The sequence below is a fragment of the Tachypleus tridentatus genome, chromosome 7, assembly GCF_004210375.1.
Source record: "Tachypleus tridentatus isolate NWPU-2018 chromosome 7, ASM421037v1, whole genome shotgun sequence".
In the NCBI taxonomy this organism is placed as follows: domain Eukaryota; kingdom Metazoa; phylum Arthropoda; class Merostomata; order Xiphosura; family Limulidae; genus Tachypleus; species Tachypleus tridentatus.
This window is the reverse complement of record NC_134831.1, coordinates 60,788,970-60,906,007: the sequence shown is the minus strand read 5'-3', so window position 1 is coordinate 60,906,007 and position 117,038 is coordinate 60,788,970. Positions and strand designations below refer to the sequence as shown.

General features: G+C 31.6%; 3 protein-coding genes across 7 annotated transcripts in view; 2 read left to right on the top strand and 1 right to left on the bottom strand.

Moving 5' to 3' along the window:
* The first annotated feature begins 1,527 nt into the window (after positions 1-1,527).
* Positions 1,528-37,044, top strand: LOC143255773 (protein phosphatase 1G). Its single transcript, XM_076511961.1, has 9 exons — positions 1,528-1,854; positions 3,499-3,568; positions 5,237-5,425; positions 13,793-14,603; positions 23,090-23,207; positions 28,058-28,292; positions 29,425-29,557; positions 33,422-33,506; positions 36,012-37,044. The coding sequence occupies exons 1-9, from the start codon at positions 1,744-1,746 to the stop codon at positions 36,207-36,209; spliced, it is 1,950 nt and encodes a 649-aa protein (XP_076368076.1). The 5' UTR covers positions 1,528-1,743; the 3' UTR covers positions 36,210-37,044.
* A 6,211-nt stretch (positions 37,045-43,255) lies between these two features.
* On the bottom strand, positions 43,256-82,201 carry LOC143255774 (stromal membrane-associated protein 1-like). 5 transcript variants are annotated; one of them, XM_076511962.1, is made up of 11 exons: positions 81,951-82,201; positions 70,799-70,932; positions 67,547-67,632; positions 64,481-64,568; positions 62,955-63,020; positions 61,982-62,132; positions 61,148-61,435; positions 56,461-56,588; positions 55,505-55,624; positions 50,529-50,792; positions 43,256-45,350 (listed from the first exon to the last, which is right to left on the bottom strand). In XM_076511962.1, exons 1-10 carry the CDS (start codon positions 82,066-82,068, stop codon positions 50,592-50,594), a joined length of 1,380 nt encoding a protein of 459 aa, XP_076368077.1. In that variant the 5' UTR covers positions 82,069-82,201; the 3' UTR covers positions 43,256-45,350; positions 50,529-50,591. The 5 variants fall into 5 exon arrangements, with proteins under 5 accessions (XP_076368077.1, XP_076368080.1, XP_076368081.1 ...); XM_076511964.1 differs by having other exon boundaries at positions 43,722-45,350; positions 61,982-62,063; XM_076511963.1 differs by lacking the exon at positions 43,256-45,350 and adding an exon at positions 48,634-48,765.
* Positions 82,202-115,252: 33,051 nt separating this feature from the next.
* Positions 115,253-117,038, top strand: part of LOC143255772 (cytochrome c oxidase subunit 5B, mitochondrial-like) — a 15,714-nt gene continuing 13,928 nt past the window's right edge. Inside the window, exon 1 of the mRNA XM_076511960.1 lies at positions 115,253-115,411. Coding sequence (XP_076368075.1) covers positions 115,330-115,411 — 82 coding nt within the window. The 5' untranslated portion in view covers positions 115,253-115,329. The remainder of the gene's footprint in view (positions 115,412-117,038) is intronic.

The following is a 117,038-nucleotide window of genomic DNA, read 5'->3' as shown; positions in this document are numbered from 1 at the left end:
TGGTAAAAGATTATTTGCTAGAACTCGTATGGTTTAACTATATTGTATAGATGCCAGTGTCTGCAGTCTTACCCACCTTTATTTTCTGTTTCATCCAGGATTTGTTTTTATAACAATAAGAAACAGTGAAGGGTGTGTGACATTGTTACAAAATAGCTGTGTTAGATATTGTTATAATAATATTAACAGTAGGTAACACAGCTAAGTGGTTGTCAAATATGAAACCCATTGAATATTAAGGGACTGGACAGTTTACCAGTACAGGGGTACATTTTCTACATGTGAATACACGTATGACTGTTGTAATATTACTTGAACTCTGTGTTAGTTTTATTATTTCATACTTCCATGTAAATCTAAATCTACACTTTTAACTAAACTTATGACTAATCATAATTTGATTGACCTTACCATTCAGTCTTGATTCTTTCATTTAAGATCAAGTTCTTAACCGTTATGCCTAATTTGTTAGTTAACTAAGTTTTGTTGCTGATTAATTATGTCTTACCTCGCAGTATTAGAATGGAGAAAAATAATCAGACCTTGGTAAACTGAAGACTTATCTTGGTGTTCCCAAAAGGTCTACATCACCTTCTACTCAGCGGAACCTATGGATAAAAATATGTTGCTGACCAACACATTTGAGATGCAGTATTTTGCTTAGTCTGCTGCCTGTGCTGGTTCAGAATTTCTCGACCTATCACACCATACTGTTTATCAACTCCAAATATCTATGCTGAGTTTGTCTACAGCCAAACCTATGGTGACTGTCCAACTTTCTAAGCCAGTGGTGGTCAATGAAGAGCCAAAGATGACTTCAGGATCTTGCCCAAGTATTGTGAAACGCCTAGTCAGAGAATACAGTATCTTTCTCACCAGAAGATCTTCCCATCGCAAAATATGGTCAGTAGTGTTACCAACATCTGAATGATCAACCACTGATACAGCAGGTAGACTTGAAAATGGTCAAAACACCTTTAAACGTATTACTGGCCATCATCATTATAGGATCCTCATCTTCAACAGTGTCCAGCCCACCACTAGCCAAGCAATTCTGTGACTAGGCTTTGGGTCAACCAAAGTTGGAGTTCTCGTTGAACTCATCAATGTGCAAACTTAACAACTGACATAAGTTATTTAAAAAATATCATCGCAACCACGATCTTAAAAACATTGAATTGTCCCTATCTCCCTCTTTCAACAACATTATAGAACTGTCCATGATTTCTTTTATTAATCTTTGATACTCCACAAAACTTTAGTATGATGTAATTATGAGCATTAAGGAACTGTGTTGTGCTTTTGAAATTTCGTTTGTATTATGAATAACATGTCACTATCAATTTTAATTATATCTGTATTATAAATACATGATTTCGAAAGCATTCACATTTTTTGTTTATATATTTAAAATTTCACGTGTTAAAACTATTCAATTCATATAAGACCTCAAGAGAAGCATATTTTACCAACTATTTTATACATTTAGTGTGAGTTTCCATGTAGTTTTGATTTTTTTACAAGCACTTTTTTTAGCACATAGTTCAGGTTTTCTCACATGCCGGTAGCGCGCCGTAAAGGGGCACGTGGAACGATCGGAGATTTGTGTTACACTATAGTGAAGAAAACGACTTGTGTTTAATCTATCTGTTGACTTTTTTTCTTTTTTTTCTCTCTTTGGTGACATAGTTTTGCCAATTTTTCTGAAACATATAGAATTTATCAAACTACAATTTTGAAGAAATGGGCGCTTATTTATCAGAGCCCGTTACAGAGAAAATATCCACGAATGAGACGTCACCAAGATTGTCTTATGGCGCTTCGTCAATGCAAGGATGGCGGGTTTCTCAAGAGGTACTTGCATTTAGTCTGTTCCACCTTTAGGCCTTTTTCCGATAGTTAGGCTTAGTGGTCTAATTTTTTGAAGTCCTTGTCAGTTAATACTTAATAACAATTGCATACATTTAAAATAAGATTTATAGCAGCTGATCTTCAAAATAAATTATAGTTTTTATTACTATTATTGACAAGAAAACTGAATTATCTTGAATTGTTGAAAATGAAATATGTGATGAAAGATCGAAACTGTTAATAGTGTTATCAAATGAAACCGTGAAATAAACTCGTTAAATTTAAATTTGGAAGCTGTTAATGATAATAAGTTAACATTACCACAACAATATTCTTATTGATCGTCTTTTTCTTTAACATTTATAAAATAGTTCAGATTGCTCTTAGTTAATTTTCGTTGTTTAATTTTATGAAACCATAGGGATTTTAATACTATTTGTCATTTAATTAGCCTTTGAAAATAATGGATGTATCGATTTGCATGGATTATATTTGAAAATATACTGAAATTACACGTTACAAATTTATTGTATAAATTCATATTTAGTATTTCTTAATTTTTTCATATAATGTTTAATCATTGTAATCAATTTCTAGTGACATGTCAAGTGATAAATCAAGTCCTGTTTGATACAATAACCAACATTCATCGTGAAGTCATTCTGCAACATAATTGCTGCATTATTTAAGGCTTTTTTTTTAGTGATTTTTTAAAATCAAGAACCAGTCAATAACCAAATAATGAAGGTAGTTCCTTGACCCATTTGTTATGACATGTTCTTATTCAGTCTCAGTAGTACATAAAATTATCAAGAAGAGTACATGCAAGCTTATTACAGTGGCTTATGTACACCTGTATCTATGTGGTTAATACCAAACTTGTTATTGATGTCATTTTAATTAGTTCTGGCTTTTTTGAAGTTTTTCTTTTGTACGACAGTTATGCACTTTCTGTAGTTAATTTGTATGGCTTTGTCTACAGTGATGAAAGTTTTGAATAGTAGGATATTTGGAATAATTTTTGGAAATGTCTTCTTCTTGCAAAAAAAAAATTGTGGGTTTTCTCTTTTACCAAACATATTCATTGTGATTCTACTCGAAAAAAAATATTCTGAATTTGATATAACCTTGTAATTTGTTGTAGTTGTGCTCAATTGTTGCTATGACTATGGTCAAAATTACAGCACTATTAAATTATTAGTGTATGCATCAGAAATGAAAAGGTGTAATATGTAAACATTGTCTGAAAGAATGAACAATATCAGCCCAATAATTAAACTTTAGGGTTTTTTTTGTGGATAATTGATATAGGCTAAATGTTGCCTATCTGGATCAACAGATAAATGTTCTTAAACTGATAATCTATTAGTAAGGTTCAAAAAGAGTAACAGCACATAACCTTGCATCAGATTTTAAATCATGTATAAAAAGTCTTTAAAGTATTTTATAAAAGATATACAAATTTTTTTAATAATTAACCAAAACAGAAATGTGTCCTAGTGAAAATTACTTCTGGACTTGGCTGAGAGAATTTTTCAAGCTAAGATTTTCACAATATTGATATGCGAATTGTTTGTTTTTGTATGAATTTTAGTGGGTTTTCTTGCCAATTTTTTATTATATATATATTTATTTATTTATTTGCAGGATGCTCACAACTGCATTATTAATTATGATGAAAACACTTCATTTTTTGCTGTCTATGATGGCCATGGAGGTGAGATACTGTTATGGCATGCTTAGCAAGTAATTGTTGAACGTGATTATGTCTGTTCCTTTTATTTTCCTTTGACACAATGTCAAGTTATCCAATCACTGATATTTTGTTAACATTGTTCTAATAAGACAGTTGCATGCTGTGAAAAGTCAATTCACAGAAATGATCAACTGTTCATTAATAATTAACTACATAATTACAGTGTAAATCTACTAATTTTTGACAGTGGATTCTAAAGGTGTTATTATGTCTGTTCCTTTTTTAATCTTGTATTAGATGGTTTTGTTCATTTTTGAAAAGAGAATATAACACCTTTAGAATCCACTGTCAAAAATTAGTAGATTTACACTGTAATTATGTAGTTAATTATTAATGAACAGTTGATCATTTCTGTGAATTGACTTTTCACAGCATGCAACTGTCTTATTAGAACAATGTTAACAAAATATCAGTGATTGGATAACTTGACATTGTGTCAAAGGAAGATAAAATGAACTATTAATAAAATGTCAATTGAAAACCCCATATATATGAATTTGTGTTATTGATAAATGAAATTAAAGTGATCAAGAACTAGATGTTAAAAAAGAAGTCTGGGTTCTGTATGTTCCTATGAAAGTAAAAGAGTAATGTATTGTCACTATCTTCTTTTCTAAGTCAACAAAACTACAATATGACATGTAGCAGATTTCCCAAGTTAATATTTCTGTTTACTTCCAATGATATTATGTAAATCAATTGTTGCTAAGATTATATAACCTCTGTTTATGCCCAGTGATGTGACTTAAAGCAGAATGTTTTGTCTGCTTACAATTTCAATTTATTGTTTTTTGACATGTTATTGGTTAGATGTGAGTAGGCATTATATAATACAAACCACACAATTTATTGTATGTTTTTGTTTCTACAAATCAATGGTTGAAAATATTTATTTATAGATTTAAAGTTTTGTTTGTGTGCTTTCAAACAATAGTGCTCTACATTAATCTGGGCAGTTTCTTTGGATCTAGATGCATATTTTCTTGAGAAATGTCTACATTACTATTACATGCTTAGTCTGTACTGTTTATTTCAAGGTAACCATGTTCCCACTAATTGTAAATTTGCTATGATAAAATTATGATGACCACTAAATTTTTCCACCAAAGATAAAAAGTAGACATTTTTCATTTGGTTTTTGGTGTTCAGTAATTTAGAATTTTATTTATGGTTGATGTATATATTCCCAACTGCAGCTTTGCCTTTGTGCTTCTGTGGTCAGACACTATAATTCTATGAGACCTGCTACTAGTAGTTTTGCTACGTTATTGTTTTAACATAACTGGGCATTTTTAAATTGTAAAGGGTTTGATATCAAGTTTTTCACTATGCATAAAGTTGATATTTTTATACTATTTGATGCCAAAATATTTTATCTGTAAACAGTTTCAGTGATTGTGATTGTATGCTTTCATCCATTGTAGAGCTAGATCTAATAAGTAAGTAAAGTTATTGAATTGTTCAGTATAGTTCAGAAATACTAATGTCAGAAAGAACTGATGTTTGTATGTATATAAGGTATCTGCTTACTCAGATAACCTGCTATTGTGCAGAACAGTATATTAGTGAAAAAAGTGGAACTTGCCTATTAAATTAAAATTTTTTCTTGTTTTGTTTATTTCTTTGTAGGAGCAGAGGTAGCTAAGTACTGTTCCATGCACTTTCCAGAATACCTTCGGTCTGTTCCAGAGTATTCTAATGGTAACATAGCACATGCACTAGAAGATGCCTTCCTAAAGTTTGATGCTACTCTGACTGAGCCAGAAGTTGTTTCAGAGTTGAAACATATCGCAGGAGTTAGTGATGCATCAGATTCTGGCAAGTGCTTATTTTTTATCATTTCCAAAGTGTCTTCTTCACTTTAATTTATAATAATTTTCAGTAACATATTTGACCTTGTAGTCTGAGCAGCCTGTTGTGGTGAAAGAGCACTTGGAGGTATAGTTTGATTTTGATTTTTTTAGACAAACTTCTTTGTGCTATGACCAAAATATATAATTTTTAAAATGATTATCTATTAGCATTTTTTAGAGAAAAAAAATGATTATTTTTTTGTTCTTTTGATTTACTTTATATAAAATAATACTGTACTGTTATATATTAGGGTTAATCTAGAGAATCTTAGTTTTATAAATCTTTCCATCCAGTGCCAAATTAACTAAGAATGAGCCCATGCATTGAGAAAAGTTCCTAACTTCACCATTTATTTTTTAAATTATGACCTTTATCAGTGATCAGATTCATAACAAAACTCTTGTATGTGTTAAAAATTAGATAAACTTCCAGATAAAAACAAAGAAAGAAATTTTAATCAGCAAAAACAGTAATTGTATTACAGTATGGCTGTGCAATTTTGAATTCTTGATTAAGGGACTTTGTTAGTTTTCTCCAAAAAACATACAAAGTGTAAAAATCAGATAAATTTTATCTTTATGTGTAAACAAAATGTAACACTATGAATATAATTTTTTACCAAACTCAGTTAATGGAAAAGTCTTCAATTTTGAGAATGTCTTGAAATTCATTGAAACTAAAAGTAGTTGTTGAATTATTTGATAAAGTATTACATAAAAGTTGTTAAAAAGAGAATTTAAAAGTACCCTTATTAAAGGATTAGCTAAATAATCTTTATTTAGAGGAATTGCAGACTGCCGACTTTCAGTTTTGGATCAGCAACCTTTGCATGAAAAGTTCATCATTTAGGAAAAGACAAAATAAGTTCATTTTTTGTCCAAGCTTACTCAAATAGAGGAATTGCAGACTAAAGAAAAAGACAAAATAAGTTCATTTTTTGTCCAAGAAAACTGTTAACTTATCTAGCTTGCTCTGCACATCACATTTTTTGGTTACTTCCTTGCTAGCTTTTGTTTTCTTTTCTTTTTTCATTGATTCTCTTCTTTAGTTCAAGGTCAGACTGCCTAAACATATATTGAGTTATATCAAATGTTTCTTTGTCTGCTTTTGGAAACTGTTGTCTTGTGTCCCTGTGTGGATGAGAGGATATCCTGACTGTTAAAGTCTTGCTGTCTGACTGAGCTGCACGTTTAGATTCTTTTGAATCTAGATTTTCCTTTTCACAGTGAAAATACTTCTTCAATGGCTTCCACGTGTCTAATATTCTGTTGAGGTACACCCCATATTATAGCCATCTTGTGTTAACAAGTTGTAGAATTTTTCTTGTTTCTTTGTCATACAATCATTGAAACTCTTTGAAATAATGTGTTCTGTAGCACTTTTGTCCAGAAAATGGTAGATATCTATCAATATATCAGAAACTGAGCAGGGCAGTTCTCTGGAAGCTTCCTGGCCAGCAATATTCATGAGGTGACAGGCACAGCCCATGAAGTAAATGCTTGGTTGTCATCTTGAGATGTGTCCCATCACACCTTTACCTATACCAAACATAACTGAGGCATTGTCTGAAAAAAAACTAAGATAGTTTTCCCATGGAATTTTCCTATTTGTCAGTTTGTGGTCCAAAAGCTTGAAAATATTCTCTTCTGTTGAAGCTTCTTTCCATTCCACCATTGTCAAATGAGAACAAACTATTTTCCCAAGCAAAGGGTCAAGATACCATACAACCACTGGATAAAATTTTGAGTCATCCATGTCTGTGGATTCATCTGTGGCTAAATTGTAAACACTGTTAATAAGTGTACTTGAAATCATTTTGTCATCTCCACAACCCAACATTTGTACAATGGCTGTAGTTTTGATTCTAGCACAGCCATATTTTTTTGTTATATCAGAGTCTGGGAACATTTTTCTGAATAGATGTCCTGCATGATCAGCTACAGCTAGGGGTAAATTTTGAGCATTGACGAATTGCATGAACATCAATTCTGCATTTATGGTTTCATATTCTGAATTCTTACTCATAAATGTCATTATCTGCATCCTTTTTCTACTCCTCAGCCTTTTTGTTGGTGAGATGCCGATTTTGTATGTCTGAAATAATCGTTTATCCTGCCATGCGCCACAGAAAAATTGATGTGACAAACTGTATAAAACGCATGACTGTCACTGACTTTTGATGCAATGACTGGATATTTTGCACTATACTCTCCTAAAGTTTTGATTCAGTTTTAGTCCTTTTAGATTTGCAAGAAACAAGACAATCTAGTGAACGCAATTATGGATTCCCCCATGTACCCAGTGTGGAGAAGCACTGCACTCAAACTATTGGTAGACGTCGGAGATACAAATATTTTTATTATTTCAAGCACAAACATGATTATCGCAAGCAGCCATTTGGACTATGTCTTTTATTTATTATCAAAATTTATTTGTATCTCACTAGAAATTTTCTTTTCACCCCTTTCAAGCCCTGGGGGAACAATTTATCACTTTATTGTATAGGCCTATATAATATATAATAATTTGGAAGTTGCAACAAGTCATAATATTTGTCTGTATGAGCATCAGTCATAATTTATACACCAAAATCATAATGATTGAGCTCAAATCGTAATGGTTGGCATCTCTGATACTGTAATATTTTAAAGCACTTGTATTCATCTGTTCATTTTCATTGAGTATAAAAGCTTTAAGGTTAGAACAATAGAAGCTTTGGATTCTAATAATCTTTACACATGTCTTCCTATTGATAAAATTAGTCTTTCATCAACAGTTTCAAGATCATTTAACAGTTCTGGTACTATAATGCTTTGTGTAAAGAAAAATAAATGTTGAAGGTAATCTTACAGATTTTACCATTGTTTCATAACAAATTCTCAGATGTTTTGTATTCTTCACTTGACAATACATGTGCAATTTGAGAAACCTGCTTTCTAACAAATCCAGTTCTACTAGTTGTGGATTTATATCTATTTGAACTTGAATTTCCATTCAGTAGAAATAGTGAAGAAAAAACTATAGTAAAAGTTTGCTTGTTAGTTGTAGATACATACTACAGCTGGGAGATTGGTGTGATTAATATTTGTTTACCCAGGAGCAATGGTTACATTGAATGTCTTGTAAAATAACTGATTTATGAAATTAAGGTTAAATCAGTTAGTCACAAAATAATTAATAAAGAATAGCATTTTTATTTATTTCTGTTTGTGATTATTCCAACTATTGAAGTAGTTGAAAAAGTAACCATTATTATTTCTCAGTTATTTTGTATTCATTTAAGTTTACAGCTTGTTTGATTAGCATTGCAACTCACAAAAATAAACAACTAATCAAAATTAGGGTTTCTGTTCTAATTTATTATTATTATTATTACTTCATGATTACAAAATCTTAAGCTCTTCCTGTTGCTACCATATGTACTCAACTTTTCATTGGTGGGAGAATTGTTTTTTCTGTTACAGCAAAGCTAGTAAAGCTGTATTCTGCTGTTCTTGATTTTGAATCATTAACCAGAGTGAGATTGTAATTTTCTTATTGTTGAAAAAATGAACATATTTGGAGACATGGGTAAATAGATAATAAAATACTTATTTGTAAACTAAACTACTTTAAAATACTAATGATTTACATATATACATGCTGCTATAAACATACCTAAAGGCTAAAGCTCAGTTTGATTTATTTTCAAGCAGTTATTTTTTAATTTATTTTTAACAAAAATTGTCAAATATCACAAAAAAATTGATTTCTTGCCAAAAATTGGAGTCTCTTTGAGAGTAATTACTATACAGTTCTGAATAATAGTATAGGGTAGACAAATTACAAATTTCTAATAGTATTACACAGTGGAAAATGGAAGGTTTTCTTCCTCTATACTTTAGTTTACCTTCGAAAGGCAAGGGAGCAAGTAATGTGCTCAAGTGTTTTTTAAAATTCAGTTTTCACTGGTAATACAATAAACACTGTAATATTAATTTTGTCAACCATAAGGCACACTAGCTTGTTACGGACTGCTAACCTGCCAATTTTCCTTAAATTCAATGAAATGCTTCTACTTTGAGTTTTGAATAAGCCAAAGCTTATATACAGCTTTATGATACTGCTCTTGACAGGCCACAGAGTGCTATAATTACAGCCTAGTCTGCACTTGATTGACTCACAATGACTAACATTAGTGATGCTCTCTTGCAGATTTGCTGGAGAAGGGAGATTTCTCTCAAGTAAGCAATACTGGCAGATTCCCCAGTCTCAGTCAAAATTTAATAATTTCACAGTTCCAAACAAGTACCACACAGGGTGGAATAGTGCCTGAAGATAAAAAAATACATGTATGATTATTCACAACTGTATAGTATTATGAAAATAATTTGGTATTATGTGCATACTTTTGGTTTGTTAAAACATAACTCTTGTTCTAGAACTTGTATATATAATGCTGAAAATTGTTTGTGGCATATGTAACTATATTTTATAAACCTGGGTGATTAGTACGATTTGCTAAGAGAATGACCATTAGATTCATTAATCAGTCATATTCAAATGATTAAATATTCTCACATAAGGTAACTAAAAAAAATCTTGCAACTCCAAAAATTATTTCAATACCTGTGGTTCTCAGAGTGTAGATACCCCTTTGTATAGCTCAGTGTTTAAACAAATACAATGGTGATATTTGGAATACTTGAATAATTGGAATAATCTAAAAGAGTAATAATCAGAAATCCTAAATTCAATTAGTTGATTTTTCAGGTAGTTATGATGTTCCTCATCTTAAGCTGAACAAACTTTGATTAATCAAATGTAATAAAAAAAAAACCATAATGGCATTATTTTTATCACTGGATAATTTGGAAAATTGAAAATGCTAATTTTGATTAGTTTATTATCTTCATGATATTAATTAAATTTAGTTTTGATTAATTGATAATCTGCATGACTAATTGGTGCTTATAAGTAGTTGATTTTTTCAAATTAATTGGCCTGCTCTATGCATGTAAATTACATTTTATGTAATAAAACTTGGGTAAATTCATACATATAATTAGCAAATGAATTTAAAATATAATATTGAATTGTATAATAAATCTTAAATATATTTTAGTATATGTTATTTCCTTAACTATCTGCTTAGAGGCCATTTTTTTGTGGATTGCAAAAATTTGTTACATGCATGACTATGTTAACTCATGGAAGGATTGCTTTAAGAAAAAAACATTACAATAAGTTAGTATTTGTTATTCACTCAGTAAAATGTTGGTTGCTGAAGAACTTGCTTCTTTCATTGTGTTCAAATTTACTAGAATGATCTATTCACTCAGATGAAATGCTGATGGCTTGCTCATTTCACTGTGTTGATCATAAGTTACTAAACATGCATAATGTAATAAATTAACAGCATGTAACGTTGTTAAGTCTTTGACCTATTTACACAAACAGGACTCCAGATTAATTATGACTATCTCTACTACATATACATTGTATGTATGAAGCACTGAAAACTGACAACAAAAGTCTGACTATCACCACGTGCTGCTTAAACATATTCTAGTAAGTTACTCGATTTATTGATTTTTCAGCACTTGTATGTCTTTCACTGTTTCACCGTTCCTTTCAGGCCTTAAATGTAAAAGTATTAGTTATTTTAAACTTCTAGCTGTATAAATGCAGCTTAACTTGTGATGTTTTTGTTTGTTTAACATACAACTGTTTAAGTTTTTGACATGGCAGAATTAGAAAAAAAAACCAGAAATATCAGTAATCAAAGAATTTTGAGGTATTAATGTGTATAAAATTATGTGCACACAGTTAATTCATTGGAGCAACATCTAGATTTATATCTAATAGTAGTACATTTTTGCAAAATTTGGAAGGCTTTTAGTAAATATTACTTGTATGTTGTATGCAAAATATCCAAATTTTTGATTAAAATTTTTTTTTACTAAAGATTTGAATTTATTGAATAAGTTTGATTGTAAAACTATACTTTTATATTTTCCACTTTAACATTAATTGTAGTGAAATTATTAATGTATGGTAAAATGTAAAGTTAACAAATACAAAATGAATATAACTTGGTCTCTTCCTTTTTTTCTGGAATGACTGCATTTTGTAATAGACAACCACACCTTTATTCTTACAGCCAAAGCTAATACACTTTTTAAATCTGAATTCATTTTGCTTTATTTCTATACAGCTACACATGTACAATTTCAGATTATGCTAAAAATAGTTTATCACAGCTGAATAGTTTTTGTAAGGACGTCATCAAGCTATAAGCACCCTATGGTCAAATTACAGTAATGCCTTTCAGTATGGATTTGCGTTAAGAGTGTTACAATACGTTTTTGTTTTAGACATATTTGCATTTATAATAACTGAAAAATAAATTTCTTTTGAATTCTTTCTTTTATCAGTAAATAAAGGACTATTGGCTTATTTTTTTGTAATTATTTTAGTAGTCTCCAAACCATGATTGATAAACATAAAGTAGAATATCCTCAAGATATAATAATTTAACTGCCTTTGTAACTGAGCTGAAATAATTTTTAAAAGATTTGTTACCTGATCAAGCCAAACAGCAAACAATGGAACTGAAATTAAACCTGGTACCTGAACAAATTAGCCTAATAAGGGACTTTGTAAAGCAGAAATTTTCTTTTGGTTATAAATAATTCAGCAGCGAGTGTCAGATAGAATTATCAATATGTGTTTGAAAAACAGGATTGTATACAAGAGATGTGAACATTGGACAAACAGGTGAGGCTTTTACCACGGTGTGGACATATACTGACCTTTTGAATATTTGATATATATATATATGATTTCTCTTACAGTATTTGGTAATTCTAACATAATGAAAGATTGTGGATGAGTTTATAAAAGAAGGTCATAGGTGATTAAAACTTGTATAATAGTCATGCAGTAGATTTTGTATTGGGACTTTTTGACATTTTGTTTTCTATTGCTCATAATTCAGTTAATATAACAGCCTCCAGTGTAATTTTGAGACTGCATTCAGTAATTGTATTTTATGTAGTTATGTTAATGGATAAAATGTTTTTTCATGTTAGTTCATTGTAATGTTTTGGGCATAAAAGGTGTTGTATTTATCACCTAATTATTTGCAGTATGATACTAACTTAATTATATTTCATATTTTTTTTTATTTAACAAAGTTTTTCTTTCCCCTTGCATTGGTTTACAGAAGCATTTTTATCCCATTTTTATAGTGTATTATTGCAATTAAGTGTTAGTGAAAGTAGTGAACAAGTTAAAATGCTTCACAAATGGCTTGTATTACTTTTGGAAACAAGTAATGTGGCATATTGCTTGGAAAAATAAACTGAAAGTAGGGAAAATTGAAATAACAGTAAAGTTTACTGCATTTTTAATCATTAAATGTTAGTCATTGCTATAATTGAACACTAAGTAATTAGAAGAATTAATTTAATTGTTAAATTTGAGTGATGGATTCTTGTGTTAGCAGTGTTCATTATTTCTAAGTCCTTGATTTAATGTGATTTGTAACCCTTTCAAAATGTACTCAGTATAATATATGTATAAGATAAGTGTTTATACTATAACTTTTGATGTAGTATGTGTATCTTCATAAAATTTGGTGGACTTTTTAGTAAAGATTGCAAGTCTTTTGTACACAGAATATCATATTTTTTACTAAAGATTTGTTTTGAAAATGTTGAGTCTGTTTTGTTAATCCAAGTGCAAAGTGATTTTCATGTCATGATTAAAAAACTATTCTTCATCCCAAAAATCTCGAATATCTCTAAAATCTCTAAAACCTCCTAAATACATTTCAGATGTTTGTTTTCAGTAAAGCTCTATATTTTGTTTATTTTTCTCCATCCTAACTACATGGGATATGTCAACTTGATCTATTTTGAAACCACTGTAAAAACATAAACATAAATTATGTTTTTCATTCTGGAATGTGAAAAATTATAACATGAAAACACTTATTTAACCTATATAGCTTAAATTTCATAACATTAAGAAATTACCTAAGATATATAGTACTAAAATTTGAATTATAATCTGTAATTTGATATCAAACTTACTGGTATAAATTTGTTAAATAGTATTTCAGTAAAATTTTGATTACAAGTCAACAAACATGATGACAAAGTCCTTTATCTGTAATGATAGCATTAAAAGAATATTTTTAAACAGAAAAGTAGATTGTAGTGGTTTAAATTTTACAATAACTTTCTCTAGTTGTAATATTAAATTAAGTAGTTTTATATGTCTTATGAAATTTGAAGAAATCAAAGATTCTCATTAATTATAGTATTTATTATTTTCATACCCAAGAGCCAGATGACACAGAAGCCTTACATGAAGAAGCAGTAATGCCCCTGGAAGACCTTCTTGCTCGTTATAAAAGTCTACCACTTAGGTTAACACCACAAATAAAAAGAATTAGCCATGATAAACCACGTTCTCCTATGTTACGTGCTAAGAAGTCTTCTTCAGATGAAGATGATGACCTTCAGGATAACTCTGTTGATCAGGAAGAACTTGAATGTAATTCAAAAGATACCTCATCAACTGAAACTGAAAACAGAGTTTCATCATCAGATGGAGAAGGAGAGAAGAAAGTTAACAAAACAGACGTGGATCTCAAAAATAAGTTGTTTAATGGAGAAGATAAAGTTGGTAGTTCTGAGTGTGATAGCATTGGGGAATCTTCTAAGAAAGCCAATATGGTAGATATAGGAACTAGTAATGAAGCTCAAAGCAAGTGTAATGGCCCCTCATCTTCAGTAGATGAGCTGGACACTAAAGAACCTGGAAACTCTACATCTAAGAAATCTTATTCTGAGAAAGATTGGACATCAGAATTAAAGGTTAATAAAACAGATGATTGTGGAGATAATGAAGTGACGTGTAGTAGTAGCACAAATAGCATTGGTAATGGTTCTGTTGGCAGCAGTTCTAATGGTGACACTAAGCTAAACTTAACTGATCTGGAAGATGAAGGTAGTTCATGCACTACCACAAATAATGAGGCTGGGAGATCTGGCTGTGACTCTAGTGTAGGTAAAAGTCAGCATCTTTCAAGTGAAGAACCTGAAAGCTCTGATGATGATGAAGAGGATGAAGAATACATGGAATCAGAAAGGTATTTTATTGTTAAAGGAAATAATGGAAGGTAATAGTTTCTACAGTTATAAAAGAAAATTATTGTGGTGTCTGTAAATATAATAAATTTGAAAAGATCTTCAAAAACTACCATAAAATCAAGAGAAATGTAAGTAATTTGTGAAAAAAATATATTTGGAAGATAATTTATTACAAAACAAACAAAATTTGATCATTTTTGCTGAAAAAACTATCCAGTGCTCTATAAGAGTAATAAATAAAAATGATTCAGTTCTTAACAGGTATCTTGTTTGAGTTATAAACAGGTAGTGTGTTTGATTACTTGCTTGTAAAATATGAAAAGAGAAATATTTAGTTTATGAAATTTTACAATGACAGCTATTTTCTGACTTGAACAGTATTTTTAAAGTGGGTATGATTTAATTGATTAATGCTATGCAAATACTCAAAATTAGTGTTAACAACTATCACTATCCATCATTTTAACTATTCAAGTAATTCAAATATTGCCAAGTGACTTCTTAACTTTTCATTGTTTTTTTGATTAATTAAAGTTTTTAGTTTTGGGTTAACTTGGCTTGGCTTGGTTACCTCATGATTTAAGGGTTTCAGGTGCATGTAAATGTAACTTAGACATCCACTGAATTAAACTTTAGAATAAAAATAAAACACTCAAAGCCAGCCAGTATCCATCAGATCTTTAGCAGGCCTTCCCTTAACTTGCACCCACTATGTTTGAAAGCAAACTTAGCTAAAGATTACTCTCACCCTACCAAAATATATATTTGTGTCCTGTAGTCCTACCATTCTCTGTTAAGTACATGAAAGGTGGTGTATCAGCATTCTCAATTCTCTTAACAATCTTAAATGCTTTGGTTAGATTCTTTCAAACTCGTCTCTTCTCAAGAGAAAATTTCAGAGATTTTAAACTATCCTTGTGCGACAACCTGTTCATCTGATGTCATCCTAGTAGCCTTCTTCTGAATCCTTTCTAACATTTCAGTGTTCTTTAGATAAGGACTTGAACATGATACTGTGAAACATAATGTGAAACTTTAATATCTAGACTTGTATTCAGTATTTTTGTAGATACAACTTAAAATCCTATTTGCCTTCCAATTAACAACAGCACATTATGTGAATAGCATAAGAGAACGATCATTTAGATCACCAAAATCTTTTTTGTGCTCAACAATGTTAAGGTTAATTTCGTTGAAATTATACTTGAATTAATATCCCACGTGCATTAACTTGCATCTATTATAATTAAAGCTATCTGCTATTTATTTGCTAAATTTACTAAATAATCCAAATTCCTTTATAAAGCAGCAGCATCCATACAACCAGTAACACAAGTTTGATATGATCAGCAAATTTAAATAATCTTTTAACCACTCATTTATGTCATTAATATAACAGATCAAAGGGCCTAACACAGTTGTTGAGTCCTGATGTACTTCATCTATAAGATATATTTAGTTGGACTGAACTCCATTTATAACAACTCTTTTTATCCCATCGAGCCAATATCGTATCCAAATTCCTTTATAAAGCAGCAGCATCCATACAACCAGTAACACAAGTTTGATATGATCAGCAAATTTAAATAATCTTTTAACCACTCTTTCATTTATGTCATTAATATAACAGATCAAAGGGCCTAACACAGTTGTTGAGTCCTGATGTACTTCATCTATAAGATATATTTAGTTGGACTGAACTCCATTTATAACAACTCTTTTTATCCCATCGAGCCAATATCGTATCCAGTGAGCTATAAACTATGCCCTACACTGAACATAATGCACAATACATCTCCCTGTTAGCCCCAGTTTGCATTTGATTTGTTTGATTGTGTTGTAGATTCTGGTAAAAGCTACAAAGTCTGTCTGCAAACTCGTGGTAAAGTAGAATATAAATTTGCTGTGTTTTTACATTGTTATGTTTCTAATTTTATTTCATTCTCTACTTTTTAATAAGGTATACAAGTTATTGATTATACATTGTGCTATATTATTTGTAATTAGCAAAACTGAAAATAAACTAAATTTACTTTTTCTACTTTATATATTATCTTTTTGACATCATAGTTCTTACTTTTGTGAAATTGTGTTCCAATAGATGTTATCACAAGTGTACAAGTTAGTGTTCTATGCTAAAGATGTATTATGCTTTTATTTGATTGAAACTGGACTGCAGGTCTCTGATCTTTGGCTCTGCTAAAACCTCAGCTTTGAAGGTGTTGGGCCTCATTCACCATCTGGGGCTTTCTGTACTTTTCAAGTCCAGTATTTGTTCATTGAGTATCATGAAAAATCAGGTGACTCTGTAGGCTCTGTCATGGCTTGTTGTGGTTTAGTGGTTGCTTACAGAATCCACTTTACAGTTTCTATGTTCCTGCCAAGTTGTATGTCATTTCATTTGCCCTGAATCATGTAGAAGCTATGCAGGGCAGCAGTTGTACTATTTATACTAACATGCTTAACTCTACTGGACCTGGAATCATTCATGTTAGTTCTCACCCTGTTTTTGTTGATATTCAAAACCAACTGACCATTTCTCTTGTCATCCATTTCTATCCAGTTCTTCTGGATACTGGTCCACATTGGTATTTGTGAGAATGAGCTCACAATACTGCAGCTAACTCTGTCTGCTCTGGTGCTATCATGCCCGTGGCAGTTGACAGTCGATTTGTAGTTATCAACATGACAACAAGCTTTTCCAGATCAAACCTTCTGTTGCTCTTTGGCCATTTTGCTTCTGCAAGGATTGGAAGGAGGAAGTTGTCCTGGTGAGGCCAAGCATTGGTCACAGTTTTTTAACTCATCATTTTCTTTTATCTGGGACTGATGCACCAGTGTGTGGTCTGTGTGACACTCAAATCACAACAGCCCATGTTTTACTGTTGTACCGTCATTACAACTTGGAGCAAAGGCACCATTTTATACATATTTTTACCATTGGTTCACTCCTGACATTAGCGATGATGAAAATGATCACCTGAGTTGTGTTTTTAAATTTTTAAGGACCGTTGGCCTTTGTTTTGTTTTCCTTTTTACATATTTTACTTTTAGTTTTTCTACTGATTGTTTGGTGCAGATAGCCTAGTTGCTTTATGCCAATAAATGCCTTACAATCAACCAAAAAAACTTAAGATATAGTTTTAATGGCATAACTCTTCCAGTTACTGAGATATCAATATTTTGTTTTCAAACACATGACAGCAAAACATGATCATTTTTGCTTAACTTTCCAAGTAGTTTTCAGAGCCATGCTTTCTTACTTTATGCACTTATTTATCACCAGTAGAAAGCTTTGGTTTTCCATTCCAAACTTGTACCTGCAAATTTGGATTTGATGGCAGTTATCTAAGAGAGTAATTTATATACATGCAAAGTTGTAATTTTTAACCTATTTATAACTTAATAGCAGTTGTTATTGTGTGAATGTCTTTCCTAAGGTGGTAAAGCATAATCTTAAATTTATTATACCTGTCATAAGACAGTATTAGACATATTATTTTGTATTCTTTACTTATTCTCTCAGGGATTTTCAAGAAGAGTGTACAAGTTTGATCACACTATGTCCACCATATCCATTATAAATGACTGAGTCAACAAATACTGTATTGTCTTATGACAAGTATAGTTATTTAAACCCCAATTATAAAGGTTGTTAAAAGGAAGTTTAAGAAAATTGTTTTCCAATGATTGAAATGCTTTTTAAACTACAGTTCTAAATGCATATTTGAAAGTACATATTTTGTTTGAACAGTCTGTTTATCTGTTTGTTCCTCTATGATTAGGTGATTTTTGTGGATGAATAAACCACTTACATGGTATAAGCCAGGTAATAACATGTAACTGAAAGAAAATAGATGTGAAAAGGTTAACAATTGAAAATGTTGCAACATATGATGCATTCAAAAATGGAAAAAGGCAGTACTCATTGTATTTCAGTTTTAAAACATGGATCAGAATATTGCATTCCTAAGGAATTTATCTTGAGGAATTTCATCTTTTAAGTTGGCTTTCCTGATCAGGAGTGCATGGTCCATCCATATTTTTTTAGTTACAACCCATGAAATTGAACTTATTGAATATAATTTTCCTGGTAGTTTTCCCTTGAGTGAATATTATTTTATTTCATTATTTCTATCCTTGTTAAGGGGTTGAATCAGTTCTACTCTATATTATTTTACTTTTTTGTTTTAACATGGATCTGAAGCATGCTCTGGGAAAAGGTGGGTTTATAGCATAATGCTTGAATTGTTGTTCATGTTTATGTATTGGTAATAGAACATGTAAAAGTAAAACTGACAACTTTAAATAAAGTCATGACTTCAAAAAATGAATCTTAGTGGTATAGAAGCATAACATAGCTTTTTCATTAGATACATTATTGTGCTGTTTTTATTATTTTATTTTAAAGATTGGTCTACATCTATACACTGCACAATTCATGCCTACTTGTGGGTATTCAGATGAACATTTAAAAGGAATAAAAAAAGTTGACAGTTTATGCATGCATAAAGGATGAATTGTTTTTGTGGTTTTGAGAGCTTTGTTATCAGAGTGTGTTATATGTGTTTATTAGTGGAGTACATGGCTCCTATGACACTATAGAAGTAGTGTAGGCCTCTTTGTGTGCTCACCTTTTTTGCTTTCTAAAGTGAGATCATTAATTTTCAATCTATATACTTCTGTCAGCAGTTTTCAAGTGTCTAATTAAAACACTGTTGTTACTGTGTGTGGACTTTTAAAGTTAAATACCCTGCACAGGAATGCTTGATTGTGGTCTTATAAACATGCTGGACTTTTCACCTGATAGTCTGTAGTTTGCTTCTCATTGCTGTAAATTTCATTAGAATGACATAAAAGTTTACAAACTCAGTACAATACAAACATATACTAAATTTAGAAAAAATTTTCTTTTTGCATACACTCAGACATTCATCGGCATCTTCTTTTATCTGGAGTGGGGTTTTCAAATATGTTAGGAGAAAACCTTATACCTTCCAGAAATAATGAATTTGTATATATGTGAATGCACATAAGTTTTTTTTCTCTGAATATTTGACCACCAGAACATTTTATTCATGTTACACTGTTACAAGCTTTTATAAACATTTGGTAATTTGTAGAATTTAGAAATGTATTAAAATTATTAATAACTAATATATTTTCTCAGAGTGCCAGATATGCATTTTTAATTAGCTTATTCAGAAAATATTTCTATTATAGCTGTATTTTTTTACCATATGCATTTTAATTAGCTTATTCAGACACACGCACACACGTGTGTGGTAATTATATTGTGTAGAAAATATTTCTATTATAGCTGTATTTTTTTACCATGTGTGCATTGTTGTTTAAGGTTGGTATTTTTATAAAATTAAACAGTTTAAAGTTTTCTGTTGTGATAAATATGATATTGTATAAATATTTTTATTCAAAGTTAGTTGATTACATATCTCTTACTGTTTTTTTGGGGGTGTTAACATAAAAAATTATAGATGGTAACACTGTTGCAAAGGTAAAAGTTTAAGTCTGTGAAGTTGATACATATAATGAATCTTGTGTTTTCATAATTTCCATACTTTTAGTGTTGAAAAAATGCTTCATTGAGATGTAAATAATTTATATAAATGATAATTTTGATTAACGACACTGATTTGTGAACAAAACCTTCTTGTTACAATTGATGTGTTGAAAGATAAGTTTACCTACTTCTAGGAAGCATTCTAGTAATATTTTCAAAAAGCAGAATTCATGTTTTCTCTTATGAATAACCTCTTATATGTTGTTTTGTGGTGTAAAACCAACTATGATGTGACATTGTAATTGGGTATGAAGTGTTTAAACACTTTTAAATAAGTATGGTGCACAAAAGAAAAGGAAAAAAAAGAAACTCCACTAGTAATGAAACTAATTCACCAGAATTACTTTTGATTCTATAGACTTCAAAGTCTAGTAACGTCCTGTGCTGTTGTCAGATGACGTATTTATAAATACTAATATTTAAAAACAAATCTAGCTTTACAAGCCAGATTTTAATTTGAATTAAGTAAATAAAAGTTAGTTACTGAGAAATATTCTTAAGATTATTATATTATATTAAGAAATATTCTGCTCCCCTTAAATTATGGCCTCAATATTATGAAATTAACATTTTTCAGATTTAGCCTAAATTGAAAGTTTTAACCTCTTTTGTACATAAATAACAGATCTCTGTGTCTTAAAATATTAACTAACTAATGTGTGGTAAGTGATTAAAAACAAAAGTCTAGTTTGTTTTCATTCTGTTTCATGGGTATGAAAAGTAAAAAACTTTCAGACAAGTAAACCATTGAAGGGATGGAGTGGCTGACATATCTATAGATTCCTTCCAGATCTGGTGTGGAAAAGTAAGAAGACCTAAAAGGAATGATATACTGCTACAAGATCCCTTCTAACTTCAACGCACAACATCAACTAAAGGGAGTAGTCAGTTCATGTAATTATTGTAAAGCTTCTGCTTCTGCAAAGGGGGAACTTGGCTTCTGTGACAAGCGTACCATAGCACAAGCTGTAATGACCCAACATCAAGCCAATTTTGCTTCAGAAGTGCTTGGAGTGCATTACCAACAACCCTAACATGTCATTGAATCATATGATCTGGAGAAAGTGCTCCAAGTCTTCATTTATCAGCAATGAAACCATTTGATGGATTTCTGCTGATGTTGTATGCATCTTTAATAAAGGTGTTTTATCCAAAATAAGGTTCTTTCAAACAATAAAAGTGACTGCAGGACCATATGCAGGAAAATGCCTAGAGAAAATTGTTTTAGAACAGATGAATGAGACAGAAAGGCTTACTCTGAGAAAGGAAAGTAGGAACGTGTTTTTCGGAGAAATATCAAGAAGACCTTTGAGGAAGCAACTACCAAAAAAGGAAGGGGTGTTTATGTTTTATGGGGATATTAAGTGAGAAAATAAAAGTTAGAATGGCTCCCGATGCCTACAGGGGGGTTAAAATACTTTAAATATAAGTGCACATATTTACTAAAAGCCTACTAATATCTAAGTGCAGAAAACCTTTAATGGCTATTTTCTCAAAACTCAATTTTCACAGGGATCAAATTATTAACATAACTTCTTAACTACTAAAACCAATATCAGTATGAAACTTAGCACACTTGTTGATATTACATTTTTCTAGAAGTTGGATTTTTTTTAATTCAAAGATTTTTACCAGTTGTTTGTTACGAGTCTAATTACCATTAACAGTGGCATTAATTAGAATTTCCCATAACTCGATGTGGAAAATTTGCAAAGTTTACACTCAAGCTATGAGAATGTTCATGAATAACGTGTATCAATTTTCACACACTTTTATAATTAACTAAATAAAGTTATGGTGTTAAAACAGTTTGTTATGTATGTCTATTCATGCAAGAAGAGTTTGTAAATTTGCACATTTTTAAGGGCCACTGCTACCTTAAGTAATTGTCAATTTGTTCATGAATGTATAGGGACTTCCTGTAAAGAAAACAAAGGAACATGGGTTACATTTCTTTTCATACACAGAACATGTTATGACTTGTTAATTATACTTTAGTGGATTTTGTATTTTCTGTTCCTTGTGTTGTATCTATTGTAGGTTAATGTTTTAACTTGAACTAGAATTCTTTCTTTCTATATATAAAATCAAGATAATTAGATTTTATATTTTTATGGTGTTAAAGTTTGGATTTAAATTATATCAAAAATGCATAAGAGGACAGTTAATTCCTAAATGTAGGAGTATTTAATTTTGTTAATAGTATATAATGTTGTGTTTGTTCATTAGTCTTACAGTTTTGCATTTTAAGTAATGGGTCCAATCATTCCTCATTACATTATTTAAAAAAAAAATTTTAGTTAAATAGTGCAGTTATCTTAAGTATCAAAGGTCCCTTTATACATGACATTCTTTTCATTTGCTTCACTGAGACAGCTTGCTGTGCATCATTTATTATACAGATATACTGAATAGTGGCATATGTTTGCCTGGAACTTTTTCTCTATTGGTCAGGTTTGTCACATTAGTGTAATTATTTCAAATATGAACTTCTACTAGGTTTTCTTGAAACCCTAGAACCCCTGAAAGTTTCATAGTGATTAGAGTTCTGGATGTAAGCACCAAGATAGTAGTAAGGAAAAAGTTGAAGTGGCTGAGTAACATCATAAAAATGGGAAAATAAATAAAGTAAGGGGCTATAGATTCCTTCTGGGTTCTGCTTCAGAAATCATGATAATTTTATAATGATCAAAGCCTAGAAAATAAAAACTGTTTTGTCATTGACAGACACAGAAACAAACCACTTTATAGTGCAGATTTTCATTTACAGCTTAATTTATAATGTGGTAAATCTCAAATTTTCCAGATTTTTAGATTCATGAGGTTACTGTTTTGGTACTGATTTTTCTTGTTCTTGTTATACAGTACAGTTGTTACATGGTTAGAAGTTGCTTATCATTTCAGTGAAGACTCTGTTGATGAAAATGAAGATGGGAGTGATGAACAAGATGATGATGAAGAAGGGGGAGAATGCAATGAAGACCAAACTAATCCAGAAATTACACTGACAGACAAAGAACAAGTAAGCATATCTCTGTATTGACATAAAAATAAGACTGTGGTTCATATATTACAAATTTTTAAAGAACTATTGAGATTGTAATGTTTCACTGAAAATAAATTATATGCACTCTGATTTTTTTTTGTACAAAAAAGATTTGTAATTACAATAAATTTTCTAAGTTTCATTACAGAAATTTATATATATGTAAAAAGCTATGGCAGTTTTAATAACCATGACATCAGTAAGTTAACTGTAATTGCACTGCATAAAATTCAGATTTGTGATTGTGAGAGAAACTCTACTTCACTCGCAGTCCACATTTTAGGGGGAATTATCATTTTTAGTGAGATAGACATTTTAGCAAGTTAAATAAAGAAAATAAATGTTACACAATTAGGAATAATAGTAATTTATATTGCAAAAATCAGTTGCTTTGTATAGTGTACAGGATTTAGTCTTGTTTGTGTAAAACGTAATTGACTATAGTAAATGCTTCTTTAGTTTATATAAGTAAAGTTTGAAACATGTTCAGATGTATTTAAAATAAAGGTTTTACCAGATTTTTTTCTTATTGTTAATTCATTCTTTCTTCAGATTCCTTTTTATGACATAAATTCCATGATAACTGTTGGTACTTTATAGAATAAGTTTTAAACATGCTAATGTGTAGCAGATATATGTGATATAATTTAGGCCTACATGTGAATGGATAGGAAGCTTGAGGGTCACTGTTCAGTGTGAATAATTAATTAGTGAGATGTTTTGAAGTAAATAGCTTTAGTAATCACTGTAACTGAATGTGTTAGAAACCCAAATTAATCTTTAGAATTATTTATGCATTTGAAACCAGTACTTACTGTTGGTTGTGCACCTGAGGATAGCTTTCAGTATAAATTTATATAATAGAGCAAGTGTGGCCTATAATGGTTAGTATTTCATATGTTTGCCATTAGCATCGCATGCTGCAAACGTGCATTCCAGTTTATAAAGTGATGGTCAAAACCTGTTATTCAGCCAGTAAGAGTAGCCCATGTTCTGATGATGAGTTCTGTGAATAGCTGCCTTCCCTATATTCTGTCTATCCAAATGTGGGAATGTCTGTACACAGTTATTAGCCCTTTGTATTCATCTGCATGAATTTCTCATAATATATATTAGGTTTAACCCTTCTAAGCTTCATCTTGCTGGGTGATTGTAACTTATACTAACTATCACTTATGCCAATGTCAGAGACATTAGCTTACAAGACTACACACAGGAAGTTTGTACAGACTGTATAATATTCCCCATGTGCAGTTTGTTAACTTGTAGTTGCTTTCTACTGTCTCAAGCTAGATTGCCATACAGCATGTTTGACTTAAATTGGAAATTTAGTTCTTCATCTTGAAATCTCAAAGCATATTTATTGTACAAATAAATGATTTAGAGATAGCAAGTCTTTGATCACCAAACTTGCCGTTTTGTTGTGAAACGTTAATATTTTGTGATTATATTGAGTTATCCTGAATGTTTACACTTTAGTTAAAATTAATAACACATTTCTGTTTAAAGTATAATTAGTATCTTTTGGCTAAAAACTAGAAACAACTATCTATCTGGAACTTAGATGTAATAGGAAGTTTTAGTTATTTTTATTTTTTTACATTTTTGTACATTGAAGTATTGTGTGTGCACTGTTATGTCCAAAATGGCACTACTTCCCCATTTCCACACTCAAAGCTATTTCTATCCTGGTTTGCCCTCTATACATTGCTAAAAAATTTTCATTTATAGCACACCAGTGTTTTTATACCCCTTCATTTTTGTGGCATTTCAGAACAAGTGATGGTCGTATGACTACCCTCTACCAATCATACTATGCTATGTGTACTAGTGAAACTAGCTCCTACTATTTTAGAACAATCCTCACTTTTTTAGTTGACTTTCTGGTGTGTATAAATATTTTAATTTGTTTCTCTAAGTATATTTAGTTTGTATCTTTTTGGTGACACTTCATGTCAATTTCATGGGTTTTACCTGAAGTTTTTGTTTTCATTTTCATTTCACAGATGTCCTTTTCTTCTCCTCAGGATCATACCTCTTTTAGTTGTCTACACAAAGATACCATAAAAAAGTGGTGCCCACTTAACAGGAATTTTAGTTCAGTCTCTTTCTTCAAAAATATTGTAGATTGAAGACCCATTGTAGATCAGCCCCAGCTGTATACTTATCTGGAGACATCTCACTTCAGTGGAGTTTTTTCCTCTGGGTTTTGGATGGCCAAGTCTGATATTATGGAAACCCATTTACATAGTCTAGTTGTTCCAGTATCATGTCGTTTTCTTCAGTTTGTTCATAAGAATTCTGTCTTCCATTTTTGTGCACTGTTATTTGACTTTTTTTAGCTTCATATGTGCTTTGTCAAGTGGTATGCTGTTTAGCATGCCATCCTCACTCGCTGAGTCTTCAGACAGAATTTCATGGATGACTGGTTGCTGCTTGCCTCTTCCTGTGCCTAGTCAGTCACAGACACCTGCTTACTTCTTTGAGAAGTTGCTTGGATGGAGTTTCTCATCAAGTTTGAAAAGTTCTTTACTACATCTTATACAGTATCTTATTCATTTGAGGTTCTCTTCAGTTCCAATCTTAGCCACGCTCAGCCTTCTCACCGTCAGCTTTGTTGTATGGAGTGGTCAGTCACAAAGACCCTGTATTTTCCTTCTCTCTTTGCAATAAAGGTCTTGTGTCTTGTGGGGATGTGAGCTTCCTTGGAAGTTCTCATTCTCTTTGGCCAGTCACACATACATTCCTTTCATTGGATGCTTCTTGACCAGTGGAACTTCTGCCACAATCCATTGGGCAATCCCATACTCTTCCACGTAGGATTAGGGGCAATCTTTCTTAGGGGGTTTTACAGAGACGTGACCATGGTGGGGGTTTTCATTCTTCTATTTCATCCTAAGTCTCCTCTTTTGACATATGCTTCCTTGCTTCTCAAGAGATTTTGAGAAGTGGTCAGTCAGTGAGACTACTTTTCGTATCAACATCCTGAAGCCTTTGCCAATTCTTTGGGCTCTGTATCATTTATTTTCACTTTTGCAGAGGTGGGTGGTTATGGTTGATTCTGACAATTCCAGTGTTATCAGCTATATCACCAAAAAAGGAGAAACCAAATCCAGATCTATGTTTTCAGGCTCTGAATTTCCTATACCAAGTCAGTGATTGCAAGGTGATGGTTTGGGTGTGTTTTGTTCCAGTAATTATGATTCTTGTAACCAGTTGCTTATCCTATCTCAACCAGGTTCTTCCCATGAAGTGGTCATTTCATTATCAGGTATTTCTGTATTTGTTCTCAACTGGGAATACCACATATATATATGCATTTATCACTCACTGGAATGCCAAACTTCCTTCAGTTTCTATTTTCTCACCCTTCAGCTTTGGAGGCAAATGCTTTCAGTCAAAATTAGGTCTTCACATATATAGGTCTAGCCTTTGGTAAGACTTTTCTCCAGAGTCATTTCTTCTATCCAGACCACTCCTTGTTGTGTTCTGCTGGTTACTTTGTACTAGCCTGCTCAGACAGGATTCCCTCTGCATTAGCACTTACTGGAGCAATAGCTCCCACCCTTCTCTCTCTGTTCTGATCTCTCCTCCAACAACTACAGTTGGATGTATTTCAAGCCAGCATCACCAAATTCCATGTGTGGCTTTTGCTTCATATCAAGAACTCGCTCCTCATGTGGCATCTTTCTTTACCTGTACCATTTGCCTTTCTTCCTTGGTTATGTACCAGAAGCATTGGTCTTACTTCAAACTTTGGTCTATTTGCCATGGCTTCCAACCATTCCATCCTTTTGTTTTTCACCTAGATGTTTGATCAGGGTTTGTTTGTTTCAACATTTGATCATTGTAGGGCTGTCACACCTAGATCTCAATGGTGTCCTTCATACCCTGTCTGGTTCTCCCTTTGAACCAGTTGTAGTGTGTTTCTTACACTATTTTACCCTTAAGACCTATTTCCTCCCTCTCCTGGCATATGGCTGTTGTCATTTCAATACTCATGCCATTAATGTTTCATGCATCCTTTATTAGTACTTGCATGTAATCCTCTTTCTACATCAGGCCTTCCTTGTGAAGACATTGGTTGCCAGGGAAGGTTGTTTAGCCTTTTCTTCTATTTCCTGACTTTTCATTTCACACCTATAATCTTGTGCAGATTTGAATCAACTACTTTGTCCAGTTTTGTTCATGGAATTCTTCTATTTCCTGGGATTTATCATCTATTGTGCTCACTGGTTGGTTTTGTCAACTCACACAGTTGGTATATTCTGGCATGGAAGGTGGCTACCTACCAAATGTTTCTTCACACCAAAATTCATCAACTAACTATGTCTTTAACTGCTTTGAACCATTGTTCTCTTATGAAGATTGTTAAGGGTGGCAATACATTTGTCTGCATAACCTATTTATGTCTTCTTCAGACAGGTATCATGTTCCTCATATGGCATTTCTGTACACATTTCTGTTTGCCTTCCACTGTGGTGGTAAATCAACACATTAATGCTTTTTATCTTATTTTGTTGATGTAGGTAATGCAAGTAACACAGTATGACTGGTGGGGAGCAGTCACATGATAATCACTTTCTGAAATGGCACAAAAATAAAGATATATATATAAGAAAACAAAAAGACTGGTGCATTGTTAGTGAAAAAGTTTTTAGCAATACTTAGAGGGCAAACTAGGATTGAGATAGCTTTGGGTGAGAGTAGGTAAGTAGTTATTTACACTGTACACATGAGTTGTAAAATGTTAACATTTTATAACTCATGCATACAGTGCAAAAATTTACTCAAATATTTTAAAATGTGTAAATCTATTTCATTAGCCAGGCACAGACAGTGGTTGTACAGCAGTTGTCTCTGTCATCAAAGGCAAAGAGATGTACATAGCTAATGCTGGTGATTCTCGATGTGTTGTCTGTCGCAATGGTAAAGCAATTGATTTATCTTTCGATCATAAACCAGAGGATGAACCTGAAAGGAACAGAATAGAAAGAGCAGGTGGACATGTAACACCTGATGGGAGAGTAAATGGTGGCTTAAACCTTTCTAGGGCTATTGGTGAGTTTGTTTTTTTAGTTATTGAAATAGAATTTTTGTCATTTTGAAGTGATTAGTAAGCAGTCTTATACTGTGTTATATGCTTATTAATATTTTTATAATCAGGTTGGGAGTGAAAATTTGATTTAGAGCTAAAGTTTATAGCAATTTTGAATATTCCCAATAAAAAGAAAATTGTAATTTACATTATTTGAATGGCTAAAATGCTTGATTTACAAGTTTACTACATGAAACATACCAGATACCCAAGTTATAAACATCCAGAAATATTGCTAATAGGTAAAACTGAAGTTAAAGAAGGGAAATTAACATTATAATTAAGACTTCAGTAGGGTTTTAAAGATAGGTACATTTATAGAATCAAGTGGTAAGTTATAAATAGACTAATGACATATACCTTACTTATAAATGGAAGCATTTATTACATGTTTCAGAATACTCAAAATTTCATCATCAATTACTTAAAGTTACAAAACAAACAAGCAGTGTTTGTAATTACAACATATACATAAATAACAAATATAGCATGAGAGGTGAAAGTGAAAACTGTTATTTAGGAATGGAAGAAGACTTTCAGTATCATATTTGGCTGTTAAAAGAATTTTAAAGTTGGAGAGAAAACTTGGATCTCCTGTTTCTGTATTATGCTGATAGATAGTAGAAACAGAAGAGTTTGTAACCTTTCTTCCAGTGTTTATACATTTACTTGTGTTCCTGTGCTTGTACTTTAAGGTAATGCTTGGTTTCACCAATATAGGAGGCCTTAAGTAGACTAGATATAAACAATGAGTAGTAAGAATATAGTTCAGATTGTTGATGCTACACTTAGGTTATTGGACAAGTACATATTTAAATTCAGTTGTCCAAAGTAAATTTTTTACTTCTCTCATTGCTGTTTAACTGAAAATTTAGAATTATTATAGTATCCAGTGTAGACATCTTTCAAGGAATGAAAATAGCAAGTTTTACTTTGACAGATAAATTTTAAGTTCAAATGCTTATAATTCTTCAAGTAAAATATATTTTTTGTAAATGTTAAATCTTATTTCTTAACATTTGTTATGTTAGTGTATTTTTATGAGTATGTTAATAATGTATTAAAACATTGCAACTGAATGTTTTTTTGATATAGGTGATCATGCTTACAAACAGGTAACTAATCTGTCACCCAAAGAACAAATGATTACAGCTCTTCCAGATATACAGACTTTAACTATTGATCCTGATCAAGATGAGTTTATGGTTTTAGCTTGTGATGGAATATGGTTAGTATAATTTGCATGTATGTGTTCAAGCAAAATTGTTTGGGATCTGCTCTTTATTTTGGGTAGTGTGTGGCTAGTTATTACACACAAGAATTTTTTTTACTTTTTAGCATGTCGTAATATGTTTCGAACTATGTTACAAGTGATAGCACCTTTCAGGTATCGTGTGCACACCTGCATATCAAATTTCTAAGTGTAAATTAGATATATAATTCTAACTATTTCATTTTTATTTCTGTTTCTTGTTTTTACACTTTTCAAACCACAGATACAGGAATTGTTTTAGTTTCCTTTAATTTTCTTTTTCTAACCAGATCAATTAGGTTTGATAAGTATGATAACAAACTGTTTGGATGATACAAGTCTTTTTTTCTTTTCTAGTAAAGGTGTTTAGTTTTATAATATTCAAATGACACACACACAAAGAAAGTAAATTACTAGTACTTAAAACAATTTATTTGATGTAAATTGAACTTGAAAAAGAATTGTGTTAAAAATGATCATACATCTAGTAAAGGTTACACAACTTTTGTTAAGTGAGGTCCAACGTCACCAATAACTGACAGTTTTTCCTTTGTTTTTGCAATTTTTATTTCAAATAGTGATGATTGGCTTAATCAGGAGAATAGAGTAACAAGAGAAATATATAAATGAATGTCAACCAAGTTGATAGCACTGGATACATAAAATAGAATTTTTGATTGCATACATAAAATGGAATTTTCTTATCAATATTTAAAAAAAATAACTTTTAAGGTGAAATAAAGTAATTTTCATTTTTCAACAGGGTATCTTACAGCAAAATTTTAAAAAAATTACAGTTTAAAAAAAGAAGAAAAGCTAAAGTTTTACATATTTCTAGAGAAGAATTAGATACTATTTATCAAGTTTGTGCAAATGTTTCTGCAGTTTGGTATAGTATTTTTAGTCAGAAAAGGAAAACATCAGGGACTATCAGTGACACCCATTATGTCCTGAAAGATTTAAGAGAGAAGTGAAACTTTAGTTTAGAGGCATTGTGCCATTAGAGGCAGACATTTCAGTCTTTTACTTGTTAACAACAGTTTATAACTAAAATAAGTCTTGCACTAATGTGCACCTCAATATTTTTGTATGTCTGTGTGGTATACACCTAAATTCCAAACATCCCAAAGTGCTGACTAATATGCAAACACTTGTAATGTTTTTCAGATTGGCTGTGAACCATATACTGTAATAAACGTTTTTACAGGTTCAAAAAATGCAGTCTTATAACTCTGGGGAATTCTTATTGTAAACACTAGAATCCATAATCTGATAAATTCCACACAGTATTCTTGGAGTAGAGATCAGGTTCACTTATTTCTGTGTGCATGCTTTGTTGGTCTCGAGTATTACATTACTGTGTCACATAAACAGTCTTATAATGTGGTGATTTATTGCTTTATTTTCAGTCCTTAACAATAAAATAAACAAAGAAAATAAATGTGAAATGTTTAGTAGTTCAAACTCTGAAGAGAAGTATATTGAAACTTTGTGACTAATAACAAGAAAAAAAGGCCACAACTGATATACCCCAAAGACCTCTTGTTGAAAATGTTCCATGTCATGGCAATATGCAGCTCACAAACATTAAACAAAGTCAGGACCATAAAATTCAGAAATTTAGTATGGTAAATATGGAATCCAGCTTTGCATGGCTCTTTTATATATATGTTAAGGACACCTTGTTATAGAGAACAGTTGGATGCAGTTAAATGATTTCCATAATGTTGAGGTTCTACTATAGTAGCATGGATACAAGATCAACACTGTTCATTGATTTAAAGTTTACACTATTATCATAATAGGCTCCTTTTCAGAGATTAAGACCACATATTTTCTTAATATTATTTATGTGGCATTTTTCCCCATGTGATTCATCAATGTAAAAAAAATCATCTGCAAATATTCAGTAAATTTCATGTTTTTGCAGCTTATCCCAAAGTATAGGTTTATATTGGCAGTTGTAAAGTAGTAATGTAAGGTTATTAAAACTTGTTTTTTTCTCTGACTGAGATCACACTGCCTTGTCTGAAAGATGCATTTGAATTTTTATTTGTACATCTTGATGTATAGAGATAAACAAAAATTGCATACATGTTCACATCTAATTACATTTTGACTTTGCACTGGTGACTATTACAGTGAGTTTATTAAAGTTTGCTTCTATGTAACTGAGATTACTCCTGCCTTGTCTGAAAGATGCAGTTGGTTTTTTATTTGTACTTCCTGATGATCAAAGACATAAGAGTTGCATTGGGAATAAGGACTTGCTATTTTGGTATATACAGCATTCATTTATTGAGTGTGTCCAAGACAATTTGTTATATCTATTGTATCAGAGGTGTATTATTAGCACTTTGGTAGATGTCACCATTGACCACATTTAATTGCACTCAGGGTTCGACTTGATCCCTAAAATCTGGGAAAGTCATTGAAAATGAGATATAGAATTGTTAGGACATTAAGTCCTGGATAAATAGCTGTTTTAAAGATATGAGAACACTTTACAATTTCATTTTTAATGAAACATTCCCTGTAAAAATAATTCACTTAATTACATAAAAATTAATCAAAAAATATGGTTATTGGAATTTGTTTATTTAATTTCATCTGTTGTGAATCTCATATTTTTTCATACCTAGGGCTGCTACTATTTTTATTGGCAGTTACAGTGAACAAATAAAATCACCAGAAAATTTAGTCCTGCTTAGTAGGATTTGAGAATACTGGAAATTTAAGTAATGGGTTCTGGATAAAGTCTTGGATTTTGACTATGTAAAGTCTTCATGTGATCTTTATGCAGTACTATACTTGTGACTTTTCATGTCGGTTTTCTTTACTTTGGCTGAGTAATGGAGACTTTGTTTCCTGTAGGATGACCTAAAATCTGAATGTATCAGTTTTCCTTCACTTTTGATGGGTCCTTCCAAACCTGTTGTGAAATTGAGTGAGTTGATGATTTATTGTCTAGCTGGAATGTACCACCTTATATAGGTTCTGGGATCTATGAAAAATAAGATGAGAGCTATACCTATGTCATATTTAGTAAATGACAAAGCTTCAGCAGTGTTTCCTTTGTCTTGAAGATACTACCTTGTATTCATTTTGAAAGATTATGATCACATCACATTAACATAATACTGTTATAGTAATAATAATATAACTTGCCAATAACTAATTTCATATTCTTATTAATTCAGTTGGACTGTTCATTTGCATAATCCTGTTTTTAATTTTCTAGCTATGTTGGAATTGTAGGTTCCTTTTTCATCATTTAGGTAAATTTAAATCATAGATCTTTTGTGAATTGTACAAGTGACATCAAATTGCTTTTATTAATTATTTTAACAAGTTGGAATCATTGCTTTTTTAAATGTTCAAGTATAATTAAATTACCAACTGCTTTTTAATTATACATGAAAATAGAAATAATTAGGTTATTTGAACATTCAAATCTAGGTTGTTCATTTATTTGCACATGTAAATTATAATTTTTAAATAACAAACTAAGTTGGATTTATTGTTATAAATTTTTTGATTAAATACAATAATTAGGATCACTTGCACATGTAACTCAACAAACTAGTTTGAATATTTGGCTTTTTACTTTCTATCTTTTAGTGTACAATTTTATTAAATATTTTTAAATGTAATTTTGAGGTAATGTAAAGTTACCACAGCATAATTTTAAATTGAAAGAAAACTATATGTAATTTTAATCAGTGTCGGTAGATTATTCTTTCTTACATTATTTTTTAAGCATGGTATAGTAAATGGAAAAGTTTAAAAAATGTTTTATTTTTGTGAAATTTTCAGTGGTATTTTATATTTTTAAACTAGGAATTTCATGTCTAGCCAAGAAGTGGTTGATTTTATTAAAGAAAGACTTGAACCAGAAAAGCAGCTGTCAAAGATTTGCGAAGAGGTTGGTTATGGCTAATATCAGTAAAAAATTAAGTTTCAAACATTTTGCAAACAAATTTTCTTTATGGTAAAAATAGAATTCTATAGTTTTTTTTTGTTTGGTAACATCTAGAAAAATGTCCCATCATATTCCACAAAGATAATCAACATTTTATTTAGTTTGTATACATTTGCCATTAGTTTTTAAGCAAACTTTGTATCAGATTAATTTTCTATAAATTAACATAGGGACAACAATTCTGTTAATTTGAAACCTTCTGAAAAATATTTTTAAGTTGTTGGTTGCTTATCTTATAGTGTTTCTTGATAACCTTGAATGTAAAAGTTTTATATTTTAAAGTTCTCGATTTAAGTCACTAGATTTAAGTAAAAGTTGTTTATTTGCCTTTGAGACAAGTATAATAATACTGAAGAACAACATATTCTAATAGAAATTCAGTTTGCACCATGGTTGTGTAGGTATAGCTGACAAATTAACAGTTTAAAGCATAACATATTAAGATAAATTATATATTTTAAGATTAATATACATCAATCTGCACCCAGTACATGCTGGAATACATTAACATGTTTTCAAGAAGAAAGTTGAAAAGCATGAATGTCTTTCCTTGTACTGGATGTTTCTTATTTTTTTCTATATGCTATAGATGAAGGCCTAACAAATATCTCTTGGATTCTTCATCAGTTGAATGACATTAGGTGAAACGTGATTAAATAGAACTAGACTGCATCTTTGGGCCTTATTAAGATGACTTGAAGAGATACACATAGAAAACAATATATATATTATTATAGTAAATACATATATGTGAAAATCTCAAGTTGAGAAAAGAAGTGGACTTTAAGTGAGAGCATACTCATAAAAAACTTGCAAGTTGGGAATAAAAATGGCATCGTAAACTATACTAAGTGCACAAGAACAAAAATGAAAATTCCATGATAATTATATTAAATATTAATTGCCAGGAAAAAGTATATTCTGCAGAGTATTTGTTTCAAGTAAAATTAGTATGATATTTTAAGTATTATATCTGAGAATGAAAAAAAATGCATCTTATTTTAACCCTGTGTTAATTTTCTGGAGTTCTGGCATACCTCAAATATTTTGTAAACATTGGCTTCATTATTCAGCTAGTTTGTGTTAAATTGCCAAATTTAATTCTAGTGGTAAAAAGGAAAAGTTATAATATTAAGTGTTCATTTATTGATTAATAAAGAAGATTTTTGAGTGTTAGTGTTTTTTGTTTTCAAAATAACAATTTATTATTTTAAAAAAATTTTTTATGGAGTCTGCTTGGTCCCCAGAAGAAGTGAGTATGGAATTTTTTTACGGAAGACAAATGCAGGGTTAGGCATTGACACATTCCATTTGCAATACATTGAGACAGAATAAGTGACATGTTGAATTTGAACTAACTTAAGTAAAGTTCATATAAAAGAAGTAGTTTGGTTTTGAACATAAAAATATATAAAAGGTAAACATGTTTCTTTTTCAACTATTTTATACAACAGTTTGAGAAAATTATTAGGTTCTTCCTGAATTTTGTGTATAAAAATGTGGAATTAACAAGAACAGAGGTACATCATATGATTAAAACAGAAACTAGAATTTTATTTTCCCATGTTAAGGATTGGTTCATTGGACTGATTCTTTACTCAAAGAAGGAATGTGATTACAGTTCTGAATTTATTTTATGTATTTGCATAAAATGTAGCACACTTTGAGTAAAATGTAGTCTATATTTAAAAAACCATATTAAAAGTACTTGTACTCAAAATACATTTATAAATTTATAATGTTAGTTTGATTTAGAATCTGGCATGTTGGAATGAAGATAATGTTCATGTGAAGAAAAAAAATACTTTTGTCCATTGTGCAGAATGACAGATTGGAGGCACACATGCCAAAGATGGCATGCAATGAAATTTTGTTGACATGGTAGAATTTGTGATAGTGAAAGAAAGTTTTTGTAAAAAAACAAAGATATAAGAATTTGTGAGCAAATTATAGGCTAAACACCAAAGAACTTCTTCCAAAAATTAACCCCCAAAAACGATAATTTATAAGCACACATATAACACTGTGTTCCAGTTAATAAAATATGTGTGTGTACTTGAAACTATGTAACAGCATTTTTTTATGGCATGCCATATGAAACCTATTTGCCATTCCTGTTTTAGAACTTCCAAAATGCACATGTACAGTTTTTTCAGTATCACTTTATAGTGTTTCTGGTATTTACTATTTTCTACCACCATTTCTAAAGCAGCAGCATAGGATAAAATAAATAGCTGATAAATCTTGACATTAAATACATGATAAAGTTGAATGGCACTTCGTAAAATGTTGTGGTATGTGCACTTGCAATGAAGGGTTGCATTTTTATTTTTAAAGGATTATGACATATATAACTTGAACTTACTATAGTTAAATTAATTATTAGTATCATCCAAATTTTATTAATCAAAACAAATATTATTTTAATATGGTATTTTGTGATTACAGCTATTTGATCATTGCCTTGCACCAGATACGATGGGAGATGGGACAGGTTGTGACAACATGACATGTATTATTGTCAATTTTCACAGTCTTATTTCATCCATGCCATCATGCAACAAGAGAAAAGCCACTCAAAATGAAGACCTAGAGGAAGATGCAGAACAAAAGACAAAGAAAGTGAAAGTAGATGTCTCGTCATAAACATTTTTCCTTTTATAATTAATTCACATATTTTAATACAGAAATTAAGTTTGTCTTATCTACATTCTCATGACTTCTCAGAGCACTTTGGGAAATGCTGAAACTATGCATTACTTTCAGTATTTATATATAAGCAAAAATAAGTATTTATTCTAAAAAAGAATAAATTACTTGAAAAAAATCCATCTCATTTCACATTGGTAACTCACCCAATGTATTCCATTTTCATTCAGATTAACTCACCTGTACATAGGCAGACCTCAGTTGCATCTTAGAAAAAATTTGTTACAGGCATAATTTTCATAGGTTTTAGGAATTTGAAGAATGAAAAGAATACTTGGGTTGTGTATAACTTGAGTTTGGTAAAAACGAACAATACAGTTAAAAACTACTCTTTTTAGTCAGATGCAGAACTGGATGTATTTTTTTCTTCTGATTGAATGTTTTATTTTTCTTGTTGAAGTTTATTGTATATATAAACTGCACAACAATGTATATTAAAGTTGATTTGGTACTACCATGTTATGATAGTGGGTGGTATTTTTAAGTAAAATAATATGCACTGTTTTTAATTCAGCAGTGAAGAACTAATTTCAGTTAGCTAAATTCAGCATTATTATGTAAACAACCTTAAAATATTTCAATTTATATTTTATAGCTTTTGAAGTTTGCAAAATTTAATAAATCAGACATTAAAACTGTGAGAATAGTATTTTTTTTCTCCATAGGTGAAAAAAAACAAAACAAAAACCAATGTACTTGTATCTGTATTCATAAAATTCCTCCAGTACAGTCCATGGGAAACATTTGTTTATAATAAACTATTTCTTAGACACTCTTGTGTTTGTTTGTTTTTAACTATAGAAGCCACATTCATATATTTAATAAAATTCTTACATAGCAACAAGGCAAACTGTTATTGTTTACTTAATCTTGTCCAGGTGTTGATTAGTTATTATTATAACAGGGTGGGGGTAGGTGTCCAAGATTTTTAGTGATTCTGATCAATATTTTACACTTTTGGTTGTGGGTTACTTATGAAAATCAGTTTTAGTAGTTGACACAAAGAATCATATAGTGCATTTGTGGAAGCTAGTTTGAAATAAGGAACATGTTAATGGGCACTGTCATCCGAATGTGGATGAAATTGACTGTGACCTGTGAATAGTCAGAAAAGGAACAACATATAGATAGATTCTTGTTTTACATACATAAGATAGTTGCATGATTTTTGCAAGTTTTTAATGTATAACCCAGCATTCATTCAGAGGTAAAAAAACTAGGAAATGTATATAATTATTGCACTAATAATGTTAGGTTAATGAAATTAACTTGAATTAATAACTGATAATGCCACACAACCATAGAATTATTTATCTTAAATAGCTGTTTGTTAGTTATGAAGAGTAATCAGTTTATTGGGGAAAAAAAAAAAAGAGGATGTGAATAATCTTCAGTTTATTTATTTAAGCATTAAAGAAATGTTTATTATTGTGGACTTTATCTTCTGGAGTGCAGAAGTGGAGGTAGCTTAAGGTATTTGTAATAGATTCCTTGTGGGTTACCTGTCAAGTGGTGGAATCACAGGATAGGAAATACAAGTATAGTAATACTAAAGTTACAGAAAAGTGGATGTCTAGATGCATGTTCACAGACTGAATTTTTTATCAATATAATAAAATTATGAACAAATACATGAATATGAAGAACTATAACCCTTGTTGGTCTTTAAAGTTGAGAATATAGATATCTCAACTACTGTGTTCATTGTATACCAGCCAGTGTGATGTAATAGATCACACTGGTACTGGGTATTGCAATGTTTTGTAGTTGACATATCACTTTTTCTTTCATAAGTTCTTAGAATTGATGAAATGGATAGTTTTATGTCACCTGTTTTACTCAGATTTTTGAAAATTTAAGATGAGTTTTGTTATGTTGTTTATATGAGAGCTTTAAAAAAGGTACATTTTTCATTCCTTTCTTACAAGATCACATTCTGCACCTTGTATCACATCCACTTATGATTAAGGCAGTGCAGAAGGTGCGAGTGAGTGCTGTTGATTTGCTTCATTTCTTCTAGTTTATCAATTACAAAATAAGACTGGCTCAAGCAGAGAGGTCTCAATGTACTTTCATACACATATCCACATAAAAATTGTACCTGTATTTGTTTTTCATGAGTACCATTAGCAAATAATTTCATAGTTGAAAAATTATGTATACATTTCACAAAAACATTGGTTCCCCCTCTAGTGACAAAAAAAGATAATCACAAGTAATTTTCTCTGCTGCCTGTAGAATTTTAAGAAAACTCAATGAAATTGTTGTAATGATCTATTCAGATCAGTGTGATAAAAATTTTACAACTCTGACACTGACAAATACATATCTATACCTTATTTGCATTTATAGTTCAATAAACTTAACATCTAAAAGTTCACAGTTTCCTGTCCTTGTGAAGTTATGCATGTAAAAATATTACTGCAGTAATATCAGTTGCTATATAGCAACATAATACTAAAAGGACTGTTAGAAAACCAAGAAATATAACTTTCACTCATAGCATACAAACGTTATTTTGCACATTTCATTGGCAAAAGAGAAAGTGTCAAACCAACATGTATGATGAAAAAGTATGCTAGTAGGCTATGCTATACAGAGGAACTATCAGATATGAAACTGTAAAGATTAGCAATCTGTTAAATAGGAAAATGTTAGTTTAATGTTTCTTGAAAGTTTCAACAATTTCCCTAACCCTAGGATTTGTGGGTAACAAATTATGAACAAATGCATATTACTTGTGATGTTTGTAAACCACTGTAGCTACAAATGAACTAAGAAAAAAACAAACCAGCATCTAGAATACAGTGCATCACAAGAAATTTTTTGGCAAATTGACCCTACTCCTGATCTTTTATGTACTATTAATGGTATTTAACTTACATAGATGTGTTGCCCCCTAGTGGCTCACCGGTATGTCTGCCGACTTACCACGCTAAAAACCGGGTTTCGGTACCTGTAGTGGGCAGAGCATAGATAGCCCATTGTGTAGCTTTGTGCTTAATTCAAAACAACAACAACATAGATGTGTATAACAATATATGTTATTTCTATGCTATGGTCTTTGTACCACTGGGGTCCCTGAAAAAAATGTTTCATGAATACTTAAAGAATAAATTCTGAAGTAAGCCAAACGTGAGGCCTTACAAATTTAACTATGCAAGCAGGATGAACACATATGCATTAACTTTGAATTATAGTGGGAAAATTTATTTTTTAAATGGATTGTAGAATAACGACCTCCAAGCTGGTTTCTCTACTAAAGCTTTTGGGAACTCGTGTATCTCAGGATAGCTAGTATGGGTATTAGCACTTTTGCTAATAAAGCAGAGAACAATGTTTTGACCTTCTTCTAACTTATAAGTGGGTCTCTTGCCATCACGAATTGTTGAAACTACATAGTAATAAAACACTTAGACCAGAGTTCAGATTTGATGACAAAGAGCCTACTTTGTGTATATTATAGTTTAGAGATGGCTTAAATGAGTAACAAAAAATTATTAGCACTTAGTATAACAACAAATGGACATTTTGGCAAGCTTTTAAAATCAGATATAAGCAGTTTACCCAGACATAGTTTGAAACAATGGAGTCACATAACTCAAGACTGCTTAAAGACTTGGTAAACATATCTTAGAACTTTAGGCTGCTGATGTAGAGCAGGGCTGTTTCATTCAGTTAAAACAATTTCTTTAGTTTTATGTTTGTTGACAATTGGTTCTTTCTATTAATTAGCATCTTCAATGGCTATACTACAGTATTTTTGTGTTGCAATGGTAGTTAATACCCTTTATAAAATAATGTTTAATAACTACACAGAACTCTACGTCATTGAAACTGGATACCCAATTCACTGAAAATAAACATATTAAAAAGTGTAAAATCAAAAAGGCTGACATAATTTAACAACACAGCCTTCTCTCTAAACCAGCACCTTGCAGTGCCAAGATAAGACATTAAGCAATCTCTGGTGATGTGATTTCTTTATTGGGTACATTTGTTAGCTATTCAAGCCATCTCCAAATGTTATTAAAAGTAAAGTTTAAAAGAAGTCTTCTAGTAGTTTTAGATTCTAGTAACTGCTATGTCTCTGTAAATGAAGTTTTGATAACTAGTGACCCAGAAGTCCCAAATACAGAGGCACGATGTTGTTCACAGAAAAGATGAGAAAAAGTACATTCATTGTATCAAAATGTAAAATGGTAAGCCTGTGGTTAACATTAGTACTATAATAAGTTTTATGTTTTGTTAAAATGTACTGTTATAATGAGGTCTACCATGCACACATCCTTGCTAAAATATTTAGGTAGGACTATGCATTTTCTGGTTTGGTAATTTTTTTTATTGATGTTACAATTAAAATGTTTAAATTTTTGACTGCAAATATATTGATATCAATTTGTGTTAGAAAACTGAACATAATTGTTGGTTTACATTTTCTTGATTAGTAGAATTAACTGCTTGAACTTTTAGTAATTACAAATAATTTTTTAAGCATCTTTATGGAAAGAACCAGAGTTCATACTGAGTTAGAGTACTTGAAGTCTAAAGATCTGGTATGCAAAATTCAAATCTTCAGATGTTGATTTTGGATATTTTACTTAAATTGCTCAAGAAAAAAGGTTTTGTAATTTTGTTAAAGTCATTCACATAACTAAGTAACCTGTTTAATGAACTAAAATGAACAATTAGCAACTAAACTTGATGAGGTGATAACATTAATGATTTTTTACTTAGGGAGAGGAAAGGTTACAGATCAATTTGTACTTTAAGAATGAACTTCTTCCATTGCCCTCAGTCTGATGGCCATCACTGTGCATTATTGGACAACATCATAGTTACAACTGTAACAAACTTCTAAAGAGAATTGTATTCAATCTTAAATCCACTAATCTTAACATACTGTTACATTTATGAAGTACCCTGATGCAGTATTAAACCAGTCACTGATCTTGACTAAGAGCTCATGAACTATATCTTTGTTTTCTTAGCAGTTCCAGGTAATATATCTGTTCTCATCACAATTGCATTATATAATGGAGAAAATATTTTATTTTTTGGAACTAAAGCTTTCACTTTGCAGTTGAAAACATTGTTCTGGATTAGCTTGGGATGTAGCTGTGCAAGGGTCTTGCTTCTGTGGAGAACATTGAAAACTTTCTTCTCCAAAACTTAGCTAATGCTATTTAACAATCATCCCTCCCAGGAAAGTATTGTGAATGTTTCATATTGTAACATGGCTGGAAATTTGATGTGAACAAAATATATGGGCTTAATTAATACTGCCCAAGATGCCTTGATTTGCATATGCAAATCTAAGCTTCAAAAAATATAAAAAAATTTGACCACAAACTACTCTGTTCTTTTGATCAATCTCAAACAAACTTGGCAGGATGATATGTTGGACCAAGGAAAAACTGGCAAATCCATAGTCTTAGATCAACTTTTTGGAAAAGTTTTTTTTTTTCATTACAAATGTCAAGCATTTACATTTCTGCCCAGGAATGACTTCTAAAGTGGTTTATTGAGAAACAAGGAGTATCAACAAACAATAAGGTTTAGAAAGGAGTTAGTAATAAAACAAGGGAAAATAATTGCAACACCTTTTTTGTAATGGGTAGTAAAGTAGATGTGAAGTAAATAATGTGCAAAAGAAATTATGTAAAAAAATACAAATTCTTGGTTTATTAGTTTAAGCTCTACATTTAGTCATTATATCTCTAACCACAGGACAGGTGCCTCAGGATGTAGTTTGTCTAAATGATTATTAGCCCCTCTGTAAAAACTGCTAAGCTGAAGAAGCCACAGTCAAAGATGTCTTACTAATTCAGAGATTAGGTGGCTTAAAAGTTTTGTACTGATTGTTTTTGTTTAAGTATAAAAGAAACTTCATTAACAGGAGCTACAAAATTTTATATTTGTATGTTGTTATGGTAAGGCCAATGTAATTTGCTCAACATTTGAATACAAATTTTGTTGTAAATACTAATGGTCAAATGTTTGATTACTGTTCTGCACTGTAAAAAATAAGATTTATGGAGATTATATAGGAATAATCTTATTAGTAATATAAGTGATCTCACCAACCTTAGTCACATAGAGCAAATCATTTTGTGCACACGTGATGACGCTATTTCAATAAGCCTGTCTATTCAAATAAAAACAACTCAATAGCCAGCAAATGAGCAGCAAGTGTTGGAGGCAACTAAACACGAACAATGAATTTTCCAATCTGTAAATGTGCATGCTAAACACTTTGAACTACAGATTTGTGCACTTAGCATACAACAGAGTTTATGGTTTGATTAATAATGAATATACAGAAGTATACTACACATAGAAATCACAAGTTAAGATCCCCATATTTATTCTTTATATATTTCACAACTTGCATATTTGTGTGAAAGCAGTAAATGCTGAAAATTACCTAGACTTATTTTAAATTAACCACACTTAGACTGAGGTCATACATCAAGGTCTCTGTATGAAGTTAAGATCCCCATATTTATTCTTTATATATTTCACAACTTGCATATTTGTGTGAAAGCAGTAAATGCTGAAAATTACCTAGACTTATTTTAAATTAACCACACTTAGACTGAGGTCATACATCAAGGTCTCTGTATGACCGTAAGATTTCTCACACATATTAGGGATGGAAGAAAAAGTTATTGAAATCATTTGATGACATTTATTTACTAACGTATAATGATATATGTATCAAATTTCTTTTATTGGTTCCCAATTAATTCCTAATTCTTAAAATTTTAGGTTGAGATGACGTAAAATGTTGCATAGTACAGTACATATTGGGTATATTAAATTAACAATGCTAAAAATACAGACAGTAGATGAATCTTTACATTAAACAATTTTGCTACAAAAAAAAAAAGTATGGTGGCATAGAATTATTTTTTGAACAGTTAACATTTGGCCAAATTAATTTGGTTATAAACTTTACAAGAAAAATAAAAAACAAGCAATTTTAAAATATTGAACTTTAATAGCATATTACCACTGTTGCATTTAAACAATTACAAGTGGAAAGAAATTAAATAAAGTAGCATTTTCAATGCTTAACAGTAAAGATTAGCATGAACTGTGGTTTCAAAAATGTACAGACTTTGAACATAAGTGACTTGAAGTCTGCATGAATTAGCCCTATATTAAACATGATTCACAAGCTTGCTTAGAGTAGCTCATTTATATAATTTTATAACAATATTTAATAAATAATCATTTTCATAACCAAGTCTACCTGTTCAATCAAATCATGGCCCTTACATCTAGATTAATTTAAATCATATCACGCATACACGTTTTTAAATATTTCTCCCTAAAGTTTTGGCCACATGGTCAAAACTGCACACTTTCATCATAAACCAGTTCCTGGTTTGAAAACTTTTAAATAAAACTAGTAGAATTAATAATACAGGTAACTCTGTTGCTGTGCATTTGTAATGATAAGCAAACAGAATTACAAACAAACACTTAACAATAAAAGAAACTGACAAAATTCCTTTCAAAACTGTTAAGACTGGTAGATTTCAAGAGAAACATCTTGCATTTTAACTCTTTCACTGCCAAACACACACATGCAGCACACTAAATAAACTTTAAAAAAAAAGTGTGATATTAAGTAAACATTCTGTGAAATGAATGCAATAAAATCAGTAGTTTTACAAATACATGGACAATTATGTTGCTGAAAACTCAGAATCTAAGAATGTAATAATCTATGAAGCATTTCAGGCAATTAGATACAAAAATCTATATTGATAAGTAATAACATAACTGTCTAAAAAACTGAAATGTTAATGATCTATATATGTAGCACTAAGTCAGTTACTGTATTCTTAATAAAAATTTTAATACATATAAACTACCATATGATCATGGAATTTACAAAGAATGTCACTTAAAAACAATTCTGTTAACCATCTGGTTATTGCTTTAGTTCATTAAACCCATATCTGATGGCAAACAACCTATTTACTATGAGAAGATAAAAGTTCCTTCACAGTGACAGATGAACTCTCCTTTCACATTATACTAATTCTTTATGGAATACAACTGATCTTTCCATACCTTTGTAATTACTTTCATATTAACTACACAATGTTTATCATAGGAATTGATGAGGTGTTGCTATGCAAAATTATTTTCCTGCTGTGACTGAAGAGATTTTTACTTCAAAAGAATGTTAACATTGTCTAGGATTTTGTTAATAAATAACTACATACAAAGCAGAACATTTGTCAGCTTGAAAATTATTACCAAAAATGTATTAATTCTGGGACGTTCACATGTCAGTAGATAGATTGCAATAAACTATGAAAATATCCTTATGTTTTAAATACTGATTTATCACTCATAAAATAAAAATTCATGTTCAAATGATTAATTTACATCTTTAAACAATGATAGAAACAACAGTTTTACTCATGAATTTAAAATAAATGTCTAATATCTTTCATTTTGCACATTTTACTTGCCTTCTTGTGGTGTGTGTGCATGCACACATACATCTCATGGTTGTTTTTAATGACTGCATTTGAATTTTTGCATACCACAAAAGCAGCTATGAATTTTTCCCAGTATTTCTTAATTCTAATTCTCAAATACATATTAGTGTATGCAGTCTTAAACATGCCATTCTTAAATAAGGATAATTTAACATGCTATACCTCTGGCATTTGTCACAAACTAGTAGTTGCACAGCAACAAGAAGGATGGAGAAGCTGACAAATAATTCTAGTTACTTGTTTACTAACAACTGATAATAGAATACTGTACAATAATACTATTAATAATGGCAGGAAACAATACCATCTTCTCAGAGTTGTCTTCCTGCATATGGAAGAGTTAGCCCAACCTTCAATAAAACTAACTGAAAGTTAAGCCACCTCTAAGATGGATTTGATGGAGTCCAGAAAACGTGATGTCTTGACTTGTGTTAATTGGATGCTTCATTGTCTCCACACGACAAATACAATTTTCTTTTTAAAGTTTTAAACAATAACTGGAAGTACATGTCACTCATCACATCATACCTGCCAGACTGCCTAGAAAGCTGATCTGTATAAACAAAAAATTTTAAGTCAATAAGAACATTAAGAAAACAAATGACATACTTGATTCTGAAGCACTCGAATATTTAAAATAAAAACTTATAATTCTGATATATGCTTGCCTGATAACTTGTGTGACCAAAAAGTATACTTGTTATCTGACTTGTTTAACATTTCAATTCTATATCCCTTTCATATTTAGATGTTTAGTTCAGCTGGGACAATTAATAAAAATTGTTAGTTGAATAGTTGACAACAAAATACAATCACCAATTTAATTACACCAAATTCCATATTTAACTAATAACTGCTTTCATGTGCAAATATACATGCAACTAATAATGCAGTGTTCATCCTGAACACTAAGTTTTAAGATGCTATATTCAACAAAATGGTAATAGTCCTTAGATATTGAATAGTGCAAGTACAGCCTTGGTTCAGGTATGTCCACAGCTTTAGTTTATGCTTAACATGAACTAAAGTTTTGATTTTTGATTGCTGCCAAAAGTTTGTAAAAATTCCATTTTGGCTTAAGACAGATGTGCAAGAATAAAGGTTCATCCAACAAATGCTGTTCTGTCATTTGTAGTGATGTGGCATAGAGGGTTTAGAAATCTGTGGTGTTTGTGTTCCTACCAGTACATGGCATTATACTTAGATCCTGGTTCTGCTTTGTAATGAAACACTTCTAAAGTGCTGTTATTGTCATTGTTCTCTGAGGTTTCATAGTATTCACTCATCTAATATTTCACAGGAACTTTATAGTGCACCACTAATTCTTTCTTCACTTTGCCACACAGGGGGTTCTCATTTGAAATCCATGTGGTAACTTTTGTCATACACTTTACAGCACACTAGAGTTTGGGATTTTTAAGAAAACTTCCTGCTCATGAAATTTCAGTTTTTGAAGTAAAGAACTGCTGCCAATATTTAATCATGCTCCCTTTACTGTTCCCACACTGAATTATCTTCTCAATGAAACTGTACATTTATCTTTAAAGTGTGCTAGTGGTTCTCAATCTTCTGCTTGCAGCTAAAGGCACTTAGTGATACCACTGATCACTGAATAGACACTACCAAGAGTAGAATGAAGTTATACACTCATCTGTGCAATAGCAAACTCAAATGGCTTCAAGACCCTGCAGAGATCTTCAGTAGTTGTATTGACATGTCCTGGAACCTCCAGTTTTCTTGAACTCTCAAGATTTGTGATAGGTTTGTCACGAACAGCATATATAACTAGTCTGTTTTGCAACAGGTCCTTCATCATGTTGGAGTACTGTAAGTTCAAGATATCTTTTCCTTTTCATTGCACCTTGTAACTTCTGTAGTTCTCCTGTAGCCAATGGCAAATGATGGAAGTTTGTAACAAGATTTCTACATGCATGTACACATTCCTTGATGTCATCATGAGCCACTCCTTCACTTACGGTAAACTACAGTGTATGCCAAAAACATCCTGGCACACCTCAAACTCTCACACAATTACTTCCAGATGTGTTAGAATGCCACAAAGGAAAGAACGCAGCAGTTTTCAGATCAAAGAAATAGCAGAATTTACATGTGATAATGCCTCAAATATGGAATTTGAGTTTTCATGGCTTTATCAGTTTTTGTTTGTTTTGAATTTCACACAAAGCTACACAAGGGTTATCTGTTAGCTCTCCCTAATTTAGCAGTGAAAGACTAAAGGGAAGGCAGCTAGTCATTACCACCCACTGTCAACTCTCAGATTACTCTTTTAACAATGAAAAGTACAATTGACTATCACATTATAACACTCCCATGGCTGAAGGGGTAACCATGTTTAGTGTGATGGGGATATGAACCTACAACCATCAGATTCCAAGTCAAACGCCTTAACCCCCTGACTGTTCCAGGCCACAAATTATCTTTACTTGTGCATTGGTAAAAACACCTTTTTCTAGATAAACCATTATTCAGTTAACTGCTTTTGGGCATGTAAATGCTTTGAAAATTAACAACAGATAATCAGTTGAAAGGGCTCACAACCTTTTTGTGGTTCATACAGTTAGAATCTATTTAAAAACTTATTCAGCTTATAGTTTATTATTACTTTTATTTAGATTTAAATGGCTCACATTTGGTGAGAATAAAATTAGCTGGAAGACAAATGATTTCACTTCACAATTCATGACATACATCTCCTGAAAGAGCTAGTATGTTTGTTGGGAGATGTATTCAAACCCATGACCTCAGATTGTAAGTTGAGCATTTTACCCACCTGGCCAGGTCAGGTTGGATCAGTTGTCAGTGCAACAGTTTTGCATTTAAGTGTGGACTTAACTTCTTTTTAACTCTTGATATTCAAGGCTGAGATACTTCATTGTTTAATTACATTTCAGGTCATATGTTCACCACACATTAAGATCAGCCTCTGGATAGCAGCAAGTTACATCCAGACAGATTTGCTGAAGTTCTCCTGAGCCTCCAAAAAAAATTATTAAATTTCCCTGTTGCTCCTGACTCTTTATAAGCCAAAAATACAATGAAGTTTATTTAATATACACATCTCAAATGAAATATGCTATAGTAACAGTTTCAAATGCTCTTATTTTCTACCTTTGATAACTTGCTGTCTATTCTGAGGCTTAGTTTATACTGGGTAAACATTTTTCAGAACTTGTAATAGGTTCAGTTCCTGATTCAGCAGTATGCTTTAAATTGAAGATGATTTTTCATGATTGATGGATTGCTTGATAAAGGGTGTAAACTTGACCTGGGCACAGTAAACAAATTAATGTTTTATTCTTTGTAAATTCACCTTCCTTAAGTTTGAAATACTCCCAATATTTTCTTTTACAAACACACTATCACTCTGCTAACATTTCCCTGTAATTTGAATAACTGAAGATCAATTTTACAGCCATAGCTCTATTTCTAGAAAAAAGTTTTGGAGAAATGCCTTACTAATAACCTTATTCAAATGAAACCCTAAAATGTCCTTTTCCATAATACGATCAGAGCTCACTTGTGTAAAGTTCAAAATAACCACTTCTGCCTTACCAGAGTTACTAATTATTACAATAATTAACTAATCACTTATGATGAATGGTATAAGTTGTTTATGTAAAGTCACAAGGCATACAAACTCACAAATATATTTCAAATAAAATTGCAACCTAAGATTTATGACCACTCAGGTGATAACTAGGTGTGGTTGACAATGATGACTAATTACACTGCACAACAAAGATTTTGCTTCTTGAACACTGTTGGGTGTTCCTTATAAATTTTTGGCTGCTGATCACAAAAACTTCATCCAAATTTGTCCTTCATGTACTGTTTCATCGAAATCTTCAGTTTTATCAGGACATTGCTACAATGGAAAAAGTGATATCGGGGCAACTGGAATCTGTCAATGCTTGTTGACTACTGTTGGACACTGAAACGTGATGCACCTGACATTGAATACAAATAAAAATAAGGAGCAAAACAATTATGTTAAACTTAATAACATATTAGAAACATAAATGCAATTAAATATGTTATTACTGGTAAACAGTTAACTGTCCATTTCTCAGAGTTCCTACGCAGTGAAGCAAAACCAAAACTATATTTGTGCTACCCACCAGGTACCTGTCATAATCAGCAAAAACTTTTCAGGAAGCAAAACTTTTCAAAAACATTGTTGTGCAGTGTTATCTCAGACCTGTGCCCAGTCTTTTGTATGATGTATACTTATATAAAACTTATTTGCACTCTATAACATTAATAAAGTTTCAGAAATGTTTTGTTTTCTCACTTACTGCAGACTAACAATGTTTTTTGTTTAAAACCACACTAAACACAAAGCATTTGCTTCTTAATCTTCATGTTGCTCATTTGAAATTTACAGGTAAGTATAAATAATGCAAAGTTTCCTTAGGGCTTTGTTAAATTCTCTATGAAAACTCTTGCATATTGTATTACTACTAAATATACAGCTATATTGGGTAATACATGTACACGAGTCACTACAGGATTAAAACATCTAATAACTTGTTTTTTGTTGTTTTTAAATCAAAGTAAATATTAATGTATAATTGAATTGAGGATGGGGAGACAACTGTATATTTTATAAAAACTTCCCTTATTAATTATCAATCAGTTTCTCCATGATGAGACCTTTATTGGTGAAACTATGGTTGTTAACAAATATAGTTTTTGTAGAATGTACATTTATCTTTGTTTTCTTCCTCAAATTTGTTAATGATGGAATTTCACCAAGTACTAATGGTTTCAAATACAATTATATATTAATAGATAAATCTAACCTGTAAACAAAATATCTGAAGGTTTAAAATTAAATACCTATATAAATCATAAGCATAAGGACATCCAATTAAAGTATCCCTAAAATCTACAATACTTTCAATCTAAGATTTATAATTTTATTATAAGTTATTTTACTATTTTTTAAAGAATGATGAATATAAAACTAATTTCACAATATTTTATATAATTCTAGTTGTAATTTGTAAGTATTGCATATCATTTTCAGAAATAAAACATTATTGATATTCAGAAAGAAATGGGATTTATTTCTTGCAAGCTATGGCAAATTAAAACGAGTGTACATCACTGGTGTTGAGTAGCAGTACATAACATCTTTTTATTCTGAAGTACAATGCATTTCCTTCATTATTCCAGAAGTTTCATAGTATCAATTAATATGTAGGCAAGATTTTACAAATCCACTTTGGTAGAACTGCTTTAAGAACATTAACTGTTTGGAAGTGCTGTTCGAGCAGACACTTTATCGTCTGAAAAGCTGGAAATCACATGATGGGGAACTGTTTATTATGGTAAATAATATGAGATATGGAACTACATTGATATAGAAGATGGTGTAGTATGTGTCTGAGCAAGTGTAGCATCACAGCTGGTGCCATTTTGTAACTGTGATGCAAAAAACCTGTGGTTATTCATCAGCTACATCTGACCCATACCTTGTACGAGGGAAGGAAAATTCCATTTCTTTATTAACATCCCTAGTAACTACTTATGTAAACATCTTACATGAACAGAATTTCAGTACAAAATAATGTCACTAAAATCTATTCACTTATTTATTGCATTTTTTTCAGTATTAAAAAAAATTATTTGTGATAAGGCAATATATTTTAATAACAATAAAATTTGTAATTATTAAAAATAATGTTCCTATACTGATACCACTTACCAGTTTTTTTACATAGAGGATATTCTTAAATAGTAACTTCTCCAATCCTAAAATAATCCAACTTCAATGCCAGAGGTTAGTTGATAAAGTGTGATCTTGAGGTGACTGAGACCAGGTTCCTGTGGTGGGTTGGACAGTTCCCATTCCTGTTGAAGAACTTACACTCATAGGTTGTCCACCTAATGTGGGGTTTAAAGGCTGAAGATTGCCCATCACACCCCAAGGCTGCCCTCCCAGTTGAAGAGATGCCATCTGCTGGTGTAGCTACAAGATTATACTCAATGTAAATGATTAATGGTATTAAATTAAAACACAAACCAAAATATTAGTTTCTAACATTCATCGTTTTAATAACTTTATTTAGGAGTTGTTAAGATTGTCAGCCACAATGGTCATTAGTTTTATGAACATGAAAATAATTCATGTTTAGTGCCATATACCCTTAAAACTCACACTGAGTATATAAAGTGAATCTACCTGGCTGGCAGGAAACAGAAAAAGGTGTAATCAATGATGTCAAGAAAACCCACTTGCAAAGAAAAATATATATGTAAAAACAGCTCATCGTGAACCTGACGACGACTGAAAGTCGAAACGTTGTTCGCTCCTCTATGTAAAAACTCTTTTTTTTCAACCCAAACGAGCTGGTTTTACATATATAGAAAAAGGTGTATTCATAAAGTAAGTTGAGATGCATTTTCTTAGCAAAAATTTTATTTCATTGTCCAATATCATCACACGTGTAAGGTTTCTTTTGATATGTTATATTAGCATGTAGACCATTTGTTTGATTTATGCCAAGTTGCAAAACAAACTGTTTGGCCAGGATTCATAATTGTGCTTGAAGTATGGAAATTCAGAGCAACTTAAATGTTAATTCCATGTTAAATCAGCTTATATTATACAGTTTTCCCACCTAGGTAAATCTCTCTCCCACATCTCATCTATAAATCCAAAACCATCAATTATCTCATATAAGCACATCTGATGCAAAAACCAGTTCTGTTTTTATATGTAAAATAGGAACATATTAAAGGCTTTACATACATAAAAATACTTATCTGTGCATACAATTTAAATTATTTGATTTTTAGGTACAAATACATATTTGACTTGGAATGTTTTACTTTGGTTAAAAATATATTGCATACAAACTAATCTTTAACCTACAAAGAAATTATGTTACATGGAGTTTATAAAAGTTGTGCATCTTTAATCAGTATAATTATTCCCGTTATAAAAAAATTTGATGCTAATGCAGTTTTGCCTGATTTTAAAGATAAAAAAAATTGTCTTGAGAACCAGTATAATGATTATATGTTTAAACTTTAAAAAATCACAACAAGCAACATATTAACTATCACTAAATAAGGTTTTTTTTTTTACAAAAGTGATAATAAAACTCTTAAATTTGTAAAATATATATTCAAGTCAATCATTATTACTGTAACTTATGAAAGTAAAATAAATAATGAAATATAGCTTTACTTGGGACCAATCTAATGATTCAAGGTTATTCTCCCTCACCAGAAGTATGTTTCAAAGCAAAGAAATTAAAATGAAGGGATGGATAGCTACTGTGGATAAAGTTCACTTTTGTTTTCCTAACAGCTCACTGGATAACGTGTTAATCCTGCAAACTTAAGGAATGTTTTTAGAAACCCACCTTCCCATTACAATAAAGCATAAAAGATTAATCATCAAATCACTACAATAATTTAATTCAATAAAAAGGCAGAAGGAACAAGTTAAAGCATAACTAAATATAGTTTGCTCTATTTACTTCAAGCACCTATGGTTAAAGACACTTAATAATGGCAAATTTTCTATGAAGTGAAAGGAAGGTTTTTGAAAGGCTTAGACAATAAATCAGACTTCAACAACAGGTTCCTATTTTGAGAAACTTTATTTTTGAAACTTTGAAAAATACTTGACACAAAGAGCAAGGAGAGAAATAAATGACATGGTAAAATAATTAACATTATTAATGCAGATCACATTAAACAAACAATAGAACAGATGGTAAGATAATTAAGACACAACCTGAATATTATTATACCACAGAAAGGATAATAAGTTAGATAAAATAAAGAAGCAAGATAGACATTAGTTACATAACTAATGTTTAAAGGATGTGGTGATACAACAAAAGTTTTTGTATCATTAATCTGCAAAATGATTGTATTGATACACCATCCAATGTGATATGGTTTATGCAACTTAATCTTTGGCAAGCTTTCAATAAACATTACAAGTTCTTTTGTGTAGAAAAAAAAAATCAAAATTTATAGTAAAGTATTATAGCTAAAAATTAATTTAATAAAGGAAGATGAATACTGAGTACCACATGTTGTCTTCATTTCTGTTATTGAAAACACTGCATGCAAAGTAACAAATAAATTAACTTTTTATTTTACCTCACTTTCCAACTGCCATTTAATCAATCAAACCTGACAATATAAAAAAGCACTGTAAAGTTTGAAGTACTTACATATGACAGTGTTAGTAATATAAATGATAAATTACAGACAAGACTGTCAAACCATTGGTAAAAATTCTGTATCTAGGTGCATATCATGTCGACTACTAATAATGTCATAACCAAGAAAGAACATTAGTTATGACTAAAAGGTAGTTAAAAGAAACTCCTGTTGTTATTCTTGAGAAAATTAATACTGCAGATGATATAAGGTGGTTAGTATTGTTTAATAGTTTACTCCATAAAGCATCTCCTCATATGCCTGAGAAAGTACAGTACCCAAGATGATGCAAGGCAGTACTTGTTTAATAGTATGTTCTATAAAGCATTTACTAAGAAAGTATAGTACTGAAGATGGTGTGAGGTAGTTAGCACTTGTTAAATAGTATATTCCTTCCAGAAATTCATCCTTTATGACACTAGTAGCTAATGCCTTGCCAAAGAGGGAACATCACATCAGTGATAAAATAGTTATATGCTGTATATAAGAACAAAAGTTAAATGGTAGGTTATATATTATGGATATTAGAAGTTTTCTGGCTAATATGACATTACAAACAATGACAAAAATATGGTAAGTCAGATTCTTGGTTATTACTATAACCCAAAAAAAAACACTAAGGTGAATAATCATACAATTTGTTGTTTGTGCTATTAATACAATATAAATTAAGTGCTTTAATTAAAAAATTGAACATACACCAAGAAAACCATTTTGTAATTTTATCTAGCTGCTCAAAATAATGCAAATTGTTCCTTAATTTGTAACTTCAAATATTAGTTGTTCTAATCTGTTCAATTGTTTTAAACCTGAACTGTTTAGGGTTGGTATGATCTCCAATCTGAATTATTTAACAGTTAAACAATGTGTGAAATTGGTATTCTAATACAATATATGTATATATACACACACACACACACACACACACTTATTTAATGGGAAGTGAAAGGTCATGAGATACTTTGAAAACAAAACTGCAAAGGAATAGCCTACTAGTAGACTATAAACAAGTTAATACTATAAGAAAAAAATGTCAAGAGCAAAATAAGGTAAAAGAACAAAAACAGGTAACTTTGAAGTATTTTCAGATATAAGGCTTGTGTTTCTTCTTGCTATGACCTATAACATGTGAATTACCATGAAAGATTATAAAGACCATTCTGAATGACCTCTGTTCTTCAACTTGCAATAAAGAGAAGAACAAAAGTTTTTGAATAAAGTACAACATGAGAGGTTTAATGTGATCATGAGAGATTTTGTACTTCAACTGATAACTGGGGTTTATGTTCTTTAATACAATATACTCAAATATTAGAAATTCTAAAGCAGGTGGTTACTTCTGGCTCCAGAAATAGCCCTGAAAACACTTGTTAGCAAAACAATAGCCAATACAGTTAGTCGTGTTTTCTGAATAAAATTATTTGAATTAAAAATACGTCAAGAACATATTCTACACAATAATTCTATATTTTAAAAATACTGCTAGCATTATCAATTTAAAAATTGATTTTGACAAAATATAGTACCTGAGAAACTTAAAAATGAGGAATTAACATTTTTTAATAAGTTGAACACATATTGAATGACTGAGCATAAAAGGTAACCAAGCCACAGAAAAATGTAGTTCAATAATTATAATAAAAATATAAATACAAGCTACACAACTTATTCTGCATAAACAGAAAGTTTATTGAATACAGAGGACAATAAAAAATGGAAAATAATTTTGTTAAGTAAAGAAAGTAAATTCAACTTTTCATAAAATGTATTTTCAATTACCTATATTTCTAACATTTACCTGAAGAAAGGTTTAGTTTTTTAAATCCAAACAATCCTGTTAAAAACTGAATTCTTGAAGTATATAAATGCAAACTTTATTAGTAGTTAGTTATTATAAGTCATATTTGTTGTCTTTACTTTTTCAAACTGTAAAGCAATATTTTCTTGTTATGAATATATCAGATCACTAAGCAACACAGAGTTTCAAAGGCTTCTCTTAATTCTGAGAATGTTAGGTTAGGTTTCAACAACACACTTAGGGTCAAGCTAATGTTCCTACAACCTAGTATCCATTCAAACCTTGTCTCATACATGTGAAAACTAAGGCTTCTCAAAAGCATTTCTGGTCTAATCATTTATCAGGATTATAAGTATCTTGAAATTTGCTACTGGTATATTGCTGTTTTCAAAAGCACAAGTTATTATTCTAGGAACCCATGCTTGGTTAATAAATCATAAGCTAAGGTGAAAACAAATAATTAATGAGTCATATGTTTAACAGTTTTAGATTATTTACATTTTCTTAGAAAAAGAAATCTCTACAAAATTAGAAGACAGTAATTTAAGTATGTTTCTGACATCCCAGCTAAAAAAAAAATCTCACAAACTATCTATGGCATTAGTAAGGTCCACTTGGACTTTATCTGTGCTGTTAAAGTTTAATGATCCAAACAGTGATTAGAAAGAGAAAAATAAAGAGGAAGAGTCGTGACCAACCTGGCCAAACCCAGGTGATCCTTGGCCACTATTAGACACACCACTACCCCAGGCAGCTCCTCCCTGCTGCCCAACCTCCAGGGAAATGAAAGGATTAGTTGAAGGGACAGCAGATGCAGACTGTAAATGTAAATAAAGGAGACGCATACAAGTTAATTATTAAACAAAACAGAAGTTAATATGTTAGTAGAAAACAGATAAAAGTTAAACTATTAATAATACATTCCTGTAGAGGCAGATTAAAATGTTAATATATCAGTAAAGCACTCAGATGTTAGAATCAGACAAATCCATTCAAAAACAAAAAATATTTGCATGCAAAATTATAACTGGATCTCCCTTACTGTCACTACGTATTACACATACATAACTAAATGATCAAAATAAATTAATATTTGTAAATACAACTACATTTATTTTTATAGGAATAAGGACATTATAAAATAAGATCATGCACAATATAATGAAGTCTTAAATGTTACTTGTGGTAAGGGAACAAAATGTTGCCATAAATTTAAGAATTGTTAGTCAGAAGTTTGGGCATGTTACAGTATGTTTCAAATCATCGTGGTCCTTATCTAAATCACTTCTGTTGAAACCACCATTGCTTTTTATTTCTCTTCTGTCTCTTTCCACAGTACCAGATTGATGACAAGAATACAATGTGTTTCAGGATGCAGGATATTAAACAGACAATGCTTATATCACCTTCATTAAACAATATGTTTTGTATGCTGATTAAGAATGGCAGCATCCTGAATGCCTATGACAGTTTTTGAAACATCACAGACCATATCTAAACTCTTCTGAATAAAATTATGATTCTCTATATGAGCCATAATGTTAAATTTGTTGAACTCTAGTCATTTAAGCAAATAAACAGGGAAAAAGAAAAATCATGATTTTTATACAATGTATGAAAAATGCTTATAAGCAACACACTTAAGCAGTCCTACCTGAAGCACTTCATTACTTTGAAACTGATTTCCTATCATGCCATTAGGCACACCAAGTTGACCACCAGGCTGCAATCCTCCAATTACAGATGGAGTCTGATAAATTGGCTGTGGAACATACAAACCAGCTGGAAGAAAAATAAACTTCAGATATAGAACTTAAACATATATATCCATATAGAAAAATACACAAATGTTACAATTATACACAAAAAACATGTTAAAGCACATTTCAGTTTGAAACAATTTCTATTGAAAAAAGAAAGCAAAAAAGGGTCCCATTCTATATGTTCATAGTTTAATGACTTTTAGTAACTGGACAGTCATTAAACTCTAAATGAAAAGTTGGACACTGAGCAGACAAAGTAGTTAAGGTAATACTTCAATATCTGAAGACTCAGAGGACTTTTCAAAACAGGCAACAACTACATATTCTCTCAACCTCACTAAGAGTTATCAGAAATAGGCAATAACCTAAACAATTGTGGACAATAATTTCTTTCATAAAAGAAGCAACAAATCACAAGATTAGATCAACAAAAACGAACACAATAAAAAAAGCGTGACCACTTTTCCAACAAAGTAACACTAAAAGGACAGAAATGTACCAGCACAAGACCTGATTATGGTTTTAAAATTATCATTTAGAAATTTAACCATTGTTTAACTCTTCATTTTAAACTTCTTTTATGAAGTTTTATTTGTATGTAACAAGAATATTTCAAAGAGACTTATCTGGCTCACATTATTGGACATTTTACAAATGTCAACAATACACATTGATATCTCAAATATCTTTTATACAATTAATGTTTAATATTAACTTTTCTTCAGTATCTTACAATTATGTGAAATAATATATCTAGATGTCTTATCCAACAAAATTGTTTAAGTCGCACAGTATTTACAATAATGTAAATAGTATGAATGGTACATCACCCAACAATTAACAACTGCCAATCACCTTGTAAAATTACTTATAGACATATAAAAGACAATACTTTTACAAAAAGTATGTTACTTTACATGGTATTATAAAGGTAGCTATTGATGATGTCTGAGAAGTTCCTAACTTAATTACTATACTAAACAAAATGTTAATTTATGTGGTACAATGAAAGATCATTGCTAATGTCTTTCAGAAATTCTTGTCCTACACAGTGCTTTATCAATAATTATTACACTAAACCAAACACATTATCTTATATGGTACAACATGATTTTTGTACACTAATTTATCTTCGTTAATAAATCTAAAAATAACTAATCACACTTTTTTTTTTATATAGATGTTTACCTTTGATTGTGTTTAGTAGGTTCTTTATTTCTTAAGCAATTTAATTAGTATTAAAGGTCCTATAATATGTACAATATATTCAGTCTTACTGCTCACAAAAATATACTTTTAATTATGTTACTGAATTTTTGAGATAGCCATTATCTTGTATTTCAAAAATATTTAATTCTATCTTTATGTGATAACAATATTATATTTAACTTTTCATAATTAGTATATATCTAGTTTCTTATTATACATCTACACTAGGGTTGCAAGAAGTCTTCTAAATTTGTATTCAGTTCTGAACAAAGGTAGCATCTTTCCAGTGAACTTGATATCTAAAGGTTGTAAACAATCTTTTTACATAGTTGAAGTTTACATATTACAATAACTGTTCATGGAAGTTGTTTTTGCCCATTTAAAAGAGTGAAACTAATACAAGTCAGTACAAGTTAAGGAGTTTCTCCTTTGAATATGTTTACTTGGAATAATTGTCAGTATAGGTTACCTAAGGACTGAGATAATACACTAAATCCCTGATCTGACTTGTAAACGATATTTCAATATTCTTCATTCTGTCCTTATTCTGTGTGTATGTTTGACACTCCACCCCAGTAGCCAGTTAGTGTTATGTGAATAAAGATCCAGTTAGTGTAGAAGACATACTATGCAAATGAAAAAAAAATGTTTTATTAATTTGCATTACCTTTGTTTTCATGTTTCAAATACTTCTCAACACAGAAAATAATCAGGCACAATGCAGGTCATGTAAATTTTGATGGATATCAGCAAACCTGAACACCATTGGTGATATATGTATAATGATGTTTGGTACATTATGTTCATGATTTTGGTAGACATATTTGCATCTTTCCTGTTTTTTTATGGTATATGTGAATTCGTTAATACCAAATTAGGAACACTTTTGTTGTTTTTTTTCAGTGATAAAAGAAGAAATATAGGGTTGCAAATATACAGGTGAAAAAAATAAAGATGAGATGTGATCATATGTTTAACCAGACTAAGAAATACCAACAGACATGTCACCCAAGTACACAATGTTTGTCAGTTTAAATATTTCAGTGATGTTGTGTTTATAACATATACATGCATCTTATATTTCATTAAATCACACAACTTCAGTCTACTTTGTTACACCCACTTGAATTCATTTATCACATTTCTCTTTTGTTAAATATCATTTTCCTCAAAATGATTTAACTCTAGGGTTATAGGTCTGTCCATTTGACACTTGTTTATGTGGAAAATAAGACAGTCCAACAATATTTATGATAACTCTGAGACTTGCTAATGTACCTCAAAAATTGGTTAAAGATTACAAGTATTTTGCACACAAAGTATGAGATTATTTTACTTAAGTACTGCCAATAGATTTGTTACTTATTTAGTGTAGTTATTTGCATTTAGACTTTGAACAGATTAAGCTTAAGTTGATTTTGTTTTACATTAGTGCAAAAACACTTTTTTCCTTCTTACGGTTTTCAAATTTCACTTTCATAATTCACAGAACCTTCTAATGAATGCCATATGTTTAATAAAGTAAATATTTGTTATTTTTCCACTTAGTCTACCTTATCAACATATAGTACAATAACGTTTAAAATTAAGATATTAAAAAAATTACCCGACGAAAAATAAAAAATTACATATTCAAATAATTTCTTTTAGTTATAATTTTAATCATGTCTTTGCATTTTCATATAGTTTGTTTCTAATGATTTACTCTCGTCACATCACTGAGCATCCCCTTCCAATACGTTAAAATATCATAAAGAATCTTTAGCCTTTGACAGAATGTTGATGCACTTGCAATTTACCTATCTATCTAACTAACACACTATCAGGTGAGAAAACACTAAATGTTTAACAAGGACACAAACAGAAACAATGCTAAGAGCAGTCTGACCAGTTCTCCATAGAATTTTTAAATAATTATTGTCAGGTGTTATTTTAAAATTTGCTCTCCTTCTATTAAATATAATTTTCTTAGAAACTGCAACTATGTGTAGAAAGTGGGCATGGCCTCTGTCAAAAATTCCAAAAAAATTTATTTCTCCTTTCTCCAAAAGTGCCTCAAAGTGCCTGCTGGAAGAAAAATGTGTAAACATAGTAATTAATCTAGTTTTTGTCTACACAAAATACAGAGTATAGGAAGTATTAAGTTACACAGCCTGAAGAAAAGTAAATCTGTCCATTACATAACAACCAAATTGAAGTTCAAGAACTGTAAGGCTTCTCTTAAAATAAAGAAATTAAAGCTTAACATGCTTTCTTATAGCAAAGCCACATCAGGCTATCTGCTGAGTCCATTGAGGGGAATCAAACCCCTGATTTTAGCATTGTAAATCCACATATTTACTGCTGTACTAGCAGGGGATCAAAAGTAACTTAGTGAAAGCTTTCATCATGCAGAGGAATCTGCAGAAAGGAAGGGACTCCTTAATATCACAAGCACTGAAAGACAATATCTAGTCCCACAGCTGGCTAAAGAGAGCTTAAAGTTCTTCAATAGTTATGCAAGTAAAACATTTATCACAAAATGTCATACAGAGAGATTACAAATGGTACCACTGATTAGTGATATACTGTGATATGGTCCTACATCTGCAGATGAAACTCTCCTCAACTTCCTCAGCAACTTAGAACTGGGAATGTTAGGATTCTCCCATGCTCCAACAGTAGAACAGGATTGAGTTTTTTGTTTGCTTTTTTAAGGGGAGGGATTTTGCGTAGTGGAAAACACTAGAAATTCTGGATGGATCCTCTCCTCAGGTACAATCATCTGGAATTAAGTTCTCAACAAGAGAAACTGCACCAGGATACCACTATTAAATATAATAAACTCAAGCCAAGTGTACAAAAACTGGTACTATCCATTACTGTAATTATAAAGCTATAACGTCAAAGTAGTCTTGCAGAAAACCTCACCTCAATGGTGCACACTGAGCTGAAGCAGATGAGTTTAGTAATTTCTGAATGCACACATGTCAAATCTAATGGGAAGCAACATGAAAAGCCTTTGGTCAGATCCATACAAGAAGTATGTGCCAGTTGGTTGAAGTGAAACACTCAAAATAGTTAAACTGGAAGAGGATAAGTCTCTAAAGGAGGAGGAAATAAGCTATCACTTTAAAACTGCTGCTGGTGCCCTTGAGAAATCCATAACCATATATATCATATCAATACCACAGCTACTACCCTACCCTAAAATTCCTTTACCTTAAACTACAAAGGATAAATGATACTATTTTTGACAAATGAATTGCTCAGAGTGAATCTCAATAAAAAGGAGGTTCATTTACTGTTAATACAAGAGATAGGTTCTGGTGTCACAAAGAAGCTGTCCAGCATAAATACAACAGCTGATGAACAATAAAATTTCATTACCTGGTAACACATAAGATGGCTGTTGAGGTCCTTGAGAAGCTCCTGATCCATACAATGAAAGAATTGATTCTTTGGTTAAAACACTCTTCTTCTGAGATTCTGATGGTGCTATTTGGTTGAAAAAGTCCTTGTCATCTAGTTGTGCTGTTTGGCTGGCATTTTCAGGACCTGAATCTCTGACTGTAACTGTACAATTAACTGTTGTTGTTGTTGGAGTAGCAGACGAAACCACCGGTGCACTCAGGAATGAATCAAATATATCATCAGCTGCCTCTGTTTTTGAAATATCTGTTCAAACAAACTAAATTTGTTTACAACTTTTGATTTTTGAAATTTTGCCTATAGAATAATTTTAAAATCTCTCAGGAAATTTGTTATATTGCATTATATTAGGTTGAGGAATAATTCGTGAGCATTTTTAAATAATTTCATTCAAGCATTACATGCAAGACTATACAATACTTCAATGCATGAACACATTACACCCAAAACATTTATTATGATACTTTATTTCATGTAATACCTAGGTATATAGTATGCATTGTTTTAAACGAAATTGCAAGAAATTAAATGCGAAAAGCAGATGGTGTCGAAAATGCTCGATTTTGTCCACTTGATAGTCCATTTAATGAGCTGAAAATGAAAGCAAAAATTAAAGACATATGAAAATCAAACACACCATCTATTAGAGCAAAAAATTATCTACCAAATGACATGAAATATTTTGCAAAAGCATTTCATTTATGAATATATTTATTTAACTTAAAAAACGCTCACAAATTATTCCTCAACCCAATATATCAAATTAACAACACTTTCAGAAGCACCTCTCACCTGTTCCAAGGAGATCACTGGATATGGGCTGGGACTTTCCTAGCGGTAAAGGTGGTTGGGATGGTGAATTTGATGATCTTATCTTAGGAATAGAAGAAGTGGAATTAGAGGTTGCATGTGGTCTTGGAACTGCTGCTGGTTGTTGAAGAGCCTACATATAAATAAGAATATAGAAGAATTTAGTAAAGAATCCATTGTCAATCCTAGTTGTCACCTTAAATGCCTCTTGTAACGGCTTCTAAATGCACTGGGGATACCCCATCAACCAGACAAAATCCAAATGCTAATAATGTTAAACTAGCCAGCAAACATGGAAAATCAATTAAGGGTATGAAGAGGGGTTATACCTATAATGTCTCAAGTCATAATGCCTTTCAGCCTAAATATAACAAATAAGTTATCACTACTAGTCAGAGTGTAAGATAAGAGAGTTAGAATTTGAATTAAAGCAACTTCAATACATTCACATTAGCATGAGTAAGCAGATACTTTAAGTGAAACACAACATTAGGAATTTTAAGTTTTAAGCATTCTAAACGTTCTCTAGAAAACTTGTCTTACAGACATTTGTGTTTCTCCAATGTACTATTAATCACAAAGAAATTTATAGCTTTAAACACACTTCAGAAGCATTTATGCAAATGACAAACTGTCCCTAAAAGTAAAGTTAAATCTTCCTTTAAGATAGATGGCAACTGAATTTATAGAGAAAAAGTTAATGTATGTTACTGGCTAATCAAACACTATTAATATTTCACAGAAATTTAAATTCAGTAAATCTACAAGTGGGTAAATAAAATGTTCATCAGTTTTCTCCTCAAGAAGTCTCTTAGTCTAATGTCTTTGACAGTTTTCATGCTCGTACTTTCATTTTTTTATACTGTAAAGTTTAACACCTTCAAATTTTATGGTAGGATAAATGTTCCCCTCTTGAGCTGATAACAAAGGATACAGCAAAAAATATAAAACCTACCGGGATCTCTATATTTCCTAATCCTTTGGGTTTGGTTCGTTTTTTTTTCTTTTCTTCTATGTTAAACTACAAAGAGATGAACACCAAAAATGTTAGAAAACAAAGAATACAGAGTTAATATTATTAATGGTTGTCTTTATAAACTAACTTATGAAAGTATACAAAAATAATTAAAAAGAAAACAATCTAATTTTTAATCTCTGAACAATGACAAAACTGTTTGTGATGGTTCTTATGATCAGTTTCATTAAATATTCTAAGTTTCACAATAAACTGATCACATAACCAAATCAAAATCTATACATATACCACTAAATGTACTTACATTTCATTAATTTTAATAGTGTAAAAAAATCTTTGATGTTATCCTACAAAAATACATCAAGTAACACTGAGACAGTAACTGCATAAAATACCATTTTCGGTAAATCACTTTGAAACAAATACAGAAGAGTTTGAATTAAAACAAAAAAAAAACATGCACAAACTAATATATGAAAAATTAACCTACTTTTAACAAACTTTATGAGTAGAGCTAAAAAGTTAATTAATCTGAATCAACAGGTATGAAGTATGTTTGTAAGGACCTCTCCCAGTAATGTTTATTATTAAAATAACAGGATGAAACAAATAATGATGAAGAGAGTGATAATGGATATTGTGGTACATAAGATAAGCCATCATCAGCTGAGAATTAAAATCAAAAGCCTTTCATCTAGGTCTATATTTATATATAGTGTTTAATAAATATAACTGTGCTTTAGGAAGTTGGTTAAAATGTAAGGTTTTATTGTTGTTGGTTCTTTTTTGTTGCACTTAAAACTTGTAAGTACTATACACAAAATTTATTATATTGTTATAAGGCTTTTTGTAATGTTTGATACCACTTTACAAAACACTGAAGTGGAAACAATTAACCACCATTAGTTTTCATTTTGAGGGCTCTTAATAATCCAATAACATAGAATATCTTATACATTTGAAAATCAGCACCATCTTTATATAACAGGCTTTCTTTGTACAAAACAAAGTTATTAACATTTTAACACTATCAATGTTTAACCTGAATATCCTTTATGTAAAATTAAGAAGTTACCACTTCTATATTTTCAGCTTAAAGCACACATGATGACCCCTAATACTTTTTATAGCATGCAAACCCAATGACCTCAACTACTAAAATTTGAATTTTACTTTGTGTAAAATAATCATAAATCAAAAGACTAATTTTTTACCAAGAACCAGATAAAACAACTCTACCTCAAACAACTCACCACAGAAATAAACACTTATTACAAGTATCACTAAGAAACATTTGACAGCAAGTTCCATTACTTTAAAGACTTAATACAGGTTTGTCCTAGTTTGCACCTTAATCTAAATCAGCTAGATGTCATAACCAACAGAATATAGTTTTAAGGTGCTGATTTGATGTCAGAATTAAAACTGAACTTTCTCTAACAGTTTTACAAAGTTTCATTTAACACTAGCTTTGACAATATAACAACAGAAGGAAATGCACTTACTGCAGGTTTTGGATTGGATGGAGGAACCCATTCTTTGGCTATGTATCTTTTATGTTCATATTTAGCACGTATAAAGGCTTCCAAAGAGCTGGCAGTGCATTAAGAAATTACTTTAAATGCAAATATTTTTGTTAGTCAAACTATTAAAGTATTTGTATAAAGAAATACAATTTACAGCTGTCTTTAAACAATTTGTTCAATTCTCTTCAGTTAAATGCATCACACACACTGTACATACAAATAAGTAAAAAATGTTACGATGTTTGACCAAAATGCTTAATGCTGTAGCTTAACTTGTGTGGTATTATTTTCCATATTGTTATATTCTCTTTGCATTTCCAAGACTACTGGAAATTTCAAATATTGCCATTTTAACGAGTTGTTTAAAATTAACCATCAGCAAACTTGCACAAACATCTTTTCTTTGCAGCCTGAAACTGCTAATAAGGTTTACTGCTATCAACTAAAGTTCAGAAACCCATTGTACCATGCAGAAAAAAGTTGAAATTTCAAAGTGTAATCAGTCTAGAGTATTGAAAGATTTGATATACAATACTTTATATGACAATTGGGCATAAATAATCTAATGCCTCCTATATGTATATTATAACAACCAAAACTACTGTACCCAAATATTCTTTGTTTAACTCTTAAGACATCAGATAGAACCTACTGTGGTCCAGCACTGCAGTCAACATGTTCAACTATGAAAGTTCTGTAGAGTATGTCCCATTACTTTAAAAAAAATCTTAACTTCTATTTGAAACATTGGTAATTGATAAGAGTGAAAATTAAATAACCAGTCTATCATTTCAAAATTAGGACAGCCCTGATGTAGCTGTACAAAATTAAAAAAATATAAAGTTGTATTTAACTTAGATAAAACTTTCTGTAGTCAAATTTTAATTGAAAAAGCTATTTTCAAACACACACACCAGTTAAGTTGTAATTAAAAAAATATATACAAATTCTCAGGAATTTCCCAAACATTTGGCAGAAGTAGCACAAACAGAGATTAAAGAAGATCAAATGGCACAGGATCAAAGAGATTGCTAAGATTCCCTTGTGGGACCAAGACAGTAGAGGATCAGCAATTTGGAAGGGTTAAGATAACCTTTTCAGCATCTTTTATTCTATTTTGGAATATTTGGTTTTAGAGATAGAAATAAAGCTAAAAACAAGTAATGAATATGACGATAATCTATCCTAAACTGTTAGGAAAAAATGTTAAAAATCTAACAATTATCTATAATGCAAATTATTTCTTCTGTAATTTTCTAGACTACTTTTGCTTCTTTACCTGACTCAATGAACAGACACTAAAAAGTCTTGATGAAACACAAGAACAGAGTTTTCTAGCAAACTAATGCAACTAAACTCAACTTCTAGAAAAACTAACATAATAACATGCTCTGATGCTAACTCAACTGTCAGCAATGTTAATGTCCCTACATATACATATTGTTGTAGTTCTATCTGATATTTCCCAGAATCTTTAAAAACTTCATGTTTATTATATCACATGAATTCTAAAACACTACAAATGTATAAATATTTAAAATGATAGTTCATAACAATATTTTAAGGTTTGCAAATATCTTTAAGGCCAAAAATACTAAATTAAGAAAGAGTTTCCTACAAATATCTTTGTTATTCTAATAATAATAAATAACAAAAAATACAAATACATAGGTTTAATAAATATTCATTTAAAAACTATAATATTCTATTTTTTTCAAGTAGTATACCATCAAAACTAAATTCATTATTCATTCAAAATTCACACTCCCATCCCATGGGATGTAATGCTAAATTTCACTTAAAATTAGACCTTACAAAAGTATCAACATCACCCACCCATAGAGCAAAAAATTTATTTTGCTTTCTTAAGGAAAGAGATCTAATATGCATCTCAATCATTAGAGCAAAAATCAATGACACTCAAATGCAATAGGTTTAGTGAAAGTTTTCTTTACACAAATCTCTGCACTGCCTTTAGAATGTGGACCAAAATAGCTTCTTTGCCTTATGTTTCACAATAATAACAAGTTTGAGTTAAACAGATGCTTGCAGCAAGAATCACTGTTGCATTTAAACAAGCTGCTACATAATTAAGATACTTAATAAATGGCATGTTTTGATACAAAAGTCAACTACAATTGGCGTACAAGTTTTAGTTAAGATACTTTTTTTTAACCATAAACTTTACACTTACAAATATACAATCACATATACAATTTTAACTGGCCATATTTATCCACAAGTGAAAATGTCATATAGGTCAACAACTATTTCTTAAGAAAAACAAAAACATGAATAAAAAAACAATCTTTAACCTGTTGACTGCCAAGTATTTCAGCTGCTACAAAATGCAACTCTAATGCTTCTTCATTTTGTAACCTTTTTCGTGATACCATTTTGGATCGAAACTGAAACAATTTGTAAGTCAAATGCATGCATGGTGCTGACATCTAGCGTTGAAGTTAGGTATTATTGAGAACGAATTACATGCAACTCATCTGTAGCACTGTGTTACAGATCAGCTTGGACGAGTTACTTTGTCTACAAAACTGAACAGGTTAATGCTTAAGTATGACTTTTTGTTTTGTATTTTAACATGCAACTCCTACATATTTTACTGTACCATGAAAGAAAAATATTTATGTACATTTAACTTGGTCAAAAATACACTGTGTAATTATTTCAACAACAGATTTTATGTATGCAGTATTTATATGACTAACTGGTTGAAGTACACAATGGAAAATAATATTTCCACTTAAGTAATAAATTTTGAAGTAGAGTAAAATGTCAGACTATGTTTAAACAAGCATTTGTCTCTGTGCATAACATCAGCTGTTATACAAATATTCAGACATTTTCTTTCCAGTATGCCTCTTGCAATAAATGCACACAATAGGAATCTGTGTTTTTTGAATTTATGAAATCTTAGTCCTATACAAGCTACTCTATGTTAATATCAGTTATAGATTTTCTTGGTTAAATATCAATTACTTATATTTAAAGGACAAGAGTACTTCATGTTAAGTTTCTCCTAAAGGATACGAGTCAGTTTGAGGTCTACGGAAATTGTCTGGTAGGTTAGCTTCATACACAGCTCTAGCCCTGCTATTTCCCATTTCCTGCAGAATCTGAAACAATGTTTAAAAATATTTATACATATAATTTTAGTATTTTTTACTAACAGGAATTGTGGTAAAATTGCACTGTAAAACAAAACAGTTTAAAAATATATAAAATTTGAAAACTACTGGAATTTAACCCTCATGAAAACTGCAATGAAGAAGAATCTAGAATGAAGAGTCATAAAAACCTTATTCTGATCAGAAAATGATCTTTGAGACAGTCACTGATGGACACGACCAAATTACATGAAAAATACTTGTGTGGTCATATTCCCCAAAACAGAGAGAACACCTTGGGTAGTGAGAAAAAGAGGCAAACACATCATGGATTTGACCAACAACAGCTTAAATATTTAATACCATTAAATAATGAGTAGATAAGTGATAACAATCTTCAAAGTTTTACAGTCCAACTGCTTTATGATATTAATAACAGACAAATTTTAAATCAGACTAATATTAACCAACATTACTGTGAAAAAGGAATGGGAAATTACAACTCAGTAATAAATCCACAAACAACAATATCTGAGAACAGAAAAAACTGCTCTGAATACACAGAAAAGGAAAGAGAGTACTTTCTGGGTGAATTAGAATATGAAAATAAGAGTTTGAAATATCTTACATCATTCAATGTTGAAGTATGCCAGTCAAACTTGAAGTGAAACTTCAAAACCTCTTTAATATGAAAACAAGGAAGTACAAGATAGATATTACATACATTAGAGACTCATACAGGTCACATATTTCTTGAGTTCGTGAGGACCTAAAAATAGGCATTAGGAAAATCTTGAAAATTATAATGGAAAAGCTTTATTGCCTGTCTGTTTAGAAATCAAATGTTAGAGTACTGGGTCAAAAAGAAAAACAATGGAAGATATACACTGGAAAAAATGTGAAACAAATCTGATAAAAAGCAAGGTATTACGTACATACACAAAAAACAAAGAACAAACAAAAGTGAGCTTCATTAAAAGTCACATGACATATTTACAGAGAAACCTACATGAATACCAAGAATATTAATAATTTGTATGTATACATACTGTATCTACAAGTGGACACACAATTTGCTATTAAGCCCAACACTCCTACATTTGTTAGCTACTGATGAGTAGCAATCCATTATAATATGGTAACATTGTTTGGTATGCACCTAGACGGTATGGAACACCTTATTTCTATAGAGCCTATTGCAACCAACAGTAAGAATAATCAAACTGGTTGATAGTGTGGAACTGGACTGATAAAAACAGACCTGTCTGGGCAACACTCACCACAGAGTGGTATCCAGTCTAAACATGATGTAAGTGACCCTTGAAAATAGAAACAAGATAGTGACAAAAGTACCCCCCTCCTCCTTATAATCCAGCAGATGTTGTTAAATTGACCATGAGGAATAGTGAAAAACTCCCAGAAGAAAGCTGCCAGATTATGTAAAGAACATGAGAGTAGAATCATTTATGGAAGTCCAAATACCAGTTTGTAAAATTGACTCCTCCATACAAGCATTAAAAAAATACACAATAAGTGAAAAGTCATACATGATACCTAAGGCTAAAGGCTCGAATGGTTATCAAGACATAATATTGCCCTAATATCACTGGTTTAGTAATTCAAAAGGCCATTTGGGAAGAATGCTAAATAGCACTGGGGAATCCAAAACCTTTAGATATTTAGAATAGCTAAGAGTAGTTGAAAAAGTTGTCTGACCTAAAGAATAGACAAGGTTAGACCAAAAAGAAGACCGAGTCAAAACAAGATATGGTGAACAAATTTGGTAAAGTGGGTACAAACACTTCATACCTACAAATATCATGTCTAATTTACTTTTGTTTGTTTTTTTTCAAGGAAATTATAACTATATAGAAATCCATAAGGCAGTGTGAAAATTGCAATTCATAATGCAACGCTTTATCAGAAGAAAAACAAAAAAAACGTGATCAATGTTTTGTATTTGTTGAGAAAAAATGATTACATTATCTTAGTGATGATAGAGGGCATACTAGTGAAAGCAGAGAGATTTGCTAATTATATACTACCAAGGACATTTAAGTAGGGTATAAAAGACTGGAGCATGCAAGACTACACAGATGCTCAAAGCAAAAGTATATGCACATTAAAAGTAATGTGATTTTATGGTATCAAAAATTAATTGTTGTTTGAAAAGGTACCTTAACATTCCTTTCAGACAGAAACCATTCATACTCAAATCATAACTGTGTACTTAGAATGGGAATAGCTCTTGTACTTAATAGCATGGGGAACCAAGAGAAATTGGTTCAACTTAAGACACCCAAAACCATCCACAAAGAGAAATGAAACTGTTCCCTAGCATCATGTGGCAACTTTTAAATAGTGAGAATCACAGCACAAACTTTGGTACAAACATCTTCATGTCCAGTCAACAGTATGCAACACAATAAAAAAGGAATACCATCTGGAAAAGCAACAAAATCATGTGTACACAAAGTTGCTTCTATGAAATATCCACTCAACAGTCACATACCTCAAAAAGTTTGAAAATGAAATGTGTATTCATGCTAATTCATACAAAAGAGATACCAGTCAAGTTGCTGAACCACTGCAACAGCCACTGGGAAGATGCCATCTTCATTTGCTAGATGGATTACAGAAAGCTTATAGAGTGGAATGGTAACCTTTGGACATTCCAGCCCTATGATGCAATCTTTTGCAACAGAAACTGAATGGGTACTGTCAATATGCATGGTCATAAGATGCAAAACTGAACTTAGCTACAAGAAATGTAACAATGTCATAAAACTGAAAATTGTTTTGAAATAATGTACTGAAAAGTTGTATTTGAGTAATTTAATGACAGCTTCTGTAAAATATAAAATTTAATTTAATTTTCAAGATAACACAGAACCATAAACATCTAAAGACAGTGTCAGGTTGAAATTATAAAACTTGTATCCCCCATGTCAAAGAATTCCTCATACATCTGTTTTATATAATTTTTTAGTGAATTATATTTTAACTATCACATGAACCTACTTTCCTTACATTAACACACTACTTGACTCTGGCTGGCATGTATTATTTATAATGTGCAGCTATATACAAAGAAAGATTATCATATTCTACCTGATAATTTCAAATCAAAGATTTAGTTAAATTGCTTTTTTTTTTTAAGCTGAATAGTACTCACACCAATTTGTTCTGGTGTCCATGTATCCAGATTAACAGACTTGACCTTTGTAATATGAACACCAAGATTCCTATGAATGCCTGCACATCGAATGCAAAGGAAAACTCCCAAGTTCCAAGATGCCCATCTTGGTCCTATGTAAACAGAGAGAAAACTTGCTGTATCTTTAAAAAAATATACAAATGTCTTATGATATTAAATACAAAATAAAATATATCTAGTTAATCATTAAAAATGTAACAAGTAGTTCTAACACAACTCTTAAAGTATTAAAATTAATGTACTACAAAAAATGTCTTCAAAAGTTTTCTCCAAAATTGTTAGAAGCTTTTCAAATTAAGTGGACTAAAAGTACAGGGTGATTAAGAAGATGGTTTTTCAGTTCAGTGTACAACATCTAACAAAAGGTATGCCACAGGAAGATGAAGTTACAAAAGAGCACTGTATAAATACAACTGTCGGACAATGCTTCCAGGGTCACCACCATGACCAATCACATTCACTGTTTAAAATGTGTTCCTACAGCATCAAGAACAAATTTCAACCATGTGAAAACAGGACATTATAACAACAATGGGCTTCTTTATCTAGAAGTATGCCTGTATCTTCCCAAACAATTACATCCTTGAGGTCTGGAATCACTCTACACTTCCCATCATACAGACATGAATTCAGGTATTCTCCCATAACCAGAAATCAAGTGACATTAGAACTGATGAATGAGTTAGACATCACAAGAAAAATGACATGGAATGATCTTGTCCTGAAAGCATCCCCACAAGATATGATTAATCTGATTATCAAAATATAGAGGAAAACTGCAGAAAAACTATAATATCTATCACATTTTGTTGCTGGTACACAACAAAATCATATTGGCTTTCAGCATTTAATGTTACCATGAGACACTGACTGTGTAGGATTACAATCCATATGTTGATGATTCTTAATAAAGTACACTCCAATCACAAAATCAATTGTGAAACCACATCACACTATTACCTTAGGATCTTAGAGGTATGGAAGAAATGTTACATGGGATTTAATTTCTGACAGACAGGATGAAGTACACATCATAAATACATCAGATATTGATGAACCAATAGTCACTGATTTTCAGTCTTGCTAAAAACTGCATTGCATCATTGACACACCAGGATAAATCCATCCTTTTCAGTGCTTAAGCATGGGGGCAATTTGTCTGACGTTATGAACAAAGCTACACAATGGGCTATTTGTGCTCTGACCATCATGGATGTTGAAACCCAATTTTTAGCATTATTTATGAGCCTGTAAACTAATTGTTGATCCACTTGAGGACAAATAGGATAAGAGAGTTGACTGAAAAGCATTACACACATTATGTAAAAACTGTTTAAATCAAGAAACACAATGTACACTGCTCCACCCACGTACCCTGCTTTCTTCTACTATGGCAGTTGTTCTCAGCAAATTTCAGTAGATATCAGTGTTTTGCTTGTATGTGGTTTATCACAAACATAACCTGTCATCTCATGTGTTTTTATAAGTTTCAAAATTTTCTGTTAGCATTGTGCACCCTCTGGTATTCCTAAAGAGCTACACTGGAACATAATACTTTAATATAATGGAATTTAGCTCTACCTTCTTGTCAGTTTCATATTGGTTGAATGATTTGTCTTTTAATTTACAGGCTGATTTATATGGATGGGAAATATACAAAACCACAGTGATAACATGTAACAAAGCCAGCATTTGCATCCATGACAGTCTCAACATTCTCCACACAGGTCATAGGTCAAAGACCGCATCGTCTTGTTTGATGACTCGCATTGAAAATTTCATTGAACTACTATTTTATGAATTTATATTAATATGTTTGGTATCAAACTATAGATTATAACTCATATTTTAATATTATACATAATTCAATTTCTTAATTTAAAAGTAAATATTAAACACAGACATCAATCTGTGTGTGTCATATGGTATGTTGAATACAGGTTCAAATTACATGTTTGTGATGTCAAAATATAAGCTCTATAATGTTGTATGATTTAGGAACTCAAAGTACTAGTATTGACAAACTAGAATATAAAGTACCTCCTATTTTTTCTACCCACTGAAATGTTGCTCATGTACTGAATAAAACACTGACCCTGCTCACCTCTTTCCATTTTTGGGAATGTTCCCTTATACACATTTACTTCTGTCTATAACCAACAGAAAGCTCAGTATGTCCCTCCCTGTGTAAGCCATTTTCATGTATTACAATGTCTTCTTATTCTTTCAATATACACCATCAAGCTGATAGCTTGAGTCTTTTGTTTACTCATTTTTTTAAAACCAAAATACAGTTTAATTACGAAGCTTGATACATTATAATGAATTCTACGGTATCAGTACAGTAATTTATGATATTTTGGTTATTCAAATATATAAAACCAAAAAAAAAATTAATTTCACATCCTTGTGCAACATTTTATTAGGCTTAGCAACCTACAGCAAGCAGAAAATGAGTACAAAGGTGATAACTAGAAGAGAACTGTTTGCTTTACTTCTTTATTTACTGTTCTAATTTAAGAAAAGAACATGTATATTATAGTAATGTATATACATGTATTACGTACAATAACTGAAATGTGACTATTTTACAATATACTAGTCCACTGAAGCACAGCCAAGACAGATAACTTTGTAAAGACTGAAGATCAGTTTGTATTACTGGATACTGTAACATGAGTGCATGGGTCATTGTTGCTTTTGTACTGTTAGCCAAACATAGCTGAGAGGTCAATATAATAAGTATATATAAATATATAACATTATCAAATTTAAGTTACTTAATCTAAACATTTGTATTTTCATGAAATAATATATAGTCAATCCAGAAGAAAACAGGCATGATTTATATTTCCTAATTTTTTATGGTGGTTATGAGGTTGACTGACCAAACCTGTACAAAGATTCATTAGCAAAAATAACCAAGAAGTTTTCTTCTTAAGAAATGTTTGATAACTATTTGGATGTTAAAAGTGCTGCTTGTGAAATACACAATTTTCTGATATATATGGGGTCATTCCATGTCAAATCATCCAGATTTTGGAAAATTTTCCAGGTGACTTCCTTAGAATGGGGGGGCCTGGCATGGCCTAGCACGTTAAGGCGTGCGCTTTGTAATCTGAGGGTCGCGGGTTCGTGCCCGAGTTGCGCCAAACATGCTCGCCCTCCCAGCCGTGGGGGCGTTATAATGTGCGGTCAATCCCACTATTCGTTGGTAAAAGAGTAGCCCAAGAGTTGGCGGTGGGTGGTGATGACTAGCTGCCTTCCCTCGTCTTACACTGCTAAATTAGGGACGGCTAGCACAGATAGCCCTCGAGTAGTTTTGTGTGAAATTCCAAACAAAATCCTTAGAATGCCTTGAAAAAATCCACATGTGCTCATCTACCCATACAATAAAAAATTGCCAAAGATTAAATTAATATCTCTAATAGTTTCTGATTTGCAGCCCTGTAAACTTTAATTAATATTTTGTTATTTTAGTGAATTCATTTTTGGGCAACTTGGGCTCCTTAAAGCTGCACCAACTTAATTAATCTCACAGAATTCAAAAAATGGTCGCAAACCACGTTTATCTCTCTTACAATTTGCATAGTGAGACTGTAAAATTACCTGAAAACTCAAAATCGTAAAAAGAAACATTGGTTTATTTAATAACCCATAGCTCTAAGACTTAATATGATACAAAGCTGAATTTTGTTTTCAAATTTCCTATAATATATCAGTTGATAAATCAGCAATTGTTGTAATTAAAAGTCTATTAGATCTCCTGGAAAAAAATTTAGTTGATGCAACTTATCATTTAGCTAAAAATAGCCCTACTTAAGGCCACAGTTTGACCATGTCACCAGTTATTCAGCCTTTTCAGATTTTTACCATATATTTTTACATCTCTCAATATGATCCACAAAAAAATGCAGGATGGTGTTCAACCTACTTTTTGAGTTACAATATTTTAAAGTATCCTCTGACCATACGTTTACTTGAAAAAAACCTCAATTCAGGTGTGTTACTGTGTGCAAATATATCCATACAATTGTGAAATAATTGATGAATCCCATTGAAATATTCTAATAATCCTTTACCATATATTCTTACATCTCTGAACATGATGTTCAAAAAATCAAGGTTGTGAAAAATAATAAATTATCAAATTTTAAATGTCTCTGATATGTACCATTGGTCAAAGGACCACATTCAGGGCATTCAGTTCTTTCTTGAACAGGAATCAGTCCTGCAGAATTGTATAAAGTTTGATCTACTTGAGAACTATGAAAAATGCAAAACTGTAGCAAGTATTAGGTCACATCATAGCTTTATTCTCCACTCTATCAACAAATTGTATATGAGAAGGCTATCAGATGATGATGTGTACACAGTTGTAACTGTTGGTAGTAGTAGTGAAAGTGATGCTACAGCAGCTCAAATAGGGTTTAATGATAGCAATGACAATTATCAGCCAGGGATATATGTGGCATGCATATACGATCATGAATGGTATGTGGGAAACATAAAAGATAGATCAGATGCACAATCCGATGTGCTGGTGTCATTTATGAAGACATCAACTGTGTACACAGTTGTAACTGTTAGTAGTAGTAGTGAAAGTGATGCTACAGCAGCTCAAATAGGGTCTAATGATAGCAATGACAATTATCAGCCAGGGATATATGTGGCATGCATATACGATCATGAATGGTATGTGGGAAACATAAAAGATAGATCAGATGCACAATCCGATGTGCTGGTGTCATTTATGAAGACATCAAGAAAAACGGTTCTTATGGCCTGCAAGGTCATGTAAAGATGAAAGCTGGATTCCTTTCAAATATATTCTTTGTCTGATAAGTGCATTTACTGTGCAAGTAGTAGTGCTCGCCACTATGTTCTAAGTCAAAATAATCTCAACATAATCAAACTTGAATTTCAGAAGTTTATTCAAGCTGTCTGAACAAAGCAATGTTTATTTGATGTTGTTAAGGCTAATTTATCACCAAAGCAATTTTTGAAACATTTCATTGTCATGATTATTGCAGTTTGGTGTGACAATAATTTTGGAGTTATCCCCTGTTGTAGCACTGGTTTTTGTGTCTGGTTTACCTTTGTATTTATTATATTATGAATCTTAAACTCAGTCATATTTTCACAACTGTAATGGATACACAATATATTTGCATTGCCATGTGATCTAACTAGTTATGCCAATAAACTTGTTCAGAGATGAATTAATTCTTTCTTGTTTCTTACAACTTCATTATTTAACTTTGTGTAAGGCTGGTTAGAATATTTCAGTGGGATTCATAAACTTCTGACATGTATTTTTCAAAATTGTATGGATATATTTGCACACAGTAACACCTGAACTGAAGTTTTTTTAAATAAAACATGTATGGTCAAAGGATACTTTAAAAAATTATAAGGCAAAAAGTAGGTTGAACACCATCCTGATTTTGTTAGAGCCATGGCTTATTACAAAAACCAATCTTTTTTACAAATTTGGGTTTTCAGGTGATTTTACTGCCTCACTATGCAAATTCTAAGAGAGATATATTTGGTTTAAGACCATTTTTGAATTCTGATATTAATTCAGTTGGTGTAGCATATTTCAGCCTTCTACCACCATTACTCTTGCAGCTTTAAGCAGCTAAAGTTGCCTGAAAATAAATTTGCTAAAATTAAAAATTATATTTTACAGCACTGTGAATGAGAAACTATCAGAGATATTGATCTAATCATTCCATGTCAAATCATCCAGGGGGCTGCAGGTGACCCTATATATATATATATATATATGTGTGTGTGTGTGTGTGTGTGTGTGTGTGTGCGTGCGTGTGTGTGTGTGTTTAATCTTAAAGTGAAAATTACTTTGCATGTTGGATAGGCAACATATAAAAAGAAAAAGGCAGGAGAAAAAATTTGCTTAACAAACTGCAGGATTTAATATTAAAAAAAAAAAGATTCTGCATATGAAAGCCTTCTAACATTTAGTGATAATCTTCCTGATTACATGAGCATATGCTTACTAATTTAAAAGTTACAGCATGAAAATTATAACATCAACAAAATAATTAGGAGGTCAATTCCAGGAACTAAGCCCATGATGAAGTTGATTAGCCCCGTGCAATTTCACTTTCTCATGCAACACCATTTGTGAGATCGTGTGTTGAAATACGAATTTTTCTTTATAATCAACACAAGTTCCAATTAGTTTAAAAGTTTAACAGTGGAAAATACATTTTAAAATTTATTATAGACAATCTGAAGAAAAAATTATCATAAATAGAAATAGCTTCATATTTTAAAGAAAACATCTTTGCAAATTTTACTTGACTTTATGTAGTTTATAATTAAAATTTTAATACGAAATTTAACTTCTAATTTAAGAAGGAAATATTTGAGTAACTTAATCTTCACTTGCCTGTATCATAACACTTTAAATTGGTCATTTTTTAATTTTCTTTTACCACTACCTGATCTTACTTTGGGAAATTTCACATTTGTATATATTTCTGAGTAAACTGTCAACTTGTACCAAAGGATTTTGATTTACAGAGATATAAGCAATAAAATGAAGGCCACATGCCACACCCCTTAAAGAGCACTACTAAAATAGTCACAAATCCTCTAACATTTGATACTGGAATATTTGTAACAAACAGAAGACAAAGATTTTAATGTACTAAGCTATGAGATTAAAAGCTACTGGAATAAGCAGAACTGAACATTTTAACATAATTCTTTGTTATTGTTAGGACTCTATGAAAACTATTTAAACAATTTCTAGCTCAGTTAAAAGTCCAGATCAACTACATTAGTGTTAAAACATACTACTGTACACGTATGTCAATACTTCATATTCTAAATTGTGTATTTAAATTTTTAAAAATTCACAAGACTATATTATTGTCATTAACAGACATTTTTATTTATATAAAAATAACTAAAACAAAAAAGTAAAAACTTATTAGTTTAGATACTCAAAATTACATGAAAATAATTAAAACAAATACACCTCTTCAATGACAAGCACTAGTCAAATAGAGGTTCAGTTGTGCAATTTGACATGAACAAACATGGTAACTGGACCTGATATTTACACAAAGCTGTTTAATGTGATATATAGTTAATGCATTGCCATACTTTAGAAAAGAGTATATGCAACTCTAAAGAAATAAAACTAAATGAAAAATCTATTAGCTTAGGATGTAAAAATAAATAGTATAATCATCTGTTACAATGTCGTAATTCTGAAAGAAATGTTGATTTAAATTTATTTATTTTCAAACAGTGTTAAAATAATGGTCAAAAGAATGAAGTCTGTACGCAGCATTTGGCGAAATAAAATATAAAGTTTTGCTGAAAAATATTTGGTAATTTAATATTCAATTACAAGGTTCCAAATGTAACACAACCAAAATTTGAAAACTAAGATAAAAAGCACTTTTATATTCACAAATAAATCTTGAAGTGTTTATTAAAACTAAAAGTTTGTGAAATTTTGTGAAGATATAATTACTACATTAAGTTGTGTGTGTGTGTGTGTGTGTAATCTCATGGTTACAAGATCATTTAAAATTGCCTACCTTAAGTTCTACTCAATGTTAAAAAGTTAAATACTGATAGTGTTACAAATTATCTGTTTGATACTAAAGAAAGCTAATAAAGAGAAATGTTTTATTCAGAATGAACATATTTAACAATTAGTAACTTATTTTTTAACTTTAGAAGAAGTAAAGTGATATATTTTGGGTGGAAATTTCATTAAAGTTGCTTCTTGTATTACAGGACTATTATTATTATTTGAAAAAGTTATTCACATAAAAGCACTTTGACAAAAGCTTCAAACTTTTAGCTATTTAACTGTTGTCAAAAAGACCAGAGAAAACTGTAGGATTATTTAAAAAGTGGAATGGATATTTTGACCAGTTAAAAGATTCTGATAAATTTCAATAGAATACTGTCTACAGTTTTAGTCCTCTTACTACATATACAGTCAAGATATCAGTTGCTGGGGTGAGTGCAAACAGGTAACAGAATATTATCTGGTTTTGAAAAAATATAAAAATTTAGTGATGGGGAACATAAAAGATCTAGAAGTTACAATAATTTACTTTTTACAATATACACACTCGTGCAAGTTAATTGAAACAAGACGGAAAATTACGTTTTTTTCAATTTTTTGCGTTTTATTTTTGAGAATCCAAAAATTACTCAAACTAATACGATATGACCACCTTTATTTTTCAGATCATTAATCCGCTTTGGCATTGAGTCCACGAGTTGACTGCAATCTTTACTAAATTTTGGATCTGCGGTACCACACCTCAATTATGGCCTCAATTAGCTTATCTTTCACAGTAGTGTTTTCCCTTTAGTCTTTCTTTACAAATCGCTCAAAGATTTTCAATAGCATTTAAGTCCGGAGAGTTTCCAGGCAAGTCCAGCACCTTTATTCACATTGTAGTCATAAAATTCTTCACAAGTTTCAATGTGTGACACAGAGCCAGATCTTGCTGAAAAATGCCAGATACATCTGGAAATCGTTTTTTCAATTCTGGAACGACTCTTCTCTGCAAAACTTCGATGCACTGTGGTCCTCGCATCATATCTTCTATGATATGTAAGCCTCCGATGCCATAGTGGCTGATAAAGCCCCAAAACATCTTCTTCAAGGGATGTTTTATGAACTGATTGATGCGAGATTCTCAAAGTTTCTCACCTGGAGATTTGCAAACATGTAGACTTCTTTGACCCTGTACAAAGAAATGAGTCTCGTCACTGAATAACACCTTCCTCCAATGTTCTTGCATCCAGTTTTTGTATTTCACACCCCACTGATACTGTTTTTTCTTCACTGAGTTAGTAAGAAGTTGTTTTTTGACTGGTCTCCTTGCCCTTCTAATGCAATTTCGAATGACGTAATATTCCTCAAAATTTCGTCATATATCCCAAAAATAGATTGACTGTGAAGCAAAACACAGCTAATGACACCATCTGTGTAAAAAAATGACTATTAAAGGAAATCAGCAGGTCCAGCGAGCCTACATCAGCCGCCATGCTGAAAATATTGTAAAATGTCCATTTGTTTTAATTAATTTGCATCAATATATATACATATATATTTCCGTCTTTTTATGTTTATCTTTTCCTTATTCTAGTTGGGAGAGCAGTCACCTTCCCACAACTGTCTGCAGGCAGTGAAAGGTGATACAGATGTGGGACGTTGTAGGTTTGAGCACCCACATCTCGCTCTCCTAATTTCTAATTTTCTTATGTGAGACTAGCAAATTGGAGGTTAAGACTGACAAACTGTGTATCCCCACCATAATGTGGGTCCTACTTCTGCAGTCACCTCCAAAACCTAGAATACATTTTATAATCCCACATTGCAGCTTGTACCCTAGGATTCCTTTTTTAAAAAGAATGTGCAGCATATTTTAAAAATTTCATGTTAATGTGTTTTGATTTATGGCTTGAATATTTTATATGTATAATATATTAATAAAATAAAAGCTTTAGAAAAGAGTTATTCTTTTACATTTAGGCTTTTCTATGTTTCTATAAAGTTCTAAAATAATTTGCAACTTTTTTTGAAATGGATAGACAAATGAATAATAAACTGTTGTTCTGGGTTTCATTTTTAAGGATAATCTCAAATTTCTCAAAAATTCAAAATTAATTTACTTGTATACTAGTACTAGAAATGATGATGTTGATAAAATGCCAAACACTTAAGTACTTAGCTGCAATCAGTAAAGCACAGATTTGGGTTCTGCTCATAACTGAGAATTTTCAACTTTAAGATAAAAATTTTTATCATTTCATAAAAAAATTCTGGTAAAACATAATAAAATTTAATGCCACACACTTAAATCTTTGCAATTAATGGAAAAATTACAGAGGCAAATAGAAAATTGGTTTAGTTGTAGAAAGTAAAATAATGGAGATAAATTTGCATTTTTCCAAGTGGGAAGTGTGCAAGTGAGGGGAGATTCATTTGGAAGCCTTCAGTGCATGTTCTGACAAAACAAAAACAACAAAAAAACACAAGTTTGCAAGGTATTAGATACACTACACACAACATTCAAACTGCTGTTTTCAACTTTTTCGTTACCATCACTCAATAGGGTTACCAGACTTCCACAGTGGAAAAACTATTTTTTCCCCCTATATGGTACAACACACATCATAACTGCATCCAAACAGTTTAAATTACAATAACACTTTTTACTAAATAATCTAGAGTTTATTGCACCATAATTCAAAATCACAGACAAACATAACTTATTAAAAGCTTGTCTCATTAAAAAATTATAAAAAAAAGTACCCAACTTTCATAGTATGTACTCCAAAGAAGTATATTTCTTCATTATTTCTGTTTACTGCAAGGCAGGTCTTCAAATCTCAATTCCTGCAGCTGTACAGTGACAGATTAAGCTCATAAAGCATGGTAGGGAACACTGATGTATGACCTGTCTTCACCAGGCAGTTTTCCAAGTAAAATTTAAAGGAGCCACATTTAATAGTAAACTGTGCATGTTAAACTCAATTTGAGGTGAGGTACAGACAAACTGGGATAATTTAATACTTTTATTCTTTGTGATCAGAGAAAGTAACATAAGGCTAAAAACTTTAATATCTAGTAACCACGTCAATGTCATTCAAACATACCACTGAAACATAAAAAAAAAATTGTCAATGCCCTATCAATTCTGAACACATGAATCACGTCTGTTTTCATTTTTACTTTTAGGCACTAGAGGAAACAAGTCCAAACTAAACCTTTTCTGATATATACATTACTCTTATCTTCTTAAATAATCACAAAAAGTCGTTCTAAAATAAATTTGGAACTACTATAAAAACTCAATCTAGTCCCAAGCCTCTAAAAAGTATTATTATTATGTTAACTTAACGTTATATAAGCTAAAATAGAACTATAAGTGTAATTTGTAAGACCTAACTAAACATTTTAAAACGGATACTGAGTAACTAATAATCGTAATATTTCGATAACAATCCTATCAACTATTAAAGATATATAAATTATAAATCATATGACTACGAATGTGATATGATTTCGCCTAGGCCTATATATATATCTATAGTTTACCTTTCGCATCACAATCAACACAGTACTTATTATCTTCTTCACGAAGAAGTTGGGCTAATATTGTTTGGCATTTTTCTTGTATTTGCTTTTGTCTTTCCCTTTCAAATTTATTTGACATTTTTTAAAAGTATAAGAATTCACTCTTAAACAATTTCCACGTACTGAAATACTCCTCAATCCTCCTACAACTACTCAGCCACCTGAACTGAAGCCTAACACAAATTCTTTACACAGTTATTTACCCAAGCCATCTAAATCCGGATGAGAAAATAATGACAAAATTACACCACAAACAAATATACTCTTTTAATTCCTTAATGATTTTAGAAATATAACTATAATTTTAAAGCTACTTGTTTAATGCTCAGACTTTTTTATTCAAACTAATTAAACAGCATAAACTTTTAAAATGTCATTTACTTCAAAATATTTATCTCATCCCTTTATCTCTTGCCTTAAGTACGTCATTTCCTATAGTATTGCTGGAATTAGTGGCAAAATGTATGGTTTGGTTTGAATTTCGCGCAAAGCTATACGAGGGCAATTTGCGCTAGCTGTCCCTAATTTAGCAGTGTAAGACTAGAGGGAAGGCAGCTAGTCATAACCACTCACCGCCAACTCTTAGGCTACTCTTTTACCAACGAATAGTGGGATTGACCGTAACATTATACGCCCCCACGGCTAAAAGGGCGAGCATGTTTGGCGCCACGGGGATGCAAACCCACGACCCTCGAATTACGAGTCACACGCCCTAACTCACCTGGCCATGCCGGGCCGTCAAATGTATGATAAAATGATTAGTTTGGGAATATTTGTTCGTTTACAAAATTTTGCAAGTGATCAATTGTATAATAAAAAACACTGTTCACCCTATTTTCAATTGAAGCCTGTTGTTTAAAAATATGCAAATAAATGATTGTTGAAAACCAAAGGTATTCCAAAATATGGAGTATTATGACATTTTTTTGTGAAAATATATATGATATTTAGGTGAAGTTTATGTTAAAAACTTCTTTGTTTTCATACGTGATTTCAAGTCACAACTTATAATTGTAATGATTACGAACTGATAATAAAAGAGAGTTTACATATTATAAACAAAATCCGAAGCCCTAACACAAACTTCCCAGTATAACAACAGCATGTCTGCAGACTCTCACCGCGAGAAACAGAGTTTCGATATCCGTGATTGGCAGAGCACAGATAGCCCGATGAGTAGCTTAATTCCAATTAATTAAATGTTAACACTAGTTTCAACTTTTTATCCCTTGCGTTACTCAAGCAGCTTTGTTTCAGATTAATATTGTTAATTTTCTAGCGCAAGTTCATTGTATTTTGATTTTACTTTATTAGATTGAAGATTTTTCGATAAGTTACTCTCACAGTAGTGCTGCTGATGAATTTTTAATAATTCCTAAACCTTCAAATTATTGAAGGTTACGCCGTTGTTCTGCTCTTCATAATAATAAAACCTGAGCAAAGATATATTTTAATCTATATTAGTTGTGAAAAGATAAAATTCATGACTATTTCAGTTGTAATAACTGATAAATAATTTAGAATTGCTGGTGAAAGAGAAAAAATAATCAGTCAATATAGATTCGCCACCTAAAGTGCTACCCATATTATTTTAGAACTGGTAGTAGAAGAGATGCTAGTTGTGAACTTAATCCGAGATTTCTTCTGGTTTTGACGCCTTATCTGTCAAGCATGTGCACGGGCCCACTGAAAAGCGATGCTGTTTGAAAATCTGGAATAACAACGAAAAATATCCAAGGCATGTTTTTGAGCCTTTCGTGCCATTTAACAGGCAGGATTTTACCACGGATGAGGATACTGTGAAAAACGTATAGAGGTTTTCAGAATTTGATTGAATATTTGCCTTGACAATACAGTCAGTCACGGCTCCAATGCGATTATCTATCGGTGGCAGATGACGGTAGGATTCAATTCCGAGAGAACAATGAAAGAAGGCCAGTTGGCCTGTTCCAGCTTTCACCGAGGCATGCGGGGTGGGTGACTTCGAACACGCTAGTCTTTACAAAATGATAGGAAAAATATCACTGCCTTGTGAGTTGCTGTCAATCCTCTAAGAAAAGTAAAGGGAAGCAGATGAAGAAATCAATAGCAGTAAAAGACTGACTAAGTGCATGAAATTAAGTATAACAATTAGTATTGAAGAGAGAAAGATTGTGATCCGAGAACATATGCTCTATGGAATGAGCGTTTCTATCAATATCAGCACTGCCCCAGAGGAAATTATTTCCATTGAAGTCCTCCAGGATTAAAAAGGGGAGATAGTAACTGTTCAAAGAGAGGATCAAGGTCTGATTGATCATAGGTCTCTCCAGGAGAGATGTAGAGAAAACAACAGTGATGGTGTGATTCAAGGAAACACGGATTGCTACAGCCTTCATGGATGTTCAAGTGGCAAAGACAGGGCAGGCACGTGCAACAGACCAGCAGTGCCACCCCTCAATGCACTAATTTGTCATACAACCTGTGATTTCAGTAAAAGTAAAAATGCCGAAAAGTGACTGTATTGGCAAGTTTCAAAAATGTTTTCTGTAAGGAAAGTCAGACAGGACGGTAAGAATCAATCAAAGCTTTAATGTCCTCCACATTAGAACGGAAACCTCAACAGTTCCACTATATCAATGTGATCATATTCGTTTAGGTGGAGTATAAATAGGCAAAGAATCCTGTTTTCAACCACGGTTTTTTTTTAGTAGAAGGAGTTCTGTACACCTTCATGGATCCTGCCTTGGATCGAGTGAGCATGTTTTGTTCTTTCAGTCGTAGGGACGTTATAATGTCATAGTGGATCCTACTATTCATTGGTAAAATAGAGTTCAAGCATTTGTGGTGGGTAATGTTGACTACCTGCCTTCTTTTTAGTCTATCATTCGAAAACAAAATACAACTATTGCAAACAATCCTCAAACAGTTTTGTTCGAAATTTAAGAAACAAACAAGCCTCTCATAAATTTTTGGTTTTTCTGACAGCTCATTCTTCACCTTATGTTTAAATTATTGAAGCAACAGTACTAGAATGTGAATATCAAACTAATAGTTTTGCATTGGTCATACTCCACAGTTTTATATGTAATTCTCTCACAGATACTTTTTAAAATTAAAAACCTTAAAGAGAGGTAGTTTGAGTATCAGGTTAGCCTTACGAGTATTGGTTCTCCTAGAAATCAGAAGAGGTTCCCTGTTCAACGTTTTAATACCTTCTGCAATTCATGCAAACTATACAAATACCTGATTTACATATCTACTTCCCTATATTCCTGTTCTTTTCTTGATAGCTGTTTTCTTTCGTCTGTTGTTTTAAGAATCTTGTCATTCGTCCAGAGTTTGCTTCCAAGTCTTCTTCTTTTCCATACTCTCTTCTATTCGGCTTCCTGTAACACTTTTTTTGAACGCAACTTATCGTTTCTAAGCATTTTGTTAGAATAACGTTTCTACTGTTAATATTTCAAAATTGTTTTTAGTTTCTATCACAATGTCCTTGGCAACGTGTTTTAATAAATTGTTCTAACTGCCATTTTGCCTTTCCTGAAACATCGTTTTTAAATTATTCAGTCGAAATCTTAATTATTTGGTTACCGTGTTATATCAGAACCACAGTTTGTTCCTTGATGAGTTTTAGTTATTGTAATAGAATTTCTGAAACGGTCTGTAATTAGAATGTAGTCACTCTGTTTGATTTCTCACGATTCCTTAAACATCCTGTGATAACTTCCAATTACAGAAATGTTTGGGATAATGCTTGATATTAATTCTTTTTTTTTCTCACCAAAGTACATTCCCTTATCCAAAGGTACGTGGTTCAAATATTACACAATCTCTAGCCTCACCTACTTTTTTGCACTAAAGTCACCAGTTGCCATAATATAATCTTCGATCTTCATAACCTGCATAGCTTTCCTTACATTTCGATAAAAGTTTCCGAATTCCTTTTCTTCACAAACAAATGTAGGATATAAACATGGATGATGGCTAAAATTAAAAGGTTTTGTCTGAAAGTTTACTCATGTTGCTCTGTTTGAGATAAACTAAAAATCTTTCATACAGTTGTTTAATTTTTCTCACTAGCAGACCAATGCTATGTAATATTCATTTAAGTTCTATTAAATACATTAAATGTGCAGCCTTCACTGAGCCAGTCCACCTAATCTCACCTAGCGCGCCTCAGTTTCCAATATTTCATATGGTCTCCAAATTTCCATTTATATATATAGTTCATACGTTCTACGTTCTTGTCTTCATCTTGACGTAAATTTCCCATTCCTGCTTCTATGTACTCCAACATATAGCAGATGTAGTGTGGTTGACACATTATCATATGCTTTTCAATTTTCAGTCATAAGCTCTTAGAATAGTAAAATACTTCAAACAATTAAAAATTATCCAGTTGTCATATGAAAAAAATAACGCCTTAAGATAAGAGCTTAAGCCGTTCTTATTACCTCAGTTTACTGAATACTAATAAATTATGTTTATATGAAAAACAGAGAAACATTTTTTTGGATTGGTATAACGTAGAAGTCAAGCATTTTCAAATGAGGAAAAACGTCAGTTAATCTGTCACAAGATCTTACTGTAGCCAAATGAAACCAATTAGTGTTATCCAAAAGATTAGCTTATAATATGTACAAATATCAGATTCGAAGAATGTTATGCAGAGAACAAATTGAACAATAACAAAGAGAGAGAGAGAGAGAGAGAAAACAAATATGCAAATGAATAGATAAACAAAATATTTAATCTCAACAAATGTGCGAGAATTTTGAATTTACCAGACTGACTAGTTGGCTTTACTAACTACTGGAACAGAGAGGGATATCTTCGCATATCAAATGCGCAGGTATAAAACAAATATTAATCTTATATATGTAAAAACGGCTGGTATAGATAGAGAAAGCTCTACGTATAGGAGCGAACGACGTTTCGATCTTCTTTGGTCATCGTCAGGTTCACAAAGAAAGAAGGTGGTAACTAACCGATAGCTGACCACATGTTTGAAGGGAGTTGTGTAATTGAGTGTAGGAATGTAGAGAGCGTGCTGAGATGTTGAATTATATTTATTAATATAGGTATGAAGGTGTTCATTTGTATTGGTTTATTTTGGGCTTGAGTTGTTGTATAAGTAAGGCTTCTTTAATTTTACGTTTGTTTATGTTTATTTCTTTATTTAGTATTTGAGTGTTTTCTATCGTTATGTTGTGTTTATTTGATTTGCAGTGTTCGAAAACTTGTGAAGGTAACTTTTTGTGTTCTGTGAATCTGGTTTCCATTTTTATACTCGTTTCTCCAATATAGAAGTCGTGGCAGTTATCACATTGTATTTTATAAATAATGTTGATGTGGTGTTTGTCAGTGTAGATTTTACAGAGTTTAAACCTCAGTTTTGTGCCTGGTTTTGAATAAATTTGGTATTAACTGGAATGTCATATTTTGTTACTAGTTTTTGCCAAATGTTGGTTATTTTTCTGCTGATGTCGGGAATATGTGGTATGCAGCAGTATATGGTTTCGTGATTTTTTAAATCGTGGGGTATATATAGTTTTGTCAGTTGATTTTGCTTTTTGTGTAGGTGTGTGCGTATTACGTTTTCTTCGATTTGTAGAGGAAACTTATTGATGTTAATGAAGTATTGTTTTATTTTGTCTAATTCGTCGTTAATTTTATCTGGTGAGCATAATTTTATGGTTGTGATTATTTGGTTTCTTGGTATGTTGACTTTTTGTTTTGTTTCATGTGCTGAGTCCCAAGGAATGTATAATCCAGTATGGGTACTTTTCTGTGGATTTCTGTTTTGAATTTGTGTATCGGTTCTTGAGGTTTTGAGGTTAAGAAATGATATTTGATTGCTTCCTTCCTGTTCACATGTGAAGTTAATGTTGGGATGTATAGAGTTATGTTTTCCAGGAAGACCTAAAAATAGCATCTTAAACAATTTTTTCAAATAATTTTCTCACATAACCATCAACATAATTTCACAAAATATAAGGCCCGGCATGGCCAAGCGCGTAAGGCGTGCGACTCCTAATCCGAGGGTCGCGGGTTCGCGCCCGCGTCGCGCTAAACATGCTCGCCCTCCCAGCCGTGGGGGTGTATAATGTGACGGTCAATCCCACTATTTGTTGGTAAAGAGTAGCCCAATAGTTGGCGGTGGGTGGTGATGACTAGCTGCCTTCCCTCTAGTCTTACATTACTAAATTAGGGACGGCTAGCACAGATAGCCCTCGAGTAGCTTTGTGCGAAATCCCAAAACAAACAAACAAACATAAAACTAAGAAACAACCTTACAAAAAGAGACATTCATTCCATTAAAACCTAAAACAAGACTAAAATTATAAAAGCAGATAAAGCAAATGTTATACTCATAATGAACACAAATGAATACATCCAAAAAACGAAGAACATCCTATCAGACACAAACAAATTTAAACCAATACACACAAATCCAACAAAAACACACGAATAACAACTAAACAAAATACCACTAAAAATTAAAAAAAGCAACACAATTTCAAAAACACTTTATTTCTACCTACGCAAGACCGACTCACGCACACCACAAATATACGGCATCCCCAAACCTCATAACAAGATTGCCCATTACGACCAATAATGTCCACATATGAATCGTTTAATTACAATCTTGGTAAATACCTAGCATGGGTATTTTTAAATATGTAGCATCAGCCAGCTCATTCATCAAAGACTCTTTTAATTTCAAATCTAACCTTAATCAACTTAATCATAAAGCCTTAATGGCCAGTTTCGATGTCATATCCCTCTTTACAGAAGTTCCAACCGCTGAAGCCTGCAAGATAGCCTTAAAACTCTATATCCGAGACCCTAACCCATCAATAGACATTCCCAGCAACCAATTAGCAACCCTCATAGAATTCACCACGATAAAGACAAACTTCATGTTCAACAACCACAACTATATACAAACAAATGGCCTAAGTATGGACAACCCAGTATCACCAGTTCTAGCCAATATTTTTATGACACAAGTTGAAACACAAGCAATTGACACAGCATTACATCCACCACTATACTGATACAGATATGTAGATGACACGGTTGCGGGATTCACATCTACAGAACACACACTTAATTTTTTCAATCACATTAACTCTATGCATCCCAATATTAAATTCACATGTAAACAAGAAGGAAGCAATTAAATATCATTTCTTAACCTCAAAATTACAAGAACCGATACAGAATTTAAAACAGAAATCCACAGAAAAATTACCCATACTGGATTATACATTCCTTGGGATTCAGCACATGAAACAAAACAAAAAGTCAACATACCAAGAAACCAAATAATCACAACCATAAAATTATGCTCATCAGATAAAATTAACGACGAATTAGACAAAATAAAACAATACTTCATTAACATCAATATGTTTCCTCTACAAATCGAAGAAAACGTAATACGCACACACCTACACAAAAAGCAAAATCAACTGACAAAACTATATATACCCCACGATTTAAAAAATCACGAAACCATATACTGCTGCATACCACATATTCCCGACATCAGCAGAAAAATAACCAACATTTGGCAAAAACTAGTAATAAAATATGACATTCCAGTTAATACCAAATTTATTCAAAAATCAGGCCCAAAACTAAGGTTTAAACTCTGTAAAAACTACACTGACAAACACCACACCAACATTATTTATAAAATACAATGTGATAACTGCCACGACTTCTATATTGGAGAAACGAGTATAAAAATGGAAACCAGATTCACAGAACACAAAAAGTCACCTTCACAAGTTTTCGAACACTGCAAATCAAATAAACACAACATAACGATAGAAAACACTCAAATACTAAATAAAGAAATAAACATAAACAAACGTAAAATTAAAGAAGCCTTACTTATACAACAACTCAAGCCCAAAATAAACCAATACAAAGGAACACCTTTATACCTATATTAATAAATATAATCCAACATCTAAGCACACCCTCTACATTCCTACACTCAATTACACAAACATGTGATTAGCTATCGGTTAGTTACCTCCTTCTTTCTTTGTGAACCTGACGATGATAGAAGAAGGTCGAAATAATGTTTTTCAATAAAATATATAGATAGTTGTTATGACAACATTGTTATTCCTTTAAAACTATTTATTATTTATGTTTTATTTTATTAAGCGTAGTCAAACTCTTTAAACACTCACACAAAAAAGAACCGTTAAAACTCGTAATGAAAGACACTCCGAACCTTTGAGAGCGCGTGTGTGGTTCTTTATATGGTAGAAAATTCTTTGTAACTACTTTTAGTTATTGAATAATCCCAACTAACACGTCTGTCATTTGTCATATTATCAATATTCCACTTCCAAGGAAAATTACGTACTATGTGAGAACACGTTCAATCTCCTGCATGTTTAGTTTTGTTTTTAATGAACGGAAGTTTACATTTATATTGATCTTCAATTTTTCTCATCATACAAAGACAACCAACAATAATCCCACATAATTCATAACATTAGCTTCCCAGTTGTTCAGCACTGAGTCTCGATTCTTATGACACTAAAAAAACAGGTCTGAATACCAGTGGTTGGTACAGTGTAGATAGTCCATTGTGTAGCTTTATATTTAACAACAAAACAAACGAAAAATAAACATAGTAATGACATTTTATTACTATAATTTATAAGCTTTATTAAACTAATGTCAAATATAAAGTATATCTAAGCGTAGGCACCCATAGTATAATATATTCCACTATAGGTGTCTATGTTTAGAATTTTGTCTTTGCTATAGCAACGCCACATCGGCTGCTTGCTCTGTCCAGTGAGGGAAATTGAACCTCTGCCTACGTTTAGAAATTTGTAACTGAATAAGAGAGTTATAAACAGTGAATAATAGCCATTTCTTTTCAATATTTTACAACCCAATCTTTCTCATATTGATTAGTGTAGATTGTTTACTTGTAGTTAATCACTAAACTACACAATGGGCTACCTGTGCTCTGTCCATCACGGTTATCGAAACCCGGTTTCTAGAGTTGTAAGTCCGCAAACATACTGCTGCGTCACTGGAGGGCATTTGTAAAGTGAACAATTATAAATTATCACTTTCACTGTTTAAATGCCTGTGACATTTCACGAGAGAGTAAGCAACACTTTCTACGAAAATAAAAAAATAATTAAATTACGATTTAATGAAAAAAACGTCAAGCAGTAATGCTTTTACAGTAAGAACTTCGACATTGATAATTATAATAAAAACAAAGTCGAGAAATTAAAATATTTTATTTCAAATAAAATAAATAATATTTCTGTTTAGCTTTATTCATTGTGCATGAATGAGATTTAAAAAAATGCAATTATGTATATATCAAACATTTCACGTATACTGCCTTCATATCCTTAAAATCACTGAAGAAAATGCAGTTGTGTTTTTATGATTCTTGTATGCAGTGTGAACTGATTTTAGAGTTCCATGACTGGTTGTCAAATGTACTGCTTGTTTTCATGAACACAAGCACAGGATATCTTTGTAAAGCAAACTAATTAATCGCTATTTACAAATATATTAAATCACTATAAACTATATGATCTACAAGAATTGTATCACCCACTGTTTGGATTGTACATTTTGAATAATCCAACAGCAATTTGTATGAATATATATATTTTTAGCATCTCATCTACTACATACATACATATTTGTGACTTCTATCATTGGGCGTATATTTTAGAATTCCTTGTAAAAATAACGTGAAGTGAAGTCCATGAAGAGATAGTGAATTTATTTATTTATTATTAAGTGTATGACGTTTGTCGCAGGCTACATTTACTCGTAGGTCTTTCTTAAAACTCTACCTGAATCACAGACGCAATAGCTCTCACTGTTTAACTGGTACCAAGCTAAGTCAGTCACTGAGTCTGAGTACCACTAAGTACTTTATTAAATAACTAACTCACTAACTTGTATTTATACCATTATCTGTTTTCTATATACGATGTGAAGTTTCCAGATTCCTAACTTTTATGGGTTTTTTTTCTTATAACAAAGCCACAGCGGGCTATTTACTGTGTCCATCGAGAGGAATCGAGCCCCTGATTTTAACATAAAGTAGACTTACCGCTGTTTCAGTGGGGGATTATAATTCATGAAACGTTTTATATCTTTATATTATAATCCTTAATTAATGATATGTTCTCTCTAAGAAAAAATATCCAAATTAAAATATTAAAAACATAGCTGACAACAATACTAATCGTGTGGTGATTTCGCTAACGAGGTCACTACAACTGTATTAACTCTACAATTATGAAAAAATCTATCTATTTGAAATAATAACCAATATTACGTAACTACAACAGGCACGGCAGGGTGTGTAGGAACCAATCTTATGTAACTACAACAGGCACGGCAGGGTGTGTAGGAACCAATCTTATGTAACTACAACAGGCACGGCAGGGTGTGTAGGAACCAATCTTATGTAACTACAACAGGCACCGCAGGGTGTGTAGGAACCAATCTTATGTAACTACAACAGGCACAGCAGGGTGTGTAGAAACCAATCTTATGTAACTACAACAGGCATAGCAGGGTGTGTAGGAACCAATCTTATGTAACTACAACAGGTACAGCAGGGTGTGTAGGAACCAATCTTATGTAACCACAACAGCACAGCAGGGTGTGTAGAAACCAATCTTATGTAACTACAACAGGCACAGCAGGATGTGTAGGAACCAATCTTATGTAACTACAACATGCACGGCAGGGTGTGTAGGGACCAATCTTATGCAACTACGACAGGCACGGCAGGGTGTGTAAGGCCCAATCTTATGTAACTACAACAGGCACAGAAGAGTGTGTAGTGTCATTTAAAAGATATTCTTGATATTTCTGATATTTACCATCAAAAATCAATTTTTTTCATATTTGGTTATGCTGTCGATTTCAAACTAGCTCTCTGTTTTCATATTGTGGTATTCTCAAGTGCACTGATTTGTTACACGTGAGATCTTTATTACAGTAACTGGAGTTATTGCAGCAAATGGTTTCTGTAGAGTCGAAACTGAATTTTGGACTGGATTAAGTTGAAGAAAAGATATTGAACCCGATATATACAATGTGAAAATAGGTGCTTTATTTGTTGTCTTTGCTAGAAATGACTTAAAAATTCACTTTTCTTTAATTATCGACAGCTCTACAACAGAAGGTATGCAAAGCAATGAGAAAATAATTGTTATATTCTCTTACAGTAGAGTTAAGTATTTGACAGTGCACTTATTACTCATGGCACTAAGGTCGTCCCACAACCTCTACATACTACGAAACTTCTACATGACTGTGCTATTAAATACAATTATAGTACATGACTACGGGAGTGTCCAGTGACACCTTTCGTGGAATAGTTCATCAATACTGAAAATGAATACCCTATTGTGTGACTAGCAGTCAAACAATATCCAAGACATACTGTAATTGTTAAATTTTATTATTGCATTGAACGCATATATGTTTTGAAATTGTCGAAAGATTTGCACACTGAACAAAGTATACTGTTACAAGCCAAGCTAAAAGTTGAATAAATCACAGAATCTAATTTTTTAAAACTTTCATACAAATATTTACATATTAGATTATTTTGTTAATTAACACTTATAGTGGTTTCATTTGAATTTTGCGCAAAGCTATACAAAAGCTATTTGCGCTAGCCGTACCTAATTTAGCAGTTTAAGACTAGAGGGAAAGCAGCTGGTCATCACCATCCACCGCCAACTCTTGGGCGACTCTTTTACCAACGAATAGGGAGATTGACCGTAACATTATAACGCCCCCACGGCTGAAAGGGCCAACATATTTGGTGTGACGGGGACTTGAACCTGCGACCCTCCGATTATGAGTAGCATGCCTTAACTACCTGGCCAAGCCGGGCCACCTGAAGTTAAGCATGTAATAAGAGTTTTTAAAGAAAATTTCTTCAGGATACTAGAGAAAACATTTACAGAATCGACATGGTATTAGAAATTTATTTTAGCTGACAACTTATTCATTGTATTTGTATTGCTTCCTCTCTCTCTCTCATCAGCAAATTGCGTGCACATATACGCAAACACTTACAAAAGTGAAAAATGGATTGATGTTGCATTGTGTGCGTACAGAAAAATAACTACAATAGTTGCAAGTTTATGTTAGTTATTGAATTATTGCAAGCTCATAGTGAGTTTAAGGCATATTTTCATGAAAAATAACACGTGTTATATAGTAAAAAATTAAATAAACTAATATATATACAGTATGTATAAATAAGCTTAAAACTAAATGGAAACTATATTTTCATCTCACACGAAAAATAAAAAATAAATTGCTATCAATCATCTTATATTATTTTATACCTAAGACTTTGTTATTGTTGTTTCTAAGCATTCATGCATTCCTAATGTCAAGCCATTAAATAATTATTCATTCAAAGTTTTCTTGTTTTTATATAAAAACAGGTGCTTGAAATTTTGAATAGAGAGCAAATTTTCTAAGTATTTAAATACAATACTTTAACGATCAGCTGATGTAGTAGTTTATGTGAATATATCGATGCCCTTGATAGAAATATAGTAGTTGCGTTCTGTACACTAAATTATTTAAACGATATCTCAAAATTTTGAAGAAGACCAACTTCAAACGTCTAGCTCTTTTGGTAGAGTGCTGCGTTTTGAAAGTTTATAAGAAGCTTTAGATTCTACTTAGGTATCTGTTCATTGCTAAACCAACTTCAAATCAGAAAGCTCCTGCATATCTACAGAAAACATGAAAGTGGTTCCTTGCATTAAACCCGTTCTGTTTCTACTCTGTAGTTTGGGAATTATTCCCCATGATGACCAAAATAACAAATATAAACGTGTAACCGTTTTCAAAGTTTTGAAATGGATTTCCTTTTTCGTGGTTCATTTGATGACAGCAATTGCTGTTTTACAAATTGGTTTGAGTTTTACGAGCTATGCGCTATGGCAACACATTAAACATTTCTTCCTTTACGTTACCCTTCTACTTACTATGTATGTAATACATTGGAAAAAAATACAACTCTGGAAGTTTTTGACTAATTTGTATGACATCTCCTGGAAATTGTCTTTGAATTTTTGCACAAAATACACTGTTATTGTAGTAACTTTAATTATATCAATAATTACAATAGTTTTGTCTGAAGCCATAAACGTGGGATTTTGGGTGTTCCGAGATGCATCAACTACTGTATTAATAGAAGAGGAATTGCCATTATATCAATTAAATAACTATGGAGAAACAGCAATTCGGATAATAATCGGAATTATTTTACTATTACCAGATTGTATAGCACAGGGAATGTTGTTTTTTATCCAGTTTTTCTACATAATTTTAGCTGTCATTGTTCATAAAATACTAAAAGGGGTCAACCAACATATCAAAGATAAATGTCATAAATATGAAATGACCTGCCATTTCCTTCTAGAGCTGAGAGTCCAGCATCAGGACATGTTAGACCTTGTAAAAGACATGGACTGTGTGTTTTCCCCTGTAGTGTTTCTCTGGTACGGATGGATGATATTTACTCTATGCTTTGAGGTTACGTTTAGAGGTCTTTTAAGCTGCAATGAAGGCAAGATGTCTGTTGAAAGATATTTCTTTATGGCTGTTGTCATTCTGCATGTTTTGGTAGTATTTTTTAGTATGTCAGTATTAGCCACTCTTGTTAACGAAGAAATCTTTGACTCACTACTTGATGTCCGCAATGTGATGAAACACAAGCAAGAAGACACCTGTAAGTTTCTCCTTCAGTACCAAGCATTTCTACTCCAGATGACTATACCTGGTGTTGGACTAACTGGTTGGAAGTTTTTTGTAATAACTCGAGGGTTTATCTTGACCGTATGTAGTGCAGTGGTGACGTATCTAATCGTTGTTGTACAGTTTATTGCTTAATGCACGTTGTTTTAATATGCTTCAACGTTCACTGATAGTTTTGCCATACATTTCTAAACAACCGGGAGGCGGAGCTGAAGTAGAACTTTTCCTCACTTAATTATTTCTATTATGAGACTACTAACTATAATGTCATTGTTGATACTTTTCAAAATGCATTAGTGTAAAACTTGCGTTATTTAATTGTAATTCACTGGTTAATTTGTTATTAACTTTTCTTCATAAATGTTAAATGTTAAATTTCTTTAACGTTTTGGGCATAAATATTAATTCACAATCTTAAATTGTCTCGTCTAACTTTTAATGACGGTGAGTTCACCTGAGAGGCATATGATATGATACCATAGAATTTTGTTTAAAAGCATTTCATATTTTGCTGGAAAATTTTGCATTTGTATAAATTTGTTGTAACTATTTTTGTTTAAAACATTATATTATTTCATTTTCATTAAACTTTTTTCGACAGTAAGTAAAATAGCAGTTTAAAAAAAATAGCACAAAGTTTGTTTGTTTGTTTGTTTTGGAATTTCGCACAAAGCTACTCGAGGGCTATCTGTGCTAGCCGTCCCTAATTTAGCAGTGTAAGACTAGAGGGAAGGCAGCTAGTCATCACCACCCACCGCCAACTCTTGGGCTACTCTTTTACCAACGAATAGTGAGATTGACCGTCACATTATAACGCCCCCACGGCTGGGAGGGCGAGCATGTTTTGGCGCGACTCGGGCGCGAACCCGCGACCCTCAGATTACGAAGCGCACGCCTTAACGCGCTAGGCCATGCCAGGCCCAGCACAAAGGAATATCAAGTGTTTAATTTCTTTACTGAAAAACTGGGTATTGGTTGGCCTTAGATTTCTGTGCTATCGAGCTATTCATGTAATAACCTCAATAGTCTCTGCACTCAAAGCTGTGCATGTAATATAAGAGTGACAGTCAGCCCCTAAGCAAAGGTGTTAGGGTTCTGTTGGCCGTCTGTCGTCTCTTCTGTCAGTAGTACAATATTAACAATGGCAAGAGATAGCCTTAACACCTTTTCCATAAACACAGAATACAAATACTGAAAATTAGATTTTTTTATATAAAATAATAAGTTCCATCTAATTGAAGAAACGATTAAAATATATGCTAAAGAAAACTGTTACAAAAATTATGCTATCGTGTCTCTTGAAATGTGATATTGTTGTTTTGTCAAGTATTATTAAGTTACAGACCAATATTAAGGCCTGGCATGGCCAAGCGCGTAAGGCGTGCGACTCGTAATCCGAGGGTTGCGGGTTCGCATCCGCATCGCGTCAAACATGCTTGCCCTCCCAGCCGTGGGGGGCGTTATAATGTGACAGTCAATCCCACTATTCGTTGGTAAAAGAGTAGCCCAAGAGTTGGCGGTGGGTTGTGATGACTAGCTGCCTTCCCTCTAGTCTTACACTACTAAATTATGGACGGCTCGAGCATGTGATCACATCTAATTTTGATCCGGCCAGTTATTTTTTTTAACATTTTAAGGCAAATTAATTATAATGTTTAGCCAACTACAGAACATTGTTATACGAATTCGAATCTTCTCGATCGTTTGTTCTCCATAAATTAAAAGTTTATTGTATTGTAAATGTTACTTCTAAAATTGTGTAAACTATCATGAGTAAAAAAAAAAAAACTTTTGAAAATAACTGAAGGTATAAGAATATATTATGTATAATATTGGTTTGTTTGTTTTTGAATTTCGCGCAAAACTACACGAGGGCTATCTGCGCTGATCGTCCCTAATTTAGCAGTGTAAGACTAGAGGGAAGGCAGCTAGTCATCACCACCCACGCCGATTCCTGGGCTACTCTTTTACCAACGAATAGTGCGATTGATTGTCACATTATAACGCCCCCACAGCTGAAAGGGTGAGCATGTTTGGTGCGACGGAGATTCGAACGCCTTAACCCACTTGGCCATGCCGGGCCGATATATTATTGGTATTTTAAAATGTTGAAGTTGTACTACATATATTGTTACTTTGTGTTGTTTATCTTTAAAAATATTTATAAATTGAGACACAAATTTTAAGGAAATTTTGAGATTGAAAACATGTTCGCTCCGTGCAAGTTGTTTTATTATTTTATGTACTTCAGAAAAAAAAAAAGACTATATATTTAAGTATTTATTTAATGAGATAAAGAGAAATAAATGTACGGAGAAAAATTAAAAGGAATGATCTATTAATATCAAAATCGATTAATATCAAAATATCAAAATTTTGATTAAAATCAAAATCAATATTTTACCACGATAATTTCAGTTCGTGTGGTACAAATGTATATCTAAAAACTAATGTACAATGATTTTACACACTGTATGTTAATACTTTATTATCTTATACACTGCTTGTACATTGTTCAATAAACATTTGGTTTAATGGATTTTTCTGGTGTTCTAAACTTTTATTTTAATGTTTTTAAGTTTATTGCAACTATTTATTTATAATCACAAATACTTTATATCTAAATAAATTTGAAAATATTGCTTTGATCTTTAGAATTGGCACAAAAAGTCATGTTAATATCTGAGATTAATGCCAATAGTTAAGAAACATATTTCTATGAGTTAGAAACACATAAGTTGTGATTTGATTTATTAATAAAAAGAAGTGTTACAATGTAAAATAATTCATTGTTACTTGACAAATTTTACAACTGTTAGTAAAATTATTTTTGTCTAGTTACTTTATGATATATATTTATCAAATTATTTTTGTCTAGCTACTTTATGGTATATATTTATAAAATTATTTTTTTATCTACTTTATGGTATATATTTATAAAATTATTTTTTTATCTACTTTATGGTATATATTTATAAAATTATTTTTGTCTAGCTACTTTATGGTATATTTTTATTTATTTTTTTGTCTAGCTACTTTATGGTATATATTTATAAAATTATTTTTTTGTCTAGCTACTTTATGGTATACATTTATAAAATTATTTTTGTCTAGCTACTTTATGGTATATATTTATAAAATTATTTTTGTCTAGCTACTTTATGGTATACATTTATAACAACATTGCAGTTAAACCTTCGTTTCTTCATTAATGCACATATTTTACGACTTGTTTTGTTTATGCTCAAAATTTGATTAAAATTGTGACGGATTTATTATATATATATATATGTTTTAATATCGATGTCTGTTTACATTTTTAAGATTACGTAACATAATAAACTGGGGAATCGTGTCCAAAATCTGAACCAGTAACAAACTTTGATCTAGATTAAAAGTCAAATCATAAATCAATTTATGTTTATCAATTACAACAAGATTTGATTATGTCTGATTATCAAGATACACTTGATTTACCAGCCTCGAACAGCTAGAAAGATATAACAAAAGTGAATTGCTCGAAACTGCCAAAGTTTTAGAACCAGAAGTTAAGAAATTAATGAGAAAAACGAACTGGAAAGCGTATTATTGAAATATCAGTTGATGACGATTTGTTGTTTGAGGGAGCATTACACGAATACTTTAGTGTCTTCACTAACCTATCAGAGTTGAGTGATAAAGATAAGTAAGAGACCCAACTAAAACTCAGAGAAATCGGGTTTGAATAAGCTCGTGTCGAAGTCAAGAAAAACGAGCTTTTATCAAAGTCAAAACAACACAAGCTCGTATCGAAGCTGGAAGAGGAGATAAACGTCTCGCGGGTGAAAAACAAACAAAACAACTCTCGTTGAAGCCGAAAAATAAATTAAGCTGAAAAAATTTGAAAATTAGACTCAACTTTGATTGACCAAAGCAAAATGAAAACTTTGAACTTAATCGATATGCTAAAGTGCCACTGTTCAATTAAAATAAAAACTGATAAACCTTTCCAACATTTTTATAAGGTTGTCCATGCTGTCCCATCTGAAAATGATCATTATTATTATTACAAATGTTTTAACTAATTACGCACGAGACGATTTTTCCGCTCTCTCTCTCTAAAAGATTGTACAATGTATGATAAGGTTAGAGAAGCTATTCTCAAACTATACAAGTTACTACCGGAGGCTTATCGTCATAAGTGTCGAGATTATCGTAGGCAAGATAATCAAACTTATATGAAATTTGTACACGAAAAAATCGATGATGTAATTTTGTGCATACTGGCAACAGTTTCGACAAACTAAAACAATTACGTTTTATTGTGGTGTTTAAACGTTGTGCACTTGAAGACTTCAAAACCTATTTGGACTTTAACATAAAAAAGCACTTTTCATAAAAAGAAATTCCTAACATCTGTATTTGTTCAATCCACTTAAATTGGGGATTCTTCTAAAAAATCCAGCTCCCAAAGTTCGAAGTTTTCTGACAGTCATGATAAAACTTCATCAGAATCATCAAGGCCTGTTGTGGTTGGAGTAAGACCTACCCAGCCATTTAATAATGTATCACTATTATTAAAAAAAAGATTTAGCTGGGAAAAAGTTGTTACTATACTCAAAATGGTTAACAAGCCGATACTATTTCGTCTAACGACGATGTAGTCATTGAGGAAAATCTTTGTGATTCCCACGTGTCCTGTTGACTTTAGCTCAGGCTGAGAAATTAAGCGAAAAACAAGTGACAGACACGTATTTATATGACGATATTATAGATTTGTCTCAAACATTTTTGGATCCGACAGGTGTCTAGTGGATGACTGTCCTACTGATGATTCCTCTGTGAATGACAAAGATGGACGTGAGGGATCTGGTTCACGTGCTGAAGTTTCGTTTGCTAAAAGTAAATTGATCGCCGAACAAGAATTGAATCCTCAGATCTCTTCACTATTTAAGTATGCACTCCCGAAAGATGAACTGAAGAAAGTTCTAAATAGTTATTTTTCGAAAGTGGTGTATTTATGAGAAAATGGAAACAACCAAATGTGCCAGCTTCAGAGGACTGGGCTGCAAGTTATCAAATAATTGTTCTGAAAGCATTTAGTTTTGAAATATTAAAAGTTGCACTTAAACTCTCTATGGGGGGTCATGTATATGTAAACAAGACAAGTGACAAAATTATGAGGCATTTCTTTTGGCCAAAAATTAGGCAAAATCTTTCTTAGTTTTGTGCAACTTGTCATATCTGTCATTTGCTCGGATAACCTAGCCAGAAAGCTCCTGTTGTTCTTTTAAACCTAACTCAGCTTTCAAAAAACTTTTCAATCGTGTGAAAGTTGATTGTGTTTTGCATTATGAAACACCTGCCAACAAGAAACGTTTAATGAGATTTTTGAGAATGGCTGGTTATTACAGAATGTTTTGTAAACATTTTACAGACATCATTGCACCATTAACAAACATATTGAAGAAAAATCTAAAGCTCAAGAGGTCTGAAACATGTCAATCACCTTTTAAAAGATTAAATATTTATTGTGCACTTACCTTGTATTGATGGCACCTGTCTTTTATAAGCCTTTCGCATTAGCTGTTGATGCTAGCAATAGTGTTCTAGTGGTATTCTATTATAAACAGACGACAGAGGTTTTGAATACTCTCTTTGCTATTTTTCTGAAACGTTTAATTGTCACCAAAATAATTATTTTGTTGTGGAAAAGAAACATTGGCTTTAGTGTTAGCTTTAGAACATTTCACAATAACTTATTGTCATTTATACTGTTCATAAGTTATTGATGTTTTTGAACCGAATGAAAGGCAGAAAGAGAGTATGATTTGAAGATAATCCATGCCCAACGGATTGGTAACATTTGTGCTGAGGATTTTTTACGTGCAATGTAATTTTATGATCATAATGTTTTTTTGTATTGATCATGTTATATACTGTCATGATTATTGAAGTTTTATATTATTTGATAAAATATTATACTAAATGTATTGTTCGCAATGTATCTATCTATCTATATATATATATATATAATATCTCAGTTAAAATTTGTATAATTTCAATTTTTAACTTTTTAAAAAGGTGGTGTCGCGGATTTACTGTGACACATCTATTTTAGTATCAATATTTGTTTAAGTTAAATCTATATTTAGAAAAAATACTTATACAGTTAAATCCGTATTGCGAAATACCTGCCTACTCGCTGAAGTTGTAGAAAATTCTCTAGTGTAAGAATCAATAATATACGTGTGTACGTAAACACTATTGTATTATGTATATCGTTGTGTCGGCTGAAATTTCTAGAAACTCTCCTCATGCCTATAAATGTAATCAATGCAACGCGCCAAATGATATATAGTATATATTATTGGTTTACTATATCTGACATACTATAAACCTCGGAAGCTATAACTGTGATTAACGCTTATTAATTTGCAACTTCAGATATCTGACCAGCAACTTTTATAAATTTCAAACGTTACAAACTATTTAACTTCAGCAGATTCGCATAGGCCATTAATATTTTTACGAGAACACTACCTAGTTTCATCGGCAGAAAAACGCAACTTGTGCCCGATGAAAAAAGAATACAGAGCCAGCTAGCTCTCGAGTAAGTGAATTGTATTTACATCACTTCGAAATTAATTCATTTATCGTGAACGCTCGATAACATGTCAAGGAAACTGAATAGTGTTTGTACGTTTGTAAAACTTTTGTATATAGATCATTATTTGCAATAGCCATTATTGTAAAATACTGTTTGTGTATTAAAATATTTTTGTATTAAATTAAGAAAATGTGTGTATCAATTTTGTTAACAAGTATCATAAATTAGATACATATTTAACTTCTAAATTTAAATTACAATTTCACCTACTTTCAGGCAACTTGAAATTGTAATACTTAACATAACTGAATCATTTTCATGTAAATTTTATACACAGTGGCATACTTTTAGCCATTCGTTCTTTGGGTTAACAGCTGAAATTCCCATGTTCGTATATAAATCTTCGAAATTAGATAATATGTTTCAAAACAATGCCATTATCATAAGTAATTGATAAGGAACTAACAATGTACATAGTGATACAAACTATTATCCTACTGTTTGTTTACTCTGCCTGTCAATACATTGCACATTGTCGTAATTTCCGCCATTTGCTCATAATAATTTATAGCAACTAAAATACTTATACAGAAAATTCTTAATTACGCCTTCATATTCATTAATAAAAACTACTGAGTTAAAACATTGGTTCATAATGATATTAGTATCATCGTAAAGCATCTTCAGATTATTTTCGTATTTCAATTTATTGTTCTGGAGTAGAAGATGGAACTTTATTATTAGTTATTTTCTAGAAGATCCTTTTAATTAAACAAACCAAGAAACATCTTTTCATCACAGTTTTATTTATTGTTAATATCAGGAATACAATTTATTTTTGATTTAATCAATGATCTCTATTAACAGTAATCAATCTTTTTTTTATTGTCTCGACCAGTTATTTAAATTCATACAAATGCACCATATTTTCTCCTTAAAAACCTATTTAGAATTCCAAAATTCGGGTTTAGATATCCTGCGGCGAACACAACAAAGAGTCTAATGTGGATTTACCCTAAAACAAACAAAGCTCTAAAAATCTAAACCGTTAATGTAAATATATTTATCAAATCATTGAAGAGTGTTTCTTTGTGCATGGAATTTCTTTGTTCGAGGTCCTATAAATTAACCCAGTGACAACTGAGGGTAAAACTCCCAGCAATACAGCCGATGACTGTCACTAACAATCCTCCAACAGTTACACTTTTTTATGTAGCATTAACAAGGGATGACCATGAAAGGAGGCTTGGGATCTGTATAATATAGAAGATAATGACTTTGGTGGAAGGCAACTCGTCACGTCTCAAAGCAGAAGTTCACTAGTTTTAAAACCAGGCTGCCAGACGTGGAATTGTCCCTGCTAAAGATTAATATATCATAAGAATGCTTATGGCCAATTTTGAGGCAACTGCCACCTTGAAGTATTTCCTGGCCAGCCTAAAGTGAAGACAATGGAATGAAAACTCGTTCTTGGCAATCAATGAGGGCAGTTATTGATTATTCTTACTTCATGTTAATAAATGTTGTAAATGTATGGGTAACTTAGCATTTCGTCTTTCTCTTTTTGTATTTGTTATGCTTGTATTTAATCTGCTTAAGGATTTATTTTAAATGATGACTATTTTGTAGTGTCATTAAGAATTCAGTTCTGTTGTATTATAAATGTTTACTTGTTTATTGAGATTTTATGTGGAAGGACCTGTGTTAATATACATGTATTGTCGTGTTACTTTCTATTTAGTAAAGGGTTGTTTTTAACTTTTCATTTTATGATTGTTTACTTTCTGCTAAGCCGATATATTTTTGTTTAAAGAGTTCGTTTTTCCATTTACTGCATATCAAAGAATAAATGTGATTAAACAGCTTTTTATTCAAGTATGTTCTGTTTTAATTTTGTTTGGCAATAATATGATGAAACGAATTATCATTGTTTAAGAAACTCGCTTTTAGCACACGCAATTTTTTTGCGTAAAATAATTTAGTTAACTCTCTCAAGTGATTTTGTAATATCTAATGATAAAGATTGATTTTTATTTTCTTTAAAGCATGATGATCAATTCGACATTTTATATATTCTTATGTAACTTCTTTTTTTAGCAGCTACTGTATTGATGTGCGAATTTCTGTTTTGAAAACGTTTGTTTTTTATTAATGGTTTTACAATGGGGTTTAGAAGGTCTAAGGCTGTTAAAGAAAGTTTTTTCGGGTCTTTGCAAAACAGTTTTTTTTATCTTGACTCTCTGATTACAAATTTTTAATGAAATTTCTGTCAGACTTTTTTATTATAACTCGATTTTCTTTATTATTAAATTTTCTGTAGATAGTGTATTATTATTATTACTATTATTATTGTTGGTGTGTTTTCGTATAGCAAAGCCATATCGGGCTATCTGCTGAGCTCACCGAGGGGAACTTACCGCTCTACTACCGGGGTGCTGTATTATTATTATTTATGGACTTGAATTATGGCATTGCGTTATACGATATTATTTTTTTTTTTTGTATTTACTATTGTATAAATCATATATGTTATTCTGGTAATGCTTCTAATTATGAGGACTATGATTATTGTTAAAGGTTTTGAGCATTGTGTGTGTATGAGTGAATGTGTCTGATTACATTTATTTAAACTATTATTTGAGTGTTAAAGAGCATATTTTCGTATTCATGTATTGTTTCTTTGCTAAATAATTTTAATTATATTATTTACATTTTTGTCAAAGAGTGTTTCTTTATGTATATAATTTCTTTGTTAAATGATATTTTTATCAAGTGGGTATATGTGATAGTTTTTTTTGCTTACGTGTCGTGCCACCTATGTAAGTATTTTCAGGGGCAAGAGAAAGTTTGTGCATTACTTGATTAAAGCAAGAGTTTAAAGTTTATTGGTTTTAAGATTAAAATTAATTGTCAGCTTGATGACAAGCCTGAAGTAGGGAAAAGAGGAAAATGAGATATATAGATATAAGAATTTGAATTTGAAAGCACTGCTTGAAATTTTTATAAACTTTGATTAAGTCCATCTTACTCTAGCTTGGCAGAGCATTTCGAATAGTTTTACTTAAGTACACAATAAAAATAAAAACATGAACATTTGGTTTCACCACTTACCTTTCCTGTTGAGTAAATTATCGTCACTTTTGAAAAGTTTCGTTTGATTTATTTTGAATTTCGCGCAAAACTACACGAGGTCAATCTGCACTAGCCGTCCCTAATTTAGCAATGTAAGACTAGAGGAAAGGCAGCTAGTCATCACCTCCCACAGCCAACTCTTGCGCCACTATTTTACCAACGAATAATAGGATTGACCGTCACATTATATCCCCTCATGGCTGATAGGGGGAACATGTTTGATGTGACGGGGATTCGAACCCGCGACATTCGGATTACTAGTTGGGTGTCTTATCCACCTGACCATGCCTCATTCTTTTAAAAAGTAAATATATACAAAGCAGCATCGTCATATTGAACGAGAAATGAAGAATAAGTGGGTTAACCCTTAGGACAACTTTAGCGGTAGCATCCACCTTCGGTGAAGGAGAGGGTCCATACTTCGTTTTGACTAATTCAAGGCTCTATCATTTACTAAAAACGACCTAGTCTTTGTAGAAGTCTATATGCCAAATTAGGGAACAAGGCCTAACTGTTGGTGACAGTGTTAGTCATTAACGTTGTTGTCCAAGCGTCTCCAGCGTCTTTTTCCTGTATTTCTGCTGGTCGTTCACACCTCAAAGAGATCTCAATTGTGAAAGAGTCGTCTTTGCTTTAGTATGATATGGACGGGAGTGCAGCTCTCGTGTATATGCTCCACCTTCACAAATAACATCCAATGGGACGCCTCAGCGAGATTTCTTTGGCAGTAAAATTTGACACATCTCTTTTTTTATTGTTAATGTTATGGTAGTTCTTTGTTGTGGTTGATTTGTTGGTAACCTAAACTCAAATGGAGTGAAGAAGCTCTCAATGTACCAATGATAGATACAAGTACTCTATTTAAGGAGGACTGAAAGTCTGGAAGTGGAAATCCTTCAAATTGAAGATCATAGAAGTCCAGGTTCTGATCAAACAGGAAGTCCTGAGCATAAATTTGGTCATCGTAATTTTACTTTTCATGACATCTTAAAATACTGAAGGCTTCAGCATACACAAAAATAAAAATATCCACTGGCCACTTCAATAAAATAGTCTAAATGGTTAAAAAAACCATCCTAAATGGTAAAATTCCACATTTAAAATGCAAATCTGAGTACTTCTAGTTAGTCAAAAGATTTACCATGTATGTGGGTTTAGGAAAGGATCAAACTGTCCAGTTAAAACCATCAATCCAGTCTAAAACTATCTTTAAGGAAAGTAATATTTGGATAGCTTTGGTTGAGTGTTATTTTTATGGAGCTTATGTGTGGTCATGCTGTATTCACTTACAGAACATGTATTCCTAATGCCCACCAACATCTTCATTTACAGGCTCAATAAGGACTTCATTTGATCAATACCTTATTAACTATGCTACCTCCTGTTTCCATTTAAAGACCATGGCAAACATGCATACACTTCGACTCAGGTCCATTCCATTCACTATCACCTGGTTGTTAGGCAGTCAATTACTAGTTACAGAAGGAAAGTAGTGAGGCCAAAAATGTAAAATTGTTTTTTTTCAAAATGATATTACTAAGGCTAGCAGTTGTTAATCTACACTTTTAACAATAAGAATTCACTAGAATATTAATACTTTACCACTTTCTTTTAAATATACCTTTGACATTGGTTTGATACAGTTTTATAGTTCCAAGCTTCAGCATCAGTATAATGTTTTGCTCCTCATAGTACACTTAAAACTTGCGCTTTCATCCATCTTGTACCACATCTCCCACTGAAACAATGTTAAGAACGTATTCAAAAAACTAGGTGCATGTTAAAAAATTATTATTTCAGAACAATAAAACAGCGAGCACATCAAGTTATTCTCTGTGAACTTCATACACCGTTGATAAATTCATCCACTCTTAAATAATTTCATTTAAATTAATCGAAATAGTTTGTATTACTCTTTAAAGAAAAAGGGTAAAACAGTATTTTCACTAAGAAATAGTGCGAGTCTTTCAACTAGTTTTATCGTGTGTTTTTTTTAAATAGCTTCCTGTCAAATGATTTTAATGTCAAAATTGAAACAAACATTCATGAGAATAACAGGTATACTTCTTCAAAAACTTCCTTGGAGTAATCGCAATTAACCTCAAATTCCGAAGCTTGAATATTCAGACCAAATCACCTCTTTTTATATCCATAAATTGTGATCTAAGAGTATTGCTCATTGTACAAGTAGTCCATTCATCATATTTAACATTCATGAATGTCTTTATGTGATGTTCATACGTGAAAGTGGGACTACACATGGATATTTATCTATACCTATGTACTGTTATATACATGTGCCATTATTACGTATTGTCACATACCAAACTGGCTGAAACAGGCTTTCTCAAGCACAACTTCAAATTACTTAGGTACCCATGCCAGGCTATTTTTCAAAACCACTACTCAGTAGTTGTCATCTATACGCTGTAAAATTCAACATGTTTTTCTACCAGGTATCATGAAATAACTAATTGTTAAAACAATTCAGCTAAACAAATAATTTTCTGCTACAATTTTCATTAGTTAGAGTTAATATCAGTTCTATTACGACAGTATATTTCAATAAACCCTCAGAAAACCCAACACCCTCATTGTATGTGGAGAAATCACACATTTTTCTAGTGTACTAGAACAGATCTAGTGAATACTATAAGATATTGTCAGTTTGCTAGATCAGATATGATATTCTAATGAAATGGTTGCAATGTTTTTCTTGAAAATTTTACCTAATAGCTCAGAAAATAAAAGTCACAACACCCTATAAATTGAGTATTCAAAACTCCTAGTTATTATTGTTAGTTGTACAAACTGTTGATGATGCACTAGGTATTACATCCATTGGAATTAGCTCTCCTAACTTTGTTAATCGAGCAAATATCATCTGACATCCAACGGATTTACTAATGATAAAACCCTTTTGAGAGCCCAGAAAGTAAGAACTGTAAAGTCATTTTGGTTCTGATGATTTTGCAATAAACAAACCATTTTAAATTCAGATAATCAAGTAGTAGCCACATAGTAGTAGTACCTATAATGTACCTTATAATACCAAACAAAAGCTCATAAAGAAAGGGTTATGATACCTTTTTACTGGAGTTTTTTAGCTCCTTACTATCATCTCCAGGTGTAAGAAGTGGTGCTACACAAGGCATTGCATCTATTGGCATCAGCCATCTAGAATAGCTTTAAGATGATTAAGTGGAAATAGCACAGTGTAATTCATACATGGTACAGTGAACATTATTTATATATCCTGGCAGACAAGGATTGCCACTTCGTTTAGCCAGTGGTTGGCCTAGTTTTTGATCAAGATTAATCTCAAACATATTGATTGAAAAATTATTGTTGGCAGTTCCTTGGACGTTTGGTACACTTTTAGACCCAACATTTTTTTTCACCTGACTTATTTTAAATATTCAGATAAGCACCCTTAGCTCTTGGAGTTGCAGTAAGATAAGACTGAGTTCTCTTCTTTATCTGTCTCGACTATCTTCACTACTTACTCATGGTCAGGACAGTTCACCATTCCCATAGATGCAGATTGTTGATGTGACCCATGCGTTTTTGTGTGCCTCTCGACTGCTGTAACTAACTTGTATGTCATTTAACTGACTCATAGGAACACAAGATTAGGTTGTTCTATATGGGGTAAGAACGTCCCGTGTTGCTGGCACACACCAAAATCAAATCAATATTTACTCTTGTATATTTGTGCCATCTCCATCTTATTTTAGCCCTTCTTCTATCACATGATGGCATTTCATATCTATTGACATGCAAACTCGCATGCACCAACTAACGCAGACCTATACCACTCCACACGTCCTTGCAGATATTACAAGGCATCTACTCTATGTGAAGAAAAATATATTACGTCTGCGAGAAGCATGCCTTCTTGGCCGTACATGAGCATATTTGGCAAACAACCTGCTGATCTCTATTCAGTTGTGAATTTGTAGTCATGGCGTACGGTAAGTGTCTGTCCCTGTTCTTCAAGTTCTGAAAAACGAACTCAGTACACATATATTAATTGACCCATCAAATATCCTTCAAGGAAATAAAATAATAATCCACTTGTGGGACAGTGATAAGTATATAGACTTACAATGCCCAAATCCACGGCTCGATTTCTCCCAATGAACACAGCATATAGCCCAATGTGGTTTTTACTTTAAACAAACAAGGAATAATACATTACACTTGACAAATACCATTGTACAATAAACGGATGAAAACACCCTTTAATACTGAAAAAGTAGTGCGTATATACACTTACAGTAATAGAAACTAAAACTGAGTAAGAAAATATTAATACAGAGTTACATTATTCACTGTCAAAGTGAACAGACTGATACAAAATCTAGTTATTAACCCAAATATAATAAAATAAAAATGTTACCAATAAAACATTTTATACTTTTTAACTTTAATAATGATTTAGAGATACCCCCTTGTGAATGTACTCTGACACAAGAAGAACATGTAAAACTGAGGTCTGCACAAACTCTTTCCATAAAAGAAAAATGAGGAGAAATTACTTAATGCAAAAAAGATAACTATACAATACCAATTATCTATCAAAATTCATATTTTAATATTTAACATAAAGATACAAACCCTGAAAATATTGAAACGAAGTTAACTACTTTTTGTTCACTTACTTTCGTGTTGTGTTTATAAGTGAATAGTAGTGATTTTAAACTTACAAAGTATATACTATGTATTTCAATTAATAGTAAGATAAAGAAAAGATGTTAAGAATGAATAAATGTACCAAAACCTGACTCCATGCTCCTTCACACATGCTTACATTGTGAAAGATGGAAAACTATTTCATTAGAAAAAAAATATTGAAATAAATACACATACACACACACTATACACAAATAAGTAAGAGCCTGCCTAGGCTCCCGTCTTCCATATTCACTCATGAATGCAAAAAGTTCAGAGCATTCTAAATCAAAATCGAAACACAAAATGTATGATATAAATTGCAATAACTTATATATATATATATATATATATATATATACACACACACACAAGTGCTCATCTTGGAAAGTGGTCAAGGCTTACTCCTCCTTGCTTCAATTCCACGGGTAGAGTTTCCGGTGTAAATATTGTCTTTTGAATGCTATTCTTGCATACCTAAAGATCTACTCAAGCCCCCACCAAGTTCCACTCAGCTTCCGCTAGCCTGTTCCATAAAAGACAGACCTCCTTATATCTCTGAGAGGGAGTGGGCATTTGTCTCAGATGATGTTATTCCTGGTTGTGGAAAGCAAGGCCTACATCTCTTCAGATGTCATCTCTTGGTAATGGTTTATGAGCGCTGGAATATGTCTAATGTTGACTAGTTCAAGATCACCTTAGGTGACCAAGAAGAGAGTTATATACTCAGCTACTTCTAGGATATATTCAATGGTCACTTTTATCGTCTTCTGAATGGTCCAGGCTAAGAGGTAGAGGCTCCCTCATTCATGGAAAGAATTCTTAGACAAGCAATCTTCACCACTTCCATCTTAGTTCTTGTCACCAACATTAAAGTCTTGATAGCGCTCAACCTGGTTTTCACTTTTCAAGACTTGGACGTTTCTTTAGAGACAGCTAGTGGCTCCATCAAAATACAGGACACATTTGCTGTCTCCTCCTAGATGTTGTGCACCCAATGTGATACATATCACTAGGCCCTCTATTCTTTGGTCTTCATCTCCTTAGGTAGCATCACTGCCAAAACTCGCTCCTTCTGCTGAATCGTTCAGAGGCTTGGTTCCTCAGGGTATGATAGCATTGTATTCAACGATCTGATTCTGGAATCTTCCCTAAACTTCTTAAAACCATGAAGGTTCTCATCAGTCATTGCAGGCATTAGTGCCTATCTGGTTACCAGTTTGGCAAGTTATCCTAAATAGAATGCGTTGGAAAGCAATGTATATTTATTCATTGGCTTACTAATGGTAAATGTCAGTCTGGCACTCTCCATTTCTATGATGACTTTATGCTTCTCACTGTTAAAGAAATATTGAGCATTATGAAGAAGTTGTGAGGCATTACAAGTTGGAAATTAGCTCAAGATTTATTTATTGAATACAAATTAATTTATTAACTTCGAAAATGCTTCTCACCTCTGTACACTTCAAACAGTTGTTACGTTGTATGCACTACTATGTAACTTCCTGTGTATACCATAAGCCTTAAACAAAATTCCCACCATTCATGTCTGAATGTGCATTGCACCAGCCAATGATGTAATCATCGTTAAACTCTAACTCTTCACCAGTAGGAAAATGATACATCCTCCACGCACAGTAATCTCATGAGTACTGGTATTTGAAAATAGACTCGCATTTCTCTTTACTGTTTTTTTTTAGACATTTTTTTAAAAAAATTACTGGAATTTTTGCACTTATTATTTTGAATTGTTATTAATATTTGTATTGTAGTCTTTTCTTCCTGAAATTTCTTGATTATAAAAAAATGATACTAAAGTTTACTTATCCCACAAGACTTTCATGCAAATTGTCTTTAGTTTGATTTTCTTTTAAGCAAATTTTGTACTTTTGGAATATGTGTCCAGTTATCTGTTGTTGTTGTTTAATCTAACATACAAATTTCAACGAGTGCTTTTCAAGATTGTCATCAGCCTGATAGTCAGCATATGCATCATTACCATTCTTAGTTTATTTTATTTCTAAGTTATTACAGCGACAATAGTAAAAAGTAAAATACCAGCTCATTTATATTTTACAGAAAAAAGGACCAGTACAATTCAGTTTATTCACTACCATTTGTTCTTTGTGAAGCAGTAATCAATTTACAAAGGTTAGACTGCATGTTGTTACTATTATATTTCAAAACACATTCAGGAAAGCTGGATTCCCTCGTTGGTAGTATACACTTTCCACAAAGATCTGTTAGCACTCTTGTAGTATAAAGTGTTATGCTCTACAGAACTCTCACTTCACAACTAGATTGTTAAAATGATTCCTAGGAATGTCAAATGACATTTTGCATCCATCAGTTGCAGGAAGACGTATTATCCTTTCCTCTGTCTTCACTAAGTTGAAATCCTCATATTTATCAAAGGCATACAATGTCTGTGTTGTATGTGCTGACATTTCGAAGTAATTCATTAGGATAAACCTGTGGAAGACTTCTAAACATGCCACCATTTTCACCAAAAATATGCAGTTCAGCCACGACATCTCTGATATACACGTTGAACTGTGCATTATCTTGGACAGTGCTTTTATTCTTTGGTTCAATTGGACTCTCGAGTATATGTCATAGTTCTGCTTTGATGTTATTTAGTGACGCTCCATCTTTGTAGAAGTTAATTGTTGGAACTGAAGTGATGGGACAGCTCAACACATGCTTTATATTCGAATTAGGGAAGAATAGTGTCAAAATCAATGCAAAACAACAGGCCATTGATTGTGAACAGTGTTTTCTTTCCAATAATCTTGATTGTTGTTTTCATTTTAACAGTTTAGAATATTTTTACTTTGCACTTCATAATGGCACAGGGATACGTCTGTGGGCTTAAAACGCTAGAAACTGGGATTCGATACCCGTAGTGAGCAGATTTATAGTTTTGTGCATAACTTTAAATAACTTAACAATTTTATTTTGGACTTATGGATTGGCTGATACACAATTCGTTGCAATTTTATGAAAGTGACTCATTGATATAGTCTTACATCTGCTTTGTTCCGAATTGAAAGGCAAACAACAGAGATTTCTGAACCTCGTTGATTTTTATGATACCACCAGCAGTGTTAATTAGATGTTTATGTGGATGTTGGACAGGTATGAATGGACGTGTTATATTATCATTTATATGTTGAATTATATGCTGCTCATCGCCCTGTAAGGCTGCTGGGTGTGTTTTGTTCATGTCCTAATCTTCTTTTGAGCTATTCTTACTCCTCTAATGTATGGCAGCTGTATATTCACTCAAACATTGACGTGTGATGGTGCAACAAAGTAATGCTAATTATTTTCTTATCAGTCCAAATATTCAGCCATTGCTCTTTTCATCATAAATGATAGTATATTCGACACCCATGTATTTTTTATGTATCATTATCAACGATTGTTTTGATATTTATCTCATTCAACACAATATATTTAATCTCATTCGCCCTTACATTGCAGAGTACGTTTTGGTACCAACTATGTATAAATAGCAAGATTTGTGATGCAATTATGTCAAATTATGTTATTTTTTGAAGCAACCATAATATTTTAGACAGGGGTAATATTCAAATGTGAATATTTCATAGACTGTTCAAGAAAAAAATAGCTACAACATAACTAAATATGTCATATATATGTTTGTCTGTTGTTTTAGAGCTGTTGTTGCTATGAGTAATGATGTGGGAAAGCAAATCCAATCATTCCGTGCACTCTAATCACAAAGCCACAATAGTCAGATATATCTCATATACCTCAGGTTACAGGATTTATAATTACACTATGGAGGTTACCAATTCTTAGACATATTGAATAAAATAAAACTTCAAGCATTTATACAGAACTTAGCTGTCATAATACTTCATTGTAGTAGTGGAGTCGTGCCCATAGGTCACGGATGGGCATACTCCCACACCAGTCGCACAGCGGTCTGTCTGCGGACTCACACCACTAGAATCGGGTTTCGATAACCGTGATAGACAGAGCACAGATATCCTATATATAGCTTTATGCTTAATTCTAAATAATTAATCAACCAATGAATTGTGGCAAAAACGTCCTACACATTTTGTAGCAACGAATATTATAAATTTGATGGTCCATTTCCACGATTCATTCACACGAAAGTTAACTAAGAATTAGATTTCAGTGCGGTTCAGTGGTTGCCTTCCCTTTAAAATGTTAGTTTTAAACTTAAAACGGTTATACATAGATAGTCCTTGTGTAATCTTGTGACAGAGTTTGAAACAATAGCTCCCTGATAAATCAAGATTAAATTTGCAGTTTATAACTCTATATTTCTGAGTTTGATCCCTATGGAGAACATAGTGTAAAAACAAGATGAAACAAACAAATAAAAAACAGTAATATACATCTATATGGGCAATGTACAAATTGTCCTATAGAAGTTGTATGCAATCTCTCCTCACTTTTCATCTAAAATATTAAGCTGTTATTTAAACAGCATAAATAATGTATGTGGTTTATTTTTATAAACATCTCAATCCGTGATGACATAAACCTGACAATGACCCAAGAAGGTCGAAACGTTGTTCGCTCTTCTACATAGTGCTTTCTCTATCCATACAAGCCGTTTTTTACATATATAATTTATAGACATCTGTACTATGATAGAATAAATAAATCCTTTGGTATTTTTGTTTTTAGCGTGTCTTTGGCTATACAGGTAACGTGAATGTTGCATTGTCTCTTTACAAGTATAGCTCGTATGTGAAATATCTGTATTTGTGTATCACAGTATTTATTTTAAGCTCGTTGCGTAGTCTGGCGCAGACGTACAAATGAAAACACTTTAATTACTATGTTTTATGAAAGACGAAATAATTATTCTCAAGTTTAAAATAATTAAAAGAGTTAAACTTCAACTTAGTTTTTAAATAAACACATTTAATTAAACTGTTTGAAAATATGTATAATAATATTTTTGACGATTGTTTAAAGAGAGTACTTCTGATTTATTTAAAAAATATTAGTGGCAACTTATTTTTCTATCCATAGATTACATGTTATCCAAGTTTTTTTTTCCCGTGACCGTAGGATTTAAGGTTGAACGTAAGTTAGTGTGTGGTACTCGTGAATACTGGTGTAAGGAAAATGGCTAGTTTTGCATTAAGAAAAGTTATTAGTCAAGTTCCTCGGAATGTATTGTATCTCTCGACTCGTTCTCTTAGTAAAAGTACGTATGCTGTTTAACGTTTCGAGTTGAAATACGTATAATATTAACATTAAACTGTTACCGATGTTCATAAATATTACTTCAGCAATATTTAATACTTTGTTGTTAGGCTTACGTTCTAGAAATAACTTATCACTATTAGCGTAATAGTAGTACTCTATCAAGTTCATATTTGATATTAAAACTTAACTTGTTTTACTTGTAGCTGATATCCTAAATTAGAAAATTTGCTTTTAAATCTTGTTGCTTAACGCATCTCCTTAGAACTGATACTACCACCGCTAGCAGTATTATTAATAGTAATGCTGCTGCTACTACTAAGTACTAGTAGTAATAATACAAAAGTACAGGGAAGATATGAGCATAGTAAGAGAGGTGTTAAACGTTAGTGATTAGAATTGAAATATCGAAACAGACAGTATTTGTATTTTGTGAGTTTCAGAACTAATGATTACTTTATTCTAATTTTAAAAAAGGTTATTGGTTTGGATATCTCTTTTCATGTGTATGTATAGTTGTAGAACTTACAAGGAAGACTGGAAATCTATCTTTGAGCATTAGGAGAAATATGCATAAATCTGAACTGTTAAAACCTAGATACAAATTTGCATGTTATAGTGCTTATGTAGAAGCATGTGAAATTATTTGCTCATGATGTGTTATTCAGGAATTCTTTTAAATAAGTATGGATTTTAAATAGGAAAATAAGTATTGTATTTTGCTTTTAAGGTGACATTACAAATGATACTTGTATGTTCATGTAACTGTTCAGAGAGACCATGTCAATGTTTGAAATAGATTTGAATTTGGTTAATTATTATTGAAAGATGAAAATGCTGTGAAAATTTTATGAAACTTGTGTTGAAGTAAAAACTGCTTTTACATTGAGTCATTCAGAGTATGAGAGCTTAATTACATAATTTAAAACTGTAAAATAAATAACACCTAATATTCATTTGTTCACTGGAATTGTCTTAAATGCTTTTAAAGTGTACAATATAAGAATAATTAGTGTTATACTTTCATCAGGAAGATCTGCTTCACTTGAAAGTTTGTTTTTCCAATTGTTTTTTTTCAAGTTTTAAAGGTGTACATCATTCATTACCAGTGACTTGTATCCTACAATTAATGTTTACATTAAACATCATTGATCTTGACCTGCTTACTATTATTTGTATGTGCTTTACAAAATTATCACACACACTTATAGATGAACTATATTTTTCAATATTTAATTTTCTATATAATGCAAAAACTTTCAGATTTCTGTTTCAACATAATACAAAGCAAGATACATGCATTTAGAAAATTCCTTTGGGTTAAGATGTGTGGCTACAGTTATCATTGCAAGCTTAATATGAATATACTTTAGTATAAAATAGGATTATATTGAATCCTGATGCCAAAAAAGTTGATAATTTTAATAAATGTTAGTTTATGATGGTGACTAATGTTTATAGTAAGTAGGTGTACATATTTTGAAAGTGAACACTAAAATTATGTGTGTGTGTGTGTGTGTTTTAGAATGTCTTGAAATTTGGTGTATGTACGGGATCTTATGGTTCTGGATTATAATTGTACATCTGTTTTTGAATTCATGAATCATGAACAAGCAGGATGATGCATG

Coding starts and splice junctions, on each gene's coding strand:
- LOC143255774 (XM_076511962.1), bottom strand. CDS start 82,068: ATGTCAAATAAATTTGAAAGGGAAAGACAAAAGCAAATACAAGAAAAA. Junction 70,933..81,950: donor TGTTGATTGTGATGCGAAAG/GTAAACTATAGA, acceptor CTGTTTACATAG/GACCAAGATGGGCATCTTGG. Junction 56,589..61,147: donor GCCATCTTATGTGTTACCAG/GTAATGAAATTT, acceptor TTTTTCTTCCAG/CTGGTTTGTATGTTCCACAG.
- LOC143255773 (XM_076511961.1), top strand. CDS start 1,744: ATGGGCGCTTATTTATCAGAGCCCGTTACAGAGAAAATATCCACGAAT. Junction 3,569..5,236: donor TGTCTATGATGGCCATGGAG/GTGAGATACTGT, acceptor ATTTCTTTGTAG/GAGCAGAGGTAGCTAAGTAC. Junction 29,558..33,421: donor TTAGCTTGTGATGGAATATG/GTTAGTATAATT, acceptor TTTTTAAACTAG/GAATTTCATGTCTAGCCAAG.